The sequence below is a fragment of the Acipenser ruthenus genome, chromosome 3, assembly GCF_902713425.1.
Source record: "Acipenser ruthenus chromosome 3, fAciRut3.2 maternal haplotype, whole genome shotgun sequence".
Lineage (NCBI taxonomy): Eukaryota > Metazoa > Chordata > Actinopteri > Acipenseriformes > Acipenseridae > Acipenser > Acipenser ruthenus.
The window spans coordinates 39,479,774-39,623,952 of NC_081191.1; the positions used below are offsets into that span (position 1 = coordinate 39,479,774).

Genomic DNA, 144,179 nt, shown 5'->3' on the forward strand with positions numbered 1-144,179 from the left:
CGGAGGACATAGCGTGCACTACGACTAAATGCAGCTGGTGGTTAAAGCAATGCACATATGGCACTTCCCGATTCAGCTTGTCCTGCACTACCTTTTACATGCCCCCATGTTTACCAGACATCACACTGGCCCCATCATAACATTGACTAAGAATCTTCTCAGTGCTATGGCCAACATTTGTTAGCTCTGACAGGACAGTTAGTCAGCGATAAAGCATCACATTCTTTACTTTACGCCATTGACAGTAGCCGCTCACAAACACGGTTGTTTTCTCCCACATAACGGAGTACAATTGAAATGTTCTCACATCCGGTTGGGTCTTTAGTCCCATCCACTTTAAGTGTGTACCATGAATCACCTATTTCCTTCACAATTTCCTCTGTGACTACCTCACTCATGAGCCCTATAATTTCGTTCTGGATGTCGTGTGATGTGTATGTGGCATTGCGGGGAATTGTGCTTAAGGCACTAGCAAGTTCCTTGTCTTTCCTGAGCATATAATCTAACATCACCAGGAATAGTCCACTGCCCCCCTCCCCCCTTGCATCCATCGCATCCAAAGTTCCCCTGAGAGGAAGCTCGTTGACAGCAAGAAATTCCACAATGTCCACAATCGATGACAAATACATACGATTTCTTGCAAGCTGTGCAGAATTCACAAGTGTTGAAATCTCCGCTCCCTGTGCATTCCTTGCTTGTCTTTCTGTCCAAAGTACCATGCATTTCAAATGTTCTTTGCTTGATGCGTGCCTCCCCAGTCCCTTGTTGCTATTAATGGCATGTCGCCAGTTATTATATCCAGTTTGGGTGAATGCCTTATCGGCGTTAGCATTGGAGCCAATGTTAAATTTTCGACAAGGATAGCAGAAAGCTGCATCTGCCTTGCAGGAATATTCCAGCCACTCTCTGCCTTTGAACCACGCGCTACAAAATGCCCATTTTCTCCCACAGTACAGGCGGGTTGGGTATTTCCCCAGACAAACCTGCGCTGGCTCCTCATCACCAAGGTCGTCAGGCACTTGCAGGGGTAACGGAGGCGTCGGTGCTTGTAATATCTTGGCGGTGCTGCTGCTAGGTTCGGTCTCGGCGGTTGTAGGCCCCTCCTCGCTGTGGTTATCTCCTATGTCACCAGGCGGCAAGACTGGGCTCGGCGGCCTCAGCCTCGGTGATTAGCGTCGGCCCCGCGGCCTTGGCCTCTGTGACTTGCTTCTCCCCCTCCCTGCCGCTTTGATCCGATGCTGCCGTTGTGCCCTGGCAAAACCACTTTCTGATATCCATCATGCTACCTCTCCGCTACCTAGCTAAACTACTTAATTTGCCTAACTAATTATTAATGATAACTAAATTCCATCCAGCTGCGCGGTGAAAGTTTTTTTTTTTTCGTAGTACATAACTTTGAAAGTAAACCTAAACCGTCAAATTGACCCCACCCCCTTCTGCTGTGAAGGCCAATCAAAATTCGTTTTTTTTCAACTGTTAAAATGTGTGTGACTTACGTATGATGCGTGCAAGGGAGTTCCATGAATGAAGCATATAGACACAACAAATCGGGTGGGCATGACTGAGGGGGCAGATTGTAGGACAGAATAAGGATACAAAACTGAGGGGGCATTGCCCCCTTTTGCCCCCTCGTGGCGCCGGGCCTGAATATCCTAGACCGTTTAAATACATGGATTTGTAATACAGAAAGGAAGTTAAAACATGTAGAAGCCATGACTTTGCAATACACATGTTTAGTTTCAATTGGATTACATTTATAACATTTAAAAAAAAAATGCTTCATATTAATTATGTATATTCACAGTACCTGCTTTTTCAGTGGCAAATGCATTAATCCAATGTTATATAATAACATTCTTTACAAATTATTAATGTGTAAAACGTTGTTAATATGACTTTTTGACCGTTAAGAAAGACTACTAAAATATTGCATAATGGGTATAATTATAATTTTGTAAAAGACAATTATGCGGTTTAAAATGTGCTATATGATGTTACATTTCTGTATATTATAAATAAAACCCATGCATTTAAAAATCACGCCCTCGTGACAGTCTTGGCAGAGTGACAGATGTGTTTTTAGGGGTAGGCTCTAGCGTAATAAAAAAGATCTTTCAATTTAAAATCATAGTCTAGCTTGGAATTAATTTTTCCAATGAAAAGTTTTAATATTTTAGTGACAAATCTTTATTTTATTTTTTTAATTCTAAAACCTAAAGTCAGTAGAGTGCAAAACTTAAATCCAAGATGGCCACCGGATAGGAACTGTAGTTCAATTTGGTGCGTAAAAAAGCATTTTTAAATGTTTTAAAACCTTTTTAAAAATTTAATTTCAGATATGTTTAAGTTAAGTAAAAACTATTAATAATAACCTATTTGGGGTTTTGTTTGTTGAAATCTAAAAAAAGTTTGCCCACCATACTGCAATATCAAACACATATACATATAGACGTTAACAGATATTTACCTATGAAAAGCAAAAACTTACTGTAACGTTGTGGTGCTTTGCTTCACAATATCCATGGAGAAAAACAAGGTCTTGTTATATTGTTTCAGTATTCCTTCCATGCCATCATCAACCAACTGAAACCCGAAATACTTAAGTATTTTAAGTAATTAAGTAATTTAATCTTCTCTGCGTATATGCTGACACGACACCTCTAAAAGTATTAAGTACTGTGTCATGCTGAATGTTGCATTATTTTGAGATGTGTTTTGATTTTTTAAAAGTACATCTCATTTATAATACTGAAAGTTCACATTTTAAAAGACATTAATAATAGTGTAAGTAATCACATGGACAAAATGCAATGAATGACTGACGCATGCGCATATCTCTAAATAATCCCAAGAGTGCTTAATGCAGCATGCAAATATTTTTTGGTATCTTGTGGGCATGTTCTGAATGGAAGGAATATATATATGTTTGCCTACAAGACTAAATAGGGTTTATTGTATCTTAATATAAAATAAACTTGATTATACTGCGTTTGAATTTTTAGCAGTATTAGCAATAAAAAGTATGTTTGTTTTTAGGTGTGTATCCCTTTAAAAAAGACGATCCTGTTTTTTAATTAGTTGATGCACATACTTTTTGAAAACGGAATATAGATATAGGGATCCCCTCTAAGAGGTAAATGATGTGAAGCTTAACAAAGGGTTGGAGAAAGTGGAATCACTAACCCCCCAGAGGAGACTGATGCAAAGGCGGTTGAGATTCTAGAGGAGGAGGGAGGAGGAGGAGGAAATGAAAAAACAAAGACAGCTAGATAGGAGTGACTGATGGCTAAATAAGGTAGATTTAATTGATGAAGAGATGATAGGATGCAGGGGGCCTAGCTCCACCCCCCGAGCCACACTTAATAGGTTAACATTTCCAGATTGTCTGAAGTCTGTGCACAGTGAAGTATAGAAATATTTTGGTTTTGTGGTGGATGATGATGGAATAGTAATTAATAGTAATTAATTTAAAGTAAGTTATTGCTTTTCATATGTAAATATCTGTTAATGTCTATATATGTTTTATATTGCAATTGTGTTATTATAGTTTTCTGTTTTGGAAGACTTCGATATTATCGATATCGAAATAAGTGCACAATATTAATATACAATTTTCATAATAATAATGATAAATACCTAAATCCACATTCTGCAGGGACAGTGCAAGGCTCTCGCCAGTAGAATGTCGTTTATATATATATCTTCTTGTTATTGGGGATCCAGTAGATGCTAATCCACCCGGGACTTTGTTAGACTTGTTGCAAGCTGATGTTAAGCCCCATATTTGTCTTTTTGAACAAATTCTTGGAACCAACTTTTTTTTTTCTTTTTTATGTTTTCGTTCTTTTAAAACAAATCTTGCTCAATGAATTAGGTTTAAGAGAATTTACTTCAACTCTATAGGCAGTCGCTTAAGCCTGGTGTTGTCAGAAGCCTGCAGCAATACAGCTATGCTAATTTAATACATTTTGGGGTACAAAGTGACTTTTTCTTTCCTTGCTAGGTACCCATGATAGATGATACTTATTGCTAAGGGACAGAAAAGTTTAGGCTTAAAGCAATCAGCTATCCGATCACCAGTCACGAAGATAACAAAAGTGTAAAGGATGAAAAAATATCTTTCTGTGCTTTGTAAAGGGCTTCGTTAATTATTTATTTATTTCATGGGGCATGAGCTGGGGCTATAAGGATAGACCAGAGGAAGCAGAAACAAGCTGTTAGTGGGACAGTAGCGAGGAGAGAGAGCCCGGACTTAGGAAAGAAATGCGGGCTGCTAGCCCGGACTTAGGAGCAGGCTGATACGGCCAGGACTTGGAAATTAGAATAGAAACGAGATCTGAAAACACACATCTCTGGTTCGGCAGAGGTGCCTCTCGGGGTGAGGAAATCCGTCCTGTTGCTGTTGGGATCTGAAAGGAAATTATAGTAAAGGGTTCCCTGACTGATCTGATGCTGCCCTCGGATGAGGTGAGGCACATGCCTCTGAAGCCAGGAGCAGAGGAGCATCCCGCAGGGAACCTGTAAAGAAACAGAGTAGATGGGTTAGTTGCGGACTCGAGCACTGAGAGCGTAAAAGCGGGCCACGTCCCGAAAAGTTGGAGATACAGCAGAGCCTCGTGATGAGGTAAGATAAGCGCATGAGCTGTGAAAGGATAGTTTGGCCGGGGGTCCCCTCTGACTCATGTGGTGAGAACCTCCCTTTAACGAAGGTCGAGGGAGCGTAGCTTGACCTAACGTCGGGGAAGTGAGACTCACTTACCCCCCAAAGGATGGACTCTCGGCTCCCCGCAGAACCTCACCCTGAGACAAACAACAGAACATGTGCCAATGCATAACATAAATGCAAGGGGTGTTGTCAGGCCAGGAAGTGAAACCAAAATACACAGCAACTGCGGGCGAAACTGAGACACTTTGGACCAAAATAAATACACAAACAAAACTAACAGATACTAACCAACAGGGATCAACACTAAACAAACAAGTACCGTGCTGGTCTTCCAGCACGACAAAGTAATTGCTTACTACTTTTTTAATTTACTTTACTCTCCTCACTCTCTCCCGTTTTTTCGCCCTGAACACACAACCCCAAGTGAGTCTATATATACTGTTGTGCCGGGATTCATTTACTAATTAATTATTCACTTGAATCCCAGCACTTGAACTAATTTGTGCAATCCCGTGCTCACATACTATTAAATACTTTATCTGCACGTGAAGTGATTGTGCAATCCCCGTGCCTAAATACAACTATATAGCTTAAATCACTCATGCAACACAGACCCATTTATATCCCATGCACCAACACCTATACACCAACATTAACACACCACATGCAACACAACATATAAAACACACATGGGCAGGGCACCCTGCCACAGGGACATATAAAACAAACATGGAGAGAGGTTAGAAAGGGTTCGTGTGAGATGGTTTATGTGCTTACCTGCCGCTCAGTGGAGAGGAAAAAAACACTTTGATTAGTAGGGGAAAACCTCTGGTGGCCCCGGTGGTCAGGTAGCCCCCACTCTGGGCATGTTAGCTATTTTCTGATGAGCTGCAGCAATGTTGGTAGAAGATGAGCAGATATATGTATCGATTGCTGAGGAAGTCCAGCGGCCCATATTTTTAGTTAGGTGGAGATTAATGTTAGCCTTGACTGCAGAAGTCGCTGCCCCGATTCTAAATGAGTGAGGGGTATAGAATGGTGGCGTAAGGCCTGCTCTGGAGACAAGGCTGGTTAAATGAGATGAGAACCAGTGTCAAGATATGATTGTGCGGGAGGAATCGATGAACAGTGGATCTGACGGAAGAAAGGGAAATAGGGAAATGCACTTTGTCATGGAAGAGTAGGGGCATACTGGAGAGTCGATTTTTGACAGTTGCATAAAGTGTCCATGATGAAATCGGTCGGTTTTGGAGGTGCGGAGCCAGATGTGGAAGTGGGAGTCTGGAAACAGGAAAAGGTCACAGGAACGGATGCCTGATGCAGGAAAGGTAGAAGCTGATGTGACGGTAAACTCTGAGCATCTGAGAAAGCCGAAGAATGCTGTTAAACACATGACTTCCATAACCAGGTCATCAAAGGGAGAAAAGAATGTAGAATCTGTTGATATAGGTGGGGGGGGGGGCGACTCTAGACTGAGCAGAGAACGTCACTGTAAATAGAAAAGACGAGAACAAACTCCCCCAGGGTTAAATTCTTAAGAAGGCGTGGGTCAAGGGATTTGAGGGTAACTGAAAGGTCCCCATGGTGGTCCAAAAACTCAGAAGTGGCGATAAGTATAGAAACTAAGTTGATAGATATTTTTACCTTCAAATATTTGTTTTCGACTATTAGGTGAGAGAGAATGACGCCTAATGGTAGAGGCTGAGTGGGAACCAGATGCAATTGCTGATGCGAGGTTGTATTCCAGGATGTCAATAGTGGGGACTGAAGATGAAGTACTGGAAGCGGAAGATACTGCAGGATTAGAGGTTGAAGAGAAGGTAGGAATGAGTGCTGATGTTGATGGTATGATGCGGTTTTCCAAGTTGTCAAGCAGGGTGTTGATGTGGAGTTTGCAATGGGCTGGGTGAGGTCTTTCAAATCATTGGAGATGCTCTGATGGAGTTGGAGGACTGGATCTCCAGATGGAATGGAGATTTGAGAAGGCTCTGTGGGAGCGTGTGAGGTGTGTGGAGTGGGGGAGGGGTGTCTGCTTGAAGTTGCTTGCAGGCAAGGAGGAAAAACAGATTCTGCGGACAAAGCTTCGCAATAGAAGTTAAAAAGAGCTAGACGATCACTGCCGATGGGAATGTTGATACCTTTGTCGAACAGAGCTTTTAAAAGTTTGGCGATGGGCCAATCTTTATAATGGAGACACAGCGGAGATTGAGTACAGAAGCGGCACTTTGAATGGCGTGATTGCTGGGCTGAAGACTGGATGATTGCAAGATTGACTGGCAATAGAGCTGCTGTAGCCAGAGAGAAAGAGACTGAAGGACGAGAATTATCTTCAGAGCAGGTAGGAACATAGATTAATTGTTCTAAATCATCCAATTAGTACGAGAAAGCAATGCAACAAAGTTTAGACATTGTTAAAGAAAGTAGGTTTAAGCACGATTTGGATGGAGCAAAAACACTAAACAGGGAAGGTGAGTATGATTGGGGTTTAAATTGGAAATTGGTAATGACAGACGGCAATGAAGGTCATGTACGTCTTTTTAGAGGGAGAAGGAGATTCAATGTACAAAGTCGTACAATGTATTAGACGCGCACTTCCTATAGTATGAGCACTATGCGTGGTATGTGCCTGCTACATTAAATAAGTCATGACGTTGAAGAGAGAATTTGGAGTTTCTAAACTGCATGGAAACCCGGCCAATTTGGAGTTTCTAAACTGCAAAGAACCTGGCCACCATTATTGCTGTTTTTTTCTCCTTTTGAACTATCTATGTTCCCTAAACTTTATCTACAGTAGCTTTCCATCCATCTGCACTTGGTGCTTATGTAATATGCTTTTATTGTATATAATGTATTCAATTGTATGGAATTACATATGCCACTTTTGACACAAGCTTCATCATCTACCCATTGTAAAAAGAGTCCATAGACCTGCCTGAATTCAAATATGTGCTGTCAGCTCCCTACTTGGGCGACATTGTTTCTGAAACTGCTTTAGAGCACTCTGGGCTTTAGGAGGGAAGGACAAACTTGCTTCATTTCAGAGCAGTGATTATATTCTGCAGGTGTTCAAATTTGCCATTGTGTCTTGGCACTCAATGAACAATAGGAAATCTAATTGACATTAGGTCACATGACACATTCTCATACCTGTTGGTGATAACATTTACATTTTCATCTATAAAGCATTATTACTGGAACTGGAGGTTGTGTGTATAAGGTTTACTGGTATAAATTAGAACAGCTTGTGCTTCTGCCTAAGAAGCCAGGATTAGGATTCTGGAACAGTACGCACTGATAAATGACACGTAAAGAGCAAGATGTCTGTATTTGATAATAATAGTGCATCTATGCTAGTTCTTATGTTTTCAAGATGAGGCTACAGTATGTTGTGTTAGATCTTTGATACGTTCTCTAACTGCAATGTAGAGCTGCCACATGGCACCAGATATCCTTTTTTAATATGAGTATATGCTGTTTGCTGTCCGATGTTACATACTCTAAATGTTGTGTTCCCTGTTCCCCAAAAGTACTGTGAACATCTACACCAAGTTTGGTTTTGATATTAATATATTGTTTTGGTCTAATTCTCTTTACTGAATTCTATATCTATTTTTTCTGACATGTGACATTCACCTGCTTGTAACTACTGACAGAAACTTTAGGTTTTTAAGTTATTATAAGCTTTCAATACCCTCGTATACACAGGGTGTTTCATTTTAATGTGGTTTTCTCCTGGGTCAGTGACTGATGCCTCTTTATTTTAAAAATATTTCCCAGGAGAGGAGTACTGACAAGTATCGCTATCTTCATTTTTAGGAAGAGAGCTTGTCAAAGACCTGTTTGAAAAATGTCCTGGGCAGAAGTGTATTAAGCCTGGCCAGAATGTTGTTGACCTGTACTGGACATTGGCAGGATACCGGGAGTTAACAGTAACACAGCTACTCTTTTAGGAAAAAGAGAGCTGTGTGCTTTAGCAGACAGGGTCTTAGGGATATTGAGGAGAGAGTGCCCCCTACTGATAGACCACCTGCAGCCCTCCAAAGTTCTATCCATATACAGAGCAGATCAGAATTCCAAACTGTGGACTGTAAATTGTAGGCTGTAAGCCAGTTCTCAGCTCTAACCACCAAGCCATATGACTTCCACAGATACAGTAATCTCTCTTCATGAAGTGACTGCAGAGGAGGAATTGCATGCAATTCTCACGTGCCTACAGAACTGGCCTCTAATAGTCTTGGATTATTGAGAGATGATAATGAGCATCCATTAAAATATCCCTGCTCTCTGAGTGTCTCTGGTTAATTAAGCAAGCACTTCTTCAGGGGAAAGTTGGTGTTGCTTCATTTGCATTCGGTCTGTCCGTGCAGTTTTTTTTTGTCTGCATGAATTGAATATTGTACTTAAACTGTTAATTCACATTAAATGGACCAAACAATGTTCTTTAAGGGTCTACTTAAACATTTTAAAATTACATTTCAATGTAGGATACATCGCTGCTTTTGTCTTTATATACAAAATAGTCTTTAAGGTACAGTTCTTGTCATTGGCAAAACTTTTTTTGAGTCTGTTGGTATAATATTAATCCACTGTTTTAGTTTAAAGACCTTCAGGTCAATGTGATTATACAAGTTTTCTATGTCAAACTGAGGTACAGGCTCTGGGAGCATCCACACTTTGAATAGCATCTGCTTAATAGAGAATATTATTAAAATCATCCTGCTGGGGGAATGAATATGAATTTTGAAATCTGATAGTGACTTTAAGGTTAGGATTAAGGTTAAAGATTTGAGCTAAAATTGTTTTAAGTTCAGGTTTATTTGTAGATGCTCCTGGAAGCTTGGATGCTCCTGGAGCATTTGTCTCCACGACTAATTGACCTGCCCATGTGACACTGTCTCAGCACACAGCTCTTGTGGACTGGCTGTACATCTGGTTTCTCATACCTCTTGTAGTGATAGTTCACAGTGTACAAGTTTTCTTTGGTGAGGCATTATCAGATCACCACATAAAGGCTAGGTTTGAGACTACAGTGTGCTTTCAATCAGATCTTTTCATGAGAGATGCGTGCCCACAGCACAGCCACAGCACAGTTCTGTGCGCAAACAGCCTGATTCAGCGTTGTACTGTTCAGGAACTTCAATAATGCACTGAATTGTATACGTCATGTTAGCAGTGACAGACAAAGCATTGCCCATCTAAATCATATTGCATAACCTGGTCCAGCCTGTTATTTTGAGCTAAAACTCGAAGTAGGTACAGAGCACCTCAACTTTAAAAACTTTGGAGAACTGCAGAGCTATTCTTTAAAAAAAAAAAAAAAAAAACTCTCAAAAACTTAATGTTGCCTGATGTAAGATGATGAGCTTGTCACTGAACTAATACTTTTTTTAAAAGTATATAGGCTAGATTCTGACATGTGTTTACTCCACATTTTTTTGCAGGATGGAAAATACAATTACAAAGCAAATAAGATATAAGGTAAGAAGGGATGTTGTACTCTCTACCAGAATATCTAAAAATGTGTATTTAATCACAGAGTTGTTCACTGGGAGTGACAGTATAAAAAGCTGGAGCAGGGGGTCTCAGATGCTGTTATAAGTTGTTCCACAGGTGTAGGTTAATGAGTTTTGATTAGCACAGTATAAACAGTATTGAAGCATTTGTTCTTAGTAAAAGTAATTCATTACAAAATATCACAATACAGAATATCACATTACAGATAAGAGCAGTTATAAAATACAATAAAATCAGTAGTTAGTAAGAGCACATTCAAATGAGAGAAAATAAAAAATACAGTAAATAATTATGTTTGAGAGCGATTATGACTAAGAGCAGTTAAACTTAAAAATATTTGATTATAAGAGTAAATTCCATTAAGAGCAAGTAGTAAGTACAATAAATGGATAATAGCGATTTCAAATAAGAGCAATTACAAAAAACATGAATATGGTTACCTTTAAGAGTAAAATCAAGTACAAGATACAGAAAATATAATTATGATTGAGAGCAGTAGTGGAATACAGCAACGTGTGGAGCAGTTACGTGCAAGTACAAGATGATGCAAGTACTGATACAATTTGGTGCCATATAGTCCAATATAGTCGAGAGTTGTGAGGTTTACAGATGCTGTCTGAACAGGTGTGTCTTGAAGAGGAGCCGAAAGGTGGTCAGGGACCGAGCAGTCCTGATATCCGTGGTTGTTCCACCACTGAGGGGCAAAGGTGGAGAAGGAGCAGGCTCTGGAGGCCGGGGAGCAGAGGGGGGTGGGGGATGGGGGGGTACAGCTAATCTGCTGGTGGGTGAGAAGTGGAGGGGGCGGGAGGGGGTGTAGGGAGAAATGATAGTCTGGAGGTAGCAGGGGGCAGAAAGGTCGAGACAGCAATAGATGAGTATGAGTTTTAAATTGGATGCAAGTGGCGATAAGGAGCCAGTGGAGGGAGCGGAGCAGGGGAGTGGTGTGGGAGAAATGAGGAAGGGAAAAGAAGGAGGAAGAGGAGAGAGTTTGAGTTTAAGATGATGTGAGTGCATCCATGAGGAGATGGCCGAGAAACAGGAAGATACAAGAGATGAGTTAGAGGAGGGGAAAGGTGAGGAAGATCTGGGCATCATCAGCATAGAAATGACATGAGAAGCCATGGGCGGTGATGAGGGGACCCAGGGAGCAAGTGTAGAGAGAAAACAGGAGGGGTCCCAGGACTGAGCTTTTGGGGATGCCTGTAGAAAGAGAGCAAGGCAGAGGGTGAGCCAACCAGGACATCCAGTACGTACGATCGGAGCGGTAGAAATAGAGCCTAGCAAGAGCAGTGCTGGATAGTCCCAGGTCATTGAGGGAGGACATGAGAATAGAGTGATTGACTGTATGAAAGGCAGCAGAGAGGTCGTGGAGAATTAGGACAGAGGAGAAGGAGGTGGCACGGGCAGAGAGTAGAGAGTTAGTGACGGAGAGAAGAGCAGTTTCAGTGGAGTGTGCCGGGTGAAAACCGGACTGGAGGGGGTTGAACAGAGAATCTTTTGACAGGAAAGCAGAGAGCTGGCCATGTACTGCTTGCTTGAGGGTTTTAGAAAGAAAAGGAAGAAGGGAGACAGGATGCTAGTTCTGGAAGGATGAGGGATCAAGGGAGGGTTTTTTTAAAGGTGGGGGTGATGCAGGCCTGTTTGAAAGCAGAGGGGAAGGAGTCATAGAGTAGAGAGGTGTTGAGATGAGAGGAAATGAAAGGGAGTAGAGCAGGGGCAGCAGTCTGGAAACGGTGAGTGGGCAGGGGGCCCAGAGCACACGTGGTGGGATTGTGGCCCTGGAGCAGGGAGCAAAGATCAGAGAGTTTCAGAGCGTAGTTCGGTAAGAGCCGAGCAGAGCACAGTGGAGAGCCAGGGTTGGGGTGGGGAGGGGCGGACAGGTCGAGAGGTGAAGGTATCTGAATCTACAGAGAGTTGGGAGAAGGAGTCAATTGACAGGAGGTGCAAGAGAGCAGCAGGGGAGAGAGAACAACAGAGGTTTCGATGGAAGGTGACAGAGGGGGTCGGACAGAGAGAAGGATAAAGTAGTGATCAGAGATATCAAGAGGAGTGAACGAGAGGGCGGGGGGGAAGCAGTCCCTGGTGAAGACGAGGTCCAGTTGACGGCCAGCTGTGTGAGTGGGGTGGGGGTGGGGGTGGGGGGGGGGGGGAGAAGGCAAAGGAGTGAAGAAGGGGAATCTAGCAGATTTCAACATCTACCTCATGTAATAGAACAACAGGGGAGGAGGGAGAGGGGAGGGAGGAGAGGAGGAAGTCAAGCTCATCAAGAAAGTGAGACAGGTGTCCAGGGCGGTAGAAAACAATGAGGCAACAAGGAGAGGTGATTTCAATGGCGTGAAACTCAAAGGTGTGAACAGAGAGAGAGGAGAGAGCAGAGGGGGCAGAAAAGAGCTGAGAGGGAGAGAGCAGAAGTCCTGTTACCTCACCCCATCCAGAGGGGCGAAGAGAGTGGGACAGGACATAGAGAGTGGGAAGGAGGTAGAGTTATTAGGAGAGATCCAGGTTTCAGTGAGAGCTAGGAAGTCAAGAAAGAAGTGAGAGGCAATTATCCACCTACTTATCGACTGAAAGATTGATGAACAGTCTTGTTTGCTGCTTTGCTGATGGTCAGTGGAGAGATATGTGTTTAATTAATAAGGGTAAAAACCCTGAAAAAAATATTGACTTATATGGACATTGTTTACTTTCCGTAGCACTGTCTTGTTAAATGATGGCATCTAGCAGCCTGTGACAGGGACCCTTTATAAGTGCTGCACCACAATGCTGCTGGTAAGCTGCACTAGATAAAATGTAGCTCAGTGCTACAACAGTTCACTCACATCAAGTACAGACAAACTGCTGATCTTGGTAGAGCAAATAAGCCTTGTATGCCTTTATTATGCCAACAGGAGCAATGCCGTTGCAGGTTTAAGAGCTAATTGACAGGAATCGAGAATTCGATTCTGCCCAAAAGAAATTTAGAAAATAGACAACTTGTTTCTTCCTGTATTTCCATAGATTCATTAAAGAAATGGCACTGAACGATGTGGCTCATAAGCTTTCCCCAAGAGTCAAGATTACAGCATGGTGTAATTGAAGCAAATGGAAATCACATTAAACATCATATTGATTGAAACCTCTGAAAGATGTAAAACAAATTTCAGAGCAGAGTGATTAATGCCTTTCTCTCCCACTGCTGTGTAGTCCTCACATATTTTTTACTGAATTTGTTACGTTGGAATGTCTTAATAATTAGAATTTATTTCACTGATCCACATGAAATGCTCTGGAAAACTATACAATGATGACACTTGAAATTTGTATTTATTTATGTGGCTGGTTTAATGATTAATTTTGGAACCAGCTCCATCACAAACAAATGGCCTCTTTAGAATAAATGCTGGAATTCATGCTGGTTTATATTTCAGCTTTTAGAAGTGTGTCTTAAGCATGCCAAGTATACATAATTAACAGACACTCATATTGTTCTTAACTTTATCAAATGTATGTAAATGCTGTCAGCACTGTTTACAGGTGACCATAATGTTTGCCAGAATATTTAAAGTAAAGACAGAATACTCACTACTCTGCTGTGTCATTAGCTATGTGACAAAAATGCTTTCATGTGTTGCAGATATTGTCAGTCCATGCAAAATACAGAGCAGCGGATCTCAACTCCAGTCCACTGGTTCACTCAGCGGTTCAGGTGTTTCTATTGTAACCTGGTGTACATCAATCAATGTAGCTAGTACAGCTTAGAAATAGACTTCTTTGTGAAAAGTGTCTATTATTTGCAATTGTCCTACATCAAAGAAAACTCTTCTGTCATTAGGGGTACATGAATCATTGTCAAACACCGGAGCATTTACTGTAGTTTAGGGTATATGGACAAGCAAAGTATAAGATCAGAGTAAATGATCAATTTAGAGTGATGTTGCCACAGATGAGTTCATTGGAACCATTGAACGAATGCAAAGATACTTCAGCTCCTTCTTTTGTTTGGTTTCTTAATTAGCCTACTCAAGGAATCTTTGTTCTACTAAACTCTTTGTAGTGATTTGCAGAGGACATAGCCGAGTACAACGTTGTTCAAGGAGGGTGGGCTGGGCACTTGACACATGACAATTCTGTATACCTTTGTACTGCAGCATCATTTCTTTTTATCTAGAACCTCATTGACAAAAGGGTCTTTAATTTACCATTTTGATTGAACAGAAAAAACATCTACTGTATAGATGACTAACATTATATAACGTTAGCTAAAATTAAAACATCCCATGATGGGCAAGTATATAGTTTCGCTTGTGTTTGTGTGTGAGTGGAAAGCGAGAGTTTACAACAAATATATGAAGCACATTTTCAAAGATGTATTCCCATTTGGTAGTGATAATGCAAAAAGGAGGAACGTCTAGCTTGGCTGGGAGTCATAATTGTATCTTTTTTTTTTTTTTTATAATAATTCTGATTAGATATAAAATGCTGTTTTCAATCAGGGACTGCATGTATATTTTGATATCTACTGCAGATCTTCCTTTTTAAAGACTCGGTGCCAAAGACTGCTTCATTTCATAAAGTCTCAGTTTCAATCAAACAATGTTTCATATTATATATATATATATATATATATATATATATATATATATATATATGAAATGTAAAATAATCTCATTCTCTGTACCCCATGTGCTTTGTGTAGCAGTACAGTACTCATGTTGATGCATTGCCATATACCATACAATATAGTGCTGTTTCCCTTCTTGTTTAATACGTTTTCATTGTACATTGCAATTCTCAAACAAAAACTGATTTTTTTTTTTTTTGTTTTACTGTGCAACATACTGTAACAAATAACACAGATATGGCATCTTAACATGTATTCTAGCTGTCACAGTCTTTACATTGCAATCTATTCATATATATAGTGGGCAAAATCTGATACAATCTCAAATACCTCATCCATTTGAAATGCCTCATCCATGGATAAAAAGCAAATAAAATGTTTTTTGTTTTAAATTTTAACTCCATCTCTCCTCTTTTATGCGAACTGGTTCCAGATTATTCTTATTGTTCTTATTCTTATTCTTATTCTTATTCTTATTCTTATTATTATTATTATTATTATTATTATTATTATTATTAATAAAGCATAGACAGTTTCCAAATAAATTGTTCAGTTTCATGGTTTTTTAAAAGAGCTAGCTAAAGTGAGCCATTGTAAAGTGTTATAAGTCATGAATTGCTTTTTAATCTGTTTTCCTTTTCAAAGCTCTTTTTATATGGGCTCATTTGTAATTATTATTATTTTGTTTTTACCATTTTGCCGTAGAAGGTTTGTGAATGGATAGCTAGAACTCACCCTCCCAGTCGTTTTAGAAAAATTCTGGTATTTAAATGTTGCCCTAGCCAATGGGCTCCAGATAACTTGCTCCAATGCTGTTGTGTCATCGTGACTACAAGCATTCTGGCAGCAAGAGGCAGGGTAGCACCTACTCCTCTCTCTCTCCTTCTCTCTGTCGCTGGACTGAGCAGATCTGTGTGTGTGTGTGTGTGTGTGTGTGAGTGCGTGTGGTGTGTGTGCGTGGGGGGAGTGAGCTTGCACTGTTCCATGACAGCAGTAGGGGAGAGAAGGGAGAAATCATGTTGTTCGACAAGACAGGCACATAGCAGAACCTCTCAGCTGTGACTCTGGGACAACGATCTTGGACAAGGATACTCTTCATCAAGGTAAATAACTGAGGACTATTTTGTTGTATAGTAAAGTCCTGAATATTATTATTTTTTGTTTTCACTGTACTGTATCTACGCTATTTATATTTTATCCGCATGAGCAGATTGAAAGAAATTAACTTGTTAAGTCATACCTCTTTAAGTTATATTTTTAGTTCAGTTCAGGGCACTTTACAGTATATTCCTTAGGCAGTATATAAAAATAACAGGCTGAATCTACTTGTACTGTACGTCTTGTGATGTGTGTAAACATTTTTATCATAGGGCAATGAAGCATATACGGTAAGTGCCATGGTGATACTACTCACAGAACAGTTACAAGAAAAACTGTCCTAGAACATTTAGAAATAGGCTATGAATGTTAAATGGTCTTTTGCAGTATATCTCATGTTTAAAAGGCTCTGCTTTAAAAAGCATCACAGTCGTGCCATGCAGTAGCCTAAATAAATGCATATTGATCTGATCAAGATGTCTGCGCAAAAAGAGATATTTTTGGATGATGTGAGTCAAACTGTTATCCTAAGCAGTCTGCCTGCATCAAATAAATAACATAATTTAGTTTTAATTTACTAGAAAACTATAGTATAACTATTTGAATTTCCTAGTTACTGCTAATAAAATGCATGCAGTTCTGTTTTCATGGGGTTAAATACATTTTACTTAGGTTCAGTTTGCTTGTGCAGGGAACTAACTAAATTATTGATAAGCATTATATTTTTGTTAAAAATGTTATGCCAGCTTCCTAAGATTGAAATTTGGCCATTTTCCAAGAATGGGAAATAAAATTAATTTAGCTGGGATACTGCGCTTTTAAAATACAGCCACCAAGTGTTATAAAAAAGAAAAAAAAGGGTGGGTGGGGTGGGAATTGATACCTTTGTTAACAAATTCAGTGGCACAAATTGTAAGAAATAGAAACATTAATGTGTGTACATTATGTAGTATACAAAGTTGGTTTTGTATGACTTTTAATGTTTTTATATTTGTTTGTTTTGTGTGGCACAGTACTCTGGGATTTACAAGCATGTTACTCAATTGTTCAGTGTTTCTAAAAACATATTTTCATTTTTATTATCATATTACATATCTATCTTTACATACATGAGTCATGCTTTTATCCAGTCTACTGGACATCCCAAAGAGATAATAAACCTTCATTTTTGTGATATAGATTAGCTTATAAACATTTTTGATCATCTGTTTCTGTTTTGGTTTCCGACCGTACATCATATAGGGTGAAAAAAATAGACTAAAATGTGGCTTCCCTTTTAGAAACAACAGCTGCAGCCAGAAAATGTCTTGGCAGTCTGCTTGTATGCTTGTCAATATTCTGAAACCCAAAAGCAGGAGGTTTCAAATTGGTTCCAAATATGGAACATGCACTGCACTGTTTTAAATTCCAGGGGGAAATGTGGATTGCAAGACAAATGGCAGTGAGGTAGGAGTGGTGGGGGGAGAAGAATATGTTGGCAGAAATGCACCACCACTCAGTAAGCTTTGGCTATAGTGCAGACTGTAAGGTTGACACAGACATGAGTTGGTTTCAGGTCAGTAATACATTGTGGTATATGTTAAAAAGCAGAAGTTATTTCCAATAGATGTAGGCAAAAAAATAGTAAGTTAGTGGCAAAAGCATCAGGCTTTTAGATGTATGGCTTTGTTAAAGTTATTTTTAGAAAACTACAATTGCTACCTGCAAAGATTAAAGTTGAGAGGAGGGAAGAGTTGATTTAGTCATAGGACTAATACAAAGATATTTCACTGCCAGACAAAACTTTCTGACATATGTGATTTGCTGTACATGACGCATGTACAGTAAATCTGTAACGGTCTTAATAGAGGAAAGTTTGGCTGCACAGCAGAGTATATGACAGATTCTTACTGTCAATTTGGAATCAGAATTAGATCATTAAAACTCAATTTAGTCCCTTAGCGTCCTACAGCAACATTTCACCTCCACCACTCTTCATTGTTTAAAAAAAAAAGGTTATTTGCATAAACTTGTCAAATAGTGAGCGAATAAGACAGCATTTTAAAATGCATGAACATTTTTTTTTTATACTTATGGTTGACGACCTAACATTTGACAGTCTCTGCTGACATGAAAAAAACTGATTTTGCACATTTCTGCTAAAAGAAGGCAACCATATGCTGCTTGAATTGCTAATGCTAGTCTTATTTTTTCTCCCCCCTCTGCTCTAAATGTGCTGCATCAATAAGACAGGTAGGGCACAACAGAGTCCAGAACAGATGTGGCTTTAAATTGACTCAGTATTTGTCAATCACTAAAATGATCTGCTTGCCTTTTTTTTTATGAGTAATCTACCCCTGTGGTTGTGGCAAAAAATACAGAGTTGTACTGGAACTATTAGATTCCTTTCAGCTCTGAAATCTCAACTGTGTTTTATTACCCTGACAACTGTGGCATTTGCATTGTTATGGTGTGCTGCACTTCAGTAGCCTGGTATCTTTTTTTAACATAATGGAGTTAGCGTGTGAAGCAAACAACAATAAGTAATAGACAAGGAGAATAATGATGAATATATATCCATTTGTAAATATGTATATATTCTATGCAACACACTTGGGGCTGATACCGCTGAGGCACGTGATAAATGATTTCCAAAGAGCAGATCCGACATGTTTATTTGATCAGTGCTCCAGGATTGCTAGCAATCCAATTCTATCAAAGGGAAGCCTTTTATATTGTACAGCGGTGTATAGCATTTAGTGTACAACCCACCGTTCTGTGTTTGAGATACTGGAAGGCTATCTTCAACTAATTTGATAATTTGTTAGATATTATAGATTCTGTAAATTCAATACATAGCTATAATTTGCGTTCAATTTCTTGTCACGCCTTTATTCATAGTTGACTTACAAAATGTTTTTTCATTTTTTACTTACAAAATTTGTGTTCGTTTTTGACTTGCAAATGAAATGACCTTTTCTGACATAAATAAATATGTGTGCGAGATTGCAGTGCTCATAGGTCTCGACTCTCAAAGCTATTTACTTAAAAGTATCATTACAGTCAGCGCACATATCTGACCCTATAAAACTTTGACTTCAGTGACGGTTAAACAAGTGTGACGCATATCTGATTATTTCTGTGTATGTAGGTGAGCATGTTGTAACCTGCCCCCGACCAACCAAGTAACCCCCTGCTGTGCGCGCGCACACACACACACACACACACACACACACACACACACACTTCGTAAAGAAAGAATATGACTGGCGTTTGAGGAACTCTACAGGGAGACGTTGATTCTTTCATTGAAATTTGTTAGCGCATGTGTTTCCCAAATTAAAACAGTATCCAAAGTCAGTCTTCAAAGTTGCAGAATATAGTGCTCGATAAGGCCCTAATGTCACAGTTCACTGGCAAATGAAAATGCACAAAAGCATCTAAAGATCACAGATTTAAAAGAAAAATGCATCACATTATCTAAAACTGTTTAATGATGAACTTTTACATTACCGCACCTTGTCTCGTTCGCTTTGTTTTTAGAGGAAGGGCTGTGTAACAGCAGTGCACAATAAGGACTGAATTATTTGCCATGCCAAAAAGAAAAAGAAAACGCAGACTGTGACGGTTAAACAAGTCAATTGTAACATTGAAAAGATAGGCTTTGTATCAGAAAACCGGTGACGGAGTCAGAAATCACCAGTGACGGGTAAGTGCATTGATTTGTTACACACACACACACATATATATATATATATATATATATATATATATATATATATATATATATATATATATATATATATATATAATGGGGATTGATTTTATTCTTTATACAAGTACGGTAAAACGTGACTGACATGTATCTGGGTGTCGTGTATCTGAGCGCTGACTTTAGCAAGGAAAAAAAAAAAAAACACCAGTTACAATTCTTAAACAAATAAAAACACAGCTTAAGACTGCTGTCAGAGTGATTTCAGTTACTTTGCATATGGTTTACTTTGTAGTTTTGAAAATATAATAGTTATGTTACAGTATATTCCATTTTATTTGTTTTCAAGCTATAAGCATTATTGAGTTTCTGACTAATTTGTAACTTGTTTATTACTGTGAATTTCCCTATGCAAATCCATGTATCTGTGGACCAAAGAAATGGAAATTAAAGTCTCTAATACAGTGTGCACTCGTTTTGTTTTCACATATTGATTTAATTTAGAGGGGAAAAAAACAGTCTGAATGACATATTGGAATTCTACAGACTGGTCAGCGCATTCTATATTGTTAAAATGAGCCTTGTAAAGAGGCTGTCTGTCCTGAGAGGCAGAGGCAGATGTGTAACCACATCCCTATAGTACAATGCTTGTAATATAGATACAATTCATTTTCAAGTTATTTCTTGTTGGAAGCAATGTAGCGAACACTTAAAGAAACAAAAATTAAATGATAAACATTATGTATGTATTGTATTAGATAGCTTTTTCATCACACCTCATTGGACAGCAGTAGTAATACAATTAATTAACAGAAGTAATTATTGTACCTGGTAAACTAAATAGATATCCTAGTACCCGAAGCTGTTGTACAGAAACTGGAAAGAACTGACTCCCTGCTGCATTATTCCCAAATTAAAAAGGTGGAGCTAATATTAGCAATGACACAGTTACATGCTCAAAGTCTGTAAACTTGTGTGAACTTTTGCAGTTAAACTAAAGAAGCAGCCTTTAGGTTTGAAATAATGATTTTGCTGGGTAATTGAACCTCACTTCCTCACTTTCTGTAGCCTTTGCACAGTGGACTACCAACCGACATGGATAACGCCATTAACTATGTATTTTGTTTGTTTCCTTTAATTCAAAATGATTTATAATAAGTTGATATGGACAGCTGACTGTCTCTTATACTATAAGTGTCTTCTTGTTCCGCACTTTGGCTGACAGAACTGCACAGTTTTGATTCACTGTCCTCTTTCCTACACAGAGTGCTCACAGAAAATATTCTTATAGTATAAGGTCATTTGGACTTAGAACACAGGTATTCGGATAATGGGTTGTAATAAACCAGCTTTGGTTAGGCTACTGGTGCCAGCACCTACTGCAGCATATTGATCCAATATATTTTGATGATCTTTAGTTCTGCTACTAAGAATATTAAAATCTAAAGCAGCTGGTTAACGGACTGATAGGTTGGCAGCTGACTGTGAGGTACAGTTCATTACTGTATAAATGTGCATTGCCAGTTTCATTGCAATGTATACTGTATGCATTGAAAGGACCCTTTTCTTAAGCTGGATGTTTCCAAAAACCTATATTTGTCATTCCTTACTGAATACAGCAACATAAGCTGCCCCTAGAAGAAGTGCCATATCTGTAATTTAACTGATAATGCAGCTGCAACGGGTCTCTTTTCAAGGGATGATTCAGAGCCCCCATGATGTTCTATATATTTTTTACAGGCAGAAATCCACTACAGAGACTCACGTATTATATGTTTAATTTTCATAAGCTTCATTCTTTTTTTTATCTATATAGATCTGGCACTTAGATCAGATCAATTGAAAAGACACAGATAAATAAACTTTGTAATAAAAAAAGGTACATAAAAATACAGATTATTTCTGTCTTTACAAATTGCCAGGGGTTAATTAAAATGCACCTGCAGTATTTCTAACAGTGGTATCAGCTGGAGATAATATATTGGTCACAGCTGTTGTTTCTACGTAAAGCCCCTTGTAGGAATCCACAGTAAGACACAGGGGTCGGACACTGTACTGTGCTGTATTGAAGTGGTAGCCTTTAACTGATCACTTCAAAGGAGACTTTGGCAGCATAGGCAGATTTGAAGTAGCATTATCCGTTGCTTTTCCATTGTTGTATGCCTCACTAACCATAGAGTTCCCTGGCAGTTTAATGAGCTACACCCTAGCAGAAGGGAGCATACAGTAACTAAGGTCTTTTGTATAACAAAAAAGACGAGAAAACAGCAGCCTTGGTGTGATGTTTGACGTAGTCTGGTAGCCAGACCTAACGAACCTGCAAATTAATTTATTTATTTAAATTTATTTAAAAAAGGAAAAGCATAGCATACAAGCAGTTTACAAAACACCATTTCATCAATTCCAGATGACAGTTAAAAAAGAAACATACAAAGTGATTTAGAAAGAATAAATGAGATGTGAGAAATCTCTAACTGTACGTCACTACATACTGCTGCCAGTAGCAGCCTGTCTAGCATTTTCTTTTAAATACGAATGCAGACCACGAACATAACCCCTTACACTGCTTAAGAAAGAGAGTTCTGTTCTTTATTGGAGTGCTGTCAGCATGCTAGTATAAATGATAGTAATGCCATAAATATTAACTCGCAGATAATGTCATGAGAGTGTTCAAAATTAACATTTTACTAATGAACACCATCTGCAAGATCCGTTAACGAAGTAGAATGTGAAACACGTTTCAGTCAATGCTTTCCATCACCTTTCTACTGCCATTTCCGTTTTTTTTTTATATACATATACTAGGTTCTTCACATTAATATTCAGGTTTGTTAACAAAGCACACACCACCCCATGCCTGGCTGTAGCCAGTGCCGCCCTTCACCTCACAAATCACTACATTTTTTAAATGAAAAAAAAGGAGCTAACTAGCTTCTCACAGTGCTTCTCAAATTGAACTTGTTAAGATTAATAAACACACCATATGGGGTATTGTACCAGTGATTTTTCAGACATCATTTTAAAATGACCTCCTCTGATTAGCATTACCATATACCTTCTTATTCTTATTTGTACAAGCAGCTTCTATTTCAAATAGCAGCCGTAAAAATGGTGTTTCTCTCAAAGTGCTTAACCTCAGACATCCTCCTCACACACACCCAGTTAAAAACTGACAGTAAATGAAAGGACGTACCCTTTTAAATAGCAAATAATTTACATTCAAACTGGCTGGTTACCAGAATGTTAGAATAGACAAAGTAGCAACACTGCAAAACCATCAAGCTGACATTACTTTGGATTCTCCACAATTAGGCATTTTATGGGTTGATTTCCTCCCTCACATTTTTCTTAATGAGCATTAATGACAACAATTTGATTTACTAATCCTTTTGCATTTAAAGATTGGTATATTTAACTGGCCATGTTCCTGGTGATTAGAAGTGTCTCCATTTCACTGGAACTGCACTCATTAATGTCAGAATGAATTTACCAGCACAAAAAACAGGATCATTTTTGCCTAATTGATTAATATATGTTGTAAGTGAATGATACAATGTTAATATTTCCAGTTGTTGGGGGCAGCAGTGTGGAGTTGTGGTTAGGACTTTGGACTCCTGCCCAGAGGGTCATGGGTTCAAACCCAGGGGGGCACACTTACAAGGTGTAGTTTTCCATGTCCCGTCCCTTTTGAGCAAGGTATTTTACCTAGATTGCTCCAGTAAAAAAACCTAACTGTATAAATGGGTAATTGTGTTTAAAAAATAATGTAATTGTATGTAGAAATAATGTGATATATTGTAACAATTGTAAGTTGCCCTGGATAAGGGCGTCTGCTAAGAAATAAATAATAATAATAATAATGACTTTTGTTTACAATAAATGTGGTGCTCCTGTTTAGTGTTTTTCAAACTAATATAAGATATTTTCTTTCCTGATCTACATACGTATTACCCAGTTTGTCTATGTACATTTTTCCCCATTATTGACACAGACCAAGGCTATATTACAATTTTACAATCATTACGTTTTGTTGGTGCATGCTATATACTGAAATATATGGGTATTGTATGTACAGCTATGTTAACCAACACTTAGTGATTTCATCCCAGTTTGATCACCTATCAAATGTTGACTCAGTTTTCTGCATTAAGCTTTACATATACCTCACCTGCACACTCATCAGTACTCATGGCTGTACTTCATTTGAGTTAGCATTTATGACCTAAAATATCTGTTTTCTTTCATTTTTTGTATCACTAACCTCCCTTACTATAACACACTCAATAGCAGAATGTGTAGTAATACTTTAGGAAACATAACATGATGTAATAAACAGTTTCACTAGAGATCATCCGTAGCCATTTAATTGTATAGGTTGCTTAGCACAAGTGCTATCCTCCCAAAGTTGAGCATTAACTCCTTTCAAAGGCTCTAAACTATTTTGTACCCTGCCATCCTTTCTTTCCATTGAAATACATCACACTACAGTAAAACTGTCTTTACAGTCCCCTTATCTTACCAGCCAGTAATTGAATATAAACAAGGCACCTTGAGTCAGGTGTCACTGTAACGTACTTGCATTCAGTGCTCTGTCCAAAGGTGCCAAGTAACTAATTGGGCACATTACAAGTCTATCGGTAAAAACCAGCAGTGACAAGTCATTCAGTTTATCATGCAATGTACAGTGTGGCGTAATTGATTTGTGCAATGTTGCAGTTTAATAGGATATTTTACATCCATTTTAATTCCTTAGGGTTTATATGGCTGAATACTAAAAGCAGCTGGAATGAGCAAATGGCTAATTCTCTATGCAGTTATTGCCTGGAAAATAAGATGAAAATAAAAAAGGAAACCTGTGCTGCTTGGTATTCTAAAACTATCCCAAAGGTAACCTTACAGTTTAATGCAGGTTAGGATTTTGTGTTTGAGTTTACATTACATTTATGGTGCACGTCAGGCGCACTACATTTAGTGCCCTTTTGTAAATGAGGCCCACTGTCCTCTATAGAGAAACGGCTCATTTAGTTTTGGCTTGCTTACATGTATACACCTGGGGTTCTGCAGAAGAGTGTTATGCTGTGGCTTTTTTTTCAGTTATTCTTTTTCAGCTGAGACTGTCTACATATCTCGCAGAACTATCAAAAGAGTAAACTATCAGAACTGTCCTGCATGTAGTTCAAATTCAAACATATTCTCTTTTTAAACTAAGCAAGTGTGCAGCAGTGTATGAAGCATTCAAAACGCTAAGTACTGTTTTTGTTGCTTTTATTTTAATACTCTGCATTTTGATATGCATTTTTAATTCCACGTGTAGTTGTCATTGTATTGCATTTATAGCTGCGGTGCGAAATTCTTAAGATTTTCCATGTTCCGTCCTAATTTAATTAATATGTTCTTTACAGTGAATTATCTGCATTTATTTTACAGGTGCTTAGACAATACAAAAAGGGTAAGCTCTTAATTACTGGCTTTTACAATGGTTTGTACCTTGTAAGAAGAGGTGTCAAATTTTTGGAGGGTCAGCAATTGCCCAAGTGCAAGACAAAATCCGTACATCTCTTTATAATGTTTGCGACCGCTTAGTATTCCAGATCCCCGCCCAATTCCATTCTCTTTTCTTCATTTTAATACATTTCAATACCATTTAAATGAATGAATGGTGGCAAAGTGCTAATTTGATAGTGGGTGCAGAAAGCCAGGTGAAAACCATTCTTTACATATACCACATTTTTAATGAGCGCTAAAGTCCCACATTTTTTTGGCAGCAATATCTGTGTTTTGCAGCTTCAGATCACTTTGCACGTATCCTTACGTTGGCTCCTATGTGAGTAAAAAGTCATACGCGCTTTCAATAAATACTGTACATACTTTGATACTAACTTATGGGATATGCATCAACTACAGCCTTCAATTTGAACTGTAATGTTACATTGAACTACTGTACAAATGCGTGGTCTTACAATAAAAACAAAAACAACAATTATTCTGATTTGATATATATATATATATATATATATATATATATATATATATATATATATATATATATATATATATATATATATATATAAATTGCCGATACTGCACTAATGCAATTAAAGAAACCATATGTGGCAGTCTGGCTCGCAGTGGTGATGTGGATGACGTCACGGACCAGGAAGTAACTCAAACCAAAACAGTGGATGGGCGGTTGAAGCTGAGTGCTGGTGCACTCAGCGTATTTAATAAACAAAACAAAAACAAAAGATTTAACAAAACACCAAACAAAAGGGCACGAGGGCCGAACGAATAAACAAACAAGTAAGTTTCGTGCTGGATACTCCAGCACGTTTTAGCAATTGTTTTCTTCCTCTCTCTCTCCCGTTCTCCACTCTCGAACACTCCACCCCCGAGTGCAGAGTGCTGCTGGTTTATATACTCTGGCCGAGGGATTTAACTAGTTGGTAATTATCTTATTATCCCCCGGCCAGAGTCTGCACGTGTTTGGTAAGGATGCATGACTGTCAGCTAGTTAAATAATCAGTAGCTGATCAGCCATGCATCCTCACGAGGTTTTTAAATATAACAATAAAAGACGCGGCGCTTTTACCCGCGCCGCAAACAAAAATACAAATAATAATAAATAGGGGCGGGACACTCCGCCACACATGCCCCCCCTTGTGCGCAGCACACATGGCCTTTTCGGCCACCTCCCCCCTTAGTCCCCAAAGTCCCGGTTAGCAGTCCCGGCGCAGGAACAGGGGCAGCAGCGGACCAAAGGTGGCGGCCACGGTGGGATGTCCTCCTCCCACCCAAACAGCCGTAGCGTTCCAATGGCCCGCGCACCGGCCGGCTCCTCTGGCCAAAAAAATTTTGGGGGTGGTCTCCAGACCTGCCCCCCCTTCTTCATGGCCGGCCACCCTTTCTCCTGCAGCGAAATTGCTGCGGGGGAAGCTGGTCTCCTGACCTCCCCCCCCTTCTTCATGGCTGGCAGCTGCCCTTCATGGGGCTCCAGCCACAGTATTTCCTGCCGCGAAAGTGCGGCTGGGGGAGCTGGTCTCCTGACCTCCCCCCTCCTCTTCACGGCCAGCAGTTCCCCTCCGTGGGGCTCTGACCACATGATCTCCGGCCGCGAAAGTGCGGCTGGGGGAGCTGGTCTCCTGACCTTCCCCTTCCTCTTCATGGCCAGCAGTTCCCCTCCGTGGGGCTCTGACCACCCAAACTCCTGCCGCGAAAGTGCGGCTGGGGGAGCTGGTCTCCTGACCTCCCCCCTCCTCTTCACGGCCAGCAGTTCCCCTCCGTGGGGCTCCGACCACAGTGTAGTGACCCCAGGCGAAGCAGGATCCCTGGCGACCCCAGGCGACTGCAGCGGCAGCGGACCCTCGGGAGGTGAACTCGGGAGGGGAGCCCCTGGCCATGGAGGCGGCAGCGGGAGCTCCACTTCTCCCTCGTTCTCTGTAGCTGGTGGCTCTCCAGGTGATGCGGAGCAACAGGCAGCCCCAGGCGATGCGAAGCAGGCATCCCTGGGTGGTGCGAGGCAGGGCAGGAGCAGTCCTTCCCATGACGGTGGATGTGGAACCAGCAGGTATTCACCCTCTGCTGGTGGAGGTGGGAGGGGAAAGCAGTCCTCCCACGGCGGCTGAGACGGAACCAGCAGGTATTCACCCTCTGCTGGTGGAGCTGGGAGGGGCAAGCAGTCCTCCCACGGCGGCTGAGGCGGAACCAGCAGGTATTCATCCTCTGCTGGTGGAGGTGGGAGGGGCAAGCAGTCCTCCCACGACGGTTGAGGCAGAACCAGCAGGCATTCATCCTCTGCTGGTGGAGGTGGGAGGGGCAAGCAGTCCTCCCACGACGGTTGAGGCAGAACCAGCAGGCATTCATCCTCTGCTGGTGGAGGTGGGAGGGGCAAGCAGTCCTCCCACGACGGTGGAGGCGGAACCAGCAGGCATTCACCCTCTGCTGGTGGAGGTGGGAGGGGCAAGCAGTCCTCCCACGGCGGTTGAGGCAGAACCAGCAGGCATTCACCCTCTGCTGGTGGAGGTGGGAGGGGCAAGCAGTCCTCCCACGACGGTGGAGGCGGAACCAGCAGGCATTCACCCTCTGCTGGTGGAGGTGGGAGGGGCAAGCAGTCCTCCCACGACGGTGGAGGCGGCGGAGGCAGAGGCAGCTCTTGCTGCTCTGCTCCTGGTGATGGTGGAGACAGAAGCAGCTCCTGCTGCTCTGCTCCTGGTGGTGGTGGAGACAGAGGCAGCTCCTGCTGCTCTGCTCCTGGTGGTGGTGGAGGCAGAGGCGATGGGGCGGATGCTGGCCACTCAGAGGGAGGCTGTGGCGGTGCTGGCTCCCTCTGCTGTGGCGGCTGGGCTGGTGTGTGCCGTGCTCCCTTCAGCAGCATAAATAGAGGCTGCTGGGGAACACCAGCATCCTGCCCTTCTCCCCCCCAGAAAAATTCAGGGGGTTGAGCCTGTAACTCCTCCCCTTCTGGCTCTTGGGACTGCAGCTTGGGTCCTAGGGCTGTGGAAGCCCCGACTTCCCTCTCTTCGGGCCATGGACACACCGACTCCTCCCTTTTGGGCTGTGGACGCACCGACTCCTCCCTTTTGGGCTGTGGATGCACCGACTCCCCCCTCTTGGGCTTAGGACGTTCGGGCTCCTCCCACTCAGGCGCAGGACGTTCGGGCTCCTCCCACTCAGGCGCAGGACGTTCGGGCTCCTCCCACTCAGGCGCAGGACGTGCGGGCTTCTTTGCCTTCTTAGCACCGCCCCTCCTTCCCTTCTTCGGGACCAGCAGTTCCACCTCCTGCCATGGAGGGGGTTGGTCGGGTGCTTTGTGCCCGACCTTGCCGACGGCAAAGCACCACTCCTCCCCTTTGAGGCAGGTGAGGCAGGTTTCCTGATCCACCTGCGGCGATGGTATGGCCTTCAGGTGGATCCACTCCTCCGCAGTCTCCACCTCACCTCGATCAAAGGCCTGCACAAAGAGGGGGTCTTCATATGGGCACACCTCAGGGAGGTGCCCATACTCCAGGCAGGCGAGGCACCATGTAGCCCCTCCTTCCTTCAACTCCCTCTGATGCGCATGCCACCTCTCCATATAGGCGTCCACTTCATCCATTTTTTTTTTTTTTTTCAAACACAAAAAACACTATTTGAAAAAACGAACACGAAAAAAACTTCCTTTGCTGTTCCTGGTCCGGCTGTTGGAGGCGTTGTTTGTCCCACGCAGGACACCATATGTGGCAGTCTGGCTCGCAGTGGTGATGTGGATGACGTCACGGACCAGGAAGTAACTCAAACCAAAACAGTGGATGGGCGGTTGAAGCTGAGTGCTGGTGCACTCAGCGTATTTAATAAACAAAACAAAAACAAAAGATTTAACAAAACACCAAACAAAAGGGCACGAGGGCCGAACGAATAAACAAACAAGTAAGTTTCGTGCTGGATACTCCAGCACGTTTTAGCAATTGTTTTCTTCCTCTCTCTCTCCCGTTCTCCACTCTCGAACACTCCACCCCCGAGTGCAGAGTGCTGCTGGTTTATATACTCTGGCCGAGGGATTTAACTAGTTGGTAATTATCTTATTATCCCCCGGCCAGAGTCTGCACGTGTTTGGTAAGGATGCATGACTGTCAGCTAGTTAAATAATCAGTAGCTGATCAGCCATGCATCCTCACGAGGTTTTTAAATATAACAATAAAAGACGCGGCGCTTTTACCCGCGCCGCAAACAAAAATACAAATAATAATAAATAGGGGCGGGACACTCCGCCACACCATAACATTGTATTTCTTATTGATCGCCTTGCTATAGCAAAAAAAGCATCCCGACTCTCCAAACACAGAATATTGTATTTACTATGTAGATTTACCTTCCAAAAATTCAGCTGACAGATAGATAAATTGGTAGCTTAGGTTGAAGAGGACTAAGATGGCTCAGAGAAAACCTAAGAATCAAGAATTCTTGTTCACCAGTCACAAACACGCATGGCAAGTGAGTGGATTCAACTGTACGTTTTTTTTTTCTTTTTAAATGAAAGCCCGAATTTCTTGGTCATGTATTTCTGGCAATTCCCAGGCAGGCTACAATTAGCTGTCCCAGCATGTCTGTGATCCGTTCTCTAGCTACTGCATGCAGTATATTCACAATTGACCATTGAGACACCGGGAACCAACAAAGTACATTAAAGCTTGGTAACAAACAAACTTAAGCTGTGCAGCAAAATTGCTATGTGTATTCTGTATGCATTAAATATAAATATCAAACATAGTTCACATTTTTACAGCGTGTAAAACATGATAACGGCTTATCTAGAGCGCCAAACTACTCCCATTGTCAGCATAATGCCATTTCACTTGCACCTTGAACACAAATAGCCCTTGGTCAATTAATCAGTTGGAAGCAGGTGTGTATTGTCCAGTGTTGAAGGTTTCTGTGATTTGGGTTGGATCTGCCATGACCTGCTTGTTGTATTTTTCATTGATTGTTTTTGTTAACATGCTGACCAATTCAATCACTGCGCTGATGAGCAGCCTCTATACTGCCCCTTGTGAAGTCAAGGAGATCCTTCTGCTTCCCCCTGATTATGACTGAATAGTTGCACACACCTCAGGTAGCTTAGTCTAGTGGATGACATGACATGTGACATGATCACATACATTTGGATACATTGCACTACTACATTTTCTCATTGTACTTACTACTCAAAATTTGCTCAGATCTTACATTAAGAGTAGTGTTTGTATGAACAAAATAACCCCAGACCCATTGAACCATTGTTCTTTATTTAAGAATGAAGAAAAATTGCAGTAAATGTTAGACTGCTGTAATTGCGTGGAAGTGAACATACTCTAAATATAATGTTTTCTTGTCCAAACATTCTTCATAATAGCAAGTCCACCTGCCACACGAACATCGGCCTGACATCTCCTTCTCATGATCCTTCTGCGCCCCAGACTTGAGGCAGTCAGTGCCACTCCTTCCCAGGGCATCTGAAAGCTTATGTAGGCTCTGTATCTGTAGCTTGAACACTGTGAAATCGGACACTGAAATTGCACTATGCAGCATGTTCCACACATGATCAATTGAGAAAATAATTCCTAATTAATGTCAATGATGATTTTCGTTTGGTTTAACATGTCCCCAGCAACACTGTGCCACCAGTAGATATAATAAACAATTCAGTAAGAAATACCACTTTCTTACATCCACTGGGGGATATTTTAACCCATACCAGGTGGCTCCTTAAGTTTGAACTGCTTTTATTGGGATGTTTAAGCAGCTATTGTACTTGGTTACTAAATATTGTGTTTGCTGTATTATTATTTTATTAAAGATAATTTCATCATTCCTCTTAAAAGGAAACTTGCCCCTAGATTGTAGATGCAAAAGACTATTCAGGGTGATTTTTTTTGGTAAAAGGAAAATGCTTTCTGCTTCTAAAGTAGGGTTTCTCTACTTGGTTTCTGTTGAAGGGAATAAGATAGCTAGGTATCTATTAGACTGTTGTTTGCTACACTGCCAGTCATCCGCAATGCTTGATAGACACAAGCTGTAAGAGTTATCTTCCACTATGGGGTCTTGCATTTTTTTAACAGAAAAGACAAATTGAACAGGGCCACTGTGCCATGAAAAAAAATAAATCTCTATGCCGATTCTAATCTACTCTTGAGTGACTGCGTGTGGGTCCCAGAGATTTTTTCAGTACAGAGATCATCACTACTTCATGCAGAAAAGAAGCAGCACATTATTGTGTTAATATTTTTGTAAAGTGGATGTTGAACTGATGTCGATGGTTTTTTTTTTTGCCTGATAGTAGAACTATGGTTCTTAAGTCAACCAGAAAATCAACAGAAAATCTCATTAAGGATATCATGAGCTGTGCCTTCTATCCTCGACACAGAACATTAGTCAGTTAAACTTATTAGAAATGATCTGGGATTTTTTGGTGCACAGCTTCCAATCATTTACTGGTGTTGTTTAGTGGTTTTTGCTTCACAGAGGATCTGAGCTACATTTACATCTGCCCCATAAAACCAGTCTGTAAAATCTCAATTGTTCCAATATTGCACAGGGGCTGCCGCCAGTTCCATCTGCTCTCTACAATCCAGTGTGAAGTCAGAGGTTTCACAAGATCTCCTGTATGTCACATTTTTGTCACCAAGCGCCGATATTTCCAACAGTATATTATATTCACAGCCCTCAAGTTCTGCCTACATATTTTTTCTGTAATCTGCAGAGATTTAAAACCTATCGCATTCTATGCTTATCTGTTACCTTCCACCATCAGTGCGAGTTGAAGAGATCGAGTTCTGCCAACCTGCAATCCAAAGTGGGGCTGACAGTCCCAACTGAAATCGATCTGATCTCACTGTGCTGCTGATGGAGCCTGATTTCAAGCCGCATTCAAGTCAGTCCCAGTGGCAGATGGAAACGTGGCAATAGTTTCAGGGAAGTTCACTTGCGAGCCATAAAGTTGGCAGTTTAGGCCCAGCCTCTGCGTGTTACACTTGCCGATACAGCGGAACACATTATTACATTACACATATCTTTATCCCTTGTGGATAAATATTGTCATTGCACTTATATTTGCTTTAGTCAGATATCATTTTGTTTCTCAGGAATATCAATACATACTGTATCCCATTAATGGACATCAAAAAATCTATAGGAGGCACCAAGTTACGTGGAGATGTGTTTTGGTCTTAGAAATCGAGGACTGCAGCAACAGTTCCTATGGAGAGCGGGCGAAGTAAAAAATATATTTGGTTTATTTTCTCATACTGTAGTTATTAAGGGAATTAATAAGCATGGATCAGCAGGACTGCTTTCTGAAAAAGGTGTTTAAAAAAAAAAAGATATGCCCTGATATGCAGTTCTGATAATATATCTACCAGTACATTCCTCCATGTCACCCTAATTAGTTTAGTGAAGTAAAACCTAAATTCAATACTAGAGAATGCCATTTGAAAAGCACGTGAGGGACCTTTTTTTTTATTAATGCTGAAGCAGTGTTTTCAGCTAATTTAGGAAATGCAGTCATGCTTATTCTTCATATTTTAATTGTTCATCTTCTGTTTGGCAAGGGCTATAACTACAGTATGTGCTTAATAAATAATTTAATGACCTGCAAAGAAAAATATCCTGCAGATTTTAGGAAGATAAACTGCACTTCAGCAGTTTAATTGCACATTCTGCTTAAGTCCAGGTGGTATTTAGAATATGTTGATATTTTATTAATGTGGGTTGCTTTTTAAGAAGCAGATTCTATGGGGCATAGTGTACTAAATAAAAATGCGTTGAAATTGACATTTTAAAATAAATACGCATTTGACATATCTGTCCCTTGATGGTCATATGTTAGTACTCCTTTCCTTTTAGTTATTTTCAAATTCCATAAAGAAATGGCAAAAATGTTTTGTGATTGGTGTGAAATGAACCAGGCGATAAAGTTAGATCGATGCATGGTTGAACAGGTCAAGAACCTATTTAAAGTATAAATAACACAACCAAATTTAAGTTTGTTTGGTAACTTTTCAAATGTCAAAATATAGGCTACACTATAAAAAAAAGAAAACATACCACTCGTTTCGTTTCGAGTGGTGTCTTTGCCGCACTGTAGAACAGTCTTTCTTTACCGTACATCTTCGCTTTTGAAAGTTGTTACCTTATCTGACGCACAGACAGCAATGACTATGTAATTATTAAACTACTGTAATCGTTTGATCACTACCTGATACTGTAACCCTCTGTTGTGATCTTCATATTCAGGTCTTGCTAATTTATTTTTTAACCCAAAAAGTAACGTTGCAAACGTTATAAAATAATGATTCATTAATACACTGATTCTATTTGAAAATAAATGCTTTTTTCTCCAAAGCAAAACATAGCGCAACAAAATACTTCAGACTGGGTTAAAATATTTTTGAAATCTGTAGATCAACTAGAGGTTTCTCAGTTTTATTTTTGGTCTTTTTTTCTGTCTTCAGTCTTTCTGAAACCCGTTTCTACAGTGCGCTGTGACCTTTCAACTCGTTTTTTTTTTCTTTTTTTTTTTTTTTTAAGGGGCAGTCCTGTAACCTACTCAGAAATAACTACAGGTATTCACAATCTGAAAGTCTCATTATTATTATTATTGATTGTCTACTTTACTGATGCATTTTGTCATGGGCTATATATAATAATACATCTTCCGTATATTACAGATAGAGAGCATATACAGTTGGTTATTTATTTTTATTGACGTGAGTAAAATAGTTGACAGACCGCCAATGATTTCCAGGGGATGAAGGTCACAGTTGGCACCATGCCTGGTTGTGTCTAGGAAGCACTCTGCGTGAATGCACATCACGAATACACAGAGGTGAAGTGTCTGTATGAAACGATCGCGTGATGTTAGAGTTCCTTAAATTGAGACAAAAGGCATTTCAAAATATTCAACATGGGTTTGCAAAATGTGAATGGAGGGTGGGCGACTGCAGTGTAAACTGAATATACAATAAAGGGTTACTATTAAAAAATATCTTTTAAAAGGTTCAAATTTAAGTGAGTAATCTTCGGTGGATAATGCATCTATTAATTTTAGATCGTTGCGTAGGAGCTGTTATAACTGGAACAGCCGGCTCCAGTCTTCATTGCGGAGAAGAAGCAGCCAGTTTGAGACAGGTGGTGCTGAATCAAGCTGTGGAAGTGAAGCTTGAAGCTGGTCATTAGTGTGTTGTGGAAAATCAGGACCAAACTTCTTCGCCATTATTTATTCTTATTCACCCTTTATAGTTGTTGTTTTTTGTTTTGTTTTTCAATGCAGAATGAAGGTGGTCTGTCATACTAGCTATAGGACTAGCACAGAGGTTGGAATTCCGGACTGCTAATGGGGACATGGGACTCTCCTACTCACTGACCACCCGTGAGGATTTTACCCATCAGCTAAAGAAGCATCTAGAAAAGCATCAAGAACCAAAACTGAAAATCCACACCGAAGGTACTTATTTAATATTTGTTATAGTTTGAAACTGTTACTGGATAATATGCAGTTGGATCTCTATTATGGATAACCAAGGAAAGCATACTTTAAGCATTAACCTAATTTAATTCTATAGAAGGTAATAAAGCAGAACATGTCTAACTGAATAATGCATGTCATTTTTTAAAATTATTAATAGGTATTTACTGGATAGCATGGAATTACAAATGGAATTGGTCTGTGTCTTGTCACTGCGTATAGTATCATTAAACTTAAAAGATAATTTAATATTAATTTCTAAACTAATGTTATATATATATATATATATATATATATATATATATATATATATATATATATATATATATATATGAACATAATTTAGATATTTTATTTATATTGCACAAGTCTAACGGAAGCCATATTAGTGGTACAGTATTTCATGTTAGATTTCGAAATGTCAAATTTTTTTCAATTTCTATCAGTTTTGGAAGTGTCTGGAAAACTACAAAGCGGTATGTAATTCAATGTCAACATAACATTATTCAATAGGTTTCATTTGACTTAGTTAATTCTATAGGGGGATGCAAAACTTTTTTCCATAGCTGTAGATAGGAGAAATGCCCTAAAAACTATTGTTGTAAATAATAAATACTATTTTGGAGAGACAAGACGCGATTCCCTGATGAGGCTCGTTTTAAACTATTTTTTTTTGTAAGTTTTGGACATATAGACAAAATAAACAGTATCGAAAATAATGCTTGCCATGAGATTTGTACTTATGTGACAACAAGATAAATAAAGCAGTTTATTATTATTATTAGTAGTAGTAGTCGTAGTAGTATTACGTTTTAGCTTGTTTTCTGTCAAATGTTAATTATTTACAGAATGTCGTAAGTTGGACATGTAGCTATTTAAATGTATTGAATTTGTGCTGCATGAGAGTCGATATAAATGTCAGCCTGCAACCTAATTAAATCACATGAAACCGGATGTTGCATATTAATAAGGCATTGTTTTTGAAAACGTAAGTTTCGGTTGGCTTGAGCTAAAACAAATTATTCATGACATTTTAGCACGCTGTTGATCTCCTTGAAGTATCTAATAATAATAATAATAATAATAATAATAATAATAATAATAATAATAATAATAATAATAATAATAAAGACAGAGGTGTTTGTGAGTTTTTGTATCTGGAACACACAACCATGATTGCTGTACTGTCTTTAGGATTTAGCAAAAGTCTGTCCTAGTTCAGATATGCGGCATAGCGACATAACAAGGGACCCAGAGAGCATAGCTGTCAGTTTGATGCCCAGAATAATTTTGACCCATGACTTTATTACCAGATTTATTTATTTATGTCGTTTGTGGGAATTATTACTTTTTAAAATTGAATTACTCATCTGTGGAATTCACTCCAGTACACAAGGTCGTCATAACATGATAATACGGCAGAGGCCAATGGTCCCTTTTTTTTCCATCTGTTGCTGCGCTCTCTCCCCCTGTGCCTGCTGAACGTAACTGAGACAATTCGCTCGCGGGATTTTTTTTAATGTTATTTATTGCATGTTATTTCTTTTCTTTTTTTTCTTTTTTTTTAATATGTACCTACCCTTCAGGTCAGTGTGACTTGTTGGCGTTTAATTTATACCCGTGAGGATGTCTGAGCAAGACAAATTGAACCAAGAAGAGGCAGTGGAAGAAGCTGTCAGTTGCGAGCAGGAGAATGAAGGCTACCTGACCTCCCCGGACCGGTATGTCCGAACCGGGAGCCTGGAAGTAGAGGAGAATGAGAGCGAGAAGGAAAAGGAGGAGACGGTGCAAAGTGACAAGGCAGAACTGCAGCAGGTGAGAGAGGGACCAGGGGAATCTTTTTGTGCTTAATGGCTCAGACTCTGCTGGTGGTGACATGTTACAATGTCTTTGTTTTCACACATGTAATTATTAATGTTACAGTAAAGTTATGCAGTAAGTGTCAGGAATCCAACTGCTATTTTTAAATGTATTTATATATTCTATACACATGTTTGTTTATTGTGGTTTTACAAGACGTTATTTATAGGGTTAACAGATTTCCTGAGTTAAAAATTGATACAGTTAAAATAACTATAAATATAATAACACAATCATTATTTAGAAGTTAAATGTTGTGTGTATTTATTGCAGAGCATAACAAATCATTGTTTTATTTCTATTGTTATCTGACCAAAGCATGTTGAACATACAAAACAAAAACAGTTTTTCAAAAATCAGATAAACATTTACCATTTAATGGGGAACTGTAATGCAAATGAATATATAACCATTTCAATAGAATTTTCTTTCCTTATTAGTGTTTTGGAAACATTCTGTCATCTGTCTCGCTGTTATTTCTTCCTATGACCTGTTCTTACAGATACTGAGTCGCCTGTAGTTCTTTTTTATGTCTGTTTCTGGATATTAAGTTGGGTCAGGTTCAACATGTGGGGTGATATTTATTACTGGGCAAACACGAGAGAACATAATGGTAAAAAAAAATTAAAATATATATTCTTCTAGCAGTAGCTGCTTAAAGGGAGTTATGTTATATAAATTAGCCACATACTTCTGTAGCTTATAGATAATTGTTATTATCTTTTTTTTTGTTGGGGGTAAAGCTGATGTAATACATTTGGATCTTCTTTGTAGCCTAGGTCCATTCTTACAGTACCTTCAGAACAGTGCTTGAAATGAAAAGAAAAAAGTGGTGGTACTCACAGTACTCTCAGGCTCCTTTACCACCTCTATATCTGTCTCCCTGCACATCTCTCTCTCTCTCCCTTTCCATCTCTATGTGTCTCTCTGTCCAGCTCTCTCTCTCTCAGGCACCCTGCCCAGCTGTCTCTCTTTCCATCTCTCCCTGTCCAGCTCATCTCATCTAATCAGTACTGCGTCTAATCGCGGCTTGACCTGGACCATTCAAAATAAATTCCCCCGCTCTGTTTTGCAATGCACTCTGGGAGTTGCAGTTGTTTTGCAATACACTCTGGGTGTTGCAGTTGTTTTGTAATGCACTCTGGGAGTTGCAGTCTATGCTCTGCTGTGACATAAATATTGCAGCTGATGCCGGGACAGCAAAGTAACGTGTCACATAAATGCAGCTGACAGTTTGGAAAAGAAAATGGACAGATAGTCTGGGGCAGCAGTGTGGAGTAGTGGTTAGGGCTCTGGCCTCTTGACCAGAGGGTTGTGGGTTCAATCCCCAGTGGGTGACACTGCTGCTGTACCCTTCAGCAAGGTACTTTACCTAGATTGCTCCAGTAAAAACCCAACTGTATAAATGGGTAATTGTATGTAAAAATAATGTGATATCTTGTAACAATTGTAAGTCGCCCTGGATAAGGGTGTCTGCTAAGAAAGAAATAATAATAATATTAATAATAGTCAGTGATAAGGACCAAGGTGCTACTCAAATGTTTTAAATTCAGAAGTGGCGGGACTCCGTACCGGTGAGTACCGGTGAGTACCGCCCCATTTCAAGCACTGCTTCAGACTTTACAACATAGTAAATAAATGTAAACACATGTGCTGTCATTTTCATCCACTGAGTGACGTCTGTTTGTTGTTTGCTGTCACAGAAACGAGGGGTAAACCAGGGGCAACAGAAAAAAAGACCCAAGGTAGGGTTACCCTAAAGTGTGTGAATGTTAAGCCAGTGTGGTTGGTGGGGGAAAGGTATGTGAATGCGCGTGGTTGATTGACTGTTGCACATATCTACAGTATACAGCAGTGTTTGTATGTATCTGGCTTCTTGATAGGGTGAATTATGTATAGTCTTGCTTTAGGCTGTCATGCACATCTTGCTATGTAAATGCATTTTACATCTCTGTGTGCACCTCTGGACTGCAACTCCACCCAGCCCCCATGCGTCAGATACAGCAGGAAGTTTTTATCAATTCCTATCAGCATTTTTCTTTTTATGAGCCTTTTCATAAATTCACAATGAAGGTAATCTCCCTGCACTAGAATAGTTGAAGCTGTGCCTTTTATTACAGCAGGACAGGGAAGGGGTTAAAAAAAGATACTCAAATAGATTGGAATATTATAATTTAATAGCATTTGTTGATTATTACATGTTATACTTCAAGATAAACTTAAACCTTAACACCATTGATATGTGTTCTACATACTATACTGGATTTAAAATTATGCTGGTTAGTGATGTAAAGTTAAGAGCACTTTAAATCCAGATTGCTCCATACACTATACAGTATGTAAAAAATAAGGCTCTACGGTTCTACTGGTATATGAATTTGGCAAATTACTTTTGATTATTTAGAATACCATACTGCATTGTTTACCTTTATGTAACATTTAGAAATAAAGCTTAACTATTACGAGAACAATTGGAGCAGTATCACAGCCATGTTACTGTGCTTTCAGCCAATGGACATGTAATGCGTATAAATGTAAAAAAAAAAATAGCAGGATGCAAGTGGCATAAATGGCAGAACACCTGTTATGTAGTCCTTCCTTGCTGTTAGTCATCATGCCCTCCCTATACGTGTAAAGAACACGCCCTGTGCTTCTACTAGTTGTTATGTAGGCAGCAGTGTGGAGTAGTGGTTAGGGCTTTGGACTTTTCACCGGACGGTTGTGGGTTCAATCCCAGGTGGGGAACACTGTTGCTGTACCCTTGAGCAAGGTACTTTACCTAGATTGCTCCAGTAAAAACCCAACTGTATAAATGGGTAATTGTATGTAAAAATAACGTGATATCATGGGGGCGTCTGCTAAGAAGTAAATTATAATTAATTAAGTAAATTATGTCGGTTGCTTACTTTATTTTTTTTATTATTCATTATCTTCAGCTGAGAGGTCTACACCAAACTATCCAATGAGAGATAAATTGCATCCGTAAATATTTAGCTATACTTAAGTTCCCTGCACAGCAGAATTTGGATTTATTTGTTCAGGCTTGTGACTGCTCCTTGGCTGTTTTTCTTCCTAAATTCCCAATGCAACTGCAGTCTGACTAAATTTAGTGAGAGTACTTTCTTTTATTGAGGCCATGCATTTTGCTTTCCCTGTGGTTGGTATTGCAGTAGCAGCAGTATAGTCTCCTGACGAGAATGTTTCTGAGTGGGTTATAAGACCGTTTTTCATCCTCAAAATCTGACAGCTGCTGTTTAAGACACTGTACGATCCCAGCAAATGATATGGTTGCTTTTGTTTGTTGCAGTTGGGAGCAAAAGGTAAACTGGTGCGGAGTCTTGCTGTGTGTGAAGAGTCTTCCCTGCCTCCAACCACAGATGGTGCTGAGGATAATCAGGTAAGGCTCCCCTTTCCCCATCCAGCAGCACAGGGAGCTGGTGCCAAGGTGATTCAAGGGCACACAAGGTCTGAAAGCCTTTCTGGGTAACTCCTCAGTGCAATTGTAGGTGTATTTGTGAAGCTATTTATACGGGACACTTCTGTCCTATCTGTGACTGTCAATATGTATGTCTGTCTGTCTGTCTATCTGTCTGTCCATTTAGCCGTCAACCTGTTTAGCAACAAGTGCAATCAACAGCCAGTTTCCTAATCAGTTTTCTAATTATTCAAAAGGATGATGCAATAAAATGTAGACTTCGTGAAAGCCTTCAAAATGTGTATGTGCATATTATTATACACATACAGTATATGCCTTGAGAAAACGTTATCATTAAAGAGCAAGAACCTTTGCAAAAACCTTGAAATACAATAGAAAACATGCATGTGTTGGTAATATAATGCTTACTTAAGGTGTGAGGCTTCAAGGACGGCACCAGGACAATTAATTGATCATTTAATGTGTGATGAAAGCCCACAAGATAAAAGCCATGCTGTTCAATAATACGTTGTTCCATCTCTACATTTAGCTCTGTAAAAAGCACATCCACTTGGAAGTCACATTTTGGTATCTCTAGGCTTCTACTGGGTTGTTATAAAAATGGTTAGTTGTTGAGTTGAGAGTGTTGAAAAAAAAATGTCATAACAGACAAAACCATAATGACAAAGAAAGCCTTGTTCTTCAACAAATAAAGATCATAGGCACAGTAAGCTTATTTTTTGTGTTTGTTTTTGTTGTGTGCAGACAGTGAAATAAATTAGATTTGTTTCAGTGGTGCTGTGCTTACACCATCAAGTGAGTCAGAAGCTTAGCATAAAATAACTTTACACCTGCACTTGGTACCCCTCGCTCTACCAGTTAAACCAAACTGTATCCACTGAATGCAACCATGTGCTGCAACCATAAAGAGGTTGCTTTGTAGACCTCTGTGAAAGCCAGTAGTCTGTGTTGGTTTGCCAAGGAGTCATAACTGCAGAATGAATACATTGTGATGGGTTGTTATCTGGACAAAAGAGCTTATTCAAACAGTTCAAACTATAGTTTTACCCAATAATTACCTCAGTCTTACTCTATAGATCCATGGTCATTACATGGTCTGACAGCCTGAAATGCCTATTAATTTAAAGAAAGGAGAGAAACACTCTTCTGTACAGTGTGTTGGTTATCATTTTGCATTGTTTTACATTATGTATTTTTTTTAATACAGTCCTTTATAAATTATGCAGTTCTCCCCAGGCCTTTGCAGCCTCCCAGCTGCCCACCACATGGCAGCCGCTTTGCTGTGTTACATCTTGACACTAGATTTAACCAGTTAGAGAGCTAAAGGGTGGGGTTTCCGTTCTAAGCACTTTGAGATGCTGAAACGTTAACTGTAGAATTTAAACTGTAGAATATGAAAAAGAGCAGCCCGATATAGTCAATGCGAGCAACTTGCAGTAGGGTGGGCAAATGTTTTTTTTTCTAGATTTCAACAAACAAAACCCCAAATAGGTTATTATCAATAGTTTTTTTTTCTTAATTTAAACATATCTGAAAATAAAATATATTTTTAAAAAGTTTTAAAATGTTTAAAAAATCTTTTTTACGCGCCAAATTCAACTATAGTTACTACCTGGTGGCCATCTTGGATTTAAGTTTTCCACTCTACTGACTTTAGCTTAGAATTTAAAATTTAAAAAAATAAAAGATTTGTGACTAAAATATGAAAACTTTTAATTGGAAAAATTCATTCCAAGCTAGGTTGTGATAAATTGAAAGATATATACAGTATATATATATATATATATATATATATATATATATATATATTATGCTAGAGCCTACCCCTAACAATACATCTGTCACTCTGCCAAGACTGCCAGGAGGGCGTGGCACAGAGACAGACTGTACTGCAAAAATATGCATAGGCGGCATTTTTAAATGCATGGGTTTTGTTTATAATATACAGAGAAGTAACATATTATAGCACGTTTTAAAGGGCATTTATTTGTCTGTTACAAAAGTATAATTTTTTGTAGTATTTCTTAAGTGTCAAAAAGTCATAATAACAACGTTTTACATATTAATAATTTGTAAAGAATGTTATACAACATTGGATTAATGCATTTGCCACTGAAAAAGCAGGTAATGTGAATATATATATATATATATATATATATATATATATATATATATATATATATACACACACACACATTTTTGTATGTAATCCAATTTAAACTAAATCTGTGCATTGCAAAGTCATGTCTTCCACATGTTTTAACTTACTTTCTGTATTACAAATCCATGTATTTAAATGGTCTAGCATAGTTGCAGAATCAGATCCACTGTGAATTGTATCAATGCTACTACTACTAGCCCTGTGAGTGTCTGCACTATCTGAGCTGCCCTGTGACGTTTGACCAGTCATAACATCTGTGTCAACCACGCGACTGCTTGCAAGTAAAAATGTGCTTTTTAAATGTATCCCACACATTCTTACTGGAGTTTCTGCACACACGGATCATGTTATTTATATATGTGCATATAGCACATTTGAAATACTGAACTTACAATTTAAGATGTTATAAACTGCAAGAGTTACATATCGTTCTGTCTCGTTACTAATACTGGCAAATGTATAGATCTCATGCATCACCCCATTTGTTAATAATGACACAACACGTTTTGCACAGAGGAATGCTGCTTCCCCTTATCACTGTTTGGCGCCTTCTAACACTCACAGCAGCAGCACTTGTTATTGTCATTGTCTCAGAGGAAGGGAACTTCGACTGGACGCCTGTAAAAACCTAAAGCGCGTCACTTAATCCAACCCAAATATCTTACAAAACCACACCTCATATGGTAATAATTCAAAGAGGTGTGTCTTCCGGACACATTGCACTAACCAGTTATATCATTTTTGAGAGTTTGGAATCATTTTCAAAATACTGGCCCAAAATGTTTAAACTATTTTTTTTATGTTCGTCAGAATAATGTGGAAACTGAGATTCAGAAAGATTAAAATCTATTAAGTTTATTTTAATGCAATTTGTATGTGTAGTATGATATGTGTTTTTTTTAAAATTAAGTAACCTGCAAAAGAGTGCGCTCCAGACACGGTGCCGCATCTAAGTCTGGAAACGCCATTGCCGCTTGTCTTAAAAACAAACTGTTATACAATAAAACCCACTTAGAAAAGTATGCTTTTTTGTGCTGAATGGTGAATTGTGCAATCCAAAGAAAGATTAATACAGGTTTCATTGTCTTTTTGCGATATGTAGTGAATTTAGAGCTCTGTAAACATAAAACTACTCAAACATACTTAAATATTTTAAGACAGATGTGTAGTGGACAAAACGTTGTATTAAAAAATATATTTGTTTTGCAATTGATTATTACTGGGATAGTCTTACATCGATTTCAAAACTGCTGCATTCGCAATTCACACACACTGTCCTTCTCATAGGGGCAGAACCCGACCACGCTCTGGTCGATCACCCTACTTGTAGAAAGCAAACTAGAAGAACCGCAAGAGGGGCCATTGTGATAGTGGGTATGATATGTGGGGAAAAAAATGAAAATGGCTTTTTTACAGCAAATAATTGGGTGGTATGATGTGCAAGCTCTGCCAGAAGCACAAAAAATATCTCAAAGGATCAGCGGGTAAATGAAGCCGTGTAGCCTGTGTACGAATTTAGGTGGCTTATTATTCATTATTCAGTTTCTTATTGTTATTCAAATTCTTTGTCTTATTGTATATTTAAGGTAAGGCAATTTTATTTTTCTGTTAAAAGTGCTCCCAGCTATAATGCTCTGCCACCCAGCTATACAGAATTCCTGGGGAGAACCCTGTTATGTTATATGAACAATTATGAACATGGTCATTTTTTGAATACATTTCAAGCTGTGTTTTTCCAAATATTCAAATTTTTGTTCCTGCAGTACGCCAGTGGCCACTGGAAATCCCAGGGTCACACAGCAAGTCAGCTATAACCCAGAAACTCATATCTCTTTGGGAATTGCAGGATTCATTGCAAATTACCAGCTCGGCTGACAAACCCAGTAAAGATGAAGGGGACAGAGAGCAGGAAAAGGACAAAAACAAAGAGAAAGGCAAATCCAACGAAAAACCAAAAATCAAAATGTTATCAAAAGGTGAGCTTTGAATTATTTTCATTTCCTTAAAAAGAAAAAAGTAGCGATTCACATGTGATATGTTAACACTTGATAGCCTCTGTATTGGCTTTCAATATTAATATTGTTAATTGTATGAGGCATTTTAGTTAATAACCTGTACACACTTTGGGGGTCCTACTGTTTATATGTTTAAATGTAAATTAATATAATTATTTATCTGGAGGTTTTAGACCAGCTAAGGATAGCAAAATTAAAACGTAAATAATCCCTACAATCAGAATATTCTGCTTTAATAAATCCAAAACCATTACGCTAATGTGCTTGTTCATAAAGAGCTCCATTTAAAAGCCTAATTCAATTAACTTCATAGCTGGGGGAATGCATTTTTAAAAATAAAATAAACCTATGCAAGGTAGAATCAATCGTGTTGTAGCTCAGTCCTAATAGATGTTGTTCTACATTGTTCTACTTCATTATGTTTTAAAAATGGAACTTCATTTTTTTTTTTTAAACAAATGGAATCAGCCCCTTAGTCAATGAACTACTCTTAGTTTCTCAAGAATTGTAGTTCATCCTCTGAATGCCTTTATGTATACTTTATATTCATGCAAATGTATGCACATGTATGGTTGTTAGCTTTGTAATGAATATGGAAATAGTACAGCACTTTGAAACAGAGCTTTAGGGGGAATATATGTGTGGGCTTCCAGTTTGAGTGTCTGTGTATGTGGGGGGTGTAATAGCACTTGTGAAACTTTGTGATGAGGACTATAATCGCTTAAATAAAGCTGTGTTTTACTATTCAATTTCAATTCAGCTTGAGGGGCAAAAAAACACAGTACGTGTTGGAGCAGTTTTGACAGTTTTTTTACATAATTTATTTGTATTATGTTTGCATGAGACATGATGTTTCCTTGTAGTTCTTTTGTTGAAATCAGACAATACATATTCAGTACAAAAAAACCTGTCCTTTGGAAGCCTGAGATGATAGCAGTGACTACCAAGGTTTATTGAAAGGGGACGTTTGGTCAGGTGCCATTTAATATATGTTTATAGTGGTAGCCACGGACAGCTATTTACCTGTCGCGAGACTCAGTGCGGTAATGCAAAAATGTCACAGCTTTGCAGTCATATTTTTCCTGACCAGCTTTGAATCAGCTGCACTTCATTAGTCCTGCCACCAGGTGACAGAAGAAAGAAAATGCAATAAACAAACAACAGGGAGCGCTGTGGACTTTATGAGGTGCCGTTCAGGAAAACATTAACTCGTTATATCCACAACTACATTGGAATGCTGGCATGTGTATTGGAATTTAATTGCAAACCTATTGGTTTGTTGGCAAATGTATTAGAATGGTATTGCAACTCTATTGGTTAGCTGGCATATGCATCGGTTTATTTACAACACTATTGGTTTTCTAGCATATGAATTAATGTATGTACAATTCTGTTGGTTAGTTGGCATATGTATTAATGTATGTACAACTCTATTGGTTAGCTGGTGTATGCATCGGTATTAATTACAACTGTAGTGATTTACTTGCGTTTGTACCTGTTTGCTGGTGTATGCATTGGTCTGAAAACATTAAATATATACTGTATGTTCTGTATAATAAATACATTTAAATGACATTTTCTCAAATATTCATTTAAAAAACAATAGTAAGGCCCGAGTGTCTCACTTGGTAGAAGCGCAGCCCCATGGTGCACAGGGCGAGTTATACAGCGCAGGTTCACGCCCTGGCTGTTCGAAGTAGGATGGTCTTCGCTGGGGAACCAAAGGGAGTGTCGCATTGGCTTTGGTGCTCCTGTGAGTTAGGAGGTAAAACTGACTGTTTCTCCTCATCGCTCTACAGCGAACCCTGCTGGCCAGGTGCCCAGTGAGCTCAGAGCGGACACCTGCAGGCCTGCCTTTGTCCTCCACAGGTCGGTAGCTCGCCGACATCCAAGTTCCTGGGTGAACAAGGAATCTGGCTTGGTCGTGGGATCGGAGGATGCCCTCTGAACCTTTGGGTCTCCTGAGCCATGTGGGGAATTGCTGCAGTGAGGAGAAAAGCGATTGGGCATTCAAAATTGGGAGAAAAATCAAGGGAAAAGAAAAAAAGAAAAATACAAAAAATAGTATTAATGACCATCCAAGATAGCGGGCGTAAAACAGAATCGCCCTAGTAGGACCATTACATTTTGACGTGCCATGTGCAATCTCTTTATGACTCCCTGGGTGTCTTGATGTAACTTCTAATTGAGTGAAGTCCGAAGTTGCACAGTACCATGTCAAACACACCTATCTAACTAAAAATAATCACAAATCTCTTCATATGTCATCTAACTCTTTCAATTGTGAAAGTGTAGCATTCCTTTAAAAAAAGTATGATATGCCAGTCTTAGCTAATAATTGACTCCCACATAATAAGTAAAAGTGTTATCAACGTACAGTGTGATGAAGCTCCTCTTGTCAGGATGGCTCGGGGCTTTATCACCACTTTTGTGTGGGTGCACCAAGAAACTCTCAGTCAGTATTTATATTTTAGTGCGATTTGTGCACTTTTATTTACAAACAATATTTACACTGGAACAAAACAAACAAAATCCTAACTCCCTTGGAGCACTTACTAACACAATGTTTCTTTTAAACAAAACCTAAGCCTAAGGCAGGGAAGGCTAATTTTTTTTACCATGTAAAACCAAACCATCTATGTTTTTAAATACTACCTTTCTTTTTTTAAGTTTATTTTTCTCAACTCCACATGTCCCGTCCCGTCCCGTCCCGTCCTTTTTCTGGTAGTCTCTACCCCCACTCCTCTGTCTCTTCCTTCCCAAACACCCTCAGTTTATACAGTATACAGCCCTGTTTGCAGCTTAACCAGCTGCACCTGTCCAATTGTTTGGAAACTGGCATCCATTTTGATTCCAGACCTCCCATGTTGGTCCTAAAATGGCCGCCAGCAACCACTCACCATGGTCCTACAACCCCTAAGTTGTGGTAGCACAGGTACACTCCATCACAACAGTATATAGAAAAAATAGGTAATTGATTTTAATTTTACTTCTAAAACTTAAACGCTGATTCTGTTTTATGCCCGCTATTTTGGGTGGTCATTTTTATGCCTTAAAAGTAAAGATTAATACAGTTTTTTTAAAAATGAATATTTGAGAAAATGTAATTAAAATGTATGTATTATACAGAACATATATATTTAATGTTTTCCCGATAATTGTGTTTGTAACTAAAAGGCCCAGGGTTATCTAAATTCTGCCTGCTTTTAATTTCTTTCCAACACATTTTCACTCAACCCAAGCCAGTGCAAGCACAGGTAAATCAATACAGTTGTAATTGATACCAATACATGTGCCAGCTAACCAATGGTGTTGCAAATAAACTGATGCATACGCCAGCTGTCAAGAAAATGATACATATGCCCGCAAACCAATAGAGTTGTAATACCATTCCAATACATTTGCCAGCAAACCAATAGGTTTGCAATTAAATTCCAATACACATGCCAGCATTCCAATGTAGTTGTGGATATAAGTTAATTTTTTCCTGAACGGCCTTTAGGATTTAAAGACTAAGCTTTAAAGACAATAATGCATTTTGTCAGGGCGCAGCTAAACTGCACATGGTTTGAATTGTTCATGCTCCTTCAAACAGGAGGAATTATAGTTCTTGAACTAAAATCAATGAGTAGGCTGTAGAAAAAGTGCTTCCAAGTATTATTACCGCACAAAAGAATACATGAGATGATCAATCCAGCAAGAATCTGAAATGATCTGCAGCATCTTTATTGATATTTATTTGTATTTATACTACTGCTACAGTGCTTAAATTGTACACTTCCAACTATGGTTCCCTACTCTGAACCAAAGTATTATACAGAGTTTTCATACTTTTTTTAATCACATGGAAAAGTTTGTAAGATAAATGCTCTGTCAGACCAATGAGAAAATTAAATAGGTTCCTGTTAAAGGTTATGGGGGAAAAAAAATTCTCGTAACATTATTACTAGTGTCTTTCAGTAACTGGTATGGTTACTTTGTTCAAAAGAAAAAGCAGGTTTGACTAATAATAATAATAATAATAATAATAATAATAATAATAATAATAATAATAATAATAATAATTATGTTTTTTCTTTAAAATAAAGACCTAAAAATACAGCTTGAGCTGTTACCATATCCCCTTTGATTCAAATGCAATAAAAGTACAGAAATTAATTAATTAATGTATTTGTTTATTTACCAATCTGAAAAATACAGTAATTGACCATATGTATTTAAAATGTGTATGTGAGTAATAAAACCTTTTTGTTTCAGATCACAGCCAGGAGTACACAGACTCCACAGGCATCGACTTGCATGAATTCCTTGTAAACACTTTAAAGAATAACCCCAGGTATGATCCATTAAGCTTTTTTTTCTGTATCTTACATTTAGACAAAGCCTGAATGTACTGAAAACTAGAGGCGGTCATTAAAACCTCATACTGAAAAATGAACATTTATCTCCCAAGATGCACACCTCCTGAAGAAATAATGTATTATATTAAGGGAAACACTCTGGGGCTAGGGATATTAATGTCGCTGTCTTCTGTCATGAAAAACATACTGCATTTTTTACAAACCGCTGCAGAAACCAGCTTTAATAGATAAGATTGTTAACCTTTGCAGATTCAGAATATAATTATTCCTACTCCTTATAAGCATTCAGTCATTGCAAGTAGATGCATGTCTGTCAATAAACACCCAGGCCAACACTGAATGCTCCACAGGGATTTGCCTTAATTCTTTTTATAAATTCTTTAGTAGCAAGTTTTTAATGATTCTTGCAAATGCTGTTGGATTTAATGAGTCCCCACAACCCCTCTCTCTCCTATCAATTACACATTCCCCATATGCCATGCAGAAATAAAAAAATTAAAGGGGCAGTAGTTACTTCTAATCCCTTATCCACTTATTGACTGTTTGCAACCACTGATGTCTATCTTTATTACAACATAGGCATTATACAGAATAAATTATATCTCAGTCAGCTAAATACTACATGCAATCTATAGAAAAGGTTATATCCTGAAAATATATAATCCTTCTGTAATATCCTTCTATTATTTTGCACTACACAGTTCTATCACATTCATCTTAATTATTGTTCACAGGGACAGAATGATGCTGTTGAAAATGGAGCAAGAGATCATTGATTTTATTGCAGACAATAAGTAAGTAGCTCATTATTTCTCATTTCGATTGTATAACTAATGGTTTATGTAGCAGCATCCCAAAAGTTAAAAGACTTCCCACATATGGAGCTGTTTTAAATGATACAGCAATTTATGCTAATACATTTAAATATATTTTACAATTTCCTAATGCAATTGGAAGCATTTATTTTATTTATTTTATTTTATTTTTTTTTAATTTGGGTGCCTTCTCTTGTGGTTATATTTATATGGCCCAGTGAGGCTGGTGTTTATTATGGGATGTTGTAATTTACTGACCTTTTATAAAATTTCAATCAAGCCCAGAAGTTAATGCACAGTGCATGAAATTATAACACCAGCTGCGTTGGCAGCCTGGTCATTAATTATTAGTTGGTTCATAAACAACCAATATGTTTCTCAGTCAAGACCAGTAAAATCTTATAAAAATGTACAAGGCAATGTCCACATGTTACCCATCAACCCATCATAGCATAAACCCTTGACATCTTAACTGTGATACCATTTTTAGAGGGTTTCCGTTAATGTACAGTTTAATTCTTGTGTACGAAGCAGATTAGTGGGGACAGAACAGAGAAGATTAGTTAATTGTAGATCCCACCAAAGTTTTTGTAAACTGTTGTATGTGCACCATCCTCTTCCATTGCTGATAGTGTCACGTGATCTGTTCAGTATGTTGATATGTAAATAAATCCTGTTTGCCAGCAGGGCATAACAAGTTCAACCTCCATCTCGATGTCCTGCCTGTCACTCAGCAGCAAATGCACACACCCACGTGGCAGACGACTATCCTGTCACAAGCATTAATACCCTGTATCTTTCTAAATGTGTTAAATGATTGTCAATTTAACAAATATTTAATAGAGCATGAACAATAAGCATCCTAAGCAGTTTCTCAAACGATGACCAATCCATTGCACATCTAATGTAATGTAAAAGCACTTAAGGGGGGGTTGAAGTGTCTCTTAGGATTATGGAAATTGTTAAAGCACATCATGTGTGCCCTAAGTAGCATCTTTTATTTATCAGCAGCCTAAAGGATGTTAAGAGATGCTCCATGAGTAGTTGTTTAGTAGTGTATTTACTTTCAGTGCACCAGTTTTTTTTTTTTTTTTTTACCAAGGTGCATTGTATTTTCTGTTCCAGCAATCACTACAAGAAGTTTCCACAAATGTCTTCGTACCACAGGATGTTAGTACACAGGGTAGCAGCTTATTTTGGAATGGATCATAACGTCGATCAAACAGGAAAGTCTGTTATTATCAACAAAACAAGCAATACCAGAATGTAAGTAATGATGTTTGGTGAAAAATGTCTTAAAACTTTGAAAGTGTTTACTAATTTCTTATTAGAGATGATGTGTCTACTTTGTGAATAAGACATCCATGAATAATTATGGGTGGACTCCACAAAAGAAATACCGCCCATTATTTCCCTGTTCTGTGGCACTATTCAATAAAAGATCCAGGCATACTGTTTGAGGGTGCATGCCACTATGTGTGTGCTATTTTTAATCAATCTGCCACCCTGTTCTGATTTCGACAATGACTGCTTCATTTTAAAATGTATTAAACCATCAATCTACTGTTTAAATAAGCAGGTGGAGTGCCTAAATACTTTCAAATAACAGAACTGAAATGTTGAGTATGACTTGAACAACAAGGTTTGCTATTTTAGTGGTTTTGGCACGGCCCCTCATAAATCAGACACTGAAGGCATTGTACAATATGTGTGCCATTCTTTCCAGATGCCTAGATACAGAGACGACTCATTTGAAGATTCAGGGAGACATTCTTTTTTTTTTATATCTGACAACATTATAACATGTATTGCACTGCTGCTCACTTCAATGACTGGATATGCAAAGTGCCATAAACACACAGTACCTGCCAAATTGCTTGTTCTATGCTTCTAGAAAAACATTTCGGCATTTCCTGGAAAAAAAGAAAAAGTATATATATATGCAGATGTAATACGATTTACATGTTACAGTGTCATTATAAATTGACATTCAAGTGTTACATCATCAAATTTTGGCCAATTTGAATAACACACCTTTTGGAAACCCTATTCATGTTTCACTTCTATACAGTATATGGTTTGAGGTTTATAACTAACTTGGTGTGCAGTCTCTGTAAGCTTGATGGGATAAAGGACACAAACTAGCTGTGACAGTGACATATGTTGGTACTTCCAAAGTTCTTTGCATTTTGTAATTAGGTGCAATTGGAGGTGTGAACTGCATCTATTATTTTCAATAGCCCACAGCAAGTTGCTTTTCTGAGCATATGTTAAATAGTTATTATTAGAGCAGATGTGATTATGGATAGGAGGTTGTTTAAGGAAGGATGCATCCCCTTATCCGAATAGTCTCCTTGCATAAAGATACACATTTAAGTAATAACTGTGTGTCGATGCACCTTTTCTAAAATGTTTTGAACTAATTGAACTATTTCCTGCTGATCTGATATTTACTTTTTATCAGTGTATGAAAAAAATACAATGGCAATCCCTTTTATAATTAATTCTCTGGGGCAGACTAACAAGGGTGTATCTGTTTGTTTTACTGACAAGCAGGTTTTGACTGACAAGCAGGTTTTGACTGACAAGCAGGTTTAAAATGGGTGGGAGAATAGGTCTCGCTAGCAGAAACCTTTTGGGAACGTGCACAAGAATGAATGTACATAAGAATGAAGAAGAATGTAGTAAACTGGCACCACAAATTAACAGCAATGTAACAGTAAACAAAGTGGCTAATTACTTTTTACAATTAATTGGCATCTAAAAGAAATCATCTTCAAATGTCTATCTTTTCCTTAAACCATTAAGTAGTATACATCAGGTATTAGATATCCACATACACAAAATATTAACTTGTTATATAAACTTTAGTTTTTTATTTATTTATTCATTTTAAAATATTCTTAACGTTTGACAGCATTGCTTTTGTAACAGTCTCCTTCTGTGCCAACAGACCTGAGGAAAGATTTTGCGAGCACATAAAGGATGATAAGAGTGAAGAATCTCAGAAAAGGTTTATCTTGAAACGAGACAACTCCAGTATTGATAAAGAAGACAATCAGGTATTCCTTTTCACAGAGCATGTAGCCAATAGTAAGCGTTGTCTGGTGTGCAGTAATAATCTATTTGTTACTGATAAGTTATACATATATGTGGTTAAAGATTCTGTAGACATGCATGCCATGGTTTCTGTTCTGACACACTTTGTGCCAAGTTTTTCTGTTTGATTTGGCTGCATTGCACCAAACTACTGGTTTATGATTTTTATTGAAACCTGTAGGTATAAAAGTAAAGACTGGTTTACATTAATTTTAAACAAAATCAGTTCCAAGCACATTTTCATGCCGCAGGGCATCAAATACTTTCAGTTATCAAGTTGAATACAGTACAGTGTTTGATTGAAGTCGACACTTCTGTTTTAGCTAGCTTGTGTGGCAATCTGTGGCTTGTCCACCTGTTTATTGGCATTAAATCAATTTCCAAAACAGAAAGAAAATCATATCTAAAAAACAAACCAGTCACTCATTCTTCCATTTTCTATAAAAAGGTCTTTGACTGCTTAAATCCCAAATGTTTATTAGGGTTGCTGATGTTTAGACTGCTAATTATTATATAAAAAAAATAAAAATAAAATTTGAATGTAATTTAGACTAGGTTTAGCCTCATGGTAGACTGGTAATAGTTCTCTAAATTAGTCTTATGTGAAAGTAGTTTGAAGTGCACACGTTTTCAACTTGTAAACTATGTAAATTGCCTGATCTGTATTCATGTTAGTTAGATGGGTTAATGCCAGTTTATCTAGCCCAATATTGGTTAATGCTAGAATAACCTAGTACATTTTACTTCATAGTGCTTGAATTAACTGGATAATTCTTCAACAGTAATATATATTTTGTAAAACTTTACACTTAAAAGAGGTAACTGTATTTTAGAAGCTATTTACTTTACATTAAAGTAGCCGTGTGAGTTTAGTGTGGTGCTTTTAAGCTTGGTTAATAGGTCAGTCAGGTCAGCCTGTCTGTGTGAGTTTCTGATATTCACCTGCTATCTACCTGCTTGCAAACACAGGAGAATAGAAACATTGAGTAGTTGATAGTTGCCAAATAGTGGATCTTTAACAGAGGCATCCAATAGAAAAGACCACTTAAGTTGATATTACTGTTCATTGGAGACAGTGAAACAAATAAATTCCTCCTGCCTGAATACATTAATTTGCTGCTGCTGCCCCCGCCGCTTCTGCTGCACACTTTTCTTTTGTGTGGTTCATTCAGGCTTTATCTTAAGTAGGGGTGGATCCAATCCTAAAATACATCATTGCGATAAACGATAATGTAAGGAACGATAACTTTAGTTTTTGGCATCTTTTACGCAGTAAAGTTTGATTGAATAGCGTCACACAACTCGTAAATTAGCGATGTGTGTTTTGATTGAATCCACCCCCTTTAGTTGTGTTTTTGCTTTCTTTCCTTTTTTGTCTTTGTTGAGTTATTGCTTAAGTCAACTGTTACATAACCAGTGTGCATTTTTGATCATGCAGCAAAATAGGATTCATCCGTTTAGAGATGGCAGAAGGAGTAAATCTATAGAAGAGAGGGAAGAGGAGTATCAGAGAGTGAGGGAGAGAATTTTTGCACAAGATGTAAGTGGATAAATAAGTTATTTGTGCTAATAATGGGTTTTAAAAAAACTAAAAAGCAGATAATTAACCAGATTTGTAAAAATAAATAAATAAATAAATACATTCATAAATATATAAATACATGAATACAAGGCTAATACCATACCCTTTCTCCATTAGAAAAAGATGCAATCGAAAGATTTTTAAATTGGAATATGTTTTAAAAAAAATTATGAAAGTCTCCACATTCTGATCGTCTACATTAACACTAGAACTGCCGCAGTTATACTCATACCTAAAACTGCCGCAGGCAGTCATTATGATGGTTACATTTTAATAATAGAATGAAAGACAAACTATCGGATACAACTTGACGCATATAAAGCACTACTTCAAAAAATGAAAAACTATAATAAAATGTCAAAAGAAACTAGTGTGTAAACAGGTGTAAACAGGTAAATGTACATATAAAACTGTAAAAATATTTTTTTAAATTTAAAACTAAAGTAACATATGTTTTCTCTTGTGTGTCACTCGGTGTAGCACTGAATCCAGGTTGAGCTGCAGCAGCCTGCTGCTTTGCAGTTTTCTGATCGAAATGTTTCTGCCGAAGTGCTGCAGCTAGCTTCAAGATGAAATCTTTCCTACTGATATTTTCCCCGGTGCATTCCTTGTACAAAACAAAGGAATTGATGGCTGCCAGGTCCAGTAGCGATAACTGCAGGCTTGTATATTAAAACAAACAAAAAAAATAGAATATTTCAGGTTATATTTAAAATAAAATTGTATTGTAAAAGGCAGTCAAAATGATTGCTTTGGTGGTTCTAGGTGTGCGGGATTATAACTTCCTTATTTCACGATCTTGCCTTTCAAACACCGTCAGGGTATTTAATACATGTATTTAGGAAAAGTCATAAACTGACAACTGCATAACTTTCAGACACGCAGAGTATTTTGAAAACCTCGAACTGTCAAAATGACTGCCATGGCGGTTCTATTGTTAAAAACACATAAGTCTGAAGTGGCTATCTAAACAACAACAAGTCGGCTGACATTAATCTGGATCAGACACACTTTTTAATTTCAGTGAGCTTCACAGTATTGAGCGGACAGCAGGTGGTGCTAATGTATATACTTTTAGGGCTGTGTTCGAAGGTTCAAATGTTCGTTCGCTAGCCAGGAATTCAAAGGTAGTTTTAAACCTTCGAAGGTTCGACAGGTGGCATTCATGCACTGTATGTTTTTTTTTTCCCCTGTTAACAGAAACTGTTTCACAATGTGTGAATACTATAAATCACACATTAAATGTCACTCACATGCAAAATTTGATCTTTTGATTTGTATAATGCATACTACGTAAACAAAAGTTGTATTGTAATCCACTACCAAATTGTTATACGTAGCAACTCTATATGGCACTGCTGCCATGTATGGAGCAGGGTATATTATGCCAAAGCACTGGGGTGGGGGTACCTATAGCGGTAGTAGTGCTTCAGTAAAATATGTACTGAATACCTAGTGTGCAAGACAGTGTAAGAGAAGTGCTATGGTAGAATATGTTTGAAACATACAAAATATATATGCTAACACTAATAATTAAAATTTTGAAAACTGAGCACCGTCCATCCCTCCCCCCTCCAGCTTGTGTTAACCAAAGGCAAATCTTTAATTTCTTCATTCACCGTCTCGACAGCAAAGCGTTGTATAGCGTAATCTGTACTGAAAGAAATGTCTCATAAACCCCTCAGCTGTTTGGGATTTTTTTGTTAAATGCCCAGACGACCAAAAAAAAAAAAGCAACTGTTGACGTATGGAGTCACAACCAATCTCCGGGTCACTTGACAAGAGTAAGTTCATATTATTATTATTATTATTATTATTATTATTATTATTATTATTATTATTATTATTATTAGTAGTAGTAGTATTAGTAGTAGTAGTAGTCGTAGTAGTCGTAGTAGTACTAGTAGTAGTATTAATATTTTTAGTAGTAGTAAAATGTGACTGTGAGCTTACTGTATATCGCAATTAGCATCAATTACGTTTAAATAAACAATGTGTATTCTTATTTTTATTGAAATTATAAAAACATTGAAGGCAATTCTCACTCTTGCGAGATAAAGATGCTCTTTGTGTCCAGACAACCTATTGAGAATTATCTATTATCAAGACACGCTGAATTTGGATTCTAGCTTCTAACGCAGAATGACAATTGCCTTGTAAAACCCACATCAATTTGTAGAAATCATATACAAACAATTACTATAGTGTTCATTAAGTCAAAGCATGAATTGAAAGCAATAATACTTTTCTTACTCACTCACTTAAGACAAAACATTCATTTTACTTTAAGGTCTGCTTATTCTCGAGTTCATAAGAGGATTAAAACACTACTCATTGAATATTTAACGGACGTGCGCTGCCTCCTCCAGCTGTTCCGTGTCTTCAACAATAAAGGCACTCGAAGGCTCTCCTGCTGGCAAGGACAGGTCCAGGTACCGGGGTCTGCCTTCCTCGCGTTTCGTCTCTACTTTAGGGTACGAAAGAACTGTCTTTGCAAAGAACAAGAGTCATTAACTATTTAGGTATTCCACTGAAACAGCAATTCCTCCACCAATATGTGCACTCTTCGTCCGGTTATGTCTGGGATATTCCACTGCAAACTCCGGCACTGCTAGCTCAATAAATTGAATATATTTCAATTTATGTCGACTTCAGGTGTTCATCCAACTCTTTCTCCGGTGATCAATCGGGGCTGAGTTAGAGATTTGATTACAAGTACTTTTAGAATTTTAAACGTCTTACGCAGCGGACTCTCACAGCAAGGCAAACACTAGAATAGTTATCTCGTATTAGAGTGTCCGAAAATGGTATCTCTGTTCCAGCTGGTCGCAGGCTGGATCTCCAGATTGTCACAGTTCAAGGACTGGTTTGTGTATCAGAACCTCATGTCGGGAGCACTGTTTGAGTGTCACGCTTATGCTTTTGTAATGTTCTCTTTACCCCTGTGATTGGATAGTTTGGTTATTTTGGGTGGTGGAGTGTTAAACCATTACCCTCGATTCATTCCTCTCAGAAAATGTACTTTTGCGCTTGCTTCGAAAATAGGCCCTCCATTTTTATAATGTAGGTTTATAAAAGCAATACAATTCTCCAAGGAATTCATTGTTTTGACCAGGATGACTAGGAAGAACGTCTAAAGCCATAGCATATTTCGCATCACCCCAGAGATGCGACTGTTATTAAAAGTACCTGATGCTGTTATGAGGGCAGCTTTGCAGGCATCAAAAGGTTGATTTAAACAGTAAAAATATACACAATGGCCTTCTGCAGCCTGTAACTTCCTTTATGTTAAGTGCTTTAGATGTGTTTGTCTAATTTTGCTTAATGCTAGAAATAACCACTTAATAACCTTTTCTAGTTTTAGATTTTGTACTAAAAGTATTTATACCCAAGGCACACAGTGTGACATATCATGATGAGAAAGAAACCTGATGTTGGTTCAAATGGAGTAGCACCAGAGTAGCATGGAATACAGGAGCACATGAGACAGTGTTGCATTGTAAATTTGCTGACAGGCTACGTAATACATATTTTAGAGCAGTTGTGGAGAATAAAGACAGCCTAAATCAGCAATTAAATGAGTATGTTTTAAGCACCTGACATCGTGAACCTAATTCATTACCAGGGAAGTGAAGGAGCACTTTATATTGTACCTCCGAGTTGTGGTGAATGCGTGCATACAGCGGTACCTCTTAATTGCAGATTTTCTCATCAATTCCACTGCGGGGATCAGCTTGAGGCATCTCAAAATAATTGAAAAGATTGTGTCAGGGGGACATTTAAAAAATCAATTACAATCCGTGGTCGCAACTGTCATTGTATGCATTTATACGATAGAGGAAGGGACGGGGGGCAGGGCTAGGTTTAGTATGGGAGCTTTGTGAGAGTCATGGGTGTTTGTTGTATTATGCATGTATTTTATAACCCAGTGATAAAGTGTAACAGTATTTTATTTCTTGTTGAATTGCTGATTTTAGGCTTTATTTACAGCTGTTGATTTCATGTCAGAAATTCAGCTTTCACACAAATAATGTTTATTATTCATTTTAAAACCTTACATTTCATATAATGTAATATACACATATGGATAAATTCAGCAAATACGGAGACATGTATTATTATTATTTTTTAGTTTTATTTTTTTATTGGTTATGATGTTTCCTTAATGATTATATTCATAATTAAACATATGATACAGTGATTATGCTTTTACATTGCAGTACACTATACTGAATGGCACACTCAGAATATATTTTCGTGCACCTCAGGGCATTTATCACTGATTAAACATTAATGAAGCCCTGGCCTGGTTTGAGAAACCAAGCTCTGCATTTATTAAAAGTAATTTTAAGGAAAGAAGCAGTGCGTCCCACATTAGAATCATGAGCATGTATTCAAGAGCAAGGAGCATGAATATTGCATTGCTTCTACCATCTTCATTGGCTTTTCATCATGTTTACAATTACAAGTTTGTTTTAAGTTTTGTTTTTCCCTGTATTTTTAAACACACATTTTTTTACAGATATTCTTGTTCTTCCCCAGATCCCTTTGAAACTCTGCCACATGATTTCCAACGATTAACCCAGGGTGTCGCCCACAGAATGTTCTTATGGTTCCAATAGAGCAATTCAATATTAACATTATATTTCCAGTGATTAAAATACAATACATTACAGTACATTAAATTACCAGTAACTGTATGTTCACTTTGTCATTTTCATGCTCATTGCTCTGTGACCTTAATGTAAAAATAAATAAATAAATAAACTGAAACAAAAATAATAAAAATAAGTGTACAAACACACTGGGCCTCATTTTAAAACAAGTATAAAGTTTGCCCCCACTTTTTACTGAAATGAATAAAAACATTTTAATGTTTAACTTAAAAATCTGTCTCAGTAGTTTTTTTTTCAAGTATTACAAGTTAAATTGTTGCCTCAGACAGAAACTATTATTTAAAAAGATAATGATGTTTCATTTCCACAAACTTGCTCTGATGGAGCTTCATATTGAGTCTTGCTCTCAAATAAAGCGACTCCTTGTTAAAATGTTTTATTTTATTTTTCAGTCAGTTTGTTCCCAGGAAAACCTTTATGTGGAAGCCAGGTAAAGTTGACATTTTACATATTAACCATTCCGTCCCCAAAACTATGTTTTGTGTGGTGTGTGTGGATTGCTCTTCATTCATATCTAGTGGAGCGCACTAACAACTTCTGAGTCAGCTAGACACTTGGCAAACAGATTTGTCTTGTCTGGTGGTACAGGACAGGCTGTACATGCACTCTGCAAAGGAGCATCTTAAACACTGAACAAAAGAAACTGTTATGGCAGTGCATCACACAGTGTGACCAGAAGGTAAAACCCGAGACAGTGTGGGGGATGGTTGTCTCCAAGTACACAAGATGCATCTTCTAGTTATTGCTATTATACAACAAATACTTTAGACTTGTCTTTTTTAAGGTCTTTTATTTTAATAAAAAAGGGCATGACATAGATATTCCTCTTTTTGTATAGTGCCAGCTAATTCTATTTGGGCTATTACTGGTAAATACATCAAGACAGGTTAAAAGCAGCTGACACAGTCACATGGTAAGTATAGTAGGTGGGTTGGAGATTTCTGTCTACCTATGAGGGTACAAATATGCTAAAACCTAATTTCAGTTTTCTTTTTGTTGCATTCTTACTAATGTATAAAAGTGAAGAAGGCATGAGAGAAAACTGTTTTGTATGGGACTTATAGTTTTATGTTAACTATAAATGTAAACACAAAGGTTTATACTGTGTTAACTGTTGCCCTATAATGTTTGTGTTTCCACAGGATTTTGGAAGACTGTATATTTAATGATACTCAGAAGAAAAGGCAGCTATTCAAGTAGGTATTTCCTTTTTGGTAGGTTGTATTTGAAACTTCATAGATCAGCAGCTTATAGAAGTGTAAACCACAACATAGATTTTGGAAGCTGCCTTTTAGGCCTTGAAATCCTAACTGGTTGTTCATAATCATTTTTACATTCAGAATTCTGCAGCATAAATATTTTATCAGATAAAAGGTTAGCATGATGACTATAAAATATGATGTACAGCTGTGGCCAAAAGTTTTGCATCACACTATATAATTTACTAATTTTACTTCATAAAGTTGAATGAAAGCTGCTGACTAATGTTACGTCAACATATTGAATTACGTACTGCTTTGTAGTTCTCCACATACAGGTACTTAACAAAAAACTGTCAAATTGAAAAATGTAACATTTTGAAATCTAACATGAAATACCTATTGTGGCTTCTGTTAGACTTTTGGAATATAATTGTGTAGTTTTTTTGATTATATGATGTTAAATAAAATATCTAAATTATATTCATATCGTTTTTAAATTATCTAGGCTGTCAAGAATGCATGGGCCACCAAGTTAAAATGTTTTATTAAATACAGGTATTGTAATAGAAAATACCCAGATAACCTGAAGAAGGTCAAATGTTTAGTGATTGTAGAAATACTTTTAAAGCACTGGTTAGACTTCAACTAGCGCACTGTGTCCAGTGATAGTCATCATTATGTAAGAAGATTTTAACTGCCTTTGAGAAGGTGCTGTGTAGGAAAACCAAGTTGCAGCTGGCTCAAGGAGCTATATTATGAGGAGAGGAAATGTCCTGTTTTCTACTGGAAAAGAGCAGACTTCAAGGAAACCAAGTGGAAATTGGGGTAACATTAGTAGATGTACACAGCAAGGAGTTCAAAAGCAGGTGAACACATAAAACAAAATTCAGAGAGAACTACAAAAAGGGTAACAAACATAGTATACATTTCCATTAAAACAATGAGTACATAAAGATGCAAAAGAGATACAGAATAGCAGTTATGAGGAGGAAGCAAGAAAGTAGATATAAAGAAAGTCATTGAAAAATGACAGATTCATTTGGCGTAATAGCCAGCATATCTTGTTCTTTTTTTTAGATGCCCCCTTACATGATGTAGGCTAACATGGGAATTGTGTCTTAACGCTTCAGGGGCAATTGGGATGGCACAGGAAAGTCTGGCAGTCGTCACAGCAGCACGGAAACAGATGTCAAGTGGAATGGCCAGCGCCCCTGGAGCAGTACAGACTCAGACAGCTCCAACCGAAACTTGAAGCCCGCCGTGACGAAGACCGCCAGCATAGGGGGGATAACAGTCCTAACGAGAGGGGACAGCACGGCCAGTAGCCGGAGTACTGGCAAACTCTCGAAAACAGGTAGCTAGTAATGCATCACTTGTCAAGCTCATCTGGGTTCTTTTGATAATGAGATTGTTGAAACTTAAATCCCACTAAAATAATGTATGTCAAAGGCCTAAAACTTAGAGAGCTGTCATGAAAATGCTCCTTCATCCATGGTAACTTGCAGGTGATCTCAATTTAAGAGGCTGTAAAAAGAAAATATATACAAATCTAGACCGGCCATATGTTTAGCCTGACTTATCTTCCAGTAAACCTGGCATCCTATTTACGTGTGAGTGTCAGAGTGATCTCAATTTTCATCATTTTACACTTGTGCTCTTCCAATGACATTTACAATATATTTGTAATAATAATGTCACTATTCAGCCCTGCATTTTCAACCCTGTGTTTTAAATCGTGACGCTTGATATTTTTGCCTAAGGGAATTCTGTTCCAGATGGATTGTTTCAGTTTACATTTTCCTTTTGTACGGTAATAGAGCCTACTCAAATTAAATCCTTTTGTTTTTTTCTTTCAAGTTACCTGTTTTGTTTTGCCTTCATTTATTTCTAAAACAATACTGTGGCAAAGTGCCCCGCCCCTGTGTGCATTTGTGTGTTCTGTGTTGTGTATATGCGTGCGTATGTTAATGTTGGTGTATAGATTGGTACACGGGATATAAACGGGTCTGTGTTTCACGTGTGTTTAAAGTGTATAATTATATTTAGGCACGAGGATGGCACATCACTTCACGTGCAGATAAAATGTGTATAATGTGTGGCACGGGGTTGCACGTAATGAATTCACGTGCTGGGATTCAAGTGAGTAATTAATTAGTAATTGAATCCCAGCACAACAGTATAAATAGACGCACATTTCTTGCACTCGGGGTTAGGTGTTCGGGAGTGGAGAACGGGTGTGGAGAAGGAGAGTTAAAAAGCGAAGATAGTAAATATAATAGTTGTTTGTACTCACCGTGTTTGTTTGTCTCCGTGCACCGTGTGTTAAGTGTTTAGTCCGTTTTGTTTATATGTTTCTTTTGGCTACCAGTGCCGTGTCCTGTTTTGTGCTGTTTACAACCCTTTTATTTGTTAATAAACGCTGAGTGCAGCCATTGCACTCAGCTCATCACAACCACTGTCTGTGTTTGGATTCCTTTCTGGTCTGACGCCACCCACTCTGGCCGTCTTTGTGACACGTGGTGTCATCGTGGGATAGCCGCGCCTCCAAGCGTCAGACCAGGAGGGGTCTGGAAAAAAAAAAAAAAAAAAAAAAAAAAAAAAGGTCAATGGCAGAAGACGCCATCAAACTGCGGGGCTGGTTCCTAGAGAATGCTGGGCTGGAGGCCCAGTCTCTGCCCATAATCGTCCGGGCCCTGTGGATGATGGACAGTGAGAGATGGGAGGCCTATCAGGAGGAACACACCCCAAACACCTTGGAGGAAGGTGTGGAGTTTCTCCTCAGCTACCTGGAGGCAACGATAAAAGGAACAGCAGCCCAGGTAGCAGGCCCACCAGCAGAGGGTGAATGCCTGCTGTCCCCATCTCCACCAGCAGAGGGTGAGTACCTGCTGTCCCCATCTCCACCAGCAGAGGGTGAATGCCTGCTGGTTTTGCCTCCACAGCCCAAATGGGAGGAGCCTGAGCGTCCACAGCCCAAATGGGAGGAGCCTGAGCGTCCACAGCCCAAGCGGGAGGAGCCTGAGCGTCCACAGCCCAAGCGGGAGGAGCCTGAACGTCCTACGCCTGAGTGGGAGGAGCCCGAACGTCCTACGCCTGAGTGGGAGGAGCCCGAACGTCCTACGCCTGAGTGGGAGGAGCCCGAACGTCCTACGCCTGAGTGGGAGGAGCCCGAACGTCCTACGCCTGAGTGGGGGGAGCCCGAACGTCCACAGCCCAAGAGGGGGGAGTCGGTGCGTCCACAGCCCAAAAGGGAGGAGTCGGTGCGTCCACAGCCCAAAAGGGAGGAGTCGGTGCGTCCACAGCCCAAAAGGGAGGAGTCGGTGCGTCCACAGCCCAAAAGGGAGGAGTCGGTGCGTCCACAGCCCAAAGGGAGGCAAGTCGGGGCTTCCACAGCCCTGGGACCCAAGCCACCAGCAGAGGGAAAATGCCTGCTGGTTCAGCCCCAAGAGCCGGAAGGGGAGGGGTTACAGGCTCAACCCCCTGAAAATTTTTGGGGGGGAGAAGGGCAGGATGCTGGTGTCCCCCAGCAGCCTCTCGCTATGCTGCTGAAGGCAGCACGGCGCGCACATGCCCAGCCGCCACAGCAGAGGGAGCCAGCACCGCCAGGAGCAGAGGAGCAGGAGCTGCCTCTGCCTCCGCCACCACCACCGCAAGGAGCAGAGGAGCAGGAGCTGCCTCTGCCTCCGCCACCACCACCGCAAGGAGCAGAGGAGCAGGAGCTGCCTCTGCCTCCGCCACCACCACCGCAAGGAGCAGAGGAGCAGGAGCTGCCTCTACCTCCGCCACCACCACCGCAAGGAGCAGAGGAGCAGGAGCTGCCTCTGCCTCCGCCACCACCACCGCAAGGAGCAGAGGAGCAGGAGCTGCCTCTGCCTCCGCCACCACCACCGCAAGGAGCAGAGGAGCAGGAGCTGCCTCTGCTTCCGCCACCACCACCGCAAGGAGCAGAGGAGCTGGAGCTGCCTCTGCCTCCGCCACCACCACCGCAAGGAGCAGAGGAGCAGGAGCTGCCTCTGCCTCCGCCACCACCACCGCAAGGAGCAGAGGAGCAGGAGCTGCCTCTGCCTCCGCCACCACCACCGCAAGGAGCAGAGGAGCAGGAGCTGCCTCTGCCTCCGCCACCACCACCGCAAGGAGCAGAGGAGCTGGAGCTGCCTCTGCCTCCACCACCGCCAGGAGCAGAGGAGCAGGAGCTGCCTCTGCCTCCGCCACCACCACCGCAAGGAGCAGAGGAGCAGGAGCTGCCTCTGCCTCCACCACCGCCAGGAGCAGAGGAGCTGGAGCTGCCTCTGCCTCCACCACCGCCAGGAGCAGAGGAGCTGGAGCTGCCTCTGCCTCCGCCACCGCCTGGAGCAGAGGAGCTGGAGCTGCCTCTGCTGCCCGTACCTCCGCAGGGAGTACGGTGGCCGGAGCCCCAGAAAGGGGAGCTGCCGGCCACGAAGAAGGGGGATGAGGTCTGGAGACCACTTTCCCCAGCAGCAGTTTCGCTGCAGGAGTTCTTGTGGCCGGAGCCCCACAGGAGGGAGCTGCCGGCTATGAAGAAGGGGGAGGTCGGGGGACCACCTGCCCCCGCAGCTTTTTCGCTGCAGGACGGGACCAGCATGCTGTCAGCCGTGCCACTACCGGCAGGGGAGCTGACAGCATGTCCAGCCATGGGCCCACTAAAGCCTCCCTTCCCAGCCCGAGACTTTGGCCGGGACTGCTGGGTATTTAAGGGGGGAGGTGGCCGTTGAGGCCATGTGTGCTGCGCACAAGGGGGGGTATATGTGGCAAAGTGCCCCGCCCCTGTGTGCATTTGTGTGTTCTGTGTTGTGTATATGCGTGCGTATGTTAATGTTGGTGTATAGATTGGTACACGGGATATAAACGGGTCTGTGTTTCACGTGTGTTTAAAGTGTATAATTATATTTAGGCACGAGGATGGCACATCACTTCACGTGCAGATAAAATGTGTATAATGTGTGGCACGGGGTTGCACGTAATGAATTCACGTGCTGGGATTCAAGTGAGTAATTAATTAGTAATTGAATCCCAGCACAACAGTATAAATAGACGCACATTTCTTGCACTCGGGGTTAGGTGTTCGGGAGTGGAGAACGGGTGTGGAGAAGGAGAGTTAAAAAGCGAAGATAGTAAATATAATAGTTGTTTGTACTCACCGTGTTTGTTTGTCTCCGTGCACCGTGTGTTAAGTGTTTAGTCCGTTTTGTTTATATGTTTCTTTTGGCTACCAGTGCCGTGTCCTGTTTTGTGCTGTTTACAACCCTTTTATTTGTTAATAAACGCTGAGTGCAGCCATTGCACTCAGCTCATCACAACCACTGTCTGTGTTTGGATTCCTTTCTGGTCTGACGCCACCCACTCTGGCCGTCTTTGTGACAAATACAAACGTGTACTAGGCCAGACAAAAACAAAACAACACACCATTAACACAGCCAATCACACAAATTATATCAAAACAATACATATAGCTTTTAATGTGGTGTGTGTTGGAGAAATTAATTAATTAAAAAGCTATTTTATTAATTCTGTGCCTTATTGGTACTGCTTTGCAGGGTCTGGCCCTGTTGGGTAGTATGGGATTCAGAAAAAATGACACAGATAAATGTAACCGATGTGGTCAGCTCTTATACTTTTCAAATATCTTCCTGTTTTAATAGTCACTAGTGGGAATCTATAAAATGGCTTCTGCTAAGTACTCTTAGGGATGTTAGATTCTGTTCTAACATTTAAATTTAAACAAAGTTGGCATGTTGGTAACTACTATTATATATAATACATAACAATAAGCACTCCATTGGAGCTTAAAATAAATTGCTGCAATACCAATATGAATGGAATAGACTATGAATTAATACTGAATATTAAATATCACTGCACAGTTACTACTGTATAAACACTATGGTTAAAATCTGTATTTCATATGCGTATTTCTGACAACGTTTTACCTTTAATCGTTGAAGGTCTAAACTATTTACACGCCCCTGTTTGGGTGAACGTTTTTTTACGATGCTCATACTGTGCTGAGTGAGCTGGTGAGAATAGCTTGAGTGATGTGATGCGGGGATGCTTTGTTCTCTGTCTGAACCGTTATAGATGGAACAGTTTTCATTGAAACCCTCTTGTTCCGTAGGCTCAGAGTCTTCCAGCAGTGGTGGATCCTCAGGCTCACTGTCCAGAGTTCACCAGTCACTGCAGAGCACATCACTCCTCATGTCAGCTCCGGTCAGTTCCACGGGCAGTGTGTCCTACCCTGACGGGTCTGGGCTCAGTGGGCAGGTGCCTCCCAACAGCCCCAGCTACATCCTGGTCCCCTTGGAGGCTGCAGGCATCCCACCGGGCAGCATCCTTCTCAATCCTCACACAGGTGTGTATCTGGATTGATCTCCACTGACTGTGTAGTCAAATCGACTGTATGTATAAGTTACTGTGTGTGATTAAAAATCTGTAAAGGTGTAGGCGTGTGAGTAGAAGGGATTTTGCAGATGTGTGTGTGGCTCAACGTCCACTTGGTCCTGCTGATCGATCATGGGTGAAAACATAACTATGTTCAGGTTGTTTGACAATTGAGAGTATAGGAGCTTAGGCGGTCATGAGTAAATCAAACATCTTGTGGCACCCAAGGAGGCCTTGGTAATTACTCAGTAATTTACCATGTTTTCCCCATGTTTATGCCATGCATTTACCATTGTTTACCATACAGTTTCTATCTAGATTTGTTCAGTGCTTTACCATTTTTCTAGGTTCTCTACCAAACTTGCCTAAACTTTCTCAGGCTTTTACACTTTGTTATGCTTTTTCCATGGTATAGAACACTAAATGTTTAGAGGGGTTTATCATTTGACTACTATCGTTTTATAATAAGAAAGAGTTTTGGGACTCAGTGGATCCTGGCTATATGCAACATGTTTCTAGGTAACATGTTAGTTAAGGGATTTTTTATAATTGGTTATATGTATATGAATGGTGTAATCATATATATTATAACATTCTCATAACATGCTATAACAAAACACGACTTCAAGCATGCATTTCCATTCAGTATAATTATTTTAAATTAAAACTTCATGGCATAATGAATAGTTAATTTATAAATGATATATGACCAATGAATACAATTGTTATTATTTCCCCCCCTAGTTTACATATTGACTGCAAAAAAAGGACAGGCAATATTTATTAATTTCACTGCACTATGGGCTTAAACACTAAACCAAAGTTGCATCAGTCATTTATTCCATTCACCCTAGTATATACTACTTACAGCATGCTTATATATTTTAATTCAGTTGCTTACCCTAAAGTATTTTCATTTTCAACTAATGAGAACATTCTGTTTTACATTGGCTTCAGATGATACTGTAGGTATCTTAAATAAAATAGTAAACAACTGATCATTAGCCCTGCACCTAGTCCTGAGTTTCACATCTTCCCTTGTTTAGGTATACTGTTGAAATGTCCAAGTGATCTGAACTGATCACACTTATCACAGCATAAATAAAAGTTACACTTGAGTAGGATAGCTAATAAGAGTTATTCTTGCAGCTACAAGGGAGGAACAATTTATTTAACCATCAAACTTCGGGCACCTGATCATTTAAATAATATACTTGACTGAAGGTAGTTCTGAAACCCAGGACTGGGTGTTTTAATTTAATGTGTGGATTTTTTCAGGTCAACCATTTGTTAACCCTGATGGGACACCTGCTATCTACAACCCTCCCAGTGGCCATCAGCCAATGAGAAGCCAGATTGTAGGACAGTCTCAACAGCAAAATGCACCTGCAACCCAGCAACAGCAGCAACCACAGCAACAGCAGCCACAGCAACCACAGCAGCAAATTGGAAGTCACATGGTACCACAAGTAAGCATGCACATTTAGCTGATGTTCAGGGGGATGGACAAAAAACACCTGCGATATATATACTGATCCAGTCAGAGACGGATCAAAATACAGTTTTTTAAGTCATTAAAAGCAGGGCTTTAATGTTTAAATGGTGGTTGTGTTTAGATCTGACACCACTTAGATCTGTTGAATAGATGGTATGTGCCTCACATTGCCGTTCCTAGAGTCATCCTCATCATATCGGAACATATCAAAGTAGCCTATATGAAAGAATACTATAGTACACTATAAAGTATGAAAACAATCTCCCAGTGCACCATGTGTATTTAGCTAAGGATGATACAGGGTTTTCGGTAGAACTGTGACGTTCATAAATGCCTAGTTCAAGGTGTTGTCTAAAGTAGTCAGATATTCGGCTGAAAAAGCTCAGTAATTAGGTTCTGACACAGACATGTGGCCAGGGTGTCCTCGGCTCACCGCACACCAGCGACCCCTGTAGTCTGGCCGGGCGCCTGCTGGCTTGTCTGTAAGCTGCCCGAGAGCTGCATTGTACTCCGACGCTGTAGCTCTTGGGTGGCTGTACGGTGAGTTCGCAGTGTGAAAAAAAGCGGTCGGCTGACAGCACACGCTTTGGAGGACAGTGTGTGTTTGTCTTCGCCCTCCCAAGTCAGCTCAGGGGTGGTAGCGGTGAGCTGAGCCTAAAAATAATTAGCCATTCCAAATTAGGAGAAAATAATAAAAATAATTGACTGAACATCCCCACCTTAAACCCTTAATAATCTAGGAATATAAACCAAGCAACTGAATGTATAACTCACATATATCTTTCATTACAACAGAAGGAAATATTGTGAACGAGAAGAGGCCTTTCAGTGCATCGACGTGACTCGTCCCTCATTAGCGCATTAAAATAGACTTTCTTATTGTTTGTTTCATGTATTCTTATATACACCGTCTACAAGCAAGCAAATAAAACAAAACTGGTTAAACCTTTGCTTAAGCCACTGTAGCTACAGCTGTATGTTGCAGATAAAAAATCCTGGTCACTATATCTGGACAGTGAAGTGGATAAGGGTGGGCCTCATTTATACGCTTAATTTGCAAAGCGACTTCACCATCCATCCTTGAAATCAGAACTGGTGTGTTAGAGCCTTATTAGAAACAGCACACTATTCTTTGTACACTTAACTGTGTTGAAGCCTGCTCTTGTCTAGACCCATTGTTATGCAGAAGAGAGTGTTATGAATTATAAATGTTACGCTGTGAAGAATATCTGAACTGCTTGAATGTATCAACTTCGCATTCCAAACGAACAGATGATTGGACCTGTGCTCAATACTGTGAGCAGTGCATGTCATGCACTGCGGTATTAGTCACCATCCTTTCATGTGCACATAACACAAAAAAAGAGATAAGACAAGCCTCAGGTTAAAATAGAACTTTGTTCTTTCAAAACTGCAGGTACAAATAATAACTCCAAGCTTTGCCTCTTGCAACATACCAGGTACCCATACAAACATGTCTTAAATACACTATTCAGCGATGTGCACATTAAATAACATATACATTAGCTAACAAAATAATTCCAGTAAGTCGGAACTAATTTAAATTACTATTATTTTGCAGGTCTTTTCCCTATATAAACAAGACCCACATTTACTAACATGGGCATGCATGTCTTTTTCCTCCTGTGACTGACCATGCCAAATGACTTCTCTTCTCAGTCTGCGCAGGCAATGCAGCCTTCTTCTCAGTCTGTCCAGTATCCACCCGTCTCTTACCCACCTCAGCACCTCTTGCCAGTCTCACCAACACAGCAGTTCCCTGTGGTACATCTGTTTTAATTCTTTTAGACTTCAGCCTTTGTCTCTGCACTGCTTGCTTGAGTGATTTACATGTATACTTGTAGCAGTATTCTTTGACCACTGTATAAAATGTGGTATAAATACAGTAGAAGTCCAAACACAGTTATGTTTACTTCATTGTAGTTTTCAGTTGCACATTGTATATTTTCAACCTCCGCTATGCATGTATAATATATGTGAATGTATATGCAGTACTCCAGTTTTATTTTGCTGTCTGACTTAGACATAAAGGGAAATATTGAAAAAAGTTAATTAGTGAAGGGCCCTTATTATACAGGAAAACTGGACAATTTACTGTCAAATTTGATCTAACAGTAAATTAACCAAATTATGCTGTGCTTTGTCATTATGTTATGAGACAGTGATAATAACAATTGAAAAAATATGTTGAAAAAAGTTTTTTCGTATTCGTTTTATTCACAGGTGTAACATAAAAACCATAATGATTAAATTATCTCTTTGCCGTGTTTGCGTTTTGCTGGATGTACTCAAAACAGCAGTGTGATTGTGGAAGATGCTGAATTACTGTAGTGTATTTTTTGCTAGTGTGTTGTTGATTTTGTTTCTCAGTCTGACTCCCTCTCCAGCTTTCTCCACCAATGCGTATTGTCTCTGTTTGTTTTGCAGCGAGATGACATGGCCTCTCAGTTTGGACAGATGAGTCTGAGCCGGCAGTCATCCGGAGAAGCTCCCGAGCCTCCTCCGTCTGGTTCTGGCTACCCCCCTCCCCTCCTGCCCCAGCCCCCTCAGCAGCCAGGCTACGTCATGGCCTCCCCCAGTCAGCAGATCCCGCCTGGGGGCTTCACTGGCTCCGGTCCCCTTATGTCTCAACAAGTGCTGCAGCCACCACAGGGATATGTACAGCAGACACCAGCCCAGGTATGGACAGGAGGCTCATGAATCTCATTTCACAAAACATGAAAACCAAGAGCTAATTTTATAGCATATTGTTCGATAGCATAGGTAAATAGATGATGTGTTTATTTTTTATTTTTATTGATAACTTTTTTTGGTTCAATTTAAATGTAAAACTTTAATCCAAAACAGAACTGAAATAGCAGAAAAGGTAACATTACATGTCACAATACATGACAGTATGAATGAAACCGAAAAGCAAAAAATACCAAAATAGGTAAATACAGGACTACAGTAGTAACATTGTTTTATTTATTTATTTATTTCTTAGCAGACGCCCTTATCCAGGGCGACTTACAATCGTAAGCAAATACATTTCAAGTGTTACAATACAAGTAATACAGTAAGAGCAAGAAATACAATAACTTTTATTTATAATTTAACATTGTTTAAAAGAGGCATCTTAATCTATCTATCTATCTATCTATCTCTCTCTCTCTCTCTCTCTCTCTCTCTCTCTCTCTCTCTCTCTATATATATATATATATATCAAAAGGAATGCTGAGAAATATATATAGATAGATAGACATATATATATATATATATATATATATATATATATATATATATATATATATATATATATATATTACACACACAAATACAAAACAAGTGATTTTCAGATTTTCAGAGTGTAATAAACCTAAAGTAAGTCATTTATGCACTTATACTGTGACAATTCCTTTGGGGAACTAACAATATTATGAATACAGTAGGTGTTGCTTGCATGTTTTTGGTATCTGTCTTTTAAATGAGGGCATCACAAAATTCCCCTGCGGTATTTTTATTTTAACATTATTATAATTATTTTGTTATCATTGCATGGCTGCATCATTTTTTTGTTTTGTTTATGCTTTGCAATTTACATGAATTGAAATGCTGTTAGTAGTCGAGTTGCTAATCATGCAAGCTCCCCGGGGCATCAAAGTAAAGTCACTGTAGTCTCTGCACAGGTAACTATTAATCATGTTTAATTGACTTGAACATGTAGGACATGGCGGATCAGTGATTCATTGTCTTCCTGAACACAGTCTGCGTTTTCCAGTTCCTCGCTAACTCCCTTTCTAGTCTCAGGGGGGTGTATAAGCAGAATATTTAATGCGATTGCTGTCACCATATAGGAAGCTCAGCTCATTTGGACATTACTTTTCGTTATCTGCGCTTTCACAAAAAATAAATAAAAGTATTTTTATTTGCAGGTAACTGCCAATTATAAAAGTTTATTCTATATTTGAAACAATGTGCAGTGCTGCGCAAAAGCTTTTTAAAAACAAGGCTTCACTGAGTTAAAATGTATCACTATTTGCTGCAGAACTATGGTGTGGAAAGAAAGCCTATTATAGTTCTACCAGTTTTACTTTCCTAATGTATTTTTGATAGGTTGTACTAATGGTGCCTTTGGAATCTGCCACAAACCATTAAAAGGGTTCATTTTCGAGATGCCTTGTATAAAATGGAGGCAGCTGTTATAATTGTTCTACAGAATTTTTTACAATTGAACTAGATGCACTTTAAAACAACTGAAAAACATCCTCATGTCTCAGTTGTAAAAATGGATTTCAATGTATTATATTAATGACTACTGCTTGTGCAGTATGGTTTTGTTGATGGATTGTGGTAACAATGTACAAAAATAAATTTGGAGGCATTTTTATATCCTGGCAAAGACAATGGGTTTTCACAGTGTGGACACCTGACTTCAGTGGCAGTGCTTGCTTGTAAAATCTTAATTGTTTTCCATTGTCGGCCTGTGGCTCTATTCTTAAATTAATGTGAAATACAAGTTACACTTGCAATCCCATTTTACCATCCACAGATGCCAGTGTATTACTATTCATCTGGTCAGTACCCTACCTCAGCAAGTCAGCAGTACAGACCTGTCGCCCCTGTTCAGTACAATGCACAGAGAAATCAGCAAATACCACAGACTTCTCAACAAACAGGTATGGCTCATTTTCCTTACAATTGTACCCAAAACCCTTTTTTTAACAAATGGAGCAAAAGCAGGGTTAATACATCATAAAATATGCTTATTATTATATATTTTATCTACAGTAACACCTTCACATTGTTTGAAATATATATGTTATTTTTTAAAATATAACATGTAAGGTGTGAGCTGGCTAAAATGAGTACTTGACAGTTTAGAGAAGATAAAGTAAATGCCAGTGTCTAGTTTCAGTATCGGAATCTAGTATGCAAGCTTTCCTAAAGGTTCCAAACTGCAGTCTAATAATTAATTGTACTGACATGTGAATGTAATGTGTGATGGTTTGGTACAGTATAGTGTGCATACAAAACTCTCCTATTCCAGTCGCTGGCTTTAGCAGCATGAAAGGGGGCCGTTACACTGTAAGAGATAGATAGCAGGTCTCACAGTGAACCGGTCTCTTTCCCTGCTGTTTTCTGCTCTTCAGGAGGATCAAAGAAGCTCAATAGTAGTATGAAATGGTATTCATCATAAACATGTTTCCTTTTAAATTGGTTTATGTATCTTAATGGTTGTTGTTGATAAAAAAAAAAAAAAAAACATGCTTTTGAGTATTGTAAGTTTGTGTTTGTGTTTTTATTAGTTTGCTTTGCACTGTGTCAATAATTGCTGTTTGTAGTAATTTCCATTAATCAAAGGGTTAACCAATTTTTCATGTGTTGGTGCTGCTAGGCTTTGTTTATTGAATTCTAGTAAGGATTTGACTGTTTGAATATGACGATGGATGCCTGTCTCTTTAACCCCCCTCCCATGTAATTTTCTATAGTTTGTTGTTTGAAAGCTAGTGAAAAACAATCCAAGTTCCTCGGCCAGGCTTGTTCGTGATTTTTGTTTTCAAGGATTGTGCTATTATTATTTCTAGAGCAGGTGACTGATACTAATGGACAACAAAATGATTTCACCTGCATGTTGTCCATTTGTAGGGCTATAGGAGCAGCAGGCCAGCACATTAGTGATATCACTGATTTCTCTGAATAACAAAATGACAGCATCCTGTACTGCTGTGTGTTTTCTTGGCAAAAAAGAAAGAAGAAAAGCACAGTGTAAAGGATTGTGGGGATAATAATGACAATCTGTTATTTTTTACCTTATGTGACTGTAAGTTATCAAAGTCAACTGAAATAATTTTATTTGAAATAGCATTCAATGGGGGAGTTTCCATGTGTGTTCTGTTTTTTCTCGAGACATTGTGCTCAAGCCAAAAATGACCCTATAAATTTCGGGTTTCCATTGGCTCAGATTATTTTACTCGAAGACCCTCTTTTCACCTGACGTCATGCAAATGAAGGGGAAAGGAGGAGGTCGATATGCAAATTAGCTATACATAGCGTTCTCGTGCTGTTTTCGCAGACAGCTCGGGAAAATGTGGTTTCCATGCATAGAGAACAGGTACACGAGAGAATCTCACGTGGAAATCCATAGTTGTCAGGTGACATCTTGTTTGCGTGAAACTCTAAAGTAAAGTGTTAAGCTCATGTAATAAAGCTGTGATTTGTAAATGCCTTGTGCCTGGTTGTTTAATAATTTGTTTTACTGCTGTTGCCCAAATTGTTTTTCAAATGTCCATTGGTGGGGTGGCTTATCATTAGTAGTGAATAATAGTTCAACTAATTTATCACACGACTTAAAGAAAATAATGAACCCGAGTTATATAATGAAACTGTTCAACTCAGCTATTGCAGATCACCATGGAGAGGTAGGATTATAGAGATTTGTGCCAGACACCTTCCACATATACTCCCAAGGCTGTATTGGGAGCAATGGATGTTTTCACATGAAATGCAGGCTTCCATGTGAAAATGGGCATCTATTTACTGTGTTTTACGTCATACTCACGAGTAAATGAGATTTACCCTATCCCTCTCAGTGGCCGTTATTTTTGGCCACAAACCTGATCCTGTCTAGCTGTTCTCCCAAACGTGCACGATAGTGACGAGCGATTAATCGAAAATACAGTTAATTTCTGATTTATTAAATTAAACACCGAAACCGACTTCAAACGATTAATAAACTGCACAATTTCAATTGATTATTATACTATAAAACTTCACGTCTTCTTTACGGTCACTCATCATAAAAGTTACTTCCGCATCCCTGCCACTTTGGATTCCAGCGGTTTGCGTCAGTCAACCACTGAAGCTGCTCTCACTCTGGGATCTGTAGTCAAGGGAACCTCGAGACCCGCCCTCCTGTTAAAGGCCCCATAATGCATACAAAACAGCGTCACAAACAAAAACATACAGGAAGCGTAGTGCAGTGTCTGAACTGTTTGTTATAAATACTTGTCAAAGAAAGAAGGTGAGCGATTGTTTAAATACTGAAATACTGTAAGTTCATAAATACAAACTATTTTTTTTCTTTACACATATGTCAATCACCTTATTAATGATGTTTCATTACACAACAGAAAAGCAGCGGATATTAAATTATATAAATATAGGGTCAGTCCATGTCATGCCATGTAAATATGTATTTATAAGTGAGCTACCCAAAGTTATCTGTTATTGTTGACTCAGTTTCTCATTTTAGTTTAGTCAGCGAGGCAGGCTAATAAATTACATTTTTTTTTTTTTTTTAATTAGTTTCATTTAATAATTTTAGAGTTAGGGATTACACCCCAGGGAATTACGCAATTATGCATTAAACGTATCCCCATGCATGGGGAGCAGTGTGGAGTAGTGGTTAGGGCTCTGAACTCTTGACCGGAGGGTCATGGGTTCAATCCCAGGTAGGGGACACTGCTGCTGTACCCTTGAGCAAGGTACTTTACCTAGATTGCTCCAGTAAACACCCAACTGTATAAATGGTTAATTAATAATGTGATATCTTGCAACAATTGTAAGTCGCCCTGGATAAGGGCGTCTGCTAAAAATAAATAAATAAAAATAGGTGCGTAATATTAAATAATATTGCCGTTAACAGAGAAGGACAGGGAAAAATGTTGGATCACACTGAGGGTCAAGAGAAAATTGGTCAATTTTGCCAGAAAATGCCACGGCAAAGGTCCATGTTGCAAATATATCAGCAAAAGAGAGTAAAAAATGTTCTTTGCTTTGCTTTGTACACTGTGAAGGTGGCACCCGATGCGATCCACAGCGCTCTACCGCCAGGGGAAATTGACATCGACTTGTTTTGGTCATCGACAGCTGACCGTCTTCTTAATTTGAAAACATTAGCTTTCAGATACATAAATGCAGTAAATACAGCTGATGCTGAGTGCAGCAACTCAATGTATAATCTTGTCCTGTCCAATCGGAGGTGTTCTCTTTTGGAAGACAAACTGAAAGAGCTGGTGTTCCTTTATTTCAATCTTGGAATTTAGAAATACTTTGTTTAAAAAAAAAAAAAATCAATTGTTTTCTACTTAGTGTTTATTTTGATATCCAGTCTGAGAGAAGAACCCAATACAACTGCACAATAATTTTGTTACTTTGCACATATTTGTACAGAGATACAGCATAATTTTGCATAATTTGGATTTTTTCTGTGCATAATTCCCTGGTGTGTAAGGGATTCAAAAGAGCTAAGAGAAGATTTCAGGCAGTTGCAAGCAAGAGAGTGCATTGTCAGATTGTGTGTGCTTTTCTTCTTTATTTAAAAATTGTTTTATTTTTTAAATAAAGAAAAAACATTTAATGATGTTATTAGAATAAGCGATAATCATAACCGGGATTAATTTCAAATATCGAATCGATAATCGAATCGACATATAAAAGTGATAATCGCGCATCGCCACTTCACATGTAAATGACCACACATGGAAACTCCCCCAATGAAGCAATAATTAATTTTACTAGACAATAAACATTCAGAATTCTATTAAGTCGTGTCATTTATTCACTACATGAGTTCACTACACAAAAACAGATCGCTTTTATTGTCTATTCCTTTATAGAAAAATATCTTAATTTTCTTGAATGACATTTTGCTTTTCATTCTTGGATATTTCAGTAAATCTGAATAGCTTTGTTTTTACCTTGCTCTTTCCTGAAGTTGCCTCCATAGTTTTTGTAAAAATAGAATGTTTTTTGGTACTTCCATTTCATAAAATACTGAAATCAAAAACTGTGCATGGTGTCTTATACCATATTTAATTTCATCCAATCGAAACACTGATGGCCATTTATTTATTACTCAGCAACAACACAAATCCAACCCAACCATGTAAATATTACAGTGCATGCTTACCATTATACAGTTAAACTCCAGGATGATTGATGCTGTATAATATATCTCTGCAACCAAGTAATGCTACTTACTTACTCCATATATAATATACTACAATGGAGAGATAAGACTGATCTGATTATAGATGTTGTGATTGTGTATAATGGGCCATAAAGGATAAACCCTTGTTAAAAGCAAAACAGAACATGGTAAAATAAAAATAAAAAGTGCAACTTAATTATTTTCACTTAAGGGCTTTAGAGGGAATCTAATAATATTGAAGTATGGCTATAAATTATTTTCCCAAGATGGGGATATCTTACCTTTGAGAATGCAGTATGCCAGGTGGAAGCTTATGAGAAAACAAAGCAGCTGGAAGCTTCCTAGGACACAACAGTACAATATATATATATATATATATATATATATATATATATATATATATATATATATATATATATAGTATATAAACCTGTACAGCCTCCTGTTTGATTTATGACTCTGATATTTGCGTCAGAATGAGTTATCAAAACCTTTTTCTGTGGTGCAGCCACTGGTGTACAGATACATTCTATTGTCACTCTAACAAAATCTAAAATCTAAAATAGAACTCTTTAGTTAGGAAAGAGCCTTCATAATCCTCACCCGCGCACTGCAATCCATCAAATAGATCATCACATTGCTGCAGGGTAAAATATCAACACATTCAGTGATGTCGGCAAATTTTCTCCTACCGATTTGTCAAGATTCCCCTTGAAAATTTGGGAGAGTGCGAGTAAAATCGTCTGACAGTTCTAAGAAGTAGGCTACTAAGATTGATTAGGTCCTTTGTGGTTGAGAAAAGTCTCTCTGTGTCTCTCTTTGGCCTGCACTGAATGGTTATCAATTGTCCAGCTACTGAAGAAAAATCACAATAACATTACATTATAGAGGACTATAGGATTTATGTGATATTTACTAAGGCATTGTTGATTTTGTAAATGTATTCTTTTGTTTGCTTTTGAAAGAAAATAGTGTCCTCTGCCACCTACATTATTTCTGATTGTGATATGGCTGCATTACTGTGATTTTGTTACCTGTCTTTGATTTATTATCCTGTCCCATTGACTACAATGCACTGATGTCACAGCTTTGCTAAATACAGTTTCATGTTGAGAGGAGGGCGACAGTGACAAATGAGTGAAAACTTAACACATGTTATTATTAGATAAAGACTTGCAGATATTCAGAGGTATGGTATCAACTGGGAGAATAAAAGAAGAACAAATAGTTTTATATTGATCTGTTTTTTGCCCAATTTATATTGCTGTTGTCTAACATTCATCATAAAAATAATCAATTTTCTTGCTTGCAACTAAAATGGAAATTCTCCATTTTTTGTTATTAGTTTGGGGTAATTTTAAGTAGGTATAGTGTTTAAAACCCCTGGAAACCCAATCTATAAGAATAAATCAATGTCTTTATTCAGTGATGATCACCTTTCTTTGACTCTATCCAATGCCTTGCATGGATTTGCCTTTTGGCTGTACAGGCAAACCTAATACTGTGTGTGTGCCTTTGAATTGCCACAATAAATCACAGCTGTCGCTTAAAGCAATTGTATTATTTTCTGCTACAATGCAGTATCTTTATGTTTGTATAGATTTGACTGTCCTAGGCTTTATAAATTCTGAGGCATCTGGTCAGTATAGTGTACCAGTTATCATTATCTAGCAATGAAAACAGGTATTGTTAACATCTGTTTTAAGAAAAGATAGTGGTTGTTTGCTGGGTTTATTCCTAAATGAGTTTTTGGTTATATTTTTGGAGATGTGACAGACCTATACCTATAAAAAGAAAAAAAAATGATTGGTTAAATAACCTATTTTTCAAAGTCGATGTTGTACAGTTTTAATATCATGTGCGTCAAGTTTAACCTGATTAAACTCAAGTTAATTCAGACTAATTAGCACATCTTTATATAGAAATAATACCCAGTAGACATACGCTGAATTTGTACATTTTGTGCTAAATGAAAAAAATGTAATTAATAAATAAAAAGTGTGTTTAGTCTAATTAATTTTAAGAACCCGAGAGAAAATAATTGAATAAACTCAATCTCTCTTTGCTATCCCAGTGAGTTATTTTTTTTGGTTTTGTTTTGTTTTAACACTTGTCATACATGAATTCTTATTCAATAGAAAGCTGTGCTGATTTTTCATGCAATTGGATGTAAAGTGAAATAATCAGAGCTTATCTTGCACCCAGTTGCACATAATACGGCTATAATTTCATCAAGGGATTGTAGTGATGGCCAGAAACAAAGTTATCATAATTCCCTCAGTGTTGGGTAATGTTGCTTAATTATGTCCAATTAATTCCCGCAGAAGTAATCATAATTTCATGATCAATTATTTTCCAGTTACTCAATAAACAGACAGGTTACAACCCTTATTCATAAGGGTTTATAATAATAATAATAATAATAATAATAATAATAATAATAATAATAATAATAATAGTAATAATAATAATAATAATAATAATAATAATAATAATAATAATAATAATAATAATTACACAGGCAGTAATTGTTTAATCTGTATTATTTTAAAAAATGATTACTGGTATTTCAAGCAATACAGTTGATGGGATGTGGGATGTGTTAGTGTACTCTTTCTCAGAAAGTTAACGCTTAACTTTAATGATTGACAGCCCTGCTCTTGTGGGGTCAGAGGTTTGGCCCAAGCAGCTTATTTAGAACTGTTAAATCATATGGCAGATGGAGGTAGTGCGTAATCAATCCATCATGGGTGAGAAGGGTGCGCCAGTGCTGTCATTACTACTATGCAGGGCAGTAAATACAGAGGTTGCTATTTTTAGTTTATTGCAGCCTTCTGCCTTTGGAGCTTGTTAACTATTAAAGGTAGATATTGCACCTTTCAGTACTATATCTCACAGCACTATTGAGGCCACATCGTTCATCTACCTTTAATTGAACATTACTGTATTTTAAACTTATGCATGTTACAGTAAAAACATATAGTTGTTTACAAAAATAATAGTTAATTAATGTCAGTATTATTTATTTATTTATTTATTTATTTATTTATTTGGCAAGTGCCTTTATCCAAGGCGACTTACAGGGTTACAATGCAAGATTAATATTTAAATGCTACTATGCTACTGATTTTATTGTGCTTTATAACTGCTCCTATCTGTAATATATTATGTATGTGATATTCTGTAATGTGATATTTTATAATGTGATAATTTGTCCGGTGATATTTTGTAACAATTGTAAGTCGCCCTGGATAAGGGCGTCTGCTAAGAAATAAATAATAATAAACAGTTTACAGTAAGTGTAAATAATACTACTAAAATACAATATGAATAGGATGTAAGAAGTTAGAACTACAACAAGTTATATCTACAATGACATATTAGTAGTGCAATAGTTCAACAAGAGTGCATTGGCTGAGGATCCAGTAACGTGTTGTGTAGGTCAAGCAAGTCCAGTGCATAGTAGGAGGGGCAGATCAAGAGATCTACAAGTGCAGTCTAAACAGGAGGGTCTTGAGGGAAGAGGAGCGGGCATGGCAGGATGGAGAGTGGAGGGAAGGCATGACTAGTCGGTCCGTAGAGGAGGAGCGGAGAAGGAGAGATGGGGTGTAGAGAGACACAAGGGATTGGAGGTAGGAGGGGGCAGTGTGATGAAGAGAGTGGTGTGCAAGAATAAGGGCCTTGAATGCGAGCAGTGAAGGGTGCGAAGCAGAGGGGTAGCATGAGAGTAGCGAGGTTGGGAGAATACAAGATGAGCAGCAGAATTATGAATGAGTTGAAGGGGGCGGATAGCCGAAGCAGGGAGACCAGCAAGAAGAGATTTACACTAGTCCAATCTGGACCAGGAGTTGGGTGGAATAAGTAGTGAGAAAAGGACAGATTAGGTAGATGTTGCTAAGAAAGAAGCGGCAAGTGTGTGTCATGGAAGAGATATGTTATAAGAGTAATACCTAGGGTTTTAGCAGAAGGAAATGGAGAGAGTGATAGTCAAGGGATACTGAGATGGAGAGGTCAGAGGAGGGAGAGGAAGCAGAAGTAAAGTAGAGGAGGTCAGATTTAGAGAGGTTGAGTTTGAGGTGGTGAGAATGCATCCAAGTTGAGATAGCCGAGAGGTTCTGAGATGCGGGAGATGTAGGATTCAAAGGAGAGGAAGGTCTGGACATCATCAGCGTAAAGATGGTAGGAGAAGCCAAAAGAGGAAATGAGAGAACCTAGCGAGCGGGTGTAGTGCGACGAGGAGGGGTCCCAGGACAGATCCTTGAGGTACATCTGTAGAGAGGGGGGCGAGGAGAAGACAGAGCCACACCAGGAAACCTGGAAAGAACAGTTAGAGATAGGAGGAAAACCAGGCAATAGCAGTGCCTGAGATCCCCAGGTCAGAGAGAGAGGAGAAGAGAACAGCATGATCGACAGTGTCGAAGACAGAGGAGAGGTCAAGGAGAATTAGAATGTAGGAGAGGGAGGCAGCCCGAGCAGAGAGGAGTCAGTTACAGAGACGAGGGCATTAAATTACATTACTAGTTGTATAACTGAAATAGGAGAGTGCCTCCCACAGCATGGTTTAAAATGTATTCTTATATTTACTCCCAAATTTAACAGGAATCCGTCACAGCACATACAGAATCTTATTTCTGCCTGATTTTTACTGTTTTACTGCATAAATGTTAAGCCGTTGAGCGTTGTTTATTAATATTACACAGACTGCATTAATTGAAATCCCTGTAATCTGAACTGATTTATAATCTGAAAGATACTATTATAATATAAATCATGCTGATAGCAGCTGTATGTAGTAACCACAATTCAAAATCATAATTCTGTGATGAGTGATTTAAACATTTACAGTCTATTTGTGTTTTATTCAAAGGGTTTTATTGTTCCCTTTCAAGTACGAAATGTAACCATTACCTAATGGGATAGAATCTCTTATAGCCCGAATTACCTGAGTACTTTTATCAAAGCTACTCCTTTAAGAGCCCCATATGCGCCAAACATGGATTCAGTACCTTGTTGTGGCTAAGTTCACGCTCTCTCCCTTGCTGCTCAGCTCTTCGTGAGTCGATATTAAAATTCTTGCTAGCGCCTTTTCATATATAATATGGAACCGGGTACCCGTCGTGAAAATACCTTGGTACCAGGATCTTTTTCGGTAATGATTAAAAAAAAAAGAAAATCACATATATTAATGTTTTAAACGCATGACTCATATTTAAATACTATATAGTACACATATATTTAGTCTCTTCAGATCTGTAGACTTGTGTAACTTTTTTCAGTACTGGGAACATAATTATTATTATTATTATTATTATTATTATTATTTGTTTATTTAGCAGACACCTTTATCCAAGGCGACTTACAGAGACTAGGGTGTGTGAACTGTGCATCAGCTGCAGAGTCACAACTACGTCTCACCCGAAAGACTGAGCACAAGGAGGTTAAGTGACTTGCTCAGGGTCACACAGTGAGTCATAATAATAATAATAATAACACATCTTCGTTGAAATAGTTATTAATGTTAAATGTGCATCATGCTGTGGAATTCTACTACGTTATGGACGGTCGCAATAGCTACTGTAAATTGAGCCAGATGGGTTTTGACGACAGTTGCAAAAGAGACACGTGCGTCTGTTTGGTTGGAACAATAAAATGCTGCTCCTGATCACTAAATGTCTCTCTTGTGAATACATAACAATGGCATCCAAGCAAAGCATTGGGTGGAATTTCTTTACCAAGCAGGAGAAAACGGAATTTTCAAACTCTGCCAAGGAAATATTTCAATTAAAGGAGGAAGCACACTTTTAATGCGCTCCACATTATTTTGTTTTTATTTTATTTATTTGCTTATTTATTTTTAAATAAAGGCTACTTTATTTGATCTTTTTGGTAAGAAACTATATCTGCGCAATAACTGTAGATAAAGCATTCCGTATTGGAAGCCACACGGTTATTATTAATGGATTACAGTCAGTGGTTAATTTGTGCATCTCTTCAGCTATGATAGTTAAAAATGTCATAAAATGTTTTGCTCTCAAATGCGTTTTCTTAAAATTCTCAACAGAGTTTTATCAATTCTGCAAGTTCTTGCGTGTGCTAAACAGAGACAGTCCACTGCCAGGGACATTTAGGCTGGGACCAAATCAAAACTTTGACAACCCGCTATTCGCGCTTAACAAAACTGTATTTAATAGCGTTTTCTTTTTATGAGTAGAAGAAATAAGATACTTCCAAAAAAAAGAAAACACTATTAAATACAGTTTTGTTAAGGGCGATTAGCGTGTTGTCAAAGTTTTGATTTGGTCCCAGTCTTAATTACTTTACGATTTCAGCTACGTGCCATAAAGATGATAGTGGATGACAAGAGGACTGTGACTCTATGTCTACTTATTTGTCTATACACAAATAAGCTTACTTGATTTGAAAAACGTCTTGAACGATACAAGCAGATTCTTACACTACTTGGTTTGATTGAATGAATAATACACAACAAGCTTCAATATGAAAGCTGAACATTCATTTCAATAAATAAGTTTTTAATGAAAAAATAAAAACTGTAGCCTACTTCACTAAAGTGAAAACTGGCTTCTGTGTATCATTTTTCTTTTATCAATGTCAGCCTTTTTATTTCATTTTAAACCATTTAAATGCCAAACCATAACAAAACATCAGCGGTGAACAAATCACTACTATGTGTGGTAGACCGATGGGCTACCAAAAGGTAAACTATGGTAGCCCACCACAAATTTTCGTAGCTCACATTTTTCAGTAGATAAAAATTTCCATTTAACGCTACGCATCATTATAAAAATGTAGACAGATACAATTGGTAAGGTTCAGAAAATAAATCCGACATCACTTCTGAGGGCCACTAATAAAACATTTTGTTTTTTTTACCATATATAAACCAAATACTGCCAAAGTTTCCTAACAACCTAGTTTCTGTTAATAATTCTACCAAACAATAACAAGCTAATAATAGTTTCCTTTATATAAAATGAAGGGAATTATGTTTGACCGCATCATTTGCATTATTTTCCCAGATATTATCAGTCCTTGGGACTCGCAGTCTGAGTTTTTGATCCAACAAATATCACATCATTAGTTTTCAAATATTCACTGCTGTTTTTATGTTTCCTCACTTGTGCCATTTATAGAACCTAGCCCCACCTTTTACCAGTCTTCATTAGCTAAACAATTTCAGACTGTTTACTTTTATATTTTTAAATATTCATAAAAATACTAGAGTCCACCTCTGTCCACAGACAGTATACTGTGCTAGCCGTCTGTTTTTTTTTTTTTCTAGTCAGCTTTTCAATATACAGACTGACAGTGTTAACGTCTTTTTAGCTACACTGTGTGGTTGAATTGGCTGGAGCCTTTGGACAACAGAATCTAGGGGCTAATTGTCTGCTTTGAGCTTTTTCAGCCCAACACAGCGGTGAGGGTACTGACCTGCCAGAGACTTCTGGGCCTGATGGCAGCTACATCTCAGATCCTCCCCTTAAAGCACTTACGCACGCCCCCTCTCCAAGCCTGGTTCAACCACAGGGTCTGGCACCCTGTCTTAGAATGCCACTGTTTACTTAGTGTCTCGTCACTGTATTGAGGTTCTCTCATGGTGGAAACAACCAGCTCATCTGTGTGTGGGCCCAGCTACGAGGAGATGGCTGACAAACTTCAGAATGCCAGAGCAGCGTCTATACACTCCCAAGGGTATATTCCTGACGTGGTGTCATTCGCATGAACTGGACTCCACGACTTGCCCCATGGAAGATGTACTGCAGTGTTTGCAGGACCTTTTTGATTGAGGGAAACCTCCCTCCATGCTTAAGGTCTACCTGGCAGCTGTCTCAGCTTGCCATATTAAAATTGACTCAGTCTCCCCAGGAGCACACTTCTTCTAAAATTTCTGTCATTAAAGGCAGCTTTCCTACTTGCTAATTACCTCTGCTAAGCCAGTAGGTGAAATGCAATCATTCTCAACACCATAAGCTTGTTTGTTTTTTGCAGAGGCTAGATCTAAGATTACTCTCTGCACTTATCCTGCTTTTCCCCCTAAAAGCATTTCTGCTTTCCATATCAACCAGTCAGTGGAAATAGAGTCCTTCCATCCACCTCCCTTCCAGTCTGACAGAGAGTTCCATACGCTCTCTCTGGTTAGGGCACTGGCATATTATGTTGACCGCACCCAGAGTTGGCGGCAGTCAGAGCAATTGTTTATTTGCTTCCGATCTAAGTTCCACGGACAAGCCTTGTCTAAACAGCGGCTGTCAACGTGTAGCAGACACAGTCAGGATTGCATAAGATCTGTCCAACCTGCCCCCACCAAAAAAGGTTACTGGTCACTCCATAAGAGGCCTAGCAACCACTTGGGCACATTTTTTATTATTGTTCCACTTTAAGTCTTGGGGTAGTTAGCCACACACCTCTTGGACTTCTGGTGTTAAATGCTGAGGTTACTCAGTGTAACCTTGCAGCATATACACTGCATGCGGCTCCTCCCTCACTGTACTGTGGACTATATCCATGGATCCTCATGGGTCCTCAACCAGATTGCTAAAGGCAGTTATCTTCCTTTTTAGCACATCTGCCGGTGCTGCAAGTCATTCACTTGTGACGGCTTGGGTATTCTATCCCATTAGATAATGGTTACATTTTATACTAGATAGGGAATTATCATAACCCCTTGTTCCCTGAAATAGAAATGTAACTGTTACCCTTCAAGGTTGCTGCATTCACCCCAGCACAGCAGGCCTGAAACTGACCCTTATGCATCACTCATGTTTAGCACATTGGGGGGTAGAGACAACTTCTGATGCATATGGGGCTCTTAAAGGCGCAGCCTTAATATAAGGTCTCAGGTAATTCGGGCTATAAGAGATTATATCCCATTAGGTAATGGTTTCCAATAAAACTACTTTTCAATTGAAATACATTGAATATCAATATAAAGGCATTTTTAAGTGAAAAAACATGCAGCTAAAATTAATGAGATATTTTAGAAACTAGACAATTCCTCTTGTAAGGATCCCTCGTGCCCAAGTACAGCAAATAAGTAAATAAAATAAAGCCTTGTATACAAAGCAGAAAGAGTGCAGTGGCTTACAAAGGTACAAAGGTTCCATGTGGTCTGCCATTAGCCATTAGACAAACAACCAGTCCCAACCAATTTATCCTTCTCCTCACCCAGGGAGAATATAATGAGCCTGTCTGAGAGCTGGACCAATTTAATAGGCTCTTGGATGTTTAAATTAAATCAGCAGAGATTTCCCTGTAAGAGCAGTGATTCGTTCACAGACACGCTCACATTGGAGTAACTGTGGAAACCTCATTCTGGGTTTACTGGTGTTTTCCTGTGGTTTCTCAGAGATTAAGGTCAATGCTGGTAGTGGTGACATAATCACGTCCATGTATACAGTACCTAACTTGTGTACAGGCCGTCTTGGGTACAAGTGAGTTGTGAACATTCCCTCAGCAGCCATTACAAAATGACCTGTAAAAAATGTATGTGCTGAATATTGCTGGAGAACCTTTTGTTATGGTAACTAGAATGCCACAGGGGGTATTTTAAAAGAGTTTCCCCCAGTCTTTAACACCTATTTTCTTGAAAGCAGAAAAAACTAGAACCAAACAATTGTGTTATGTGCTGTATTTCAGGGTCTCTTAACACTCTGAAGTTGTTTGTTTCTTAGTTTTGGTACATTAATGTGGATGTTGCACATAAGGAAAATGACATTTGGGAATGACTGATCTACTAGGTGTTACAGTTCGCGTTTAAGTTTTCAAGGCACATAAGCTTTTCTGGATAGGTTTGGGTATTTTGACTCACAAAGGTGCAATGTTTGATGTGCTTTTGCTTCATGCATCTAAATCTGTCAATTCTGCTGTTTCAAGCAGTTTATTGGTATAAAATTTAAGTGTGGGATTTTTTTTATGTCATCTGTGTTTAATTACAGATTTGCTGAACTTTCTGAATGTAACTTAGGGAGATGTCAGAGAGCGGTAACTGCTGTTTTGCACATACTGAAAAATTATTTGCTACCTTTAACCAAAACTGTCAGATTTAGAGAGTGTTTTAAAAGCCACAGTTAATAGAAGTCCTGGTTTATAGCCTTCACCTTTGGTATTTCTACCACATTGCACAGCCACAAAAGATTTAAAAACCATCAGCAAAGGTGATAATCCCACCCTCCCACATCAAATCCTTGTTTTAACCTGAGCCAAACAAAGACACTGTTTAAATTCCTACCCTACATTCCTGGTGCCACCCCACCAACCCTCGGTCCTGCAAAGTCCTCCCTGGGTCTGAATTATTGAAACAAAAACAAAGGGTTGCTGCTCAAGAAGTACGTTCCAGTAAACCTATCCTGAGATCCAGCCTATCTGCTTTCATATTCTACTTCTTAACCCAATACAAACTGAGAATGTAGGCCATACTGTATTAGTCTACTTTTTCATGAAACTGACACCTGCTATGTGTGATTTATATCCTTAGAAGGGTATAAGTGTTTCAAGGGTATGCCTTGCTTATGGGGAGGGGTATTAGATGTGACATCAAAGTTCTATAGTTCTATATTAAAGTAAAGCCTTATGGTGAAACTATCGCCCCCCTTTCTGTGTTATAGTGGAATACATAAATGATTGTGTGCTGTCTTGTAAAAAGTTATGTCTTTTCAAGTTTAGCTCTGCGGCTTTAATTACATGATAAATCATATTAAGAGAGCAGCAATTAAATCTTTTGCATTGTACAGATATTATTTCCTGGTGTCACCTGTTATTTTATGGTCTTCCAGAAGCATAAAGGTTAATAATATGCGATTCAGGCACAATTCATTGGAGCACACAAATGTTAATTGGTGGTTATTGTCTAGGTTTTGCTGCAGAGCATACATTGGGCTTCACATAGATATTTTGTCTGCAAGATTAATTGAGATGCCTTTCATCTAAATGCAGTGTGAGCTCCAAGGAGGAATAATTAGTTGATTCTTTATCCAAAAATTGCCCCCTTTGCAGTACACATGAAAAGATGACTTGCTCTATACTTTTGCCCTGGGAGCTTGACATATGCTAGGGGAAACAGTGCTGGCTTTCTCCACTGCTAGATGCTGTCACAGTGTGCTTAACAAACACTGCAGCCTCTACTTAATGTATCAACTTCATTATCTTGAAAGAAAAGTAGTACATTTATTTTAAGGCTTTGGTTATGATTTTAAACTATGTGTACTTTTAATTGTTTATTTGTAATTGTTGCACTCAGGCAAAGAGAAATCCATAGTTGCAATAATGTTTGTAGACCACAGCAAGCTCAAAGTCTGTATCACTCATGTATGACAGTGAGCAATGAGCAGTCTGTGGACTTTTAGCTGTATATCTCCAGTAACTGATGGCATTGACTGGTTAACTATGTTTCTGAATTATAATTTGGATCCAATTCTAAGATGTCAAGTGGGGGAGAGGCAGAGCAGATTTATGGACGTGTGAGTTAAGGCTTTGCAAAGAACTTTAATGAAACACCACACATGGTCCAGAATAGCATTAAGAGTGACTTGATTCATTTCTATCGATTTCTGTCTCATACGTTTACTCAAAAATGCAATGAAATACGGTATATATTCCAGTTTGAAATACTTGGGTTCTATAGGTAATCACTTTGCTGGTAATCACAAGGGCAGCAGTGTGGAGTAGTGGTTAGGGCTCTGGTCTCTTGACCGGAGGGTCATGGGTTCAATCCCCGGTGGAGGACACTGCTGTTGTACCCTTGAGCAAGGAACTTTACCTAGATTGCTCCAGTAAAAACCCTGCTGTATAAATGGGTAATTGTATGTAAAAATAATGTGATATCTTGTAACAATTGTAAGTCGCCCTGGATAAGGGCGTCTGCTAAGAAATAAATAATAATAATAATAATAATATTGCCACTGTTTATGAAGTGCTACAAATTTGACATGTTTAAATGGAATTCCAATGCAGCTCTGTTAAATGGCTTTGTTTTGATGGCATGAATAATGAAATTATCATCCAAAAACTGAATAGAAGAAAGAAATGGTACCGTTGCCCACTGATTTATAATTATTCAAATGTACTTGAAATAACAAGGCAAATAACAAGAAGAAGAGATGATTGTAACGATTTAATCTGTACAGTGTTATGTATGTAAGCCGTGAAAAATGTGGAAGTAAAGCCATACCACTGCGACTTTACTCCTAGGGGCTTATGTACTAAGTACTGGTAAGCGCAAGTAGATGCGGGTGCGCATTTAATTTGAGCTGCACAGGCTATGTATTAACTGTGGAGTGTTGAAAACTGCACCTGTGCATCATATATGTGGGCCGGAGTATTTAAATGAAGTGAATGCGCAGCGTATCAGAACAGTGTAGGCTTTGGATTTGGATGAAGGGGAAATTGTGTGGCTGTTGCTTGAAATCCTGGCACCATGTCCAGTACCCCTTTCACATACAAATGCCACTACTGAGCCATCTCGGAGACGTTAAAAAAATATTTGAAATATTTGCAAGCCTTTCATTATGCCTGATTTCGTGTATGAAAAAAAAAATGCAAACATTTTTGGCGCAAAATCAAATTCCACTAACAAAACAGCTTTGTATATTGCAACAAGTCACCTACATTCTGGAGCATACCTTTTTAAAGCCCTGTCACATCATTTAAGTCCTAAGTGGAGCATGTGCAAGTAATGGAGCGATTAGAGGCTCACTTTATGCACAGGCGCTTCATTTCAACACATGTAATCAGGAGCATCTCAGAGGTCAATTAGATGCTCAGGAGCTATCTACATATTCCGTGGAGCATCTTGCTGTGGAGGCTTAAAGTTGCCCTTACGAATTTGCACATGCGCATTTTTCGAGATGCACTGGGCATTTCCCTTTCGTACATATGTTGCAATTTTACAGATGCGCAAAAAATTTTCGTGCATGCACAACTCTTTGTACATAGGCCCCCTAGTCCTCTGTATTCTGAACCATTTATTTATATTGTGCTTGCACTTTTTTTCCTTCAGGTGTATACTGTATATATTGTTTCATGTTTGCCCTGTTTTTCATGAGAATTGAAGGGAGCATAAATTATACAATTTGAGATAGAGGTCATTGAGCATGCAGTAATATTTCAAGTGATTTGATGGGAACTGCCACTAAAACTAGCTTATATACTGCATATGCCTACTCTCTATGGACTGTGGAAAGCTGTTGTTGATTGTCAAGTAGGTTTAATGGTGTAAAGGCTCCTACAGTATGTGCACCCTTACATATACAGTATGTGTGTGTGTGTGTGTATATATATATATGAGTTGAGTTTACTGAAAATTGACTGAAAACAAAAATGAATGAAAAAAGAATAATCATAAAAGTTGTAATATACTTTTAGAGCGTCTTAATTCATGTCACAAAGTCGCTGCATGATTAAATATTCTGTGCTTTGCTTCTAATCTCCACTCATTCCCAGCACACACCATCACTGTTTGCAAGCAATGTCAATGAATTCACCTGGCAAATTTAATGTAAAACTTGGCACTAAAGTCTCAAATCGAAAATTGCCTACTATCAAACAGGCGGATATATCAGACTGATATGACAGAAGGACTGATTGATAGCAAAAACAAAACAACGACAGAATAACTTAATACCACTTAATTTACCGAAATGAAAATAATTTATTTTGGATGCGGGAGAACACATTAAAAATACGCTGTGCAGCTTCAACCTACAAGTCTCTGTGAACTTTTTTTTTATTCCATTATGATCCTACACAAAGGGGAAATGCATAAATATAATGTTTTTGTTTAAAAGAGAAAAGATAAACAATACATTATCTGAAATCAAATGAATTGAAGCATAATCTCGAAAATGCATCATTGTATTACAAACTTAATAAGTGCAAATGCAATGAAGCGCCCATTCAAATCTGGTACGTTATGCTGTTTTCGGTTTTTTACATCTTTTTTATTTGAATGTATTCAAATGTCCAGTCTTTTACATGGTTTTTAATGTCATTTATCATATTTTTCCACCATTAAGAAAATAGTATGTGAATATTTATCATTTGCAATACATTGGGTCTTGTACATTTTTTTACTTGTGCAACTTTGCAGTGGACTTCTCATTAATTGTTTTTTCTCTTTAGAGAAATTGATTGTCTGTTTCCAGTTTAAGTTTGCAAAAAAAAAATAATGTATAATTAATGGTAAGTGTATCTCTTTTTGACAATAGGAAAACACCCATCAAATCGCAATTGATTGCACATGTACCAATATCTGACATTACACAGGTCATGTTTTGGTATAAGTACCACTTTCTAACACTACACCGGTACTGTATTATTGTTCAGTCTCCTGTCCCCCTGAAATAAACTATGCACGAAATGTTTACTTTCAAGTGGTGTTACCTTGTATAGTTTTGATTGTGAAGAATTTCATGGTTGTTTTTCTGTTTGATGTATGCCTTTATTTTATGTAGGTATTCACTTCAATTCAGGCCACAAAGATTTCAATTTACAAAAGCTGCATTATTTTGAAAACTCAGTGTTGAACCCCCTTTCGCTTTCAGCGTTGCTCGCTGCAAGAGTGACGGTTACCATGGCAATCAGCCCTCTGTCATCATAAGTCACGTGAACAGGACCTGAGTGACTTTGAGCTTAAACATCAATAGTAATGGGACAACTAAGACGAAGCCGGGAGGCGGGAAAGAACTTAAAATACAAAGAGAAAATTATGTAGCTGTCACAAAGACGGCCGGAGTGGGTGGCGTCAGACCAGAAACAGGAACACAATAAACAGAGAGATGGGGTTTTGGTGAGGCTGAACGCGTGATCGCGTTCAGCATTTAATAAACAGACAGAAAATAAAAGGTTTGAAACAACAAAACACAGGACACTGCACTTGTAGCCAAAATAAAAGGACAAACAAAAACGGACTAGACAGACAAAACACGGTGAGCAGATTTAACTATTACTATTATTATTATTATCTTTACCTCCGTCTCCAATCCCGTTCTCCACTCACCGAACACCAACCCCGACTGAGTGAAACTGTGCATCTATATATACTGTTGTGCTGGGATTCAATTACTAATTAATTACTCACTTGAATCCCAGCACGTGAATTCATTACGTGCAACCCCGTGCCACACATTATACACATTTTATCTGCACGTGAAGTGATGTGCCATCCTCGTGCCTAAATATAATTATACACTTTAAACACACGTGAAACACAGACCCGTTTATATCCCGTGTACCAATCTATACACCAACATTAACATACGCACGCAACATACATACACAGAACACACAAATGCACACAGGGGCGGGGCACTTTGCCACATATACCCCCCCTTGTGCGCAGCACACATGGCCTCAACGGCCACCTCCCCCCTTAAAAATCCAGCAGTCCAGGACAAAGTCTCGGGCTGGGAAGGGAGGCTCCAGTGGGCCCATGGCTGGCCATGCTGTCAGCACCCCTGCCGGTAGTGGCACGGCTGACAGCCTGTTGGTCCTGTCCTGCAGCGAAAAAGCTGCGGGGGCAGGTGGTCCCCCGACCTCCCCCTTCTTCGTAGCCGGCAGCTCCCTCCTGTGGGGCTCCGGCCACAAGAACTCCTGCAGCGAAACTGCTGCTGGGGAAAGTGGTCTCCAGACCTCGTCCCCCTTCGTGGCCGGCAGCTCCCCTTTCTGGGGCTCCGGCCACCGTACTCCCTGCGGAGGTACGGGCAGCAGAGGCAGCTCCTGCTCCTCTGCTCCGGGCGGTGGCGGAGGCAGAGGCAGCTCCAGCTCCTCTGCTCCTGGCGGTGGTGGTGGCGGAGGCAGAGGCAGCTCCTGCTCCTCTGCTCCTGGAGGTGGTGGAGGCAGAGGCAGCTCCTGCTCCTCTGCTCCTTGCGGTGGTGGTGGCGGAGGCAGAGGCAGCTCCTGCTCCTCTGCTCCTTGCGGTGGTGGTGGCGGAGGCAGAGGCAGCTCCTGCTCCTCTGCTCCTGGAGGTGGTGGAGGCAGAGGCAGCTCCTGCTCCTCTGCTCCTTGCGGTGGTGGTGGCGGAGGCAGAGGCAGCTCCTGCTCCTCTGCTCCTGGAGGTGGTGGAGGCAGAGGCAGCTCCTGCTCCTCTGCTCCTGGAGGTGGTGGAGGCAGAGGCAGCTCCAGCTCCTCTGCTCCTGGCGGTGCTGGCTCCCTCTGCTGTGGCGGCTGGGCATGTGCACGCCGTGCTGCCTTCAGCAGCATAGCGAGAGGCTGCTGGGGGACACCAGCATCCTGCCCTTCTCCCCCCCAAAAATTTTCAGGGGGTTGAGCCTGTAACTCCTCCCCTTCTGGCTCCTGGGGCTGAACCAGCAGGCATTTTCCCTCTGCTGGTGGCTTGGGTCCCAGGGCTGTGGAAGCCCCGACTTGCCTCCCTTTGGGCTGTGGACGCCCCGACTCCTCCCTGTTGGGCTGTGGACGCCCCGACTCCTCCCTGTTGGGCTGTGGACGCCCCGACTCCTCCCTGTTGGGCTGTGGACGCCCCGACTCCTCCCTGTTGGGCTGTGGACGTTCGGGCTCCCCCCACTCAGGCGTAGGACGTTCGGGCTCCTCCCACTCAGGCGTAGGACGTTCGGGCTCCTCCCACTCAGGCGTAGGACGTTCGGGCTCCTCCCACTCAGGCGTAGGACGTTCGGGCTCCTCCCACTCAGGCGTAGGACGTTCGGGCTCCTTCCGCTTGGGCTCCTCCCATTTGGGCTGTGGATGCTCAGGCTCCTCCCATTTGGGCTGTGGAGGCAAAACCAGCAGGCATTCACCCTCTGCTGGTGGAGATGGGGACAGCAGGTACTCACCCTCTGCTGGTGGAGATGGGGACAGCAGGTACTCACCCTCTGCTGGTGGAGATGGGGACAGCAGGTACTCACCCTCTGCTGGTGGAGATGGGGACAGCAGGTACTCCTCTGCTGGTGGTCCTGCTACCTGGGCTGCTGTTCCATTTATGGTTGCCTCCAGGTAGCTGAGGACAAACTCCACACCTTCCTCCAAGGTGTTTGGGGTGTGTTCCTCCTGATAGGCCTCCCATCTCTCACAGTCCATCATCCACAGGGCCTGGACGACTATGGGCAGAGACTGGGCCTCCAGCCCAGCATTCTCCAGCATCCAGTCCCGCACTTTGATGGCGTCTTCTGCCATTTTTTTTTTTTTTTTTCCTCTTTTTTTTAAATCCAAACTGCGGTTCCTGCTCTGGCCTGAGTCCTGGAGGCGCTGTCGATCCCACGCAGGACACCACGTGTCACAAAGACGGCCGGAGTGGGTGGCGTCAGACCAGAAACAGGAACACAATAAACAGAGAGATGGGGTTTTGGTGAGGCTGAACGCGTGATCGCGTTCAGCATTTAATAAACAGACAGAAAATAAAAGGTTTGAAACAACAAAACACAGGACACGGCACTTGTAGCCAAAATAAAAGGACAAACAAAAACGGACTAGACAGACAAAACACGGTGAGCAGATTTAACTATTACTATTATTATTATTATCTTTACCTCCGTCTCCAATCCCGTTCTCCACTCACCGAACACCAACCCCGACTGAGTGAAACTGTGCATCTATATATACTGTTGTGCTGGGATTCAATTACTAATTAATTACTCACTTGAATCCCAGCACGTGAATTCATTACGTGCAACCCCGTGCCACACATTATACACATTTTATCTGCACGTGAAGTGATGTGCCATCCTCGTGCCTAAATATAATTATACACTTTAAACACACGTGAAACACAGACCCGTTTATATCCCGTGTACCAATCTATACACCAACATTAACATACGCACGCAACATACATACACAGAACACACAAATGCACACAGGGGCGGGGCACTTTGCCACATAGCCGAAACAATCGTTTTGATAAAAATATAAAATGACCTAGACAAAATGTTTTGCCAGTTAACAGTATCGACAACAAATGCTTTACTGGTACGCAATACCGGGCCGTACCGGCTCAATAGTCCAAATCACGGCTTCTATCAAAGTAAAAAACCATGTCCACAAACTTGAACTTGAAGCTTATCTATAAACTTCAGGTACATTCAAACAGTATTCCAATTCCAAAAGAAAAGATAAAAGATAGTGACAGACAAGTTGAAAAAGGCAAATAGAATAATCTAGCTAGAAAAAATAAATACAAATACATTTCTATAGATAGATAGATAGATAGATAATATGGACTGGTGAGGATGGCTATAGTAGAAAACTGACTCGAAGGAAGACTTGTTACAGACAGGGCTATAATGCCCGAAGCTGGAGGTAACAATAGCCTTCCAGAGGGGCATTTAATTTTCCACTATGGCTGAGTCTGCAGTACATATTTAATGTATGAATCAGTCAAGAAAATAAGTGAGGCAAGGCTGGATAGTAAATACAACTTTATATATTCCGTTTAAATATAGCTTATGCAGCATTAGTAAATAAATAAACAACATAAATAAATAACAAAAAATGATTTTGAAGTTCATACAGCAAGTTTTTTTCTTTCTTTTATAGTATGTCTTAAAAACAAAGCCTAGACCCTGCAGAAGCTCCTGTATGAGATGGAAAAGTGGCATCAGTCTTTCACACTCACTAAACATGTGGAAAATAGTCTCCTCTGCAGAGCAAAAACAGCAATATGCACTGATACTGGGGTCAACCCTGTGAAGAAACCTGCCTGTAGACACGATACAGTGCAGGATCCTCCACTGCAGGTCTCCCGCTCGCTTGGTGAGGGGCAGCTTGTAAAGCACTGTCCTCTGCCCTTCCTCTATCAACAGGTGAGCCCTCCACCTAGAGTCTGCCAGCCCCCGCAACTGGTTGAACTGAGCTGCTCTTACACACAGCTGATACAGCTTTTTACTCTCTGCTGTGTGAGGGTTGTGTCTTTAAAAGTGTTAAAATTAAGCAGTGTCCCCCGGTTTCCTCCATCTCCATTTCCTTCCTCACGTACTGCTGGAGACACTAACATCCCCAGAAGATGGAGTCCTGGCTCTGCCCTGTGCCCCTGTGCAACTCTTCCCTCAAGGCCTCCCTGAGCCCTGGGGAGAGGGAGCTTCTTAGCCCACCCATCATTTTCTCTGCCAGCCTCTCTAAATGCCAGCCCAGCCGCTCAACCAGCTGGGCAGCAGTTAACCAGCGGGAGAGCTTGAGATCCATCAGATGGGCCAGCCTGGTCACTCCTGCCTTCACAAAGATGGCACAGAGCACCATTGACTGAAAAAACTGCACAGGGAAGAGTGGATTAATGAACAGGGGCTCCTCCAGCAAGGACCCCTCATGGCACTGCCCAACCAGCCAGCTTAACCCTTAGCAGTTGCAGCAGAGGCTTTATGGCCAGTGAGTATAGCATGCCAGACAAGGAGCAGCCCTGCCTAATACCCCTGTACACTGCGAAAGGCTGACGTAGCCCATTGTTAATCTTTAAAATGCTAAAAACATTTAAATATAAAAGCTGAATATAAGAAATAAAAACAGGGCCAAACCCGAAGGCTTCCAGGGTTTTAAAAAGGTATGTATGATCGACCCTGTCAAACGCTTTTTCTTGGACCAAGGAAACCAGTCCTAAATTAGAATCATAAATATTTGCAACAGATAAAAAAAATCACGTATTAAAGTTATCAGAATGGAACGTCCAGGTATGCAGTATGTTTAAGTCTGTTTGCTAAACACTTTGAAATTATGTTAAAATCGGAACATAAAAGCAATTCAGGTCTCCAGTTCTTGAGCAGACACAAACCTCCTTTCTTGGACAGCAATGTGATTACTGACCTGCGGCAGCTGAGGGGCTCTAAGCACCTGGAACACGTCCTCTCCCATTATTTTCCAAAATGTTTTATTCAATTCAGCGGGCAGTACGTCTATCCCAGGAGCTTTGCCATTAGAGAGCTGTGTATCCAGGTCATGCTCCAGATCCTGGAGCAGTTGATCAGTGTCTTGTTCACAGGGCTCATCCTTGTATAGCTGACTGTAGAACCGCACCGCCTCCCATCTGATCTCCTCCCGGCTGTACAGCTCTCTGCCGCAGGACGTCCGGACGCAGTGCATCTCCCGGCTGTCTGCTCTCCTCTTTTCCAGGCCGAAAAAGAAACTGGCGGGAGCGTCCATGTCCCTTAGCTCCATGAAATGAGAGCGCATAAGCACCCTTTCACCCTCTCCTTCAGTAGACTTCCAATTGCGTTCTTTTGTTCTCTTAGCATCTGTAGGTTCTGCTGTCTGTTATTAGTGTCCGCATTGCTTTCAAGTTGGAGGATTTTGGTCTCCAACTCTCTCACAGCTGTGTTCAGTTACCCGATATTTACCAATATCTTACCGCTGCCTCATATTCTTAAAATGTTTTTTCTCCTTTTTCCAAATATTCCCAAACTGTTTAAACAGTGTGTTAAATGTTGCGTCTTGTTGTAATTTTCTATTAACACTAGAACCGCCGGGTTTATGCTACTGCCTAGAACCGTCAGCAACAGTCATTTTGACGGGTACATTTTAAACAGCTTCGATAGAAAATGAAAGACTCAAAAGATGTATTCATGAACATCATATCTAACATTTGCATAGCAGAAACACTGTATTTAACATAAAAGGCTTTATTTTCAGAATTAGCACATAAAACGCATGACCTCAAAAAATGAAAAACTACAATAAAATACTATGTAAACAGCTCTAAACTGGTATATGTACATACAAAATTATAAAAACGAAGTAATAAAAAGAAAATAACTCAATTCCCATTGTGTAACGTGAATGTTTTCCTGAATGCACATACTTTAAAGTAGCCCCCATATCAGCACAATCCACACAGATGTAACGCTTATCAACTTGTCTTGTGCATTTACCACATACTGCTCTTTCACACTGGGCCCAGATATCAGATGTTTTATTTTTATTGCATTTAGTTACCTGGCATTGTTTTCTGTTGTGTGTGTCACTTGTCACTGCCGACGGATTGACTGTCAGGGATGTCAGAGATAAATGAGGAGTCAGAGAGCTCCCCTTCCATCTCTTCCGCACCAGCCTGTCTCCGAAAAGACATGTTTAATGGTATCATTTTTACAACCCAGGGAAATGCTTCTAGTGGGAGACACTAGCTTTCCATATCGGGCCAATTCTCTCTCCAATGTTTCTTTCAGATTATTTAAGAGACATCACCTGGAACAACATTTCATTCAGGAAAATCGGTTTTCATTGTTTACCTTGATCAGCCCAACAATACACTATTGCCTGTGTGTAGTGAATGGTAATCTCTTAGGGCTCTTTCAGTCTATTCCATTCCAGTCTCTAAGTTCCAACCATGTACTTAGCTAATGGGGCATTATAACCAGGCTACAACATCAGGCTGTATGTTGTTGTAGGATATCACCACGCCCCGGGTGCATTGTGAGACATGAGGCAAAGCCGAGAATTGGCAATACCCCACAATGACAAACACCTTGGAGTGCCATTTTGCCACTATACAATAGCTATGAGGTCATTTTAAATTAAAAATAACTGACATAAAAAGATGTAATGAGAACCATGGTGATGTCGTGAGATATCACCATGGCTGTGACATCACATTGCTAATTGCACTGAATAAAAAGAAGGTGCCATGGTCCCTGATCTAAACAGTGGCTGATCTAATACTGTCTGCTCTCTCGCCAACATTATTCTGTTGCGTGTTATTGTTTTTAGTGAGGTCAATAACGTCAATGAATTTACCTATGAAAGAAAACTCTACCATAGTAGTATTACAAGCCATAATACACAATTTTTATTTTCCATATCATTTAGATGAATTTAACTGCTTGTTTTTATGATGTACTCATCCCCTAATGAAAGATCTTAATAAATCACTTCACAGCTACAACAGTGAGGAATGAGGAGTAAGTTCACTCAGTATAGTTAACATTTATCTTTCTTTTTTTTTATTTGCACAAATCACTGGCAATACCTTTTATATTGACTTCACTTTAAAATGGAGGGAATCATTAAGGCAGGGAATCGTAACTCATTCTCTTAATTGTTATTGGTGTCATTTTAAGAGAGATAAATGAACTGATAAGCTTTTATGTTTGCTATACACTTCAGAAACTTCTTACACTGTAATTACCATTTTCTAATGCTACGACATGTCCATATCTCACAATTATATGACTGGCTGAACCAAATAATGGGAACAGATTATTAACAATATGTATAGTATTAACTATCCTGTTCTCGTACATGTTCCAAACTGCGTTTTTTCTATTTAAACTTGTTTTATGTTCCCCATTTATGGTCTTGTAAATAACTTACTGATAGCTGCACAGTCTAGACCAGCTTTAGGCCATTGCAGGCCAAGTTTAAACTATTCATGCTAATTACGTTATGAGGAAGGTAAATTCTTATTCCTTAAATGTCATATATGTTAGCAGAAAATGTAACAAAAACATGATGTTGAATAGCAAATCCAGCCCACAATGTTTCTGCTTATCTGCCCAAATCTTGCAGCATCTGCACCATATGGATACATTACAGTGGCTGCTTGTAAACTCTAACTCCAAGCAGTTAGTGCAAGGGCTTTCCGTTGGTTCACTTCCACTTCTTTGGATGGCTCAAAACATATTCTATATATTTTTTTTTCATAATTTTTGTTTAAAGTGCAATGGAAGTACAATATTTTATTGCATTGCAAACCAATATTTAATATGATCCTTGCATAGGTTACCAGACTGTTCTACCCAATCAGCAAGGATTCCAGGGCCTTATGGGAATGCAGCAACCTCCACAGAATCAAAACTTGATGTCCAGTCAACAGGGGAATCAGGTGCAAGGCATGCTGGTCCAATACCCTGCAATGTCGTCTTATCAGGTGGGTTCTCCGAGCCTAATGCTCTGCAGTCAATTTAAACAGATCTCGACTGACCTCAGAAGCTAAGCACGGGGGAATACAAGCCAATACAGCTCAACACATTTACGTGAGAATGCTGTTTTGTTAAAAGTTAGTATCAGCTTAGTTTACGTGGCTGAACTGAACATAGTTAACATCATTTGAGTGTTATTTTACAAGCTTGGTTGTTGGACATACAGGGTATTGATACATATTTATGTTTAAGATACATCAGCCTGAGTTTAGAAGCTGTGTCTATGTTGGTAAAGGGAACACCACCCATGGATAAAGTGTGAAACAGTATTTTAGTAGGAGAATAGCAATAAGAACCACCTACAATATTTTAAAATTATAAAAAGGTAAGGAAATAGCAAATATATATATATATGAAAATGTAATCTGATTCTACTTAAAAGACGAATTTGTAATTATGGAATGTGCTTTACAGTATATTTGTTTTCCTAAAGGTGCCAATGACCCAGAGTTCTCAAGGAATGCCACCATACCAACAAACAATCATGTTGCCCAGTCAATCAGGTCAAGGGACACATCCAGCCAATGGAATTCCTGTCTATTGCAATGTCTTGCCTCCTTCCCCACCTAGCAACCTAAGGCTGGTCGCCCCTCACTGTCCCTCCAACAACGTGCCCATGGTCCCTGCTAACTGCAGGACAAACTGTACAAGTATTAACAACACAGGTTGGCAGGTAAAATACTGACACTGGCAGAATAGAACTGGAAGAAAATATATTTTCAATGCATTGTTGGACATATAAATCATGGCCTTTTAAAACAACTGAATAAAAAAATAATTCAGTTGAAAAACTAAGGTTTTAAACTTCTCAGTCATAAGTGCTGGTATTCTGTATAAATAAATGAATAAATAAATAAAATAATGTCTGGTAAATGGTGCATATTTTAGTCATGTCTCTGCTAAGTATGCCTTTGTAATTTAGCTAGGTGACATGCATTCACTGAGTTAAGACTTCTTCCTTATCACTGATCACCACTGTGTAGATTGTAATAAACCAGAATCGGATTCGTTTTGTACTTTGTGTTGAGCTAAAAGTATTTAAAAAAAAATTATAATAAAAAATATCACATTGTACCAAAGCTGTAATGGATTTAAGAATTGATGTATGGAAGGAATAATTTATATACACTATAGAGTTTTGTTTTTTTATTATTATTATTGATATATGATGTATTGTAGTGTTCAACGACAATAAACCACTTGACCTCATGGAGAAAGGTCACATTTCTAATCCCTTGTGTCATCTCTTACATTATTCATGTGTATGTTTTAAATTCACATCAGGTGGGGCAAAGTTGGTAAGGGGGGTAAAGTGGACATGTCCCTAAAAATATGTGAAAAGAAATACAGTAATTCAAACTGACATGTCATCCAAACCGTGCTATTCTGATGCATTGCATACTGTCAGCAACTGTAGAAAACAACATTTAGTATCATAATATTGTGATGATGGGTTTGAACATGTATCAAATGATAAGTGTGTAAAACATTTACATCTGTCTGTATTTTTTATTCAAAGGTTATTTCTGTAAGTATTGACTTGACAAGACATTTTTTGTATGGACAGATTATGATCAGTACTAATCAGAATTAATCACTAATCAGAACAGTCAACTCAGAACAGTCAATTAAAAAATGACCTCTGTCAACGAAAGGCTTCTATGCATGAGTAGACAAGTCATTGATATTCTTGAAGAGTACTGTTAGAGTGTTACATGTATGAAGACTGTTCTTCCCATAGAAAGACAGCATTGGCATGTTTGACATCAACGTTATTAAATATATAACACTAGCCACACCTCAACCACATCTGAAAACACCTTTTGCCAGTCGTCGTGGACTGCAGTTTATTGAAGTTGCTTGCCAGTTACATCATCTAATCACGTAAGTCAGGTGCTGGCATAAAATGTCTAGATGGCCTCATTTGTCCTTGTATATTTAGCTTACCCTGCTTTATAAAATGTATTACAGTATCCTCAGGCTTATAGGCTACTTAAACCAAATTCACACAGGATTCACACAGCCTCCTCTGAGTGCCACTAAAGCAGAGGATATCTGCTGAATTCCCACACATGGACTTCACATATCTTTTGACTGAAATCATTGACGTGTTGCTCTGGACAAAGTGGACACTTGTGTCCACGAAAATGCATGAACTGTTAACAATGAACCTGGAAGTTTATTAAACCACCTTGTATAGTTTAGTACAGTAAGACGGCATGTATTCCCACTGCTCCAGCTCCCTATCCTTGTGAGGAGGTGTACTCCTGTGCACATCAGGATGTAGAGATGCACTACAGAGATTCTGCAAGTAGGACATTCTATCTAGAAGCAGAAACTGGATTGCCCAGTTTGCAATCAATCATTTTGCAGGATATTCCTGTCTGTTTACTTGGAGACACTTCTCACAAGCAAAAATATCACCTGGGAAGAAAAAATGGAACATATCCTGGTAATAAAAGGCTAAATATCCTAGTTTAATTGTGTGCGAGGTGGGGTGAAAAAAAACAATGTCGAAATTAGCTATGACAACAAAGACCAAGTGATAGGAAAAACCCAGTTGCACAAATTTAGTCCTTTACAGGCACGTGCCTGACATATGTTGTGGAACCTATAACAGTTTACTGAAAAGAGTTCTTTATGATGAATAGAGATTATGAAAACATTTTGCATGAACAATAAAATAATTTCAATTCACAAAAGTTATATTCACAAAAAAGTAACATTTGAATAAAGATGCTGAACAAAATAACATATCATATAATTAGTCACTTCTTGGCACAACATATGATTTTTTCAGAATCCAGAGGTTAAATGAAGATGAATGCTGAGTGCCTGTATTTTATTTTTTAAAATTTTTTTATCAATATACAGTACATGGTTAACTGCATTCAGTGTACATCGTTATGGCTGAAACCTGGTTTGATCACGGTGTACCTGATGCTCATATGCACACTGTTTGGAGGACCCTCCTACTGATAATAAGCCATTGACATATTTTACAAGGAAACTAAGTTGCAGCGGTATTGCATTTGCTGCTCATGTATTTCAGTGTTATGACCTAGATATTGTTCTAATCTCCATCAGAATTTTACTACTCTTTTTTTTATAAATATGTTTCTATATTTTTTTGTCCGGTCTCCCTTATTGTGCAGCCGTTCCAGTGGCGTAGGTCTCAACTCCAACTGAATATTGGGAATGGGGTTCGGAAGCATTTCTGCATCGTGGTTTTTGGTGCCTTTGTTAGTTATTATTAATCCTTTTAAATTGGTGCAGTGGTGTTTAACTTGACAGAGTCATTCACGGAATGGATTGAAAATAAATCTGTTATGTTGATTGTATTGTGGAGGTCACACATTGATCTGTTATAAGAACACTGGGGCTAAAGAAATCTTGCATGACCAGACAGGGAATGCAAAACCAGCTTCAGGGAGGGGGTTTCAAAGCAGCCAGCTGCCTCGAGAGTTTACCCTCAAAGCAGACAAGGGGATTCAGGATAAAAGCAGCTGCAAATACTTGGCTTGAATGAGGATCAAACACCTTTTGGAGAGGATTTTGACGGGAAAACGAAATGATAAATATAACTAAGAGGCATTGCATTGAAAAAAAAGGCATCTGTGTGATTGGAATGCAGAGGATGAAGGCAACCAGCAATAGCAATCAGCATTTCAGATCTAAAGCTCAATGGTGGTAATGGAAAACATAGACTACAGCAATCTGCCAGAGTCAAGAGTGCTAACATTCGGAAATCATGGAAATTAGTTCAGTGGCATAAGTAGATAATAGACATTGGAAGATTTTCTTTTATGATGGAGTTAGGGTTACAGGGTTTGGGAAGAGATTTAGATGGTTGATTTTTATAATGGCTGGTGGTGGGGGTATGGTATATATTAACATACAGTATCTAATTATTTTAAAGGCTCTATGGATATCAGTTGTCAGTATGTAGGACATTCTAGGCCAGCTCACAGGTAAAAAACATGATGGCAAGTGTTTTGGCACCTGTCAGGATTGTCGTGCTGAACTGCGTTAATGTGCAAAATGTGCATGCAGGTTTACCACAGATTTAAAAGATTTGTTCTGTGATACAGGATATTAATGATGGTACCTCTATTCTATTAGCAGCTGGTCCATTCATAATTTTTTATTTTATTTGTATTGATCGTATTATATATTCCGGGGGGGAGGGGGAGGGGGGGGGGGGGGGGGAATGGGTGCTAGTCAATTAATTTGGTGTGCGTTCTAACTTGGTCGTCTTGTGCTCTGGGCTGGAGTAGTAGCATGGTACAACAGAGGACATATACACCTATAACCATCAAACTTATAACTGGATAAACTTCATGTCATTTTACTATATGTTCTGTGTGTAGCATAAAACAGTTGCTGTAACTGTATACTAGTGGGTGCTCTGTGATTGGTAGTTTTTACTTTTTATCAGAAGATCAGGAAAGGAATCCTACTTTCAATCTGAAGACCAGGAACGGAATCCTCAAGAGGCGGAACGTCGTTCCAGACCATTATGCGCCAATTCAACCCCTGGGTCTATTCAATTTTGGGTCTATTTAATCTGTGGTGGATCTAATTGCCACCATAATTAAATCTGAACTCTGCCCATCATTTTGCATTTTTACAGTAATACACTAGACTCACCTGCACTGTTAAATGTTTGATTTTCATAACCTTGGTACACAAATAGACCAATTTTAATTATATTAAGTTAGTGGTAGAATTTATATCAACCTCTTTCAAGATCAATGAAGGCCCCCCCTGTATGATCGTCTGTAAATGTTAAAATTACTGCTGTTTTTCATCTTTCATCAGCTGCAGTTCCCCAATGTCCACAAGTACTCTGTAGCAGCTGCTGATACTTGTTTTTAACAACTATTGAACTAACACGCTAACACTTATCACTTGACTACAGAGCTCGTTTTTGAAGCGGGAGGTCAGTAGTTCACGTTCAGCCCTTTTCTCTCCTTTCAATTAAAAGGGATAAGATGCCAATTAATTACAAAATCGTGATTGATGTTGCTTTGGTATACATTACTACATTGTGTGTCTCTTATTATAAGATACATCATGTCGTGTAGTTTGGGCGAGAGGACCATAAAGCTGGTTGCTCAAACCTGCATCCGATTTAAGCATTTCCTTTGATTTATTACACAGAAGTCCCATATTTGCTTCACAATCCATGTTCACATTGGGTAAGGGGGGGGGGGGGGGGGTTATTAGTATTGGGCTCAAAGTTCAAGCCCTGTATATAATGGACATAGCTGCTGGCAATCTGGGTTTGTTAAAATACAGTTGGGTTTATTTAACCAGTAAAATAGATTTGTTTCCAAGGATACCTTGCCAGCAAAATGCAGCATTACAATCAAATGGCAGATAACGTGTGCACTACAGGCAATGTAATACATACAGAGATAAAAATGACATTTGATTAGCAGTGTTCATAGCCAGGTAAACCAGATCAGGACTAATCCCTTGTGAAAATAAAGTCCAAAATGTATTCAGAAAAATATGCCCATATGTTGTGCTGCAAGGCATGGCATGATAATTATTGGGATTAGGTTTCAGGGTACTGGAAGGCATTCTAATTATTATTTTTCAACAGTTTAATAAATAACCTTTCAGCAACGATGCATGTAAGTGGCAAATGAAATTATGTTGGTTTTTAAAATAGCTATTAACTTTTTTAAACACATTAATTGTTAAAAACATCATTAAGTATAATCAGGGATAAAATGCCTTGTTCATGGCAACCAACCACAACACAAACACTTGCATGAAGCAGTATAGCTTTTTTTAAATAACAGTTTTGGCTTTTAATAGCTTCAGGACACAATTCAATTACCTTTTAGCAAAGACAAAGCATGCTAGGAAAATACCAATACATGGAATTAAATAAACTGAGCAAATGATAGTTTACGTGTTTTCAGGGTATTGGAGCAGCAAAAATAAATCAGCCAAAAGCACCATTTCACTTTTAATTTGTAGTTCCCAACACTCTTAGGTGAAATGCAGAAACAAAGTCAATACCTCTGTCATACAGTAAGAGAAATAAGTCACCAAAGTAAGGTAAAAATGTCCTCCTTCTTTTTCTCCCAACATTTTGTTGCAGATTTTTGCAGATCCCAGGCACTTTTATCCATGCATATGTATATTACAGGACATCCGAGTTTAATGACAATTAACTTTTGTCAACATGGAAATATACTAGGGAACACACTTATTGTGACGTCTGTATCATTTATATTAAATTATTTCTTTCTGTTTTAAAATGGAACATTTGCCTGCAAAAAATATCTTTTTTTTTAATATAATATAAATATAAAAATGAAAAAGGTCTAGCATGCGTGGGAATTGAAACTATAACCTTCAGTTTGCAAGTGTGTTGTGTTACATATACTGTCATCAGTGCTACACAATTAGTTGAGAAAACAATCGTATTTTGAAAGATGAAGTCAGCCAGCTGAGAATCTCAAGACTTTGCCAAGGTTGCCCCAATTGTTTCTTGTGTTTTGATATACAAGTTAGAAGAAAGAATTGGGGCAACCTTTGCCCCCATCAGTTTTACAGTTCTACCTATTTGCTTTGTGCTGGGCTAGGCTGCCCCAATAGTTTCTTGAAACTTGGCTTGTTTTTTATATCTCCACTTTAAATAGCTGGGCACTTTTGATAACTTGCTGTTTTTTCACATTTCCAATGTGTTTTTGTTTCAGATATCACTTCTTTATTCGCTTAATGGATAATAACACACGCACACATTATGGGAATAGCAAAATTGTTCAACCTGTATTGAGGCAATGTATTGCCGTTTGGATAGGGTAAATGTAAATAGAGTCTGTACTTTTAAAAAGTACCAAGTAACAAAAACTCTATTTTCATTTTATTGACTGTTTGCTGTGGTTTATTATTGTGGAAAACCTACAGGTGTTTTTGTTTATTATTGATTTTAATTCTGGAAACTAAATCAACAAATCCAAAGAGAACTGGGAGAAAGAAGTACAGACATGGCATGTGACAAGGTATATAACAAGGTATTCTCATCCCAAACACCAATCCTGTTATAGCAACTGCAATTAAAGTAAATGCATGAATATAAGCAAAAGAAATGACCAGTCCCTTTCATGCCTCTGGTCTTCACACATTTACTCTGGCTCCTGTTAAATCATTCAAAAACTCCAGTGACAGCTTGCATTGACAACTCCTGCTTTTGCACCATCTGGGACCATCTGTCTGTTCGTGATCCTGCTACCCTGGCAGGGGAATTGAAATGATACTACAGCCAGGCAAATGCTGTGAGCGACCTTTCATTGCACTCAGGAGAGCTGTTGCTTTTTTCAACTTTTAACAGTACTGATAACCGAGGGAATTGGAAAAGCTCACTAATTGGAGGAACTGTGTTTAATCATTTTCATATTTGTACCTTTTCAAGTCCTTGCTACTGTATACCCTTTTCCTTTAACAGAAACTTGTCTCATTCTGAACACAATTAAAATGTTTTCAAATTAAAAAGATTTCAAACCTCACCAAAGTGTATTTAAAAATATGCTCGGAGGGTATTAGGAATAATCAGACACCAACACAATCGTAGTCAATAACAAAAGTTGTATTACTTAACTTATACTACAGTAGCAACACTATATTAAGCCATAAGAGACTAGATATTAGAATACCCGTTCTCCTTGAGAAGTCGGGCGGCTGGAGTCTCTCTCTATTCTGATGTTTCTCATGGGTACCCGATCTTCACTGTTTTGACAGACAATTCACCTTTTTATTCCCTTAACTGTTTCCCTTACTTGCATCATCCTCAGGCACTATATTGGCTGGGAAGAAGTAACAAGCTCCAGCAGGTTGCGCTGACCTTTCAATTATCTCTCCTGATTCACATTTCCAAAACATTCAATGTGCCACAAGATTACCTTGAATAACTGCCAGTCTGTCTTGAGTACAGTGTCAGTCATAAAACGTTCTCAGCATATTACATGCATAAAAAGTTTAGTTCTCTTAAGAGTTTTACCAAAATGATTAAAAGTACTAGATCTTACATTCACCAACTAGCAAAATCCAATTAAAAGAACAATTGATACCAGACAATTAAGATGTATTTATTGTCATCTCATACGGAAGAACCATATATTTCAAAGCATACATTATACCTACAGTATAAATATATGGCCCATATATATTTATAACTATTTCAAATTGTCTGTTTGTATCTTTTTGGTATATGTAAAATATATGTCTATATAAAATATATATTTAAATGTTATGTTTGTTGTTATATGAATCATATTGTAAAGACCCGGACAGTTGCATCGTTGCATGACTTCTTGTCAAGGGGAATGTGTCACGCTGTTAGTTAGCATGGGAAGGGCAAGTGAATGAGTGTGTGAATGCGTGCTGCTGTTGTCTGGGGATGCACTGGCTAAGCCCATGCTTTATCTCTCCCAGTTAGTGGTGGGAAAAGGGGGCAGCAGATCATGGGCTTGATTGGTTGAGCCGGACAGCGGTAGGAAATGAGGAGAGAGTATATAAGCAGGTGTATGATCCTGTGGGAGGAGAGACCGGAGAGAGTCTGCAGCGAAGCGATAGGGTTACAGTAGTTAAAAAAGGGTTGCCCTGAACAGGAATTCTCTGCTTAGTACCTCAATAAACTGTGAATTCGATAATTCATCACCGTCTCCCTGAGTCCTTGTGATATTCTTATGTGTTGTTCCCGCACTGAAGCAGGCAGACAGGCAGGTGAGAGCCGGAATGGAGGCACAGAGACTCAGAAGTGCAGTGAAACACGCCAGCACGGCGCTCAGTATTTATTAACACATAAACAAACAAAAAAAAAACAATAATGTCACGTGACGCTACCAGCAAGACTGTAGAAACACCAAAAATAACACAATACAACAAACTATGAATCAAAGGTGCTGTGAAAACGGCAGGCCTTGCAACAGCCCCGATCATAGTGATAGCCATCTGTTTATACTGACGCTCCACTGAGACACGCCCACCTGCCTGCTGGAACAGCTGATTGATTTCAGCTACTACTCCACACAGATAGGTAGTCGTCCCTGGCGGAGCGCCACAGCAGTTAAACAATTAATTAAATCAATCTATTTACAACAATTAATCCAAAAATATACAATAAACTACATATTTCCCATATACAGGGCTTCCACCCTGTCACATATCCCCCCCGCTCAGAATGGAATCCGTAGGGGTTCAATCGACAACAAACAAAGATCACAAGGGTGGGTGGGAGGGAACATTGGAGCCAGCCGCAACCCCCATACTACCAGACACCAGGCTCCAACGTTAGCTCCACAGAATTATCAATATTATCAACATGGTTTTAGTCCTGCCGGACACTGCAGCGCAGCACATCGGCAGTGACATTACTGTCTTTGGCAGTGTTCATTGTGGTTGCTAAGGGCGCCGTGGCTTGTTGCCCTTTACCAACGGTCGCTCCTCCCTCTCCGAGTACAGTGACGGCTCCTCCCTCAATGAACCGGGCTCCTGCCGCTCGGCATTCCGGATAGACACTCCTTCCTCCCAGTCCTTCGGACACGAAGCTCCACCCTCTCCAACGTGATGATGTCACAGAATGTGAGCGACTGCTCTGGCAGCAACGGCTGAACCGGAGACAGCAACACTCCTCCAGTGGTTGACCTGCATCCTCAGGCTCTGGGGGCCGGAGCGCCTCCTCTACAACGTTCGGCAGGACACTTTTCTCAGTCGCTGACTTTTTCTCCTTTTTTTTAATTCTGCCCTGTCACAGTCCTGCTTCATAAAAACCTGACAAAATGTTACATTGATATACAGAAGCGGGATTACGGAGCACTTGCCTTGAAGCAGGAACAGGCAGAGTTGGCAGTTTCACCGCCAGTGGGAGGAGATGAGCTGCGTTTCAGGCTGGAGGACCTTGTAGTGGAGCTGAGTGTCAAAGCAGTGCTGGAGACATTAAGTGCCATTAAGACTAGGAACAGTGGGGAGCTACTACAAGACAGGAGCCTGCAGGGCGAAGTGGAACGAAGAGCCAAGATGGCGGAGCCTGGGGTCTGGAGATCTGCCACACATGCAGGGGATCAATGCATTATCAGCTTCGATAGCGACAGCAGAGATGGAGCTGAAGAGGAAGCGTCAAGATGCATCAAGCAGCAGGCAATGTCACGTTGGGGTGGAAGTGGGGGTGTGCACAGGGCACTGAGCATCCATGGTGCCAAAAAGGTCAAGGGGGAAGTGACCCACCACAGGGCGCAGAAGCGACAACAGAGCTGCAGGATCAAAACAAATGGGCCTGCATCAACAAACCCACCTATGATGGTAAGGCCGACTGGCAAATGTTTCTAATTCAGTTTGAATTGATGGCAAAATTTAGAAGGATGGGCTGATAAGGAGAAAGCCTTAGGCATTATCACCAGCCTGACCGGAGAGGTCTAACCATACCTCCAGTTTGTTGATGTAGGTCACTGTGACAGCTATGAAAGCGTGTTGACACAACTGACTGACTGTTTTGTGGGGATCCGGATAGCTAGGCCCCGAGATGGGCCCTGTGCCAACCGCAGGAGGGGAAATGGAACTAGTGTGAATGACGGGATGCAGGGAGCAGGCCGAAGTACACACCTGTGCTGGAACTGCGTCAATGCCCCTCCACCGCTGCCCCACCCTCCCGCTCGTCGCTGGGAAACACTAAGGGGCCAGCGTAAGTGGGAGAACGTGGGCCCCCATCCTGTCCCCCATCTGCAGCACACACAGCAGGGGCCTCTCTCCTGAAGCTACTGACAGAAATCCACACAGACCGGCCATGGTAGTTGGGAGAACCACTGCAGACGACTTCTGTCACTTTCCAGTCCAGTGACCCTGGTCCACCCCAAAGGGGTCCCAGAGAGGGTCCTGCTGGAACCCACAATGGTCCAACTCCACACAGTCACTGGGGAGCTGATGCCGATGAAAGAGAGGGGAAACCTGGCCATACAAGTGGCTGGGCGGACAGTACACCACCCTGTCTGGGTAGCAGCTGTCCAGGACCCCTGCATATTTGGTCTGGACTTTCTGCGCTACACGGGCAGGCAACTGGACCTCTGAACTGGGACATTGCACTTACAAGGGAGTCCGGCCCTGGCCTCAGCCGGGTTGGGGGAAATTCATGGCCTATTCCTAAATACAAGAAGCAGGTTAGAGCTTTTCTTGGCTTGGCAGGTTACTACTGCTGATTTGTGCCGGAATTCTCAGCGATAGCATCGCCATTAACAGACCTTACTTGTAAGAATGAGCCTAATAGAGTTACGTGGTCAGATCAAGCTAACACAGCCTTTAAAAAGATCATAGAGAGATTATGTAGTAGTCCTGTATTAAAAGTACCAGAATTTAAAACATGTTTTATCGTGCAAACGGATGCTTCAGAAGTGGGGGTCGGAGCAGTACTGTCTCAGATATTTGATGATGAGGAACATCCCGTCATATATCTGAGCAGAAAACTGTTACCAATAGAAACTAAATATGCCATCATAGAAAAAGAGTGCTTAGCTGTGAAATGGGCAGTGGAGTCCTTAAAATATTACCTGTTAGGTGGAGAGTTCACTCTTGTAACAGATAATTCTCCGATGAAGTGGATGAAGGAGAATAAGGAAACCAATGCAAGGGTAACCAGGTGGTTTCTAGCATTACAGCAGTATAAAGTCACAATTGAGCATATGAGTGGATCGAAGAATGCAATCGCAGATGGTTTATCTAGAGTGCATTTTTGGGGTAGGAAGGTCGCTCGACCTGATAGGTTTGAGCTGGAGAGGAGGATGTGCGAGGGGTGGAAACCTTCGGGGGTGAGGAAAGGATATCAGGAGTGTGGGGTTCCTGATAAAATGTCCTCAGATAATGAATCCCTTACACAGGAAAATAGAGTAAGAAAGAGAAAAAACTACAACTCCCATCAGCCACTCAGAACCAGGAAGGTAGAGGAGCCAATTAACCTGCAGGCAGGTATAAAAAGGGAGCAGTACAGAAAGACAAGTTGGGTGTAGAGGTTTGGAGGAAGTTTGTGTTGTACTGACCTAAATGATACCTACCAAAGGAATTTGTTTCATCTTCAACCTCCAAGTGAAGGGACAGAGAATATTGTGTTTGAAAATCAATCTTTATTAAGTCTGCTTGGTATTCCTAGTGTGTGGAGTCAAACGCTCAGACAGAAGAAACATCAGTGGATCCAACTGGAACAGAAGGAAGCGTTTCCTAGCATTTCACGAAACAATTGGAATTAAAATGGTGTCAATTTCAAATATATTGCATTGAAGCGATTCTGGAATGCAGAGAACAACACAGAGCTTGTGTGAGTACAGCGATCATTTGAGTTATTTAAAAATATACTGTGTATAAACAAAAGGAGCAGGTGTACTTACTGTGTCTTCTCCTTCGTGGGACAAAGACTGTTTAATTTATGCACTGTGTTACTCAGACTTGGCAGCAATGGACTTCCGGCTGCATATGTAAATTTATGGACTGTTACTCAGACTCGGCAGCATTGGACTTCCTGCTGCATATGTAAACAATCAGGCCTAGTGTTTGTTTTAAGCTGCATGGAGCAGCGCATTGCCTGTGTTCAGTTTGTGTTTGCAAAAGGCCTTATTAGTTGTATTTAATTTAAGATGCGTTGTACTTTGCTTACATTCAGAGAAGTATTATACTTTTGTATCGTGTTGAAAGGCTGAGTGTAAGAGCCTGCATAACTCCCTGCAAGGACTGTGATCTTTTACCTGCAATAAAAGGAACACTGCAGACAGAAATAATTGCACAAACTCATAAGAATAAAACCACTGTTTAAGCAGAAACGTGTTCCGCCAACAATTGCATTTGTAGCAGGCCCAGTGTGGTCATGACTGTACAAGGGATATCAATGAGAGGACGTCTGTGTGGGGACAAAGAAACAGATAGTGAGGAAACATATTAAAGTGAAATATCGCCTGAGACCATAACCTGTTATACTTAACCAGTCTTGTGAAGCGATTTCTCTGCAGGACTCCTGGAGGAACAGAGTCCACCCTGTGAACTTACCGTGACAGCACCAGACGATCTCCCTCTGGAAGGAAATACAAAGCAAGAGTTACCAGGACATCAATGGGAATGCAACGGACAGACTTGGAGTGTACAGGCCTATCAACCCTGAGGCCTTGTGAACCATACCGTTCACCCAGATACTGGACATTGGCCAACTGTAGTCATTTTACTACAGAATACTACACACTGTGAAGTTAGAGCCCAGAGAGCAGGTTTTCTTTTGTTTATATATATTTTCAAATAAAAGCATACCATTTGTTTCAGTAATCCTGCTGTTCCGTCTGCTCTCTGCAAAGGCAAATCTTGGCTACCACAACAATTACAGAACTCCTAGTTAACAGGCAGTTTTAGAAATGCAAGGTAAATATATCTTGAGCTTCAGAATTTACTAAATATAAGTTGTGCTTGAAAAATAATAAAAGCCATTATATTGCTCTGAACGCAGACGAGACAGCATAGCAGAAGGGGGCGTGGCCCATGTGTGTGCCTTTATTTTATAGCAATATGTAACACTTTAAAATATAAAAGTATCCTAGGAGTAAAGAATAAGTTGTGTAGAACTTACTTTACCCCAGTGAATGAACTACAAAACAAAGGATGCCAAATAGCAGTTAACGTTAAACGTTGTTTGGTTTATTCCCGAAATAAACAGTACATAAAGTTGACAACACATTTTATTTTGTTTATTTTTTTCATTCCTTGCCATTGCTGTTTCTTCACAGTAAACAGTGGCCATCGACATGTTTTCATAAAGCAATAACATGAGGTTTACTTGTGCCTTTTTGTAGCTGAACAAGCAAACAAATTAGATGCAGTTCAAAAGAGTTAAAAAATGCAATCAAACTGATCCCCAGGTCTGTAGTTCTGCACCAATAATTACTTTTTCCCTTTTCTGCCAGTAATCCCAAACATTCTTCAGTAGAAAAGTACCAACGCTGTCGTCCTTGATTTCTATTTCGCCACTCAAAACTCCAATCCCACGTTTGTTAAGCACTTTACAGAGTTCAAGATACTTATAAAATGTTTAGCTAACTTGAAATCTGCAACTGTTTAAGAGAAAACAATTAAAAGAGTCTATTAAGCAAATGATCAGTTAAATTAAGGGTCTAGTTCTAGTCTAATTGAGAGCTCAGTTGACACAGTGGGTCCCCAGGACCAGGGTTGAGAAACACTGCGTCTAGTGGGTATTTATAGGACAACGTGAACAAATTATTATTTTTTTCTTAAAGTGACAGGGGAAGCCAGCTTAACTGAACCATCACACCAGACACTGGCCACTTTGGGATCACGAAGACACTCCGACGGCTTCGACAGTCCTTCTACTGGGGGCAGTGCAGACAGGATGTCGAGGACCACTGCCGATGCTGCGACATCTGCACTGCTCGAAAAGACCCCCCTCCAGCATTACCAGGTTGGCGCACCTGTGGAGAGCGTCGCCGTTGATGTCTTGGAGCCCTACCCTCACTCAGAGAAGGGGAATCGGTTCGTCCTGGTGGCTCTCAACTGGTGGATCCCCCAGGAGCTCCATTCAGACCAGGGGTGCAACTTCAGGTTCCAGGTCTTTGCGGAGATGTGCCGGCACCTGTGTAATGACAGTTGCATCATTGCAGGAGTTGTTGTCTGTCCAGTTTGTTTGTCTTGTCTGGCTTTTATGTTACATGTATTGTAAAGGGAACAGGTCACGCCATTAGTTAGCATGGGAAAGGGGGAGTGAATGAGTGTGTGAATGCGTGCTGCTGCTGTCCCGGGGATGCACTGGCTAAGCCCAGGCTTTATCTCTCCCAGTTAATGGTGGGAAAAAGGAGGCTGCAGAGCATGGGCTTGATTGGTTGAGGCAGACAGCGGCTGGAAAAGGTGAGGGTATATAAGGGGGTGCATGAACCTACGGGAGGAGAGACTGGAGAGAGTCTGCAGCAAAGCGATAGGGTTAGTTAGAAAGAGTTTATTTTTTTGAAGGCGTGTTCCGGCCCGAACAGGCATTCCCTGCTTAGTACTTCAATAAACTGTGAATTTGAGAATTTAACATTGTCTCCCTGAGCCCTGCTTCATAAAAACCTGACAAAACATTATATTTAAAATATATGGCCATATAAAAACATACTAAAAAACATTATATTTAATTATTGCTGATGTGACCAAATTAATTTTGTATATGATATTAATATTTTAGTGTGCTGTGTCAAAGGGCAGTAGAAGAAATGAGTCCTGTTTGGGGTAGCTGCAACACTTTAGTAAAGGTTGCCCATAATGAGCAGCAATTTCCCACAACAGCTCAGGAGAAAAAAAGGTCAGTGGGTGTCCTCCGATCCCAAGACCAAGCCAACTGTCTCTTCACGCCCAGGAACTCGAGACCCGATGTCGGCGAGCTACCAGCCTCTGGAGGACAAAGGTCAGCCCTGCAGGTGTACGCTTGAGCTCACCAGGCACTTGGCCAGTATGGTTGGCAGGAGAAACAGTCGCTGCTCGTTTTGCCTCCCTAACCCGCAGGACCACCAAAGTCAATGCAATGATCCCTCTGCAATCCCCAGAGAAGCCCTGTGATTTCACACAGCCAGGGCACGAACCTGTGCTCCCATGACTGTATGACTCATCCTGTACACTAAGTGGCCCTGCTTTTACTCACTGACACCTTTATATGTTCTTTCACCAATGTCATAATTAAAAAGACAGCAGTCCTACAATGACTTGTAGTAAATGCACCTTTTGCATATTCTCTGTCTTTTCATAACTTTTGCCTGTTGTTAAAGAAGCCAGAACAGTGAATGAACAGTTTTATGAATATTTAACAATTAAAAAATAAAATGTTTCAGATGCAATATCAAGCTGCCAGCATCCCAGCCGATTCCTCTGTTATTGTCATCTTCAAGGCAGTCTTCTTATCAGCAGCTTTCTATCCTCGATGGCTCCTTCTAACATTTGTCACATAGAAGGCTTCTGCTTCAGTTGTAGAAGGCATGCTTCATCTCTCTTAATCACAATCTCAATCAGCTCAATTCCACTGCAGATACCCATCGTGGAGTGTCATTGCACTTCCAACACCATATCATATATTTAACTAATTCAAGCAGATTTTATTATACAGTATATCAATTATATTTTTTATTTTTATGGTACTGGAAAGAATTAATTTTAATGTTTACTTATCATTTTCTAACTTTGTTATAAATTACACAACCCTCAGGGAGGCATTAAGCAAAGTGTCTATAGATTTTAATGCAAGATACAGTAGATCAGTGGCGCTGGAACAATTTCTATGGTGGGGGTGCTGAAAGCAATTGAACAAAACTATAACTCCTGTATATGATGGAAGCCATGCATTCAGTTGTTATTATGTTAAACATGTTAATAAAACAAAGCAGCACCAACACCTGTTTATCTATTTAAGTAAAAACATCTTTAACCACAGTGTAGAGCAAACAAATCAAAAAGTAGCATATACTGTTATGATCTACTTAAATACTGCAATTTAGAAATGTTCACTTGTAAACACAGGTTGAACATTTCTATTTTATTTACAGTAGTCGTTGAAGACAAGGATGGTCAGAAAACTTCAAAGGTTGATTTGTGCTCCAGTGTCATGCTGATGAGTTTTTCATTAGAGAATGGACATCTGGCGCATCCAGAATGCCACTGTGTCGGTTTTTAGTATTGCTCCACAAAGCAGAACCCCCAGTTAGTGGCAAAGCTGATTTTAGCGGGTGGTGCCGCTGAAGATGTTCTTCTTGGGGACATTTTCAATAAGCGTTCTACTGTACACACTTGCTTACAATGCATTCCAACTACTAATCAACTCTCACGAGATTGCCACCATGTGATTTATAAAGTATCCCACCCCTGTTGTGACAGTCAGTGCTGATTGGTCTATTATCGTTTGTGTTCCAAAGCAATGTAAAAGGGCACAGTGCACTGCACACACACAGCTCAAAGAGTCACAAAACTAGCAGGGTTTATCATTGCACCTGCAGGTGCACAGCACCCCTGTACTTCAAGCCAGGTGGTGTTGCCGCACCACTAGTTCCCACACCCCTGCAGTAGATGCACACGATGTGGAATCAAAAGAGAAGTATTTATGCAGTTCATTTTTTGTTTTTAATTGTATGCTATTATCATGCAGTGTTTAGCTGTTTTTACTTTTTTTGTGCCACATACAAATGAGCTTTGCTGCAGTCTTTGCAGAAGGATCACAACTGTGTCAAATTGGTTAGAAAAGTACTACTACGACTACTACTACTACTACTAATGATAATAATAATAGTAATAATAATAACAACCATCATTATAAAACACACCATAAGTGTCAATCAACCGGTCAATCAAATGACAAAATAAGATAGTGTCCTGAGGCTGCAGCTGATAATAGGTGCCTGCAGCAAATCCACAATGTCAGCGTACTGTGGGGATGGAAAAATAGACATTGACTGCTGTAAAACCTAATCAGAGAAACTCCACAGGGAAATGCTGGACAGGAAGTTTAGCATTAGGGGTGATTGGGGTATGCAGCCTGAGGTTAGTATGGATCTTAGCCTAGTTCTGTACATCAGCTCATAATGAGATTCTCATGAAGGGGTAAATAAATGCTGCTTTTCTCTATAATAGCTGTGCTATTTTGGCTTAAGATTCGATCCTGGAAATACTTCTGTACCTGCTACTGTAATGAACATCTGACTAATGCAGAACCTACCTGTTTTAAAAGTTAATATTTGATATTAAGTTAATTAGCATATCTACACCCAAGTAGCGGATAGTGTTGTCACAAAGTCATGAAACTGTCAATCATTTCATGGGAGTAGATTGGTCAGTACTGGGGACCGTCCATTTTCTTTCACTGTTTGTAATAATATTGCTTTTCTAAAATAGAGTTTGTTTGATACTGAAGCGTTCCCCATCTGTGAACCCCCCAAAGACCTTCCAGACCGCATTATTTATTGCCCTTGACTTTCTACAGAATGCCGGCCCGCTTGAGCAGCCCACCGGATAGCTTCCTCCCTGGCTAAACTGTGCTCTGGCTAATCTCACGCATCCTTAAGCAATCCTTCACTTATCCGACCCATTTGGGAAACCTGTGAAAAACACCCATGGGACACTCACTTGTCAATCACAACCTCTGTTATGTGGTATTGGCATTCCCCAACCCAATCACTCCCACAGACACAAACATGTGTGTGTCAATTTGGAACCACCCGGGGAACAGGCTGGTCCCTAGCCCAGTTCCCCCTTACTCCAATGGGGGTGATAGCACATTACAATACCTTGAAAGTGTTATCCTTTTGTTATAAGAAACGTACATATGGTGGTTGTAGTGGGATACAATTGCAAGATTGCACCCTACTACAGTTCTTCACACTGTGTGCAGCACTGCTTGACCTGTTTTGCATAAAGAGCACTAGGCACTAGTAGGGGTAGGGAGAGAGAGAGAGAGAGAGAGAGAGAGAGAGAGAGAGAGAGAGAGAGAGAGAGAGAGAGAGAGAGAGAGAGAGAGAGAGAGAACAAATATATTTATTATTTTGTGTACTTCCAATTAGGCTAGTTAAATCACAAATGTCTAATTAAATAATTATTTAACATGTCTTACTTTCAGGTACTCTTTTATACCTGCACTTAGATAACCTCTCAATATTAAGAAACATTTAACCAGGAACAAAAGCTGCAATAACAACATACAGTACTAACATGAAAAATGTTACCAACAAAAGGAGGCCATTCCTGCATTCCTGAAAGCTCTTGCAAGATCCCAGTAAATCATCTTCCGCAACACGGCATGGCAGAAACTTCCATACATCCACCACTCTGTGTGGACAAAGTATCTAACCTTGCTTATATTTCTCCTCTCCACTTCCAAATGTGTCCTCTGGTCCTGTCTCTGTGGTAAATTAGATATTACTTTAAGTTGCCTGGTGTATATATATTCTCAAGAGACTCTTTGTATGGATAAAAGCAGTTTTAAAAAATGATATGTCATAGTTACTGACAGAAACACATATATAGTCTTATAACAGATTTCACCATGTCTTTCCTTAAGGATTAATGTGTTGAAAGCTGTCCCTTATTGAGTTAGTCTTGCAGTTGTCAGCAATTGTCAATTGAAACTTCAAAACTCAATGTTATTAGAGGAAGAAACATTTGTAGATGTCTTTATTAGTCTCAAACCCGTTTGAATAATACATGAATGTGTCATTTCTGCTAATTTGCACACACAGAGCACTGCTTTTAAAATCTGACCTGGTTTCCTTCAGAAGATTAGCACATTATTCATACAAAATAGCTGGATTTTACATTTGTGAAGTTTTGAACAAGGGTGACAAGTTATTAGTGGAGTAATTTCACCTGAACCAATCTGAATAAAATGTTTAAAAGTGAGCCATTTTCTGCCTCAGATGAAAAAAGGATATTAGCTGCTGTTAAAATGTGAAACCCTTTGAGCCTAAAATGTTCCTTTCACCTTTAACAATATAGTTATTTTAAAATCAATAGCAAGGAAATTGAGTGTAAACAGTAATCCATTAAGAACCTTATCCTCTCCCCTAATGCAATTTCAAATGTTTTAATAATTCAGTGGGCTTTCTTGCTGAAATGAGTCCTGGTGATAGGATAAGATAGGATTTAGCTTAAATAAATATGTTTGTCTTATTTGTTCCTATGCAAATATCATGGATAGATAGAAACAAGCACTTAATTACATCATGTCTGTGTTATAAAAAAAACAAGTGATGCAGAAAAAATGCAACTTCCTCTGTGTATAATCCTGTACAACAGTATTTTTAGAAAATAATAAACATGATCATTCACACCCTGCCATGCATACTTTTATTTTAAATTTGTACCTAACCTAACTTGGTTCATAGTCAATAAATATTTTCTAATAGTGGCACACATTGTATTTTTTATTTTATTGGGTGAAGCTGTTACCATTAACTGTTGCTAATAAACTAATAATAATTAAGTGATGCATGCAGTGTTAAAGTTTCACTGTATATAATGAGAACACACAGGTGGTACGAACCATATACAAATGTTAAAAGGTTATTCAAAAAAAGAAAAAAGCTTATATTAAAATTATGATTCGATGATTATCTACATCATAAAATATGTTTTTGTAACAGATAAAACATTTTAAAGGAACTACCTTTTTTTAAACTTTCATGTGCGGACAGCAGTCAGAATGTAGGGCCCAACTGTCAGAGCTGTTACCTTTTTAGTGAGAAACACGTTGATTTAAACAGAGCTAGCATCATGTGAGTTGTTGCACTTGCATTATCCCTAGTATGATACTGCCCCAACATATCTATATCAGCCTTGCATTGATGTAATGGTCAGCTATATATATATATATATATATATATATTGTGAAATTAAGAGTGTCAAAGGGGTTAGAGACACAGAACGACTAGGAACTACAATTCCCAACAACGGGGCAAACATACCGTGCATGACGGGTAACAGCGGTAGCTTTAAAAAGCTGCGGGAATCAGCTAGAGGGGTGAGCGAGAACAGGTGCACACACGAGCCGTGGGACGGGAGAGTACCTAACCCAGACGAAAGTGGGCAGCGGCATTGGGAGCGAAATTGGGAAATTAACCAGTGGTAAATCAGAGGAATACAATTGTAGCACTCGTTTCTAAAACGGTACCGCGTAGTGGGACATTCCATTGAAGCAACCTTGCGGACTACCTTTGTCTCCAGTCGGAGACAATCATTGTTTCTACAGCGGGACTGTGCACGGTGGTTTTACCTTGGAAACAACACGGCGGACTACAGGCTTCCCTGCATCGGAGCAACTCAGAGAACACTGACCGCTGTAGAGTGAGTACGCTGTGTTGTACTGTTGATATGGAAGTACGGGACTTGTGTGTATGTAAACAGAGTGCTTAAAGACTGTATCAAAAGCCCACGAACTGAGCAAGTGATTAACCCAGGAGAACTGTGTTCGGCTGGAAGAGTTGTGTACAAATTACACAGGGACACAGAAAGGGTGATTTAAATGAAAACAACTTTATTGTATGTCCGGGGAACAGTGGAACCTGCAACAAAAGAGAGGCGAGAGTTAGAGAACGCTCAAGTGCTCACTGTTTTTCACCTGTATTAATTCTATTCTACACAGCAGTGTTATTACTTACCTTTACGAAAGGTTGGCCGGGTGTTGTGGCCGCACTATACCGCAAACAGGCTTCCGGGGCCGTCGGGATTACAAACCTGTGAGTAGGACGGGGACTACCACAACTCCACAGCGCCATCTGGTGGATGTCCGCGACAACCTGGAAAAGAGAAAGAAGCCACAGTACCAAGCCACCAACAAAGAAACTTGGATACAGCAAGCCATCTCTTACCTGAGGGTTTCGTTCCACAAAAAGTCCTGGACTGTGTTTATTTGAGTTGTGTTATTATTTGTCTTGATAATTGGAACTTCTGTGTGTTCATTTGTAGAATATAAGAGGAAAAGGAAAATCATTAAAACCGAAATCTCCTTGGACCTGGGTCTCTGTCACGTTCTTCTGCACCAAAACAGGCACTACGTACACATCTCATACTTACGTGGACTTCACCAGTTCACATTTGGTGTGAGAAGTGGGATGTGTTAAGCCTGTAGTATCCATTACAGCACCCACCTGTCTGTTACCTGATTGCAGAAAATGGCTGATTTAGAAGCCCTGGTCCGTGTGATCATGAATGCCACGGCCGCACAACAGAACCTCGCAGCCATCCAACAGGAAACCAACCGGTTGCAGAACGAGCAGATACAGGAAGCAAAGAAGGAAAGGGTAGCCATTTTGCAACGGATGGAAGAACTGGTGAGCACTCCAGCTCCCTCGGCGGCCACCGCTTCTATACGGTCAACGCACGTATTGAATAAAATGACCAACGGCGATGACATTGAAGCATATCTCCTGGCCTTTGAAAGGACGGCAATTCGAGAAGGCTGGCCACGGGTGCAGTGGGCCGGTATATTATCAACCTTTTTAATTGGAGATGCCCAGAAAGCATACTTTGATTTGGCCACCGAGAAGGCCAACAATTACGATGTACTCAAGGCTGAAATCCTGGCCCGGGCCGGGATTACTACTGCTCTCCGAGCACAAACGTACCACAGCTGGAGTTACAGCGGGTCCTTACCTCCCAGGTCCCAGCTGTTCGATTTGGTCCATCTGGCCAATAGATGGTTAAAACCCGAAGTGAACAACAGTCACACGGTCGTGGAATGGTTGGTAATGGATCGTTATCTCAGAGCACTACCCCCAACGATGAGGAAATGGGTTGGCCAGGGGAACCCTAGCACATTGGACGACTTCATTGCCTTAGTAGAGCGCCAACTAGCGGCTGAAGAGCTAGTGCGCCCTGGGGCCTCGGGTCATAAAGTGACGACCAGACCAGACAGTTAGAGACCACGTGTCCTAGACCCGAGGAGTAAGCCGCAGTCCACAGGAAATGAAGAGCGAGTACCTGTGGTGAAGGGACAGGGGGTCAACAGCAGCCGGGAGGGGATCGATTATTCTTTTTACCGCTGTTATAAGTGTAATCAAGTGGGTCATATAGCCAGGTTTTGCACACAAGGCGAGCCTATGCAGTGTAATATGGGGGATTATTTGTGTGGTAGTATAATAGTTCCAGGGAAAGTAGAAAGAGGGGCGCCCTACCTCGCCCCAGTAGAAGTAAATGGACGTGAGGTCATGGCTCTCATTGATACAGGCAGTGCAATTACCTTGGTAGTGTCCAATTTGGTACCTACTTTCCGATTGAATTATGATCTCAGTACAGGGATTATGTGTATACATGGCGATACTAAACCTTACCCCACTGCTCTGGTTGATATAACTTACCAAGACCACGTGTGTAGCATGAGAGTGGGCGTGGTTAAAAGTTTGCCGCACTCAGTAATCCTGGGCAGAGATTATCCCAGGTTTAAAACCCTGGTGGACATTAACGGGAAATTGAGTCCTCCTGAGTTAAACACTGAGGAGGGCAATACCACCCCTGAGAGTCTATTAACCTTATTTCCCTTTACCGACAGCAGCCTGTTTGAAGGAACGAGACCCAGTAAGATTTATAAGTCGCGACGACAAAGACGGCTAGAAAAGGGGTATGGACCGCAAGGTGCACCAGTCCTAGTAGGGGAACAAAGGAGGGAAACAGGCACCCAGTGTACCGTCAGTGATATTATGGATACCACGGAGGAGGAAATAATGGATATAGGGGAGAGGGATGAAACAGAAAACTGGTATGAACCTTTTCAACCCTCAGCCCAGAATTTCGGAAGGGAACAAGCCCAAGACAGTACCTTAGTAAATATCCGGGACAGGGTTATATCGGTGAATGGGGTGCCAGTAGAGGGTGCTGTTGTGAATCCTAGGGAACACTTCATTATTAAGAATGATTTACTGTATCGCATTACTATGGTTAATGGCTCACAGGTGGAGCAGCTCTTGGTGCCCCAAGTATATCGTCTGACAGTCTTAAGGTTAGCCCACAATCATTTGTTTGGAGCACACTTAGGTAGTGAGAAAACGTTACAAAGGATTTGCCAACGGTTTTATTGGGTCGGTATTAACAAGATGGTGGAAAACTTTTGTAAATCCTGCCCTAAGTGTCAGAAAGCCAGTCCCAAATCACATTTTAGAGCTCCCCTCCAATCCATGCCTATCATTGAAGTCCCGTTCGAGCGGGTAGCCATGGATTTGATAGGACCCCTAAATAAGTCTGCTCGAGGGCATGAGTATGTTCTTGTGATTGTAGATTACGCTACCAGGTACCCAGAAGCGATTCCCTTACGAAATATGGCCTCTAAAACCATTGCAAAAGAGTTACTTCAAGTGTTTTCAAGAGTGGGAATACCCAAGGAGGTCCTTACAGACCAAGGGACCCCATTTACGAGTAGATTGATGAAAGAATTGTGCATTCTGCTGAAAATTAAACCAATTCGAACGTCAGTTTACCATCCTCAGACGGACGGACTGGTTGAGCGATTTAATAAAACCCTAAAATCTATGCTCCGAAAAGTAATCGCCAAAGATGGGAAGGACTGGGACTTGTTGCTACCTTACCTAATGTTTGCTGTTCGGGAAGTGCCCCAGTCTTCTACAGGTTTCTCCCCCTTTGAGCTACTATATGGACGCCAACCCCGGGGAATTCTAGACATTGCCAAGGAGACGTGGGAGGAACAGAACACCCTAGGTAAGAATGTAATTGATCACGTCATCCAAATGCAGAACAGGATAGATAGGGTCACACCCATTGTAACTAGCCACCTTCAGCAAGCACAACAACGACAAGCACGACAATATAACAAAACAGCTAAATTGCGACAGTTTAACCCAGGCGATCGGGTTATGGTGCTAGTGCCCACACCCGAGAGCAAACTGTTCACTCACTGGCAAGGACCATATGAAATTATTGAACAGGTAGGCGAGGTAAACTATAAGGTACACCAATTCGATAAACGGAAAAAGGAACAGATATATCATATTAACCTGTTAAAACCGTGGGTAGACAGAGAAGCATTAACGGTAGAGATCGACTCAACTCACGGTAGCTCAACGCCGTCCATAAATGAAGTACACATAGGGGAAGAGAATCAAACAGTATCTATCAATATCAACCCCGAGTTAGAGCCGGAGCAGAAAGAGGAAATACATCAGATGGTACGGCGTAACCAAGATGTGTTGTCCAAGACGCCCGGCCGAACTAGTGTCATACACCATCAAATCATAACCCCACCCGGTGTTAAAGTCACACTTCGACCGTACCGTATACCTGAAGCGAAAAAAATAGACATTAGGAAAGAGATCACATTGATGCAAGAACTGGACGTAATCGAAGAATCTTACAGTCCATGGAGCAGTCCCATAGTTATGATTGCAAAGCCAAACGGTACATGGCGATTTTGCAATGATTTTCGACAGCTAAATAATGTATCGAAGTTCGATGCATACCCTATGCCCCAGGTAGATGAGCTGATAGAGAAACTCGGAAAGGCAGAATACTTAACCACCCTAGACCTCACCAAGGGATACTGGCAGATCCCGTTAACTCCAGAATCCCGAGAAAAAACAGCGTTTGCTACTCCGTGGGGTCTGTTTCAGTATAAAGTGATGCCTTTTGGGCTTCATGGGGCACCGGCAACATTTCAGCGCTTAATGGACAAAGTTTTAAGACCACACGTAGAATACGCTTCGGCCTATATAGACGACATTGTAATATATTCAGAATCGTGGGAAGGGCATGTACAGAAGGTAGAGGCAGTACTGAATAGTTTAAGAGAAGCAGGGTTAACAGCGAACCCAGAGAAATGCTTTGTCGGTTTAAAAGAGGCGAAGTATCTGGGGTATGTAGTAGGGGGAGGAAAAATTAAACCACAGGTTAATAAAATAGACGCAATAAAAAACTGGCCCACCCCGCAAACCAAAAAACAAGTGAGGGCGTTTTTAGGTTTGGCAGGGTATTATAGGAGGTTTGTGCCGGAATTCTCCACTATTACGGCACCCTTATCGGATTTAACAAAGAAATCGGCTCCAGTGAAAGTCAAGTGGAGCGCAGCAGCAGAGACAGCATTTCAGACAGTTATAAAAATCTTGTGTAACGAACCAGTGTTAGCGGTGCCAGATTTTTCAAAAAGGTTTATTGTTCAGACAGACGCATCGGATGTTGGATTAGGGGCAGTCCTGTCACAAATGAAGGATGGAGTAGAACACCCCCTGATGTATCTGAGTAGGAAAATGCTGCCGAGAGAAAGACGGTATGCAGTGGTGGAGAAAGAGTGCTTGGCAGTGAAGTGGGCGATAGAATCACTTAAGTATTACCTATTGGGTAGGAAGTTTCTGTTGGTTGTGGACCATTCCCCCCTTAAATGGATGAAAGAGAACAAGGAGCGGAATGCTAGGGTAACAAGGTGGTTTTTAACATTACAGCCCTACAGGTTTGAAATTGAACATCGTAGGGGTAGTCAAAATGCAAATGCCGATGGGTTATCGAGGGTACACTGCTGGGGTGATAAAGTCGCTCAAACCAGTAGGTTAGAGCTGAGGAAAGGGATGTGTGAAATTAAGAGTGTCAAAGGGGTTAGAGACACAGAACGACTAGGAACTACAATTCCCAACAACGGGGCAAACATACCGTGCATGACGGGTAACAGCGGTAGCTTTAAAAAGCTGCGGGAATCAGCTAGAGGGGTGAGCGAGAACAGGTGCACACACGAGCCGTGGGACGGGAGAGTACCTAACCCAGACGAAAGTGGGCAGCGGCATTGGGAGCGAAATTGGGAAATTAACCAGTGGTAAATCAGAGGAATACAATTGTAGCACTCGTTTCTAAAACGGTACCGCGTAGTGGGACATTCCATTGAAGCAACCTTGCGGACTACCTTTGTCTCCAGTCGGAGACAATCATTGTTTCTACAGCGGGACTGTGCACGGTGGTTTTACCTTGGAAACAACACGGCGGACTACAGGCTTCCCTGCATCGGAGCAACTCAGAGAACACTGACCGCTGTAGAGTGAGTACGCTGTGTTGTACTGTTGATATGGAAGTACGGGACTTGTGTGTATGTAAACAGAGTGCTTAAAGACTGTATCAAAAGCCCACGAACTGAGCAAGTGATTAACCCAGGAGAACTGTGTTCGGCTGGAAGAGTTGTGTACAAATTACGCAGGGACACAGAAAGGGTGATTTAAATGAAAACAACTTTATTGTATGTCCGGGGAACAGTGGAACCTGCAACAAAAGAGAGGCGAGAGTTAGAGAACGCTCAAGTGCTCACTGTTTTTCACCTGTATTAATTCTATTCTACACAGCAGTGTTATTACTTACCTTTACGAAAGGTTGGCCGGGTGTTGTGGCCGCACTATACCGCAAACAGGCTTCCGGGGCCGTCGGGATTACAAACCTGTGAGTAGGACGGGGACTACCACAACTCCACAGCGCCATCTGGTGGATGTCCGCGACAACCTGGAAAAGAGAAAGAAGCCACAGTACCAAGCCACCAACAAAGAAACTTGGATACAGCAAGCCATCTCTTACCTGAGGGTTTCGTTCCACAAAAAGTCCTGGACTGTGTTTATTTGAGTTGTGTTATTATTTGTCTTGATAATTGGAACTTCTGTGTGTTCATTTGTAGAATATAAGAGGAAAAGGAAAATCATTAAAACCGAAATCTCCTTGGACCTGGGTCTCTGTCACGTTCTTCTGCACCAAAACAGGCACTACGTACACATCTCATACTTACGTGGACTTCACCAGTTCACAATATATATATATATATATATATATATATATATATATATATATATACAGTACCTTGCAAAAGTATTCAGACCCCTGACCAATTCTCTCATATTAATGAATTACAAATGGTACATTGAAATTTCGCTCTGTTTGATATTTTATTTTAAAACACTGAAACTCAAAATCAATTATTGAAAGGTGACATTGGTTTTATGTTGGGAAATATTTTTAAGAAAAATAAAAAACTGAAATATCTTGCTTGCATAAGTATTCAACCCCTGTGCTGTGGAAGCTCCCAATTTACACCGATGAAAGAAATTGCCCTAACGAGGACACAATTGCCTTACCATTGGCCTTCCCCATGTGAACCATTAAAGTATTAAAGTTGCTGTCACATTTTCTGGATAAAAACCCCACTGTTGAAGGATCATTGGTCAGGCTGTGAATCTGAAGGAAAATGAAGACCAAAGAGCATTCTACAGAAGTTAGAGATAAAGTAATAAAAATGCATAGATTAGGGAAGGGTACAAAATAATATCCAAGTGTTTGGATATCCAAGTGTTTGGATATCCCAGCGAGCACAGTTGGATCAATAATCAGGAAGTGGAAGCTGCATCACACCACCCAGGCACTGCCAAGAAAAGGCCGTCCCTCAAAACTCAGCACTCAAACAAGAAGGAGACTTGTGAAAGAAGCCACAGAGAGGCCAACAATCACTTTGACGGAGCTACAGAGTTCAGTGGCTGGGAGAGTGGAGTAATGGTGCACCAGTCAACCATATCAAGAGCTCTGCATAACATTGGCCTGTATGGGAGGGTGGCAAGAAAGAAGCCATTACTCAAAAAGTACCGTCTGAAAGCACGTCTGGAGTTTGCCAGAAAGCATGAGAGTGACCCAGCTGTGATGTGAGAAAAGGTTTTGTGGTCAGATGAGACCAAGATAGAGCTTTTTGGCCAAAACTCAAAGCGCTATGTGTGGCGCAAACCTAACACTGCCCATGCCTCAAGACACACCATCCCTACAGTGAAGTATGGTGGTGGCAGCATCATGCTGTGCGGATGCTTCTCATCAGCAGGGACTGGGCATCTTGTTAAAATTGAAGGAAGAATGGATGGAGCAAAATACAGGGAAATACTGCAAGAGAACCTGCTTCAGTCCGCTAAAAAACTGAAGCTTTGGAGGAAATCCACCTTTCCCAAGCACAAGGCCAAAGCAACACTGGAGTAGCTCAAGAACAAAAAGGTGAATGTCCTACAGTGGCCCAGTCAAAGTCCTGATCTCAATCCCATTGAGAATCTGTAGCACTATTTGAAAATTGCAGTCCACAAGCGTCGTCCAACCAACCTGAACAACCTGGAGCAAATCTGCCAAGAAGAATGGGCCAAAATCACTCCGACACTGTGTGCAAAGCTGGTACATACTTACCCCAAAAGACTTAAAGCTGTTATTGCAACGAAAGGTGGCTCTACCATATATTAAGGTGTGGGGGTTGAGTACTTATGCAAGCAAGATATTTCAGTTTTTTATTTTTCTTAAAAATATTTCCCAACATAAAACCAATGTCACCTTACAATAATTGATTTTGAGTTTCAGTGTTTTAAAATAAAATATCAAACAGAACGAAATTTCAATGTACCATTTGTAATTCAGTAATATGAGAGAATTGGTCAGGGGTCTGAATACTTTTGCAAGGCACTGTGTATATATATACAGTGCCTATAGAAAGTCTACACCCCCTTGAACTTTTTTCACATTTTGTTGTGTCAGTGCCTCAGAGTTTCATGCATTTAAATGAGGATTTTTTTCCACTTATCTACACACGATACTCCACACTGTTAAGGGGGAAAAAACTTATATATTAAAAATACAAAACTGAAAGATCATAAAGTTAATACTTGGTGGAAGCACCTTTGGCAGCAATTAAAGCTGTAATTCTGTTGGGATAGGTCTCTACCAACTTTGCATACCTATATTTGGCAATATTTGACCATTCTTCTTTACAAAACTGTTCAAACTCTGTCAAGTTCCTTGGGGAGCGTTGATGAATAGCAATCTTCAAATCATGCCGCAAATTTTAGATTGGATTTAGGTCGGGTCTCTGACTGGGCCACTCAAGGACATTTACCTTTTTGTTCCTTAGCCACTCCAGTGTAGCTTTGGCTGTGTGCTTTGGGTTGTTATCATGCTGAAAGGTGAACTTCCGTCCCAGTTTCAGCTTTCTTGCAGAGGGCAGCAGGTTTTCCTCAAGGACTTCTCTGTACTTTGCTCCATTCATTTTCCTTTCTATCCTGACAAGTCCCCCAGTTCCTGCCAATGAGAAACATCCCCATAACATGATGCTGCCACCACCATGCTTCACAGTATGGATGGTGTTCTTTGGCTGATGCGCTGTGTTGGGTTTGCGCCAAACATACGCTTTGCATTTAGGCCAAAAAGTTCCATTTTAGTTTCGTCAGACCACAAAACTTTTTGCCACATGGCTACAGAATCTCCTGAGTGTTTTTTTGCATACTTCAAACAGGATTCAAGGTGGGCTTTCTTGAGTAATGGCTTCCTTCTTGCCACCCTACCATACAGGCCAGATTTGTGGAGTGCTTGGGATATTGTTGTCACATGCACACTTTGACCAGTCTTGGCCATAAAAGCCTGTAGCTCTTGCAAAGTTGCCATTGGCCTCTTGGTAGCCTCTCTGATCAGTCTCCTTTTTGCTCGGTCATCCGAGGGACGGCCTGATCTGGGCAGGGTCTTGGTGGTGCCATACACCTTCCACTTCTTAATAATCGTCTTGACCTTGCTCCAAGGGATATTCAAGGGATATTTGATGTGCCTTTCAACAACTTTGTCCCGGAGTTCTTTTGAAAGCGCCTTGGTGCTCATGGTTGAGTCTTTGCTTTGAAATGCACTACCCAGCAGAGGGAACCTACAGGAACTGCTGAATTTATCCTGAAATCGTGTGAATCACTACAGTTTAACACAGGTGGAGGCCACTTAACTTGGTGTGTGATTTTGAAGGCGATTGGTTACACCTGAGCTAATTTAGGTTTGCTATTACAAGGGGGGTGGACACTTATCCAACCAAGCTATTTCAGTTTTTATTTTTAATTAATTTTTTACAAATTTCTAAAATCTCTTTTTCACTTAGAAGTTGTGGGGTAGGATGTGTAGATAAATGAAAAATAAACTTTAATGCATTTTAATTCCAGGCTATAAGGCAACAAAAGGTGAACATTTTGAAAGGGGGTGTAGACTTTCTATAGGCACTGTGTGTGTGTGTGTGTATATATATATATATATATATATATATATATATAGTAAATGAGCCTTGCGGCTCGGGTTCGTTTCGCCCTTTAAAATACTGACCCAGACACAGAGATGGAGGGTTTGAAAGCGCTTTTGCGCTAATTTTTAATAAAGAACATTTTTAATAAAAAAACAAAATAAACACCTAGCTCTTTTCGAGCAATAACTGAAACACAACACAGGAACCTAAACTATAAACAGGACGGCTAAGCCGTTTACCTGTAACAAAACAACACACAGGTTTTTAACACTACCTTTTTCCTCTTATGGTTGCACACTGCCAACCGGGCTCTTTACTCTTCAGCAGCCCCGAACAGACTGGCTGCTTTCCTTTTATACCCTGCACCTGGCTCTAATTTACAATGATCACCAGGTGCAGGGGATAATTAATAATAAAAAAATTAACAAAATCTAATTAAACCATTAAACAAAACAACTAAGTTAAACCCATGTGCATTTGCACATGGTTTTCTTCAGCAGGGAGGAATTTAACCTTCTCCCTGCTCACAATATATAGATAGATAGATAGATAGATAGATAGATAGATAGATCGATAGATCGTAAATATGGACTGGAGAGGAGGGCTATAGTGGAGTATTATTGACCCGAGGGAAGACTATTGTTACCGACAGGGGGCTATAATGCCCGAAGCCGCAGTCTAATGGTATTGCATCCTAGAACTAACAATAGGCTTCCCGAGTAGTATTTAATTTCCCACTATGGCTCAGTCTGCAGTACATATTTAATATATGAATCAGTCAAGAAAATAAGCGTGGTAAGGTTGCATAGTAAATACGACTTAATATATATGTTGTTTAAATATAGCTGATACAGCATACGTAAATAAATATTGACTTGTATATTTTGCTTAAATATAGCTGGTACAGCGTAAGTAAATAAATAAATAACAAATAATAACAGAAAATGTTTTTGAAGTTCATACTGTATACTATAGTTATAAAAAAAATTGTGGCATCCAGCTCTCTGTGCAGCTTGCTGACTGCTGCATAATCCAGTTTATATCCCGGCCGTCACATTTATTTACATTGTCGAGTCAGAAAACAGTGACAGTGACGTTTTAATCACCATTTTAGTGTTTGGAGCATCTTTCCTTTGAAGTATGTTTTGTAATTTATTTTTTGTTAAGTCACAGACTCTGTGGTCAACCATTTTCTCTTGTTGTGTGGAGTGCAGGGAAGAAAGGCGTTCCTTTGAAAAGGGGCCGGACTGACAGTGATGTTAACCAATCAGATGATAGACGGAGACTATTGACTGATGGTGTAAGGATGTTATTTATTTCTTAGCAGACGCCCTTATCCAGGGTGACTTACAATTTGTACAAGATATCACATTATTTTTACATACAATTGGGTTTTTACTGGAGCAATCTAGGTAAAGTACCTTGCTCAGGGGTACAACAGCAGTGTCCCTCACCGGGGATTGAACCAACGACCCTCCGGTCAAGAGTCCAGAGCCCTAACCACTACTCCACAGTTCAATCTTGGTTTTAATCAATTACAGGCCAGAATTTCCAACTACTGATTCACATATATATCGCCCAAAATCACACACCAAGTTAAGTGGCCTCCACCTGTGTTAAATTGTAGTGATTCACATGATTTCAGGATAAATTCAGCAGTTCCTGTAGGTTCCCTCTGCTGGGTAGTGCATTTCAAATATATATATATATATATATATATATATATATATATATATATATATATATATATATATATTAAAAGATAGCATTGGATTTGACCTTTCTGCTTTGATTTGACCTTCTTGCTCTGAGTAACAGGTCTGTAACAGGTTTAAAGTAATATAAAGTTTTACTCCCTGTATCCAAGGCTTCTAACACCACATAGGCTGTACGGTTTTTATTCTCACAGCAAGAAACTGTTTGAGTGGTTCCTGAAAAAGAGACTTTGAATCTTTGTCAGTCTGTGGCTGAGGGGAAAGACTCTCTTACAATGAGATACTGTATTAATTGAAAATCGGGGTCTCAATTATCAGAAAAAAATCATCTCAAGTTTATGAGCATATGTGGCAAAGTGGTGAGTGAATACCAGTGAGTGCAGTTCAGAGCGGATACAAAACAGACAGACAATGATTTCCAGGTGCAAGGGTGTTTACTGATTTAATTAATAATGTCCAGAGCCTTATGGCAAACACCTGTAAATAATAATGTTGGAGTGATACAGCGGTATCCATTTACCAAGAAACAGATCACGTCAGCTATGACCCCTATTTATATCCTCGCTCATGACCCCTAGGTTAACGAGTGCATCCGCTCCTCCAATCCTCAGATGCCACACCGTTTACCATCTGGGTCATTGAGTTTGGATACCGTAGCTCCGTTCCTCTCCTAAATGACCAATTTCCACCTACCCTACGGAATAAATTGTCGTGCCATTTAGTTAAGGGTACTCTGTACCCGTTACACAGTGCCCTCACAGGTCGAGAGGGAGATCTAACACCAAGCACCATTCGATCTCTGTCACATATAGAATTAATCAGATGCCCACATTTCCCACGCATTCTTCCTTCCAGCTTCCTCAATTGGTATTTCAGCAGCTAACTACAACTCCCAGGTGGAATAATGGCCGCTCAGTCACTTTGATGACGACATTGCCTGGGGATACAGACACTTATATCAGAGGTTCGGTCTAACGGAAATATTTCATTAAGCCCCTCACTGACAAGAACACCTTCTTTGCAATATTCAATATATCATCTTGGGCAAGACTACTTCTAACTAACTGTCAAAATAATTAAGTCTAACCAATTTTACTTTCACTTTATTCTCATTAACTAGTAAAATCTGTCATTCTGACCTGACCTCTTCATCGTAAATTGATAAAACGACAGCTTCTAAAGAAACAGATCTTCTAAGCTAGCTGCCATTTGCAGTGGTTTCTTGCACTTGTGTTTGTCTCCTGTTAATACCCATAACCCCCTACCCCCCTTGCTGTCAAACACATTTCAACATAAAGCAAACTGCAGTCTCTAATGATGATGGGCTGTTCTTTCACTGCAGAGTAGTCATCAGACTGAGAACTCACATGGCTTGAGTTATCAAATCCCTGGGCATAATACCGATAATTATTTTATTTGCATTCCTGATCCATACACCTCCCAGTCACCCCCATACATGATGTCTTATTGCTGTGCACACGAAGTGCATACCAAGTATTTGCAGGCGTGCTAACCAAAGTTTTAAAATCCATTTTAAAGAAATAAATAAACATGATGCCTTGTTATTAATTAGAATACTTTGTTATTTTTCTGCTTTGCACTTTAATAATTGTCATTGTGTTGCATGACCCTCTCATTCAGTATGTTTACATGACAAAGCATTTTCTGAATCAGAAAACCGATTTTCTTGTCATCACTTTTCTGTGTTTAGATGATTAACTATAGAAAATCTAATTAGAATTCAACTGTAGACATGGATTGAAGTTTTCCAAAAAGTGTGTTTACATGACATACATTTTGTTAGTTTTCAGAATTTAATTGGACATTTCTAGGTCATGGTTTCCGAAAATTCCGATACATTTTCTGAAACATAGTTTTCCGAAAAATATCGGAATTCTTATGCTCATGCAAATACTGATTGATTATTATTAGTCGTAGTTTTAGTAGTAGTAGTTTAGTAGTAGTAGCTGTTGTGGTAATCATACTCGTTTTTGTACTCCTTTTCTTAATTTGAATGCTGAAAATTACGCATAACTAGTCATTTCTAGTTGTGGAGGTTTACTTATGATGTAAACGTTTTGAACCTCAAACTTTATAAAAACTGTTCATTGGTCTGTTCAATACTTGTACATTTAAATCAATCTTTTCTAGCAGTGCAAATCAATAAATAGCATTAAGGTTAAGTGACCTCCAAATGAACCACTGATTTGTAACAACAAGACATCCAGTCACCAACAGAGATTCCAGAACACCTATTGCTTCCACACATGCTGTCACTTTTATAGAAGCTTCTGCTTTATTCCCAGTTCCTTACAGCAGCAGGTACTGAAGCAAGCCAGGTTTATACATCACATGTAAGCTGCATACGAAAAAAGAAGTTTACGAGTTTGATCATAAAGACTGTGCAACAAACAAACGTTATACAGACCACTATTCTCTGCTTTGCTGTTACTAGTTCTGCCATTTTGGATTCTGAAACTGTAGGTGAGACCTATTTAAAAGCATGGCTGTTTTGTGCAATATTAAAGACACTCACTTGCTGAATGTGTGGTCGTGTTCATGTTCTAGAAAGCCATTCGAGTGTACACCCTGAGGATCTGTTGGATGACACAAGCCACAAATTGTAGGATAAAACAATAGCTCTAGTTTACCATACAGTCTCAAGTTCAAATTCAAAAGGATTGTTCAATTGCTCAGGCAAAAGATGTAGCAGCACAATCTCTGTCAATTTTAGTCAGTTTGTTTAGTATTTACTTTTAAATACCAGGTTAGTTCTTTAAAAAAAAAAAATATATATACATATATATATATATATATATATATATATATATATATATATATATATATATATATATATATATACAGACGTGCTCAAATTTGTTGGTACCCTTACAGCTCATTGAAATAATGCTTCATTCCTCCTGAAAAGTGATTAAATTAAAAGCTATTTTATCATGTATACTTGCATGCCTTTGGTATGTCATAGAATAAAGCAAAGAAGCTGTGAAAAGAGATGAATTATTGCTTATTCTACAAAGATATTCTAAAATGGCCTGGACACATTTGTTGGTACCCCTTAGAAAAGATAATAAATAATTGGATTATAGTGATATTTCAAACTAATTCGTTTCTTTAATTAGTATCACACATGTCTCCAATCTTGTAATCCGTCATTCAGCCTATTTAAATGGAGAAAAGTAGTCACCGTGCTGTTTGGTATCATTGTGTGCACCACACTGAACATGGACCAGAGAAAGCAAAGGAGAGAGTTGTCTGAGGAGATCAGAAAGAAAATAATAGACAAGCATGGTAAAGGTTGCAAATATTATTAAGAAGTTTAAGGTCCATGGAACTGTAGCCAACCTCCCTGGGTGCGGCCGCAAGAGGAAAATCGACCCCAGATTGAACAGAAGGATAGTGCGAATGGTAGAAAAAGAACCAAGGATAACTGCCAAAGAGATACAAGCTGAACTCCAAGGTGAAGGTACGTCAGTTTCTGATCGCACCATCCGTCGCTTTTTGAGCGAAAGTGGGTTCCATGGAAGAAGACCCAGGAGGACTCCACTTTTGAAAGAAAAACATAAAAAAGCCAGACTGGAATTTGCTAAAATGCATATTGGCAAGCCACAATCCTTCTGGGAGAATGTCCTTTGGACAGATGAGTCAAAACTGGAGCTTTTTGGCAAGTCACATCAGCTCTATGTTCACAGACGAAAAAATGAAACTTTCAAAGAAAAGAACACCATACCTACAGTGAAACATGGAGGAGGCTCGGTTATGTTTTGGGGCTGCTTTGCTGCGCCTGGCACAGGGTGCCTTGAATCTGTGCAGGGCACAATGAAATCTCAAGACTATCAAGGCATTCTGGAGCGAAACGTACTGCCCAGTGTCAGAAAGCTCTGTCTCAGTCGCAGGTCATGGGTCCTCCAACAGGATAATGACCCAAAACACACAGCTAAAAGCACCCAAGAATGGATAAGAACAAAACATTGGACTATTCTGAAGTGGCCTTCTATGAGTCTTGATCTGAATCCTATCGAATATCTATGGAAAGAGCTGAAACTTGCAGTCTGGAGAAGGCACCCATCAAACCTGAGACAGCTGGAGCGTTTGCGCAGGAAGAGTGGGCCAAACTACCTGTTAACAGGTGCAGAAGTCTCATTGAGAGCTACAGGAAACGTTTGATTGCAGTGATTGCCTCTAAAGGGTTGTGCAACAAAATATTAGGTTAGCGGTCCCATCATTTTTGTCCATGCCATTTTCATTTGTTTTATTATTAACAATATTATGTTGAATAAAAAATCAAAAGCAAAGTCTGATTTCTATTAAATATGGAATAAACAATGGTGGGTGCCAATTACTTTTGTCAGTTTCAAGTTATTTCAGAGAAAATTGTGCATTCTTCGTTTTTTGTGGAGGGGTACCAACAAATTTGAGCACGTCTGTATGAGGGACGCACCAGCACTGTCTAACCCAGAGGTTAGCGGTGTGAACTTACACCCTCAAGGACCCTTGTGCCCACAGACTGCACAGCAGGATCTACCACATTAATGCGGTAGAATCTGGTGCAAGTATGTGGAGTAGCCCAGCTAGCCGCAGTACAAATATCAGACATTGAAGCGCCCTTGAAAAGGGCCCAAGATGTAGCCAACACTCTAGTTGAATGCGCAGGTACTCTACAAGGTGGAGGTAAACCAGCACCATTATATGCAGTCGACACCGTGTCCGCAATCCAGTGTAACAGACTGTGGCAATGTGCCCCGCCCCTGTGTGCATTTCTGTGTTGTATGTTGCGTGTGGTGTGTTAGTTGGTGTATAGATATGGCTGCACGGGATATAAATGGGTGTGTGCAGCACAAGTTATTTAAAATGTTAATTGTATTTAGGCACAGGGATTGCACTTCACTTCACGCTCATTTAAAGTAATTTAATATGTGAGCATGGGGTTGCACATAATTAATTCACGTGCTGGAATTCAAGTGAATAATTAATTGGTAATTGAATCCCGGCACAACAGTATATAGAGATGCACGTTTCACTCACTCGGGGTTGTGTGTTCAGGTCAAAAGAACGGGAGAGAGTGAGGAGATAAATAATAATCAATTGCTACGTCGTGCTGGAGGACCAGCACGATACTTGTCTGTTTAGTGTTCGTCCCCGTGTGTTAGTGTCTGTTCGTTTTGTTTGTCTGTTTTATTTGGCCGCAAGTGCCGTGTCCTGTTTTCTGTTTAAAACCTTTTTTGTTTGTTTATTAAAACACTGAGCGCTGCCGCGTCTCAGATTCACTCATCACTACTACCGTCTGTCTGTGTACTCCTTTCTGGTCTGACGTAACCACTAGAGCCAGCTGGTCACACAGACGCTGCTTAGAGAGGGGCTGTCCAATAGTCCGTGTACCATAACAAACAAAAAGCTGGTCCAATTTACGCAAAGCTTTCGTCTTAAGTACATAATACCTCAATGCCCGCACTGGGCAGAGGAAGTTTAGTCTCTCATCCTCCGATGAAGTAAATGGAGGCGGATGAAAAGACTCCAGTTCCACAGATTGGTTAATATGAAAAGCTGTGAACACCTTGGGGAGGAAAGCGGGGTTGGTGCGCAGCGAAACTCTGCTTCCATCCTCCCACACACGCATGCAGGAGCTGTGCAAGGACAGCTCCTGCAGCTCACTGATCCGCTTAGCAGAGGTGATAGCTAAAAGGAAGGCTGTCTTCATAGACAGGTACTTCAGCTCTATGGAGTCTAAAGGCTCAAACGGGGCTTTTGTAAGAGCCTCCAGTACAATGTTAAGGCTCCACTTGGGAAGAACAGTCCTCCTAGGAGGATGTAATCTCTGTGCGCCTTTAAGAAAGCGCGTAGCCAAATGCGCACCCGGGGACATAGAATCTACGGGTCATGACAAGCAGATATAGCTGCCAGATACACTTTTAACTTGGAAGGGGACCTTCCAGCGTCAAGCAATTCCTGCAGGAACTGCAATATAACTGGCATCGGGCAAGTTATGGGGTCATGGCTCCTAGCCAGGCACCAAGCTTGAAAACACTTCCACTTGTAGATATACACCGACCAAGTGGAGTTTGCCCTAGCATTCTGCATGGTGCTCACAACCACGTCCAAAAGCCCTAGGGCTAACCAGCGGTCCCTTTCAGGGGCCAGACCCACAACTGGAACCTACCTGGATCCGGGTGCCAAAGGGAGCCCTGTGCCTGAGTGAGGAGATCCAGACGAAGCGGGATCTCCCAAGGCTGGCCGTACAGCAGCTGGCACAGGGTCACAAACCATATTCTCCTGGGCCACCTGGGGGCCACTAGGAGAACTGATGCTTTCTCTGACTGGACTTTCTCCAAAAAAGCCGGGAACAATGGTATAGGAGGAAAAGCGTACAAAAATGCTTTGGGCCAAACGTGCGCTAGGGCGTCGATGCCGAGAGGACCGCCTAAGCGATGGAGGGAATACCATAGGGGGCAATGTGTCGTCTCCGCCGAAGCGAACAGATCAACCTGCGCCTTCCCGAACCGTACCCAAATGCGCTCCACCGTCTGAGGGTGGAGACGCCACTCTGACGGATGCGGACCTCTCCTAGAGAGGAGATGCGCTGCCAAGTTCGCCACTCCCGGAATGTGCGTCGCCCGCAGGGACAGCAGATTGGCCTGGGCCCATACTAATAGCCTGAAAGCTATGCAATGCAACCCCGGAGACCGAAGGCCTCCCTGGTGGTTGATATACGCTACTACTGTTGTGCTGTCCGTCCGGATCAACGCATGTGTGCCAATCAGCACTGGAAGAAAGTGCTGGAGGCAAGGAACACCGCCTGCAATTCCAGCATGTTTACGTGCAGGGGTGCCCAGTGGTCCGACCAGGATCCACGGACTCCCCTGCCCTCCCAGACTGCTCCCCAACCCTGGTTGGAGGTGTCTGTTGTCACCACTTGGCGATTTAATACTACTCCCATTTGCACCCCTCTGCGCAGGTGAGAGGGAACCCTCCATCAGCATAGGGCTGCTGAGCATGTGTGAGACACAGTCAACCTGCGGTCTTTGTTGCGTTTGGCGTTGGGATGAAATGCATTGAGCCACGCTTGTAGAGGGCGCATGCGAAGCAGACCCAGTTGGATCGCTACTGTGGCTGCAGCCATCAGACCCAGTAGTTTCTGGCAGACCCTGAGGGTTATCTGCGCTCCCTGTCGAAACAGGGAGAGGCAATCCTGAATAGCGTCCGACAGGTATACACGCATTGCATTGGAGTCCAGCCGGAGCCCCAAATACGTGGTGCATTGCACTGGTGCGAGCCGACTCTTTGCATCGTTCAAGGCTAAGCCCAGCCTGACCAGATGCTCCGTCACAATTGCCGTGTGGGCTAGAGCTCCCTCTCGAGACTGGGAACACTGGGACTGGGAACTTTAAAACTCTGATCCCCTGCAGCCGCAGGGGAGCCAGTATAGTGTCTACGCACTTTGAAAATGTACGCGGAGCTAGGGAGAGACCGAACGGCAGCACAGCAAACTCGTCGCACTTCCTTGAAAGGAAAAGCGAAGATACTTCCTGTGCTCTGGACGAATGGGAATATGAAAGTATGCGTCCTGTAAGTCCACAGTTGTGAACCAGTTGCCCGGCCGGACAGACTGGAGGATGTGACGGTGTGTCAGCATTCGGAACCTCCTTTCATTCAGAAACCCGTTCAGGAGCCTCAGATCTAAGATGGGGCGAACCCCTCCATCTCTTTTGGGTACCAGAAAGTATCTTGAGTAGTACCCCTCCTCCTGGGAGAAGGGGTCTACTCGACGAATGGCTTGCTTGCACAGCAAGGCAGCCACTTCTTCCTGAAGTACCAAGGCCTGCAAGGGGTCTGTCACGAAGGTGTTTATGACACCTCGAAAGGGAGGAGGTCCCGAGCGAAACTGAAGCTCATAGCCAGTTTGCACGGTAGTGAGCACCCATGTATCTGTGGTGCAAGCGCGCCAGTACTGCAGCTGTTGTGCCAAAAAGGGGGTCTGAGGCCGCCAGCCTTCAGGGTCCCTGCTGGGGTTGCTGAGGCTGGGGCTGAGCAGTTTGGGGTGAGTGCGTAGCGTGCTGGCCCTGAAAACGACCCCTGAGGCACTGGTATGTGGTTCGACCACGACCTGCATTTCCTCTACCTGCTGGTTGGACTCTGTTACCTTGAAGGCGATGCCTTAGGTCATCCCGCGGGGCTGTGGGGACTGGAACTGTTCATAATGTCCCTCGCCTGCTTCGAACGCTTCACCCGCTTCGCGGCCGGAGACGGGGAGCGGTTACGCTGCGCATTCGGAATGCTAAGCAGGGAGTCCAGGGGCACAGCGTCAGGGGAACCTAAGGCCGCTCTCCAGATGAGCCTCTTTCATCCTAGGCTGCAAGGCCTCGCAAATGCTACAAGCCACGTCCCTCTCGAGGGCCATGGTGGCATGCGGGACACCAAAGCACCGCACGCAGAGGGTATGATTATCCTCTTGTGGGATGCTGGCGTTACAGGCCGTATAGGCATGGAACCCTGGCATGGGTCTGTTCATGTCCATAGTTCCCCCTTTTTTTTCTTTTTTTTATTTATGGGGACTAGTGCGTAACAGACTACGCCTGCACTGTTTACCGTGCGGCACCACGAGGTATGCGCTCGTGGCGCAGTGCCTACGCAACGAGAGCAACGTGCACAGCACTGCTTGCCTCGTCGAACGTTCCAGAAGCCTTGTGCAGTGGGAGCATAGACTGCGTATCCTGCGCTCTGTGCGTAACTTGACTAGGAAGGAGTAACGAGCACCTGCATGCTATGTGCGCTGTGAATATCGCTCTGTGTATACTGCGTACTGGGGAGAGACCAAGTACCGTGTTACGCTATACTCCTACGCTGGCGTTGGATAATACGCAGCCTGCATCCAAGAGAGAATCAGGCTATGCGTGCACCGCGGTACCGCAGCACCGCAGAGGACGCTACGCAAAGTGCGTACCCAGACCGCGTGGTCAACACACACACCTGGTCAGGGCAGAGCGTATACCAGGGGGGGACAAGGCTGAAGCCGCGGTGGGTGAAGTTCTTCAGCAAAAATGTAACACTTTTTATAAAAAGGAAGGAAAGTGAGAGAGAGTACAACGAACGCACACGAACCGACTCACCGCAGCGGTCAGGTTCGGCCGGCGGCTCCGCTCAGACGGGGATATGGCAGTACTTAGCCCCGAGGAAGAGAGCGCGGCTGGGTCACTCGACAGCGGGGATATGGCCAGGCCTGGCCCCGAGGAGGATACTTGTGTAACTCTCAGGAATAGACAACTCACTCGCGGGTGACTGCACAGACAGCCGCTCACATACGACAGACAGTAAAAAAGAGAGTGGCCCACCAAGGGGGGCCGCTGAAAGACAGAAAGATAAAAGAACTCAGTCTTTTTTTAAGAGTCGTTGATTCCAGGAAAGCGGCAAGCCAGCTTTCATCACGAATGCTAGGGAAATACAACTGACCCGAATCGACTCGAGGGCTCTTCCTATCAACACGCTCAGTCTAGCCACAGAGGTTCTACCTTACCGTCTTGAGAAGGAAAAAGAGGGAGATCTTCCGGTGAGTGACGGTTTTGTACCCTCAGTAGGCGGGACCGAGTGCGTCATCACAGGAAGGGGCCTTCGACAGCTCTGATATAGAGAGCTCAGTATTACCTACCTCTAAGGCAGGGAATATCTCATACTTAATGTTGGTGGTCGTCTTTGACTTGAAAGGGAACGCCCCACAGTTCAGCAGCCACGTCAGAGTGCGTAGTTAAAGCTACAGATGCATTAGCTGCACAGTACAAAACAGAGTTCTAACTAATCATTTTTGCTGTATTAATTATACACGAATAACATTAATAAAATAATCTGAACAGTGCAAATACTGTAACCTGGCCAAAACAATCGAAAATGCATTCCAACATTACAATAGCATCAGTAATAAAACAAATGTAAATGAGATGGATGAAGTAATTGTAACAATTAAATATGCGATTAAAACCAAGATTAACTGAGATTTTTTTTTTAATCTCAAAATTAATTGCGATATATTTTGTAATCGCTTGGCAATGTTTCTGTAAGTAAAAATTAACACCCCAAATGTTCAGTACTCGAAATTGCCCTATTATGAACCGTGATGTTTTGTTTCACCTCACAATCACATTTAGAACCACTACTATGCAGTTATTAAACATACACATTAAATAACACAAATAATAACCTACCTTACCTGGTGTTTAGACCCCCAAGTCCATCCTCCTGTTTTTCATTGCAAATTTGTCGAGTACTTATAGGTTTTGGGTTGGCAACAGCCGTTTAAAGCATGATTCGGACGGGACTAAAAACTAACTACTTTTGTTGTACCTTTTTTTCCAAAGGCTACAATAACCATTTCGTCCTTAGAGTGATATGCATTTCCATACATATCTTCAAATGCATGGTTAAAAGCATTCCTTTCTTAAGAGTCGCCAATTGTTGTATATATTTTCTATAATATCTATATTAATCTTCGACTTGGACGTCTAATCGCACGTCAGTTTGAACACTACGTGCACACGCCTTCTCCAATCAAAGGAGTCGAAGGCTAGCTTACACTGGTTGGGACAGGGGTTTACAGTGCTGCTGAAATTTTTTTCTCCCACGTCATTGAATAATGCATTTTGGGGGGGGTTCAAACCCCTAAAACCACCCCCCTGCTATGCGTTGAAAGTATACTGGATGTTGATTTTAAGCATAGCATTAAACAAAAGCCATCTCAAATTGATGTTAGGAAACTGGGTTCAGATAAGTGGTGGAAATGGTCAAAGCAGTTAACGTTTACTCTGGAGTAAAGAAAGCTAAAAATACTGATTCTGTTGAAATAGCAACTGCAAAAGAAGCATAAGTTAATTCTGCCTGAATCAGCAAGGTGGTGGTTCAGGAGAGAGAGGAGTTAAATTTGAAATATTTATCAGTGGTCTGTGAAAAAAATGCTTTGGAAAATAAGTTTGACCCATTGGTAAATCAGAGAGTCTGCAAAAGGCATTGTGTACTGTGATGGAAGAAAAGCAGTCTTTTCGGGATCAGCTTGCTTCACTAAACAGGATGCAAGCACTAATATGCGGCTGTAGCACACAGACTCACCCGCTGGAGGAATGATTTTCAATCTCCCTGCCTTGCAGCATCTCTCAATCAAATCCCTTCATTCCCAGTAAATGGAGATCTCTCACTCTCAGCCCGGGAGACATTCTCACATAACAGCAAAAACTCTCCTGGCAGCTGCACGATAGACCACGGCGAAATTGAATTCAGCCCGTCCATTCTTCCTCTCACTGTTCAGACTACATAGAGAAGGGGATCTGAGCCTAGATTGGCAACAAGTGAGAGAATTGGCTAGAAACATTGAAATGTATTTTCCCTCAAATACCCATTGTAACGTAGCAGCGTACATTAAAGATTTGAATTTTGCCCTGCAGTTTATGCCAAAAGCTACAGTGCTTGAAAAATTGTATCTCTTTCGAATCACGACTGATCCTGCCCTGTGGGGCTGGATTTTTAGATAGAAGCTAGAAATTTGTGATAACTTTACGCAGCTGTGTCCAGCCCTGAGTACAGAGTTCTCAGTCGGCTTGGACAGAGTCGCTGATGAGAGGGCTGCATTGCAGGTCAGGAAAAAAGAGAATAAGTGTCCCAGTAATTATTACGAGAGGTTGAAACACGTATTTTCTGGACAAAATTATCCAGGAATAGAAGAGGACATTTTCTTTAAAAGATTGATAGTTTCTTACTTGTTTCAACTTGACAACATTGTGCTACTTGTAGATTATGACCACACGAGCAACCAGGAAATTCGAAAAATGGCACAGATAGCACGGAAACACTGGTAAAGCTGTGCTTCGCAAGCAGCCAATAGGGGGGACTCTGTGTTAGCAACCCACGGAGGAAGAAGGAAACCTCCCTCAAGTTTAGTGTGATCATATCTCCACAACAGGAGGGATCGACACACTAAAATCGAGACAAAAGCCCCTCCTGACGCATGACCAGTCAGGGACACTCCCCACCCCTATCTCTAACTGAGAAAGGGTGTGGAAGGGGGGGAAATGCTGGGAGACTAGCCAGCTAACAGCATTTCCTGTGGCAGTGAGAATGTGAATGCAATTAAGTCTTATAAATTGAATGTAAGTAGTTTGAGACTAGATGAAGTAGGTACATTTAATTAAGTAGTTTTACTACTAGTTAAGCCCATGCATGTCTGTGTACGATCATTATAAGTGGTAGTTGCTGAATGGAAATTTGTTTTTTATCTAAGGAGTGTAACCTTTATCTATATATCTAACTAAAGTGAAGTTAATCTCAATTGGAAATTATTTTGTTGTAAACATAATCTTGTGTTGGATTATTACCACAACTTTATCTCTGCAGTTTAAAAGTACCTATCCCTTATGAAATGATCTGTAGAATGTAAGTGACTTACATAGAACTAAAACTTCTGTATTTAGATTAATGTACAATCGAGTGTATCCCATAAA

General features: G+C 40.2%; 1 protein-coding gene across 6 annotated transcripts; it reads left to right on the forward strand.

Annotated features, from left to right (window-relative positions):
- Positions 1-15,620: 15,620 nt before the first annotated feature.
- Positions 15,621-100,672, forward strand: LOC117435734 (cAMP-regulated phosphoprotein 21-like). 6 transcript variants are annotated; one of them, XM_034059133.3, is made up of 21 exons: positions 15,622-15,883; positions 34,349-34,522; positions 36,130-36,358; positions 38,107-38,148; positions 39,711-39,800; positions 43,847-43,976; positions 48,273-48,351; positions 49,111-49,170; positions 50,317-50,457; positions 52,145-52,253; positions 53,729-53,830; positions 58,941-58,978; positions 59,691-59,744; positions 60,881-61,104; positions 65,884-66,117; positions 67,425-67,615; positions 69,322-69,426; positions 70,090-70,341; positions 72,194-72,320; positions 99,241-99,389; positions 99,875-100,672. In XM_034059133.3, exons 3-21 carry the CDS (start codon positions 36,170-36,172, stop codon positions 100,124-100,126), a joined length of 2,568 nt encoding a protein of 855 aa, XP_033915024.3. In that variant the 5' UTR covers positions 15,622-15,883; positions 34,349-34,522; positions 36,130-36,169; the 3' UTR covers positions 100,127-100,672. The 6 variants fall into 6 exon arrangements, with proteins under 6 accessions (XP_033915029.2, XP_033915027.3, XP_033915024.3 ...); XM_059012911.1 differs by lacking the exon at positions 15,622-15,883 and adding an exon at positions 33,885-33,904; XM_034059135.3 differs by lacking the exon at positions 15,622-15,883 and adding an exon at positions 33,936-34,086.
- The last annotated feature ends 43,507 nt before the right edge of the window (positions 100,673-144,179 follow it).

Bases quoted from the DNA above. Each gene is read 5' to 3' on its own strand.
- LOC117435734 (XM_034059133.3), top strand. From the start codon at position 36,170: ATGTCTGAGCAAGACAAATTGAACCAAGAAGAGGCAGTGGAAGAAGCT. The intron at 36,359-38,106 runs GTGAGAGAGGGA...TTGCTGTCACAG, and splicing joins ACAAGGCAGAACTGCAGCAG to AAACGAGGGGTAAACCAGGG. The intron at 49,171-50,316 runs GTAAGTAGCTCA...TTTCTGTTCCAG, and splicing joins GATTTTATTGCAGACAATAA to CAATCACTACAAGAAGTTTC.